Source organism: Molothrus ater, chromosome 3, assembly GCF_012460135.2.
Source record: "Molothrus ater isolate BHLD 08-10-18 breed brown headed cowbird chromosome 3, BPBGC_Mater_1.1, whole genome shotgun sequence".
Taxonomy (NCBI): Eukaryota; Metazoa; Chordata; class Aves; order Passeriformes; family Icteridae; genus Molothrus; species Molothrus ater.
This window is the reverse complement of record NC_050480.2, coordinates 31475485-31607879: the sequence shown is the minus strand read 5'-3', so window position 1 is coordinate 31607879 and position 132395 is coordinate 31475485. Positions and strand designations below refer to the sequence as shown.

The following is a 132395-nucleotide window of genomic DNA, read 5'->3' as shown; positions in this document are numbered from 1 at the left end:
CCAGGGAAATGGCATTGTTGCAATGTCTTTGCTGTGCTTCACTGCAGGAATAGCTGCCTTCTACTGCAGAGGACATGATTCCTATCAGTGTGCAATGCTTGGAGTGGAGTCCCATCACCAGTGAGCTCTGTGAGGAGTAGGTCTTGTACTCCTGTGAGTTCATAGGCAGCCACTGTGCCATCAAAAAGAGCCATCAGCAAGAAGAGCCTGCAAATCCTTCCTCTGGTTAAAGTTCAACTTAGTTCAACTAAAGTTCAACTGCTCCACTATAGCTATTTTTGATCTTGGCTACTCTTTGGATTACTTAGCTTTAACACTGTGTTTCCCAAACAAAATTCAGCTCTCTTGAGGCTTCTTGGAAGATGGTATCCCTGACTGCAGAGGTACTGCAGCTAGACTGAAGAATTATTAGCAACTAGAGGAAAGAATTACAGCACATGTAGGTAGGTAGCTGAAGAACCTGCAAGGTGCCAAGGTACAACAGGCTGTGATGTTTCCAGGAGACCATAGCAAAATTCTAATTCTTACTCAGCGCTAGGAAAAAGCATAAAGGCTGGGGGAAGAAGGTCTGGCCTAAACATCATAGAGTGAGGTTATCTATACAAGGAATGTGTGAAAAGAGACAAAAGATCTAGTTCATTCTGCTGAGAAAAGATACAGGTTGCTTCTCTCTCTCTAAAAGATTTTGAGAATCAGAAGACTTTTTACTTCAGATTTAAGGGATCACACCAAGGTCATTAATGCCCTGGGGCTAAAAGACAACAAACTGCCACTGATAAATCTGAAATAGCTGAGATGTCAGGATGCTGTCTATGTACATGCAAAGAACATGCAGGAATTTTGTGGGAGCTCTGGTGGACAAGATCAAAGGTCCCAGAGAAAATCCTGCTCTGAGATGCTGCAGCAGATTGTCTGGTGGAAAACAATATTTTTTCCCTCTCTCTTACAACCTCTAGTGGCCAAAACGCACAAATCCAGGCAGAAACTATTGCTGGAGTCAGCAAGGCTGCCCTCTGCCGGATTTCATGCATGTGACGTAAGTGGAAAGGGGAATCCCACAGGAAAGGATCTGCACAAATGTCTCGCTCAGAGCATCTCCCTGTACTGGAACAGGACCCCTTAGCAAAATGTCTCTCAGCAAATGTGTTTTTAAAAAGCCTCCTTGGAGCTCTATTGGAAAGTTTTCTGCCTCTGTCTCACTGCTGTGATTTTGCTGGTGTAGCTGCTCTTCAGGCATGGGAAGACCCCAACAACAAAAAGAACAAAATAACCAGGAGAGAGAATAACATTTTATGTACTGTGTCTCATTATTGCATCTCCATCTAAACTTTCAGTTGTTGCCATCCTGTAGTCTCTTTCCAACTGGTGTAATTTTATAAGGGGATTTAATATGTTTCCATTGCACAAATCCCATGCTAACAGAGAGCTTGTTTCCTATGTTTTTGTCTCGCTCTTGTCACTGATCTGCAGAATCACCCCTGCAGCAATGACAAAAAATGCGCACATGGAACTGCATAAAGTATTTTTTCAGCTGGTTTAGCAGCTGGATACAAGCAGGAGGAGCCAAACACAACATAACCTGCCAGCTCTCCCAGGACCATTCACTGCTGCTGGAAAAAGCACTCACAGGCCAAGCAGGAGTTCTGCAAAATGCTGGGTGCTCACTAGTGGGAGAGAGGAGCTTGCACTATGCATAATTCAGCTTTTTTTTTTTTTCTATTCAGGCACATTTTTTTTCTTCTTCTTTCTCATTTCCAGTTGCATATAATCATAATCCATAAAGCTCCATAAATACTATTAATACCAAAACCTGAGACAAAAGAAGGAAAGCTGGTGGTTTCTGGTTATGAAATGAGCTCAAAAACACGGCTAAGAGTGGACCACAAAAGCTTCAAGCACAGCTCTTTTATAACCTGAGATGCTGTTGCAACTCAGAAATTATTATTTTGACCTTTGAAATCATTGCAATGCCCTCACTGGGTGTTATGGCCCTGGCTGTAATGTGCTGCTCTTCATCTTACAGCTCAAATGCTTTGCTGCATAATTTTCTTTTTTTTATGCACAAAATCAAGCTCACTGTCTTAAGAATATAACCAGGGAGCAGATGGTGTTCATTAACAGGGAATCTTTATGAATAGCAGAGATGAGCTCACCTGGTGAGTGGCCACTACCAGTGAGCTGCTGGCCAGTGATGTCTGAAAATTTAAGATCTCTCCTCTGCTCCTCCAGGCTTCTGCAACCCTGCTTGCCTCACAACTTCACTTTGAACTTCACTTTCTTTCTTTGCTTTTAAGGAGGGTCCTTAAGGCTGACAAGGCTTTCCTTTGCTTCGCTGGATATTTGTTCCCACAGCGCAGAGATACTGAATGATGCATTTCTCTGCATAACTTCTGAAGGGGGATAGTCCCCAGTGTCCAATGGGTGCAAGCTGGGACTGTCCATACTCCCACAGAGGCCTTCTCAATTGGCATTGTATGAAAAAAAAGCCCTGCCCAGAAATGGAACTGCATGGGAAAAGTCAGAGAGCTTAGCCACATGTCGCTGTGTCCTGGGGATTAAGGAATAGCCCCAAGCACATCACCACACTGTCAATGGACCAGAAAAGTGCTCCCCCTCCTTGTAAGGTCACAGGACATTCAGCTGGTTCGTGGGAGACTTGTTTTGCACCAAAGTCTACTCCAGTGCTGAATGGCCGGCTCTGTCCTCAGCCTCAGTGATCACATCCTCAGAGGAAACACTGAGCTCCTAAGCACTTCCAAGCTGTTAATTCCTGAATCTTATTAACAAGAGCCAGCTCAAGCATCTGAGAGCAGATCGCAGCAATGCCTCGCTCCTGTCTGCACCGGCATTCAGCCCACGAGGCCTCCGTGTTTCTCCACGGTGCTTTACATAAAACTCAGGCTGCAGGAGCAATGGACAACTCGGAAAATCTCTCTCATTCCCTCCTCCCCCTTCACAAATGGTCTTTTCTTGCCTAGAAAGACTCATAATTTCTACAGGTACCTTTCCTCCAAGTTTCTCTTCAGTCCTCTGTTCTGCACTGCAAGTTGAATAAAAGTTAATGTTTTCCCAGCTGGGAACGGCCCCTTCTCTGCCTCCCTTCTTGTCACGAGACCTCACGAATGTTTCGCTGCTACCTCCAGGACTGGCCCCTTCTGCTGCTAATTAGGGAGCTGAGAGGCTCCCCCAGGCACTTCCCAGTGAAACCGAGCCCATTAAATGAATGGCAGGCAACATCTCTGGGGGTGGGGAGCCGGGTTACACAACAGCTGTTTGGAAACAGGCGGTTTGTTACGTGTGCTGGATTTAGAGACGTGGCATCATAAAAAACAAAGGCAACTTTCAAGACCAAACCAGTGTATTTAGGTCAGTGATACCCCAGGGATAATCCCAGGGATGTTGGTGAGGGGAGGCAGGCAGCAGGCACCGGGAGCTCGGGCTCAGAGCCGCGTGTGCAGAAGGCGATGGTGCCAGGGTGTGCACGCAGCCATGCCCTGAGAGCCGCGTGTGCAGGTCCTGTCCGGGCCCCGGGACACGGGCCCTGCTGTTCTGCACACAAAAAACACCCGGAGCATAAGGGGAGGCAGAGCCCCCTTGGGCCTGGACACATTGCTGGCATTTTGGGAAGCGTGCTGGAGGTTTGAGGGCTTGTGCACTGGCTAACCCAGGTGCACCGCAGCCTGGACACAAGGAATTGCTTAAAGAGAAGGAAATTCCATCCAATCAGTCCTGAAACAAATCAAAACCCTGGTCAGTTTAGCCGTTTTTATTGTCTTACTGTCTTAGCAGGGCACTATGTACCCCCTGCAACAATTGCTCCAAGCCATCTAAAAGTACCATCTTGCAAAGAAAGCAAAAATCATGAAAAACACATAATGCAACTGGGTCAAATGCACTTGAGGGAAGGGCTAATCCTAAGATCTGTGCAACAGTATAGCTATACATTTCTTATGGAAAAGAATATCCTGGGTGATTTTTTCATTATTGAAGTGTAGAAGTATTGGTGGCAGAAACAAAGGCTCTGTCTTCAACAAAGGGTTGCTGATAAATCAGTATGTATAGAGGGTCTATACTCAATAATTTATATAATTTACATAATAAAATCTAAAAAAGCAATTATCATATTTGGCTAAGTCAAAAAGAAGCAACAGAGAATTATTGCCATCCTTCTCAAAGGGAATTACTGCTGCTGAGGATCCTTTAATAGTAACTGTTAACACTGGCCAGATCCCAAGCTCCTTTTCTCCATCCTGATCTTGGCAAAATCCAGGTGTGGCTTTTGGTGAGCATCAGTGGGATTTGTGGGGTGTGAGGAATAGGTGCACTGCAGGAGAGAGGCAGGTTCTCTGTCCTGTTGCTGTGCCATAGCTCCTCATAGGCAGCTCCCCAAAACTGGCCCTTACAAAGACGGGCTTTGGAGGGGAAAGGAGAAGCCCAGACTTAAGCACGGTTTTGCAGAGATATCAGCTGGGCATTAGGCACCCACAGGGCTCCACAATTGGTTTGGGAGGCAGCCAAGGGGCTGCTGGAGCGTGAGCTCCCTTTGCAGGCCTGAGGAAATGCACAAGTGTGTTTTGAGAAGTCGGTCTCATGATCTGTTCATTTCAATGGAAATTTTGGAGACTTTTCTGCTCCGATTCGGTGCATTATTCCCTCCCCTTTTGGGAACTGCACTAGCTGTCTGGAAATGCTTCTGTGGTCTTCTTTCTGAGTAATTATTTATTCTCTCTGTGGTAGTCCTGCTGTCCATTATTAGTTGTTATGCCTACATTGTATAACAATAACAACAACAGTAATCTGAAGAAACACTTCAGGTCCAGAGGCATTAAGAAAATGAAGACTGAATCAGCTGAACTTCTAACATAAGGATATGATTTTCTTTTCTCATTAAAAACAGCTAGTCTGGAAAACCAGGCATGTTTGAGTATAATGCAATAAGAGCACTGCAGACATCTCACCTAAAGAAAATAGCACTATGGACCCTGAGGTCTATATGAGGACCCAAAATACAACTGGGAAAATAGGTAGGGATTGTTTTTTAATGAATCTGTCTGTGTTTTTTAATGTATCTTTTTACTGTACTACTGAATTCTGTAAACAAGACACTACCAACAAGTCTGTAAGCATGGTTTTTTTCCCTTTATCTTTTCAGCATTCTTGCAAAGACTAAGCTGAGTCAAATCCCAGCATAAATAACTGACTGGCCCTTCCAAAAAGGTACAAGGATAAAGCCCTTTGCAAGTGGCTCTTAAGAAAACTTGGCAACAACAGCTTGCAGGATGAATCCTTGCCAAAGATTAATAATCAGTTCCACAAGGAGCGGAACTAATGAAGCCTCATTTTCTACATGTATTTGCAAAATGCAGCTACTATTTGCAAACACAAAGACTTTGTATTTTGCAAGTACAAACACAAAAACTTTATAACAGAGTTGTTCTAAGACTTTGTTCTCTCTAGGTGTGCATGTTAAAATCCCCCTGCACCTCCCAAAACCATCAGTTTTCATGAAACATGTAGAAACATCTTTCAGAACTATTTTTGAAATCTCTGCATGCTGAAGTTGTTGAAATTGGCAAACAGATCAAGACATTGCTAGGAGGACACACCTATAGACACACCAGGTGATTGTACAAGCATGGGTTCTGTGGGAAGCAAGGAACTAAAGTGAGGTTGTGAAAGAATGTACAGAAGAAAGCATCCACTTCTTAGCACTTAGGGATTGATGGGATATGCAAGGCAACTCCCATGATCAAGGCTGAGACACAGTAGCCAAGAGTGATCCAATTCCTTTGGCTTCAATGTCAAAATCTTCAGTGCCATTAGAGAGATTAAAGTTTACTTTTGTGCCATATCCAAAGGATGAAGTGTTCAGTGAGGTGACCAAATCTACGGAAGACGGGAATGATTGGTAAAACCTTCCATAGGCCCTAATAAATGCCACTCCTTTTAAAACAAGTGAGAGTTTTGGCATTTGCATTCAGTGGGAATGAACCAAAAGTTAGAAAAGTGGGACAAAGTGATGGCAGATGGAGCTCTCTGTGTGCCAGTGTAAGTTAAGGGAAGCTGGAAGATTGTATTTCAGTTACCTAATATTTAAATGAAAAAAATTGGGGTTAGAGCTGATGTGCAGGAAAAGCTCTGGGCACCTCTGTGGAGAATAGTGCAGTGTGGAGAGAGGACATTCAGTGCAGAGCAAAATAAAACCAGAATAGATTGCCTTCTATTAAATGGTCAGGAATGTATACACTACCACAAGAATCTCTAAACAAGTCAGCTGTGTGACTCTACATTGAAATCAGTGATAGGCATGATCACTTCCTTAACAAAGGCCCAGAGAGGAATAGAAAAGGATGGAAAAAAAATAGCACCATAATCAATGAGACAGTGGGGGATGTGATGGGAGAAGGGAATGAGTGAGAGTTATGGTTTAGCTTTGTGAAGAACTGAGTCAGGGAAGAGACAACGTGACTAATTCCTAATTAGACCTTTAGCAGAGTCTCTTGTCACCTTCTGGCACCCTCCATGACTTTATGTGAATTATAATCTAGGAATTACACAACACCTGGTATAATAAAGAAAGGAAATCCGATTTTATGATGCATAGAGTTTTGAGACAAAACAAATTACTGAAAAGTGTGACCAAGACAAGTAGCTGTAGTGATAAAATTAGTATTATTAAAGCTGTTGATGGTGAAAGTCTCTCAGTTCTTGTGCTCTCGTCCTAGAATTCCCTCTCAGCTTTGTGTAGTTCACCAAAGCTGAGCTTCTTCCTGATGCTCTTTAAGCACTGCAACACCCACATTAGGAATTACACTTAAAACTCAGAAGACTGGATGAGGAGCAGAAAAAGCCAGTGTAGTCCTGGTTTCTGTTGCAAAGACACCCCTTGAGAGCATAGAGTTACCCTTTCCACAGACCCCGTGCTGTTACAAATCTGCCCTGAAATATCAAAGGCTTTTTTTTAAGCTGCATTTTCTCTCTGGAGTAACCACCTGAGGGCAACATCACATACACAATGGGACATGCAGGACTCCTGGGTCGGGAATATTGCACTCATTGGAATACTGCTCTTGTTTTGAGGAATCCCATGTACCAGAAAAACCATGACAAATGAGAAGCAGATCAAAGAATAGCAACAAAGACGATTAGGAGGCTGGAGATACTATGCAGAAAAACATTCCAAAAGCAAAATCTAGTTTGCCTAGGTCTAGTTTGATTAGGAGCAGAATCCTGGCCTCCAAGTATTTGAAGAGTGATGAGAAATTATTCAGCATAATAAAGGAAGAGAGAACTGAGTAATTGGTGGAAACAAAACAAGGAAAATGTGTGGTTTTTTTCTCTTGTACTTTGCCTTCATGTGAGATACAAGGTGAATGGGAGGTATTCATATTCTGCTTCTCTAATGAAAGATCAAGGCTCTGTCAGAGTAAGCATAGTATGGGCCAGGAATAGAAATTCTTGGTCAAGAAGAGAGCATACTTGATCATAGTGTACTTGACTGTCAGGAGGGGACTGGTGGGAAAAGCCAGCCTGTGACATGTTTCAGGGGGGTGGCTCTAGAGCAACACTGATTTCACAGGAGGGCTACTTTCCCACTTTCCAGTGCTGCTGTTTGAGCCCTTGGTTGGAGCAGCCCATGGGACACATCACCATTTGCTCTGACTCTGGAGAATTATTTTTCTGGTGAGGAGGGGAGCTAAGCTCCCTTCATTGATTTGGGATTCATTATCTTAAAAAGTGTAGAGATATAAAAGCTTCAGGATGATCTGAGGTCACTGGAGAGCCCTGGAAAACCTGTCAAGTGTGCAGAATGGCACATTACACCAGGACTTTGTGGAGGGATCCACAGGATGTTCCTTTTTAAAATGCAATTGGAGAAGAGAATGGTGCACTGGAAGACTCATCTAACTCCAGTCAAGCTGCAGCAGTGGGGTCTAATAAGTTTGCTCAAGCCCCTGACTGAACTTGACAGGCCTCCCTGGATGTCTGTCTTGCTGTTACTTCATCCCTGTTAGAGTTTACATGCAGTTGCTATGCTGCAGTTAAACATTGATGCTGGGGTAGGCATGCCCTGTGTGTGACAGAGCCTGAAAATTTGGGAAGCAAAACAAGCTTAAGTAATTAAATTGCCTCCAAACAGAAAGCAATAAAAGACAGCAATGCCTCCTTCCCTTCTTAAATCCCATATTTAAGAAATTAAATCCTAATTCTTCTAACAGTACCATTATGGGCCTGAACTATATCAATGATCACAGGTCTTTATAAAAGGAAAATAGAGGGAAAATTTATTGTCTTCTCTCAGAGAGATTATTTGCCAACACACCTAACTGGACACCTTTCCTACAGTCTGAAGAAATATTTTTTTCCCTGAAATTAAGGAGTCAACACTCAAATACATCAGCCTGTATCTCATATCCTGGAGGCACTAATGCACCATCTCTAGTACAGCATTATCCCCACAGTCCACTGTTTACAGGTTTCTGTTAAAGATTAATAATCAAAGAACAAACAGCTTTTGTTTTGACTCTAATACTGATTCAAGCCTTCTGTTTAAGCAAAAGCAAATCAAGTGATGGTTCACTTGTTCTGAGAACCACTGATTCCCAGGAAAGAGGACAAATTTCTCTTTATGTCCTTTGGATAGCTGGTGTGGGTAGCTCTGTGCCCAAAAGGCTTTCATGCTTCCATGGCACAGGAGCCAGGACCCAGAGCAAGTAAATCCATATAACATGTCCCTAACCTGCACAGTCAGAAGCAATTGTTAGGAAAAAAAAAGGCAAAGTGATTTTCCAATAGAGACTACTAACCCAAGGCCCTTCTGGTAAGTTAAAGCCCCATCTGTTCCTTATCAGCATCCTCTGCAGGTTCCCAAACTGGCTACCTCTCAGTGGAGAATGGGAAGCGGGAAGGAACAACCAGTACTGAAGTCCTCATTGCTCTGTGTTTGTTTCTCCTACTCTTACATTCTACTCTTGCAAAGCAACATACAAAGGGTGTCTGGCATCCAAGTACCTGATCTGTGCAGTGACATGGAGTAGGGGATACAAGCTGTGCTGTTATGGAAGACATGGCAGAGGTTTCCCTAGCTGGAGAGGAGGTCACTGCTAAGGGACGGTTTTGTTTTTCCTGGCAGTTCCTTCTGGCTTTGTAGGGTCCTTGCCCATAGGCTGTTTTCCTGGGAGGAGCAATCAGAGAGGTTCACTTGATGTCATCACATCCTGTTTTCACTGGCTTCTGGAAAATGAAGCTATCATGAGCATGAAAGAAAAATCCAAAGGCTTGAGCCCTTGAACAGCCACCTGTGGAACAGCAATAGCTTCCATAGCTATATGTGCTCCCCAGCCATCACAACCTCTCTGCTGCACAGACCCCAAGGGAGGAGGTGAGAGGAAGTCCAGCATCCTCCCCCCAGCACAGAGATGGGGACAGGAAAAGGTGCCTAAATATCCACTGGTGCATCATCAATAGGTCACAGCCACCACTGGCTCCTGCCTCTTGGACGTATGAGCAGGTGTCATGGTTCAACTTCACGTGGGTGAGAAACCTTGTGGGTTGAGATAAAGGCAGTTTAGTAGGGAAAGAAAAAGCCACACCCTCAAGCAAAGCAAAACAAGGAATTCATTCACTGCTTCCCATGTGCAGGCAGGTGCTCAGCCGTCCCCAGGAAAGCAGGGCTCCATCGGGCATAATAGTGCCTTGGGAAGGGAAAACACAGCAACTCCAAATGTCCCCACTGCCTCCTTCTTCCCCCAGCTTTATATACTGAGCACGATGCTGTATGGTGTGGAATGTCCCTTTGGTCACTTGGGGTCAGCTGTCCTAGCTGTGTCCCCATCCAGTTTCGTGTGCACCCCCAGCCCCCTTGCTGGTGGCAGGGGGTTGAGGATCAGGAAGGACCTTGATGCTGTGCAAGCCCTCAGCAATAAAGAAAACATCCCAGGGTTATCAACACCATTTCCATCACAAATCCAAAACATAGCCCCATGCTAGTTACTATGAAGAAAATTAACTCTATCCCTGCCAAAACCAGCACAGCAGGGCAAGCAGCTCAGCTTTCCAGGTCTTTTCTTGCTCCCTTTCCCCTTCTGACTTCAAGAGGAGAACACATACACCCAAGCAGACATGCTGGGCTGAGTGATGTTGGTTTGGAAAATTTGGAAGCCAGCAGCTCCCTCTGTGTAGGGCCTCATGTTTATTTATCTTCCCTTGCTCTGAGTTTTGGGACTATAGATCCAGCCAGCTTTGTCTTAGAGCTGGACATGGTGAAGGGTCATTTCACAATCCTTTGGAGCTGCTCTGGGTTCAGTACCCTCCAATATCTGTCCCACTGTGTATTCCTGACATCCCTTTACCATCTGAACTGCTCTTCCATGTGCAGTACTGCCATCACTACTGCTCCTGACTGCAGTGTGCAGTCATGCAGAAGCTGGTACCTTGCTACTTCAGCTAAGTTCAGTGCTGTGTATGTTCCTCTTGCTGGTGACTTCCTGGATGACAAACATTTGTAAGGATCCCTCATATTTCAAAAGGCTCAGAGGTGGAAAGTGATTTATATTATCCTTATGTGCTTCCCAACTGGGGGAGTTGCAGGCAAACCACCAAACACCAAGGCAGAAGGAAAGCATCTGGAATTTCATACATTGCTTGGAGGGAAAAGAGCCTCCCCTCCCAAAGTCTGTCTAAACCCTTTGTTTCACAACGAGCCAACACCCTCCAGGCTGCTGCCCTGGATGCTGCTTTGTGAGTTCCTTCAGGAAGGGGTTAAATGGAGAAATATGCCACAGAGTGTCTGTGACCACTCTTCTCATCAAAAAACCATCTTTAGCTCCCTTACCAGGGTCCAGTAAACTTTCTGAAGCAATGGTGGAAACTGAGAAAGCACAAGGCGTTTGTGGAAGATGAAAATGTACTGTTGGTACATTATTCCCCTTCCCATTCCTCCTAAAGCATCTGAGTGTGTTCAGTGGCATCTGCATGAGGTGAAAAGCACCAGGGGCTCCAGGCTAGTGAACCTTGCAGGTGCTCTGCTTGCAGACACTGTGTAACAGGATGTGCATGAAAGGAAGCCCTGGACACTGTCCTGACTTGCACCCCTTGTAATCAAAACAACTGGAAGCAGGGACATGAAGGGGAACCAACTTTCATGGTTCAGCCTCTTCCCGATGGGGTCTGGTGAGCCCTGGGAATCCTGCCAAGTCCAAGGTGCAGGAGGAGCTGGGCCATCAGAAACACACTGGAGTCTGCAGCCTGCACCACCTCCTAACACATGCCAGCCTCTGAGTTCTGGCAGCACTGCCTGCTGAGGAACCACCATCCAGGACAGTGGCTGGGGATGTGCCAGAGCATGCAACTTGTTATGCACAAAAGAGCTACACCAAAACATAAAGGAACAAGAGATTAAAGGGGAACAGATGTTGGCTGATCTTGTCCACCCTGCTCCTGGGAGGCAGCCCAGTGCAGCTGTTGGCTGCCCCAGGCTCTGCTAGATCAGGGTAGCAGGGCTGGGACTCTTGCACTGCTCCTTGAGTGACAGTACTGAGTGTAGCCCTGCCGGTGCCCTTTTCTGGTGTGGCAGCTTGTTTCATATCCTTTTTGTGAAAATTCATTTAAATATTCCCCCACCATCACTGTGGGATGTTGTGCCCCGCTGAGGTGAAATGTCAAATCCATAATGGCAAAGGAAATCTGAGCCTCTGGGTCACTAATCCCACACCACGTTAAACCAGGCATGATGCAAAGCGTGGCATTAGAAAAGCCAGAACATGCTACTGACATTACTTGGTTGTATACACAGCTCTGTTGCCAAAACTGCTATTTCTCACTTAATGCATGAACTATTACTCCCCATTTTTGTATCATTTTCTCCTGTCTTCCTTTCATTGTTCATAGCTTTTCTTTCAATACTTGATCTATTGCTGCCTCCCTTATTCTGCACTCTGCTGTTTCCATCCAGTGGAGAACTTGGCAGTGCTGGGTTAACAGCTGGCCTCAGTGATCTTGGAGATCTTTTCCACCATAAATGATTCTATGATTCTATATAACGTCTTGACTTCCTGTCCTCATATCCTTCTTGCTGACCCTCACGTTTCCTAAATCCTCAGGGAAATGCTGCCACCAATACTGACATCTCTGAGGGATTTTTGAAGGTGTCTCAGCCAAATCTGGAGAACCTACTGTGCCATCCTGTCACTTAAACTGTACAGAAAGGCCCAGTTTTCAGTCATTTACATTTCTTTCCCTATGGTCTTAATGGAGAAGGATGAAAAAAAGCCAAACCAAGAAGAACCCCAAACTGAACAGTTTATCCTTTTCAGAATATTCTCCCTCAGTGTGTCTAAGCCTTTTCTACTGTTTACTAATCCCTCCCTTCTGCCAGTCCCCACCACTGGGAGCTATTGTCCACCTAATGCCAGTAAGCTCCAGCCAAATTCAAACCATTAGTTGTAATGTGTCTACCACTAAAGTATCTGCAAATAGCTGTGAAATCCCAGAGAATTAAGCTTGAACACTAAACGTCAGAAACTGGCCTCTTGATTTTTTTTTGCCTATAATGGCTCACTCAAACACATCTGATAACTGAGGAACTGCAGCTGTGACTGTGCAGCAGCGCTCAGCACCTTCCAGCCCCTGACAGCATCTTCCCCACAACTGTGTCCTGCATCCTGCCTTCCCTGTTCTCATCAGAAACAGGAGAGGGGGTCGACCTTGCTGGTGCACCTCTTGGACTGTCATTTTCCCCCCAGTATCGCACTCACAGGACTCTGCTGAAAGCCCAGTGACACAGCTACAGCTCTGAGGTGGCACTGTGCCTTCCCCATGAGGGCACCTCAACAGCTCACTGTGCACCCCTGCTCACAGCTGGGCCTTCCCCAGCACCCAGCACCTCCAACAGCACCTTTCCTGTGTCTCTCCTGATACAGCAACAGAAGCTACCTGATCCTTGAAAAAAAGAACATCTTTCTCAGCAGGTGTCCTGAGCCCCCCAGGAAGTGTTTGCTGTTCTCTGTTTGCAGATCTCTTCCCATTTATCAGGCCAGCCTGGTCACTCATCACCTCCTGATGTTAATGCTGGAAGATAGGGCCACTGAGTGCAAGAGTGGCAAAGCTGTCATGCTCCAGCTGGGCAAAAGTGGAGCCTCACTCAGTAAATATTGACATGTCTGCAAGCAAACAGAAAGCAGCTTTCAGCAAGCAGCTCTCAGGCTCCCTGAGCTGATGCTGGAGCAGAGACGCCTGATGCTTTGTGGTTATGAGCTGCTGTTTACAGAGGGTAGGATACAGGAATGGATCTCCAGCAGCTGTGATGACAGTGGCAAATTGATGGACTCACAGGAGCCACCAGCTACATGCCCACTGCCCACCTGCAACACAACAAGTGGCTGCAACCACTTCAGCTTCTGGAAAAACAAGCTGTCTTTTTCATCCCTCAGCAACTTCCACACAGGCTTTCTTCATGAGGATACTCAAGACAGTCTTCATTAAAAAAAAGGCAGCTCAAAACAGATTTTTGTTCCAAGTCTTTAGTTCCCCCACTTTTCTGTCCTAAAACACTGCCATTGGTATTTAGGTGATTGCACATTCTGTAAGCTGTCAGATTTAGGCAAGTCACAGGTGCAAGTGAGTATAATGTGAATCCTTCCATGGACCTATGGAATTGAGTAGCCAGCCATTAGCAGCATTGGTTCTTACCCCTTACAAAAACTACAATTTAACCTACATCCTAAAATAGGAGTTTTATGCTCCCACTCAGACTATTGCCTCGTAGCTATATGACCACATTCCCTGCACAGGTGGAGCAGAGCCCTTATTTAAAGAAGAGATGGGATTGCAAGCAAAGGCTAGTGATGGATTGGGTTCATTTCCTGACCCACCCTCTCTATGACTTTGAGCAAGTTATTTGATCTCTTAATGCTCTAGTTCCCATACATGAAAAGGAAGTGATAATGCTTTCTTCTCTCCAGGTCTTTTTTAAAAATCTTCTTAGACTAAAAGAAATTTTGCTTTTTTTTTTTTTTTTCTGTGCTTCTGTTTTCAGAAAACTCTGTTTGTTTGTATTCCTAGAACAATTAGATTCTGATACACAGCACAAGTTCCCTAGTAGGGCAGTAAATGCAAATAATTGTCTGTTCTCATTTGGAGTCTGTGGGCACCATGAGCAGCCAATAAACAAATGGATGACGCAGGTCCTTAACTGAGGCTGTATGGATCTTAGATAGAGCACTAAGGAGTGGAACAGTAAGTGCACAAGTAAATTCCAGGAGTCCCCATGCGTTTAATTCCTTTCAGCTTTTGTGAATGTGCAAGTTAATTCTTTACACTACTTTTCCACTCCCTGGTGTGTTCCTACTACCTGCTGCTTGCCTGCAGAGTAAAGACAACAGCTAATCCCCAGCTCCTTTCCCCTGCATGAAATAAAACACTCCAGGTAGTGCTCTAGGGAGAGGGCAGATCTCTGCCAAGGAGCACATCTCTTCTCTTCTTCCTCCCATTTTTCACTTCTAAATCAAGCTGACAATTTCTTAGAGGAGGAATGCTGTCTGTGTGAGGCATCAAGCACAGTGTATCTATAGCACTGCCATATGCTTGACAGGCTTGGTGTGGCAGAGTTTCTCATTTATTAATTACCTAGAATAAGTCAGTCAGTCACAGAAAGTTTTCTGCCAGATAGCTCCTTTGCTGAGCCAGGTGCTGAGTGACAACAAGTACCAAAAGCATGGAAGACGTGGGTGGAAACCACAGCCTGGGGACAGTGGAAGGGAGACCAAGGGTTTGGATGGTGCAGGGCTGAATGTTTCACTGCTACAACAGCTGCAGCCCCAGGGAGGGCCAGAGGGCACCTAAGTGCTGCTTCATCAGCACTGCTCTTCTGCTCCAAACCTCAACTTAGACAAAGAAACTGTTTGACAGCAAACAATTTCAGCTGTCCCTCTCCTTTGGTCACCCCTGCTCTGTGGGGCCTCTGCAGAGCCCTGTAAGGAAACCCACAGTTCCAGGCTGGGGTCAGTTCTTTCGTCAAGATCACTGAAGTTCCCATCAAAGCCAGGGCCAAAACTTCTGTGTGCCTCCAGGCCTGGCAAGCCCACCAGTACAAATGAATTGCAGGGAACAAACATTACAAAGCACGTTTCTGGAGAACGATGGGAAGGACAGAGAGGGAAGAGAGAAACACAGCAAAGGATGAACGGAAAAAGAAAGGGACATAGCAGACACAAAATGGACCTATGGGTTAATAGAAGCACAAAGTGGTGACACCTTCTGTCAAATATTTATTGGAGGATGGTTTGCACAATTACAGCCAGAGGCAACATTAACAGCCCACTGAAATACTGCTGGAAAGCTGCATTCTTCTTCTAAAAGCCACCCATCCCTACCACTGCAAAAGTATCAGTAGAGCTGTCAGTATATACAATGCAGAAAACTATTCCAGGCAAGTTTTCCCTACAAACTGCTTCCATTATACACAGGTAGAGAAAGTTCACTGTATGCCACCTATGCATTGAAGACAAAATGCACAATCCTGTTATTTGGTCACTGGTCTCTCCTCTCAACACTGTAAAAAGTGGGCCTGGACTGCACCTTTGCCTTCAGAAGAAGATGAGCAGTAAATAATTTATTTGGAGACTTTTTCTAGCACAGACAGATGTGTATAGACAGAGAAGGGAAACACTGCTCGTTGAAAGGTCAGCAGATACTGATTATGAGCAGGGGAATGTTCTCACAGGAAACACTGAAGGCTGTGCAGAAGTACACATACCTCCAGTGTGGAGTGGCGTGGTGTGGTGATCCAGCTGAGTCCCCCTCTGGGGACTAGCTTCCCAGGGATGATGCACAAGGCCCTTGGGGTATTTACACAGCCTGTTTTCTAAAGACCAGCTGCCACTCAGCACAGTTTATCTTCTTTTCCTGATTATTCAATCTGTGTTTTCTTTGCTCCTTCTGGCTGCCTCTTCCTCCAGTTCCTGGAACTGTGAGCAGCTGAGGCCTCAGCAGCACCTGTGTGCACGCCAGGCACAGCAGCTGCCGCATCCACAGACGCCGAGGGCAATCTGTCCACCACACGCATTTCCACACCACTGGGCAACAGGCTACTTTCAGATTCTTCCCATGCAGATTTGTTTCTTACGCAGAAACTTTGTGTTTTCCTGGAGTGTGAAAACTCTTAGCTGCTGGTACGTCTGCATTTTGTGTTTCTTTCAGTGAGGAGGGCTCTCCGAAAAGACCCATCCTCTTGCTGCTACCAAAATTAGGAGAGGAGAGGCACTTCCAGTTTGTGACAAGCCTGGCTGAACTCTAGCAGAGGCAGAGAATGTAACAAGTGAGGATCTCACTGGATCCTTGCATTTGGGTCCCTCAAATGCTCCAAACTCCAAGAGCCTTTCAACAGAAAGAGCATTTGAAGCAAACACAGTTCTGGTGCTCCTACAGAGGGTCAAAGCCTTTCTTCTGCTGGCAAAGGCTTGTGCGTCCATATCTGACAGATGTCCCTGCAGGGACACAAATGTCTAAGCTCAGATATTTGTTGCAGTCTCTGCTTTGGCCTGGAGGAGCCCTGACTTGCACAGCATTTCCAAACACACAAAGATTAAGGAGGAGGCCAAGTTGAACAGCTGGCATCCCTTCAACATAGTTCTTAGCTAGAGTTTTGCTTATTTCTTGCAGCAAGGTTCAGAGCGATGCACTCTTCTCTGTGGAACAAAGAGGGCACTGTGTACCAAGCTTTTGCTGTACAAAATCAGTTCAGTGAAATTCCCATTTGCTGTTTGCCTCCTCCTAGGCTGCTCAAAAGGCCTGCTGTCTCCACTACCTCCACTATTTTTTTGATCCAACAACTCTAACAATAAAAGACGTCAACGAGTTACCCATAGAACACAATTCACATCTGTTTCTGAACTCAGTACCTGAGAAAGAGATAATTTTGCATCTACTCCAGATCTTTTCTAGCCATAACCTTGCAAAAAAAAATCCTCATAAAATATTATTTTGAAAGGAACTTTAAAAAGCACTTACTAAACAAACAAACAAAAGCTTCCCTTGCTACCTTCAGATTATATTAGCATTAAATTTTCTGCTTAAAAACAGTGGAGGGGAAGAGAAATAGTAATGTTACTTACTATTCATGATTGTTCAGAGTACCCAAGGAGGTGTTGTTTAAACTAAACAAAAAGAGATTTCTTTCATTCTGCCTTCTCCCAAACCACTTCCTATAGGGTAGGAATGACTGCTTGATGTTCCTGCTACTGAGGGAGCAGGAGGCTGCTCTGGTGGGTGCAAAGCTTGTGAATATTTACTAGGTAGGATTTCTGCAACATACAAGGGAGCTCATCATCAGCCAAGGTTACTTCTGGCTTAAGCAATCAGTTCAATGGATTTTACTATTGTTATACAATTGTAACTAGAAGTCCTCTGGGAGTTTGAACCATGCTGTTGTGCTCTCACAAGTAATTTGTGAGGAATCTCTCCCCTTAGGAGTCTGCTTTAGTCAGTAATGTGAGACAGCTCTGAGTTTTGTTTGGGAGAGAGGATCTCCCAGTGGCCAGAGCCCAGGCCGTGCTCTAATCATCTCTCATGATGTTTGTGAGTGTTCACGGGGGTTCTTGGATGAGGCAAGAGACGAGAATGTTGACTCCATGTTCAGAAGGCTTGATTTATTATTTTATGATATATATATTACATTATAACTATACTAAAAAGAAATAGAAGGAAAGGTTTCGTCTCTCAGAAGGCTAGCTAAGAACAGAATAGAAAAGAATGAATAACAAAAGTAGCTGGCTTGGACAGAGCGCGAGAGGCAGCTCTGCCGTGACTGGTCAGTAAATCCAAACATCCACAGGAGACCAATCACGGATCCACCTGTTGCATTCCACAGCAGCAGATAAACATTTTTTACATTTTGTTTCTGAGGCCTCAGCTTCTCAGAAGGGAAAAATCCTAAAGAAAAGGATTTTCACAAAAGATGTCTGTGACAGATGTTATCTTCTTTAGCTTCTCTTCAGAACAAGTAGACACCTCAAAATCACTTTTAACTTTTCTCATCAAGGTCATACTGTAGGTTTGTAATTTTTTGATCCATATGAAACATTGACCACAGCTGCTTTACTGCTCTTTCTGCAACTGCAGTTCCATTGACTCCACATTTGCCCTCTCCAGATGAGATCCTGATCCAGCAAAATCAATGAAAGCTTTGACACTGACTTCTGCTGGACCTAGGCTTCAACCAAGAGCCTCTGGCTGTTGTTAAACCTGTATTGTAATCTATTCCTGATTTCAGGTTTTTTTCACAGCACTATTCTTGCAACCACTCAGCAATGCACACATCTAACAGCATACCTGAGATCCTGTTTCTCTTCACATCAAGTAGATGATGTTTAGAAAATGGCTGCAGCATTCACCTTCCCTCAGCCAACTCCATATAGCTGTGGCCCATAATTTCTAAGACAAATGATCTCAAGATGAAAGCATGTCACTCTGGGTTAACAGGGGCAAAAATAAAGCCGCGGTCAAATGAAAAGGAAACTTCAGGTAGTATTGTATTTTAAAATTGATTAGGCATTTGCACACAAAGACCCACTGAAGTCCTAGAGCTAGGCAGATTGGTCAGAATTGACCCTAACAGCCCTCTCCCGAAACAATTATACCTTAGCTCATCCCTGCTGGTAATGGTAGCTGTAAAACAAAGAATGCTTGAGGACACCTCGTGGTGGTTGTCTGGGAAAGGAAATTTGGTTCAAAAGCACTACCACAGTCCCAGTCTGCAGGTCTTAGGTGCTCAGAAGCTGGCAACAGCCCATCCCATCCCACAGCGATTCTACTGCACCAGGTCAAGCTCTGCAATGTGTTGTTATTAGTCTGAGGTGAACTGTGTGAAATTCTGAGGCAGTGGAGTCCACCCCACCACCCACCCTCCTGCCCTCAATCTGTTTTCTTTCCAATGGAAAGCTGGAAGCAGGGTAGGGAGGAGAGGGAAGAGAGGGCAGACAATTACACACGCAGGCCGCATCCTGACAAACAAGCAGCGTGTGACTGCAGTGCACATCTGGGCCTCCAAGCTGGAAAACAGCCCCAGGCCTCACAGTTCAGATGCACCTCTACGCCTCACAAGCTGTTTTAAGCAGGAAATTGCCCTGTGGCTGGCTATGAAGCCCAATAACTGGCTGTGAGAGAGACCCACACCATCTTTCATGGGCATGCTGCTGTGCTGCTGCATTGACAAACTCACAGGGGGGAATTGGGCATGTGGTTTCTCTTCTTGTCATAAGGAAACTTCCTTGGCTCAGATCTGCAATGACCTCCAGACCTTGCTGGACAAGGTCACCCTGCTGCAGGAAATTCTGAGGTAGAGGCTGGTAGAAGCAAAGGCAAATGTAATAGTTACTGCAGGAAAGCAAGCTGGTACTTATTACTGTGACACCACTTGTAATTCCATATAGACTAAAGGCCAGACTGGGAGGAGGATTCATTCTGCAAGGTACCCAGCAAACCCAGAGTGACCTCCGCGCTTGCAGTTGTAAGCTGCTAAAGGTAAAGGAAAACCTCCAAAGCTGCAGCATTTACTTGTTCACTTTTTTGTTTTTACTATGAATTGTTTAAGATCAAAGAACTGGAAAATAGATGAAACCAAGGCAGGCAGGAGTCTGAAAGGAATGTGGCTCAGGCCTACAAATTATGATTTTATAGAGTAGATCAGATTTTGGGAGTGATGCAGACAATGACAAACAACTCTAGACAAGAATGAGAGAGGTAGGAAATTAATTTTAGGGGATTAGGACTCTGGATCAGGTTATTAAAATGAGTCTTCAGGCATACGCATGACACCAAAGATTGCATTCTCTCTTTAGACCAAATAGAAGCCTCTAGCAGACAAGAAGGAAAAAGTACTCCTACCAGAGCTCTGCAAATAAAGAAATGTCAATAAAGGTTCAGTTGTTAAAACAATTTCCCAATGCAGAGGACAAAATGCTTTTTACAGGGTGGTCTATTACTTCTTTCAGTGACAATCCTATCCTCTCAGTTACAAATTATTACTAAGCTTTTCAATAATAGCTATGTTGGCGGCACATATCCATTAAACATTTGGAATTTTTCACATATAATTTCCTTATGAATGGGAAATGTGTGTTTAAGATTACTAAATGAATAGAGACAAATCCTGCCCTTTGAAAATTTGATGTAAAGTATCTGCCTTAATATAGATTTACGCTTGTAGTTAAATCAGAGTAAATGAGAGCAAACTTCAGCCTCATGATATTCAGCACAGTGGTAGGAATGTAACACAAGAAAGGGTTACTTTCTAACTGCTCGCAGGATTTAAGGCAGATAAATAAATAATAATAAGTCTCTGTTTCTGAAAGGAGATATTCAGTCTACCCAAAGCACCATCCAAGTCATTAAAGGATTCCCAGGTGCCAGCATTGGGAAAGGGTATTATCTATTCAAACAGTTTAGGCAGAGGTCTCTGCTGCTCTCTCTCCTGGATCATCTCAGATTTCCTCAATCTCTGCCCAGAGCTGATTTGAGGCAGGAAAGAAAAGCTGGAAATTTCAGAGGAGTAACATTTTCTCCTGAATTAGACAGAACATATTTTTCAGTCTTGCAGTAAAAATGAGAAAACCCCTCCTTTGTTAGTGCAGCTGCAAGGCTGCCTGAGTGAGGGCCACACACTGCATATGGAGGAACAGCCTCTGCAGCAGATGCTGTGCAAAGAACCCTCGTTTCCACCCCTTTTTTGATATAATTTACCTAGCTCATCTCTATTACTGGGAATAGAAACCACATATAAATGTCAGCACAATGCAGCTGGGTTTTTGAAACAAAGTAATTCAGCAGCAGGTGGAAGAGTGAATCCACACAAAGGCAAAAGGCTTGCTGAGGAGATGGCTAAGCTTTGCTGGCAAGAGTCAGTGCCCCAAAGATGGGCATGCAAACACCTCTCTGCATGTTTGATGCTTGGAGGACACAGACACTTATCTGAAGCTGCACACCCCACCTGAGCTGGTCTCAGGCTCCTGTACATTTTTAAAGGTTAAAAGACATAAGCAGGTGCCTTAGACTGAGTAGAAATTTCATATTTAGAGGTATTTTCTGAGGGAAAGAAACCCTGTTGACAACAGCAATCTATAGAAACTGAGAAAAGGCCAGTGATCTCTGGCTATCTGGCAAAGAGAGACATGCAGATGTCTCCAACAGGAATAAGCTCTGCCTGGATAAAAACCAAGACTACTACAAGGAGAATATTTTCTGGAAACTGTATCTTTAATTAATGAGATCTGCCCCATCAATCGTTCTATCCCAGAGCTCCCCTGCATGCACTTCCTTACTTCTGCTCTGGGCTCTCTGGTGCTAGGCCAGAAACACACATCCCATCATCAGCTTGCCACATGCATCAGGCATCACCCCGGTCTTTGTTGCTTTTTTGCTTAAACACTTTAGAGAGATTCTGCCTGGAGCCACCTGAAAGCTTCAAACTTGTTGAGCTCTCTTCCAAGGACAAGTTGATTAAACCTTGTTACACCAAGACTGTGGTTAATGCTGGCTGCTGATTCATTACACTCTGTGATGTGCAGTCTTGGTCATGGCTCTGAAAAGCCTAAATCAGTCAGGTCCCTGCATTATAAGGCATGCTCTTCTACCATTTTGCTGTAGCAACTTCAGCTTGTAGAGTTGAGTGTCAGTCCTAAAAATTGAACTTATAAAGACCAGGTTGCTTCCAGGGAATTGCCAAAACAATTTAGCAATATTCCATGCACTGCTCATCCTTGTAGGATGTCTGAAAAATCCTGTATTAGTTATTTGTAAACATATTAAATCCTAGTGCCAAGACACCAAAATGATGGGCTGGATAATACCCACACCAAAGTGGATTACACCTATACCAATGCATTAAATCCTCCTGAAGCCTAACCACAGTCAGAACTACACTGACATTGCAATTTCTCCCTGTGCTGTTCTGTCTTTCCCAGGATTCCTCAACAGCACCTTCCTGCTCAGGCTGTCAGCAGTCCAACTGGCAGCATGGTATGTGAAAAGTCACAGTGCTACATCTCACCCCTCTGGGCACCTGAAAAACAACCAAGACAGACACATGTGTGCTCAGCTGTCAGCTAGAAGTATCACAGCAACTCGAGTGATGCCCAGGCACGATGATGTAATCAGCACATTGGTTTTTCTTACCCCAGAAAACTCTACTTGTCCCCTGTGCCAAGAGCAGTCAGTATGATAGATGCTGTTAGGGGAGTGATGAAAAGCATGAAACAAACCTTAAAGACATAGAAAATTTCATGTCACAAAATGACAAAGCTCTTTGGCTCTCGTGCTTGTCTTATCCTGAGTAAGGCAGGATAACCACCTTTTTTGGGCATATTGCCTGCCCAGGATTATGCCAAAGAGAATCTCCAGGGAAGGCTTGTGACAGTCATCCTGCAGATTTTCTCTATATCTCAGCACATCTGCTCCCATCCTGACCTACTAGCCAAATTTCTTGCTGAGTTGTTCCTGAGAGTGATATTGCAGGCATTCCAGAAGTGGAGGAGTCCAGCTCACAGCACACACTGCATTTTCACCCCCTCCTCTCTGTGTCTCCCCATGACTGCACACAGCTAGCTCAGGCCCACTAATGGAGAAAATGGCATTGGTCCTGGACAAGCCAAAAGACCCACAATCTTTTCCTTTGAAGAGTAGGCAGTCAAGGTATTTCCAGCATTTTTCCTTGTTTAGTACAATCTCCAAGAGAGAGGAGAGTGTCTGCACTATATCAGGTAGGAACACTCCTGATCCCTTCTGTTGCTGTTAAACAATCACTTGGCTCTAGTTCCTTACTTTTTATGCTCAGCATAGCTCAAGGCTTCACTTTGCAGTTCTTGAAGTTTGCTCAGCTGTTTGTCATCCACAGTCTCCTCCCCTTCCGACAAGCAGCCATCTATCTTTCCTTCCTTATTGAGAAAAATCCCATACTTTCCTCTCTGGCTTACTATCTTTTACTATCCTTAGCAGCAATGACTTACAAGCAGGAAAATTATTCAAAGCTGAAATGTTTATGAAGTCAGAGACAGTCTGAAATGTTGAGATTTTTTGAAGGAAAATTAGATTTTATATTCAACACACCTGGGAGGAATAATGCTTATCCATTTTTTTTGCTGCATCAGAACCAACTGCAGATTTGTCCCCACGGCACAAAAAAGCAGGTGATGGATAGCACTATACCTTGTGATCAGTGTCAGCCCAGTGGATGCCCAGGACAGTGCAATAGTTGTTCTGCAAAGGGATTTTGAGGACAGCCTTATTAATATCTGTACCAGCAGAAATGAAAGTGACATAGCTATTTTTCTTTCTTTGGGGATGAGGTATACTAAAGGACGTGTAGGAATATGAGTTCACTTCACACATCACTAAAAGTGTTTTCAAATATTTTGTGAAAGGTGTGCAAGCATCCAGGAGCCACTGTGCACACACCAGCAACTCACACATATTTAAAGATGCTCAGTTCTGTAAGCTTTGCTACCTTGCCTGGGATGAGTGGAAGGGAGCCTGAGACTGTTTTCTCCCCCAAAGGATGCCAGCTCTAAAAGGTGGAGCTAGGAGAAGCAGAAGCTGTTTGGTACACAGGTATGTGCATGTTCTGTGCAAAGGCAGGAGAACTCAGTTCTCTGATGGGAGCTGCTGGATGATGGACATCTCCCTTGCTGAAGCAGGTGTCTCAGAAATGCCACCTAGCCAGCTGCCAGGTGAATGATGCCTGGTGCCTTTCTTCCCTCCCATTTGCCCAGTGCTGAGCAGCTCCTTGTTTCAGCCTGGGATGGCAAGGAATGGGAGAAACTGCTTTCGAACTGTTTAATAACAGTGATGGTAACCTTTGACCTTACTGAATAGCAGCGCTTTTGACCTTTCATTTGTTAAATAATGCAACCACTTACTTCCTGATCCTTATCAGTGTTTAGTAATTGGGGTCAAGACAAAGGGGAGCAGAGTTACCCACCAGACTTTACTGAACCAGGAAGAATTTCCTTAAGCTATAGATATTATTTTTGATAATCGTCAGTCAGGGCAGGCAAAGACTAGAGACTAGGTGGCTTGGAAGATCCATAACCTGTTAAAGAGCCTCTCAGCTGTTAGCATCTGGTTTGAATCCAGCTGTGGTTGACAGTGGCAGAAATTCATTATGATCTTGGGTTGCCTCTCTGACTCATGTGAAATGAGTCTGGCTTGCAGTTCTGCTGTTCACTGGACAATCGTAGCCCTAACATAAAATACTAACCCACACTCCTAGAGAAATCAGTGATTAAATGAGTCTACAAAGCCTGAAAATTCCTATTCCATTGAGCAAATCAGGCACAGGTAGTTGGCAGCGTGGACAAAAAGTCTGCGGTCACTCCTGTGTGTTCTGCCTGATTCCCGTCAAAGAGAAGGTGGTTAATCTTCAGGAATCTGAGTTGCCTTTTGTACAGGGTAAGTAAAGCTAATGGGTCAGCTTGTGTGCTGTACAGCCCATTAAACATCTCACTTGACAAAAAATCAGGTGACAACTGTTACGGGCAGCGGTCCCAGGATCAGTGTTCTCCTTAGAAGTGAACAGGAAACGGATGAAAAAGAAGAATTTATGACTTTACAATGGATTTAAATGTAAGTGCATGCACATATTTATTTATATAACACACATATATAAAAGCTTAAATTTCCTGAAGACGTCAAACAGAAATTCTATTTGTCTAAGCAGCTGCACAATCTCATTACTTATTTATTGTATTTTGTGTTAAGCCAGACGGCAAGATTTTTAGGGCAGGAGCTGTTTCCTGGATGTCTGTGATTCAGCAAAATGAGCTGCCAAAGAGCAATCCAAATGCTGTAATTTATAAATAAGCCATTTATTTATAGAGGTACATGAGCTAGATAAGATCACAGAATCATGGAATGCTAAGGGATTGGAATGGACCTTAAAACTCATCTAGTCCCAACACTCTCTGCTATGGGCAGGGGCACTTCCCACTAGACCAGGTTGCTCAAGACCTTACCCAACCGTATTCAACACTGCTAATTGGGGCTTCCACAGCCTCCTTGGGCAACCTGTTCCAGTGTCTCACCATGCTCACAGTAAAGAATTTCTTCCTAATACCTAACCTAAATTTCCTTTCTTTCAGTTTGTACCTGACACTCCTTATCCTATCACTACAGTTCCAGATGAAGAGTCCCTCTCTGACTTCGCTGTTGGTAGTAGAAGGTTGCTGTAAAACCTTCTCCAAGCTGAAGAGTCCAAACTTTCTCAGCCTGTCTTCTTCGGGAAGGTGCTTCAGTCCTCTTATCAATTTTGTGGCGTTCCTCAGGATCTCTAAGAGTGACATTGTAAATAGTGAGCTTCAGAAGGGGTTATTTTTCCCTGTTGTCCATGGAAGAAATTAAGCAAATGGAGCCCTTTGATGTATCCCGGTGAAAGCGCAATACAATTGTATGCCCGCCTGATTTTGGATTTGGATTTGGGCCTCCTGAAACTGAGGAACACAGCGCAGGCAGACACCCACGGCCGAATCCCTATTGGGATGCTGCTCGTCAGCGACTCTGTGTCCCGGGCGGGGCGGGCTGAGCCCGGCACCTCCGGTGCCGCCCGCCTCGTCCGTGGCTGCGGCGGCGGAAGCGCGGGGTGACCCCGGCCGGGCGGGCCGCGGTCTCCCGGCAACGGGGACGCGGAGCCGATGGAGGCGCTGTCGCTGCCCGCGGCGCTGTCGCTGGTGGCGGGCGGCGGCGCGGGGCTCAGCCCGGAGCTGCGGGCGGCGCTGGGCGCCTCGCTGCCGCTGCTGGAGCGCGACTACCGCTTCGAGCGGGTCTGGTTCTGGGGCTGCATCCAGGGCGTGCGCGGCGCCTACTACATCGCCCAGGGGCTGGGCCCCGACCGCGCCGCGCCCCGCAGCCGCCTGTACAGGTGCGGGGCCGCCCCGGGGAGAGGGACCGGCCGGGCCGCTCTGGGGCCCTGCGAGTCGGGGGGTGCTGACCGGATCCGGGGAGGGAGTCCCAGGGAATGCCCTCACGGGCCTGGCGAAGTTGCCTCGAGCCCTGTTCTTTACCGGGCTCGACTCTGAGTCGTGTTTGTCGTTGGCAGCTTGAACTGCTTGGACTGGAGCCTCCTGACGCCAGCCACCGAGGAGATGCTGGCACTGGCTGAGGAGGTGAAGGGCCGCTTTCAGGGGGATCCTTCTTTTGAGTACAGCTTGGCTGAGATAAACCCAAAAGCTGCTGCAAGACTGGTTCAGAGTGGTAAGGAGGTAAATATAGCAAAAAGTTTTCAAACTCTGTTCACTACATTTGTGCCCCTCACACTGCCCAGGTGGTGGCTTCTCCTCTCTTGTAATGAACAGCATGAGCATGTGGTCAGGCAAAGGATACCCAATTTCCTCTTGGTTAGAGCACAGTGCTTATAACCAAGGTTGCTTATAACCAAGGTACTGCTTATAACACCAAGGTTGCAGTTTCAATCACTGTATGGGCTGTTCACCTAAGAGTTGAATTTGATGATTCTTATGGGTCCCTTCCAACTCAGAACATTCTGTAACTCTGTCTGTAATTCCTCGCTGTCATTGTGTAGCAACAGCTTCTTGATTGAACTCTTACTTCGGTTTTTGCTGGAGTTCAACAGGCCTCAGAAATAGTAAATATGCTTTATTATGCACAACTGGTATAGATCGTCACTGCGGTTTCTGAAGTTTTAATAGTAACTCCAGGCAGCATTCTTTATAAATGAATACATAAGTTATAAGTAGGTGAATTGACAGGGAGGAAAGAACAGATGAAGGGATGGATAGTTAGATCTCTGGTGAGTCTAAACTGTCTGCTTCTAACTGTGTTTTCTGTCCTATGTGATGAAATGTCTTTTGAGGTCCTCTTAGTGCCATTGGACTCCAAGATGATAAGCCTATTGTGTCACCTCAAGTTTATTTTCAGAAATGGAAACAAGGAAAGCCCTGCCTTTAAAATTTACCTATTTTTCTTTAAAGCCTGTGATGAAGGAGGAGGCCCGCCTCATAGCTACAATAGAACAGATAGACAGAGCAGTTGGCATCGTCCCCCGGGGGGCATTTGTGAAGACTCCTCTTGGGTCTGTGCATGAAAACAGACACTTTGAAGGTAAATTCTGATTGTCTTTATCAGGATCAACTGTACTTTGATCATAAAGGCTGTAAACTAAGATAACTTTCTCTAACTGATGTTTTGATTTCAGTTGGGTTTTTTTCCCCCTTGGATAAGACGAACAGTGAGGAGAAAATCCAGTGATCCAATGCCACTAATGTTCAGGTGTATGAAGGTGGGAAAAGAGTCAGTAATAGTTCTGAGTCATTAAACTGAGTAATTTGTCTGTATAAGCTGTAGTTCATGGCATAGTGTTTAGCAATTGCAGAAGTAGTGAATTGTCCATTTAGATATAGGATATGACCAAATGGGCACAGAAAGTTGTCCTCAAGTCGGTACTCATTGGTTATCTGGGGCTGCAGTCTGTATGGTCTCCAATGCACAGCATCAGGGAGTGCTGACCCCTGTTTCTGACAAGTCTTCTGTGGAGTCTATTAGAGAAAGATTGTGATTCTGTTCTGGGCTGTGGGCATTAGAGAAACAATGTTATACTTGATAGTATAATGAGTGTTATCCTAGTTCTTTCATGTATGTAGTAATGTTCACCAATGGCTGTTCACAGGTCTGTCTTTGGTGGAGGCAAAAAAGTTAAGTTCCTATTTCCATTTCACTGAGCCGACTAACCTGAAGAATAAAACCCTGCTGGAAAAGGCTGACCTGGACCCATCCACCGACTTTCTAAATTCTCTGGAGCATGATATCCCACAAGGCAAAGGTAGTAAAATCAACAGATGCAATGAGAGGGAGGCAGTAGGGAAGTTTGAGTAGCCTTGGAAACACAAGGGACTGGTGGGGTTACTGTAGAGGTGGTATGAGAAGCTTCTGTGACTCTGTAAAGGAACTTTATCCTTTACTAAATATTGTCGTTACTTCCTGTTTTAAGCAATTCTAAATGCTTAAAATGGAAAGATGTAAGTGTACCAGGGCTGTCACATCCTCTCAACAGGTCTGACCACACTGCCTCAGTGCCATATTCCCTCCTGACTTCTGTAAAGCCTGTGACAACTGGTGACCCTATTGGGAGAGATAACTCCACCAGTGATAGAGAGAATTTATGTGGTTTGAAGTATTTCACACCTCTTGTTCCACCCAGTATTTCTCTTCTTTATCTAAATGGGCTCTCATTAACACCAAGCTGATATCTCGAAGAGGGTGAATTCAAATGTTCCTTGGATAAACTTTGTTGGAATAGTCTGCACTGTGGCAGGATTATACACCATGAAAGCAGAAAAAGATACAGGCATACTGGATTGTATCTTCAGTTTACATCTCTGCTGTTCTGCTGGACGACTGCAAATATATTTAAAGTCTCTTCCAGGGATCCCTCTGGCAAGATGTTTCTCTTAAGAGATGGGAGCAGCTTGTTATTTGTTTCTGTCTGGCTTTGCTGATTTGCTGCAATTTTTTGGATTGGACCAACTGTTTTCATGTCCTCTGTTTAGGGAGATTCTAGGGAAACAATTCAAACTTAGATTTTTTATTTTATTCCTGTCAAGGAGTAGTAGGATAGGATACTAGGTGACTGTGTCAGATGGAATTGAGTGGATGGACAGTGAATTGCCAGTGTTGTAAATAGCTTTTGAGATTCTCTCTCCCTCCCTTCCTCTCTCTTCTTCCCCCCTCCTCCCAATCGTCCCTTTGGCAAAAAAAGAACTGGGAATGTAAGCTCCTGCCTGAATTCTGAACATTTTTGACAGACCATAAACCGCTAAAATCTAAACCGCTCTTCAACTTACTGGGAGTGTCCTTATGCAGCCGTTTTCCAGAGGTGTAGTCTGGACAGACTGCACATTTTTACATACACTGGCTCATTGAGGTGGCCCTTTTGACTCAAAGTAGAATTGCAAGAGGGATTAGATCCTAGACAGCTCCTACAAAAATTTTAGCTGCAGTTTTGTATGGTAGTTCAGGTTTTGCTACTGTTTGCCTTCCACTGCTCCCTCCTCTTTTTCCCTCCCTCCCTCGTGGTAGGGAGACACACCATGTGTTAGACATGAAGATGGTGGCTTTGTTAAAGTCTTCAAATAGAATTAGTCTTGTAGCTGTATTTTACCTAGTGGCAGATAGAAAGTGGGGCTCAACTGTGCCACTGTTGTGATGGTGTTCCTGTGGCAGATTGATGTCTGTGTAAGCATGAACCTTTAGCCCCTTCCTGAGTGAATGTTGCTGTTAGTGTAGATTTCAGTATCCTTGAAAAAGTTGCCTTTGAAAGACTACCTGAGTTAAAGTGCAGCTGAGTGCTTCTTAATGCAAGAGAAGATTCTTCATGGTGCCTGTGCAGCTCTGCCTGCTTTGTCCTGAATTGGGGGATAAGGTGAAGGAGGTGAGAGAGCTAAGACAGGAATTGGTTACAGGATCATCAAGGCATGTAGCCTCTCTAATTGCATTCTGTCACATGCAGATAGGAGCTCTGACATTAAAGAAAGATCAACCTAGCCTCCTTTAACAAGCATTCAGTTTGCCTAAAAGTACTGGTTGCTTGTGAAAATGGAGGGGGGGGGGGGGGGGGGGGTGGAACCAGGACAGACACAGGCTTTCTGCTGATTTTATCAGCATGGCTTTGCCAGATTCACTACTGGTTGTGAGATACTCAAACTCTGGTTCTCAGATTACTTTCCTTGAGCTCTGACAGTGCATGTTGGTCCTGACAGAGAAGAAAACGTTGACAGTGCTTTTTCTATTTACTGACATGTTCATAGCTCTAGCAAATCCCCTCATTTTGATCTGAAGTTTTTCTTGCCTTTCCTGGTTAGATCCTGTCTTGAACAGTTATTGCCAGAGCAGAAGCAGGAATTCTCAAATTTATTGTATCTAGAATTGTGAGTGAAGCTAGAATTGTCTCTTTTCTCAATAAATACATAAGAAGTGATTTGGGAGTGAGCGACATTGGAGTGACGCTCCCAGCCTGCATTGGCTAAATTCCCCTAGCATCTTAAAAGACCTAAAGAACAGAGCTGAGAGATTAAGGGCTGATTTTAACCTGTCTAAAAGTAACAACTCTGTTGGAATAATTTTCTCTATTAATTGGAGACTTAGCATCTGTGATGGCTGTCAAGGGGGTAACTGTCATAAGATATATGGTGTGTCATTATAGGAGAGCAGAGGTGTCTTACAGAATGGAAAGTTGGAGGCAGAGAGAACATTTTATATGACAGCTGAGAGGTGGGAAGAAAGGAAGTTAAAACTGGGTTGAATAAAGGCAACAATGGTAAAAGCAGAGTTTAGTGCAAAATTGGAAAACCTGGAGTTTTGTAACAAAACTGTCTGCCATTCTTATCTTTACCAGTGATATCTGTGGTGTTTGCAGGTTCCAGATTCTGTCTGTGTGTCTATCAGGTTATCTGTGCACTTTAAAAGTTCGGAATATGTTGCTGCTCCTCCTTTAATCATTCTGTCTTTTTTTTTCCTTGGTGTCTTAGCTCCCACAGACAAGCAGACAAGTGACTGACTTAGCTTTTTTTTTTTTTAATGCATATCTAAAAATTTTTCTAGAGCAAAGTGGGAAATGAGAATCTTTTATCAATAGCATGAACATGGAGGGGTTGTGATACAGATCTTCTGTCACCACAGTATCAGATCATGTAATGCTTAATCCTCATCCAAATGGCCAGCTGGCCAGAACGTTGCATGCTGGGATCTGTAGGTTTTGCTGGCCATATGTCTGCATTAAAGATAAGCTTGTTTGCTCTAGTCTAAGCAGACAATCTGCTCAACTTTATGCACAATTAGACGTGGCCTTTCAGCTGCTGGCACATTGCCAGAGTTGTCCTTTCTGCTGCATGGAGCTTGGAACCATGGACACAGTATTTCAGGAACTAGGGCTGTGGCAGTTTTACATCTGCTTGTAAATAATGGAATGGCAAAGCAAATAGCAATAATTCCTAGCATGCCTACAGCATTTTCACTTGATGACTTAATGTAATGATAGACACATTTCAGGCATTGATAATAATGGGGGAAGTGAAAATGGAGGGGGAAGGTTGATCTCAGTGTGACCCTGGTATCAGATCAGACTGTGCCCCATTCTGCAAGGATAAAGAAAGAGGATGAGTGAAAGCCTGAGGTAGGAGTGTAGAATGGAAAGCTTGGAAGGAAGTGAGACAAGGGATGGAGAATTCAGGTCTTTGGCACTTTCAAACTGCAATTCAGAAAAGCTTGACTCTGAGGGTTTGTTACAGATTACTGAATCAGATCACTTTGATATGGAGATAAGGGACACCAACAGAACACTGATAAAAACGGATGTAGGCAGGGAGGTATGTCTAGATAGGAAAAGATATGAGTGGAAATAGGCTTTATATGAGAAGACTTTCTTCAAAAGTCATGACCCCCAGTTAGTGAATAGCTGCTTCTGGCTGAAAACCTATCACAGTTCACTTGTAGATTAAGAGTAGAAATTAGAATAAAAAGACATATAAAAGGAAATGCAGAAGGTTTGGAATGATTAATGATTGATATAAATTGGAATTTATAATGAATAGAGAATGACAAAGGGAGCCAGAATAACTAGAGTAGTCCGTGACAATAGTAAGGCAGATATTTTTTTAAACTATATTGAGAAGAAAAGAAAGCATAGTAAAGGTACTGGAAACTGTCACTAAATGGTGATGGCAAAAAGACTGATAAGCATGTGGAAGGGCAGAAGAGCTCGATTTTTTTTCTCTTTTCTTTTTGGAAAGAATACGGACTTGTATCAAGCAAAGACAATGAAATACTGTTTCAGACAGTTTTCAGACTGTTTGCTAAGGGAGGGTAGAGTTAAACAACATTTACTGTGGATCAAAAACATTAAAATGGCAGAGTCAGATCAGTTACTTCTGAAATCATTATCTCAGGAGACTTGCGGCATAATAACATTTAATAAATCCTGGCATTGCAGAATTATTCCCCTAAATTGAATCTTCCTTAGCAGCTGTGATTCAGAATTCAGTGAATTGGTGTTTCTGGGAGAGGTCAGAAAGGGACCAGTGCCAATATTGATATCCTTCAACTTATTTATAAATGGTCTAAAAGTAAAGGGTTGGTGGAGAGACAAATAATGACAAGGCAGGATGGATACAGACATCTGGAAATCTGGCTACTTAAATACAGTACATTTTGGTGTACATACCTGCAAGGTCACATGAGGCAAGTAAGGACTGAAAGTCAGAATTTGGGAATTGTATTCTAGAAACTGTGGCTCTGAAAGGAAATCCAGGCACAACCCACTGAACATCAGTACGCAGGCTGATCCTGAGACTTAAAAGGGTGACTTGATCTGCAGATACATAAACAAGGGTGTGGCAACTAGGAATGGAGGCGGGGGGGGGGGTGACTTTACTTTTGCATATACTGTTAGTGGAATCATAACTGGATTACTGCACATTGAAAAACTAGAAAGAGTCACAAAATTATTCAAGGGCTGGTGAGAGACATAAACAGTTCAATCTGTTTATCTTGAGGAAAAGCCTGTGAGAATGGCTGTGTTATACTGTGTAAATACTCTGTGGAGTTTAAGTACTGAAGATCTATTTATTATAGCAGAGAACGGCATAACAGGAATCAGCAGCTAAAAATTATATCCAGAACTAAAATGAACAATGAGATACAATTTCTAAGAGTGAAAAGATTACCAGTTAGCAAGGGTAATGGATGAGCCTATGTGTCTTGATATCTTAACATCACACTGGATGTCTTCCTGGGAATTGTGTTTCAGTCAAATGCAAATAGATGTTGATAGTCCCAGATATGCGTAAGTGACTTGAGTTTAATGGGCAGTGGTTTGTAGGAGTCCAGATTCCTGGTATGCCTGGCCATAAACTTGATGGCAGCCATGGAGGGTGATGTTCAGCTTGGACTTCTTCATTGTCAGTAACAGTAACACAAAGGTGACAATGGGTTCCAAGTGCAAGTCAGCTCATTTCGGCTGGCATTGCTTTCTGAACTATATGTGACGGCTCAAAAGAGGGCTGAGGAGATTCCTGACTTACTGCCTGACTTATTGCTCGAGAGATTTTATAGCATCAGTCTAAATGGGTATACAATGGCAGGATGAATCAGTGAGTCTTGTCTACTTGCCATTTCAAGATGAAGGTAGGGTAGAAGAAGTGCCTAGACAGAAGATCATTCCAGCTCCTTTACCATTTGACTGTGGAGAAAGTGACAGCCACTTGGATTGTAGCATTTTCTTCACCCGAAAGTGCAGTGGTTTTGGAGCACTCCTTGTACAGCATTACAGACAAAGAGATTTGTGGCCATTTCTTTGGCTGAAAATTTTGAGCAGGAGCTTTTCTGTAAGCTTGCTGAACAGTGGCCTCAGCTAGAACAGTAACCTCCTGTCATCTGAGATTCATTAGCACAGTCTTTATCGGTTTAGGAAAAGCTGGTGCCTAATGGATCCTTGAAGATGGAGGGGCTGCCTTTCTAAGTGGGAGATAGTTTCTGTGGCGGCTCTCAAGGGCCATTTTGGTAGCCCCATCATGGCTGTCCCAAAAGTCAGGGTGCAGGAAGGAAGAAGGCCAGGAGGCACGACCCTGCTTTATCTCCATACATTAACACAGCTAATTAACTTGCTTTCGATCCCCTTCCCCCCTCCCTCCTCCTTTCTAGGCGATTAATCCCCTATCAGCCTCGGTCTCCAGCCATTTGAAGAGTCTGTGTCTGCAGAGGTATTTACAGCCCCCAGCCAGCCACCAGAGGCAAGGGCCCTTTATCAGGGCTCTAAGACAAATGGCTGCCTATCTCCCTAGTGGCCTTGCAAAATCCAGTGAAGTGCTATGCTGTGCTGGCCACCTACTTTCACCCAGCCTCCCTTCTCCACTAACATTTCACAGATGTGACCTGAGCCCTCCCCTTTCATTGCTTAACAATAAGCAGCACCTCCCCAGCTCTGTGAAAGCCGAGAGCAAGAGCACTTTACTCCTTAGCCTGCCAAGAGCCACACGGGGACAAGGCTTTTCAAGCTGTCTCACTGAAATCCAAACTAAAAGACTCATAATAAATGAGAGGGCAGTACTTGATGTTTGCAAGGACAGAAAGAGGTAGCGAAAATGTAGACTGAAATACCTAGCATGGCTCACAGCTATCCTCATTCCTCGTTAGGAGATGTGATCCTTAGGCTTGGTGAATGTGTGAAACTGAGCTACAGAATCCCATGGCGTTACCTGACATTAATACAAGTAGTTTTGACAAACAAGCTTTAAAATACAGTGTTAGAGAATGAGAAAACCAGATAAGTGTGCATCAGAACAGTAGGATTTCTGATCTGAAAATCGAACCCAGTAGCTGGCTTAGTGGATTGTTAGGAAAAGCATTGGTACCTGAATTTCTCCGTTCAAACTGAAGTCAACCATCCCTTGAAATAATTCCAGGATGACTCTAGCTGCTGCCTTCCAGCAGGGTGCACTATGGTGCCAGCATTGTCAGTGCTGAGCACAGAAAAGGAAACCACGAAAAAGTAAAATGAGAAAGAAAATCACCAAGAGCGTCAAATCAAGGAAGAGGTATGTCCTGAGTTTCCAGACTGTGTGTGGCATACTGGCCTCCTGAACTGTAGGTATAGAGAAGATATTCTCTCCCTTTCAAGCTTAGCCAGTTTCTGAATGGTCACTAAGCTTTTCTATGGCTTTCTCAGCATCCTTAGAGATCACATGCATGTGAATGGACATACACAATATATGTCTCCTACATTCTTCAAAAGTAGGGTCACTCTTAGTTTTTACCAGTGATATGTAGATGCTGTTAAGGCCATTCCTGCAGTGACCCAAGAAAGTTGCCTGGGAGCAAGACAAGATGCTACCCCTCCTACAAGCTGGGTTGCTGCCTGTTCAGGAGTTCAAGATCAGACTGGAACCTCTCATGTGGCAGCATGGTAGGAGGACTGCTGGGCCAGCTAGTATTAGAGCTTCTGACTGGCTGATCATGGTCTGCTTTGATTACTGGAAAGGAGCTGTTTTCCTTGGGCTTTGTGTCTATGGGTAATAAAGCAGCATATTCACTGCTTTGGGGTCCTGGGTCTGTATCACCTCAGGCTCTTGTTTAGTCAGACCTTGGATGAGTTTATACTGGAACAGGGCTGCCCATCAACTGAAAGCTGTGGTGGAGTCCTTCACCCTCCAGACTGCTGTAGGGAAAGAATGAGGACAGAAGCAGAGTTTTCATAGTAACTTTCCAGGGTTGAAAAGGGTTTTATTTAAAGGTTTTTTTTTCTCCTCAGTGAAAGAAATCATGACCCACCCTGTCTCCATTTAAGCTTCTGGTTCCTTGGACATGAAAAGGAGATGAACTTCTTGCTAAAATGATGGGAAATGCTGCTAAAGCCTTATAGAACCAGAAGCTGCAGGTTTATCACCACATCAGTCTGCCTTGGCCTAACCTTTTCTCTAGGGAATTATGAAAAATTACTTGTGGGGGAAATCCTAGGACAGTTTGTGTGTCACTGAAGTCAGAACGAGGTCAGCTTTTGCTAGGAGGGATCTGTTTCTGAAGGGGATCCAAGGAGTGGCAGCTCCTGCCTGTGCAGTCATTGGCATGGGTGCCAGCCCTGTGTACAGCTTTGCTTTGCTGTTTGCTGCCCATTTGGCCACAGGGCTTTTGAAAGGAAGAAGCCACATAGCATCATCTTGTTTTACTGTACACAAATATCATATCGATTGAAAATCTGAATGCTGAAGGGGTGTGTGGCAGTGTGTAAAGGGAAAAGGACAAGTGACAGTTCATCTTTGGGTATATTTGTACAGCAGTTATGCTGAGCAGAAATAGCTAGGCTATCACAGGCATTAAAAAATGCTTAGCCTTTAGTGTTCAAAATTAGCACTGCACTGTGCTATGTGTGACATTATAATAATGTCAGTGTCAGAATAATGCTCAGTGTGACATTATTCTCAGAAACTGGTAAACTCTTGGGGTAATTTGGTCCAGAATTCGTATCTAGTTTAGTACAAAAACATCAACAGTTTATAATCCGTGCCATCTGTTCCTCATCCCAAGCTCTTTTAACTAGCCTTGCTAATTTGATGATGAGGTAAGAATTACAACTGGGGGATGGAGAGGGCTTGTGGACTTGCCCCTCCTGCAGGAAAGCGAACTGGATGTGCTCTAAGCATTTGGTGGGTTTTGAATCCCAGCATCCACTCCTTTGTGTTTTCTCAGAATTCAGAGATCAATGTGAGGTTCTTTGCCCCTAATCCAGCCCCTGTTCATCATTATCACCTCCTCAAAGTGGCCAGTGCTTTGTTACCAGGAGAGGAAAAATCTTACAAGGTGGCCATAATCTCCTCTGAGAGTCAGACAGATATTCTCCCGTGGGTAAGAAAGTGACAGTGACCAAAAGCTCTAGGGGAAGCAGGCTAGAACAAAGCTGCCCATTGCATCCTTTCATCAAACTGTTAATCTTTCTTTCAAAGACATCACATTTGTTTGGTGACAAAAGCCCCAAAGAAGCTGAATTGAGCCTGAAATCCTGTAGCAAGATTTAGAGGAAGCGTTTTTCATTCAGAGCAGGGAGGGGCGAGAGACTCCTTTTTCTTCCCACCAGCCAATGGGCTCAGAGAAACCCACGAAGGTGACGGATTAATGCAGGGGCTCCCCAGGTAGATGCTACGTGACTCCTGGCACGCTCCAAAAACGTTTCCACAGCGACCAGCTGAACAAGAAATATGGAGTGTGATGAGACCCAGCATAAACTTGTGCTTTGGAAGGAGCTGATTTGCCACTCTGAAAGATTTCTAAATTTACTACAGAAAACCCAAGATTCAGTGATTTGTACTGTAATTGTCAGAATACAAATAGCATGGATTTTAATCAGTTTTTCCTACTCCTTATAAGTTTTGATTTCATATGGTCTTGCTGTTTCCTCTAGTGCACAGCCCTATTCCAAGTCTTTATTCTAATGCTTTCTGTGCAGTCTATGTCTTTCTCTTAATTAGAATATTTTTGTTTCATTTTGATTTGTTTTATCAGGTGGATTTAGGACTAAAGGGCAAACTAACAGGGCTATAAGGGAGGCTCTAATTTGATGTGTATTACTTCAGTGCTAGCTTTTTCAGTCCTTCCCATCCTCTGGTGCTCATTTATTTCTGTGTATTGTCCCTTCTTTTGTGTTGGCATTACTGGCTGTGCAGATTCCAGCTGGAAAAATAATGTTATTTCTCTCTAGTATATTTTTCAGCCAGATTATTTTCCCTACCTGACTCACCAAGCAGTAAATAAACACTTTTGTGGTCTCTATGATGGAAGAATGATGAGGGTGGGAATAAGGGCAGAGGTTGCTTCAGCTGGATTAAGCAGCACTGTTGTCAGATGTCTAAATATCATTTAGGCCTGAATTTCATTTTTACTTGGAGGTACCTGAATACCGTGTATCTGGGACAGCACTGCAATCCCTGGGTCTTCCTTGTCAGCAGGAAACAGGTTCTTCATGTGTAAATAAAAGGCCTGGGCCTGTTGAAATAATTTCTACTGCAGAGGAATCCCCAGTGGAAGAGGATAATGGAGAGGAAAAGCCTCTAAAGTATGACCATTTTACTTTGGGTTTTGGGCATGGCGGTGTTTGTGTGTCAAGGACATGGCAGGCATTAGGACCATGCATGAGCCACTTGGCAGCATCTGACTGTAAGCTGTGCTTTCTTGGCTCTGGAGGCTTTTAAAAATAGTACTGAACCTGCAACCAGTCTGTGTTTTTATTTAATTATTATTAAATAGTTATATGGGGAATTGGAAATATTGACAGCAGTGTTAACATATGGGGTGCAGGTGGTGTGTCAAGCAAATGGAAGAGATTTAGTTTGCAGCCAGTAAGTGGCACGAAGGAGTTTGGGCCCCACACAGGACTGTTTGGATGTGTCCTTATGGCTGGTAGGCTGTGCGTGAAATGTCGGTGTGGCACAATTTATTGAGAGCCAAAGCACGGTGACCTTTCCTTACAGCTGCTCTGGTTTGCAATTTGTCTTTGTTCCCTACAGACAACAAATTAGAAGTAGGAAGCACTTCCCCGTGTAGGATTTTCTGTTGGAGTGAAATGGCAGCTAAAGCCCATGGGTGTAGTGAGGCTTTGTCAGCTCTAAGTGCTTGGGGTCATGCAGCCAAGCAGCGGCTGCTTTTGCAGAGGGAAATGGTTATGTTGTCCCTCTCCGGGTGTTAATATTTGTCCTGTGACTCCATACTTCACTCTCACTCAGGACTAACTGCAGCAATAGATGTTCTAACCTGCTCTTGTGGCAGCATGATGTGTTAATGGTAAGTGCAACCACACTGTGGCTGCTTTTCCCTTGAGACATTTCCTCTTTGAAGAAGAATTGATAATGTCACTTTTATGACCCTCTGTGAGCTTTTGCAATGTGGAGCCTCTCTATCAGGCTGTCTAGCTCTTAAAGCTGTTTCTTCTCAAGCTTGCACTGAGATGAGGCACTGCTGAATCACCTCCAAAGCAGCAGTGTTATGAGAGGTCATACTGCAAGTGGACCAGTTACAGCAGGAAAGTTCTGCAAACAGCCCTCTTGGAAGGGTTTTGTTTAAAAGCTCATGTCTCACGCACCCTCTTGCTTCTGTGGATTACAAGATTCAGCCCATAGCTGAGGCAGACATGGGGGATGAGACAGGGATTTCTATTGGCGACTGGAAAGGAAGAAGAAGCTGAGAAGGAGGTTGACTTTTGAAATTCAGCCCTGGTGTTCTGGCAGCTGTTGAAGGGCCATAAAAAAGGCAGTGGTTTAACACAGGGTGAGCATCAGGATCTTCAAAGCACTTTCTTGTTTGGGAAAGATGTAAGGAACTCCTCAGAATTCCTGCCTGTGTTTGGAGGGGTGGAGGCTGCAGCCTGATCCAAAGTGGGATAGGAAGCTCCAGATCTTCATCCAGCGGATACTTTTCCCATGCTCTTTCCTCCCACACAGCAGCTCCCTCCCTTCCCTTCTGGAGCAGCAACAGGCAATACTTTCAGCACAGAAAGCCTTGGCTTTCTTAAGTTTGCTGGGTGCAGCCTAAATATTAACTTGCTCTTTTAAGAAACGTATTTTGAACTTTGGGAACCTCACCAGAGCAGTGTTACTGGTAGGAATCTCTTGTGTGAGAGCAATGAGCAGTTCCCTGCACCTCAGTGAGCTTTACATGATGTGTGCAGTTAACTCTGCTGCCTGATTTAGAGACAGCACACATGGAGATGCAAGTTAAAATCGGTATTTAAGTCTAGGAAATCCAACCTTAGCTTGCTGTCTCCTAGTTTTAGTTGTATTTTCTCCAATGAAAATAATACTATTTTAAAATCTTTTTTTCTTGACAACTTTTATCTAGGAATCTTGGTGTACCTTACAGACTGATGGTTTGAGCTTCCCAGTCTCTCAGTAAGAGACATATTGTCTGACACAGGGACTGCCATGGAATATTCTCAGCCAGTGATGGAAAGGATTTGAACTCAGCAGCCTAATTCTACATTTTTATAGTAATACAGACCTGAAGCTATCTATGTGATGGTTTTACCCCAACAACCATCTGTAATAGCACAGAAGTTTAAAAAACAAAAGAGAGAAAAAGAAAAAAAGAGGATGAAAGTAGCATTTAATTTTCATAGTTCTCATTAATTTTTATATTGCATTATTAAATGCATTTCTAAGACTTTCTCTTAAGGAAAAAAAGGTAGTATATTTATTTTAAGCTATTATTGCATACTGTTCAATACTTACTGTTCAATACTTACTGTTCAATAGTTACTTTTCTATTTTTGCATACTGTTCAATAGTTACTATTTTCTGTCGTAAATAGTAATTTATGACATCAATATTTCAAACTCCGACAAGAAAGGTTGGGCCCTCCCAAAAAAAAAGCATATTGTTTGAGTATTGTAGTATTGTGAGGTTTGAGCTGTGACAGAAGACAACAGAAGTGTCCTGTATCTTTCTGAGAGAACAACTCTTCCTCAAATACAGCTGATGTGGTGAGGTATGGGGGGAAAAAAAAGTAATGAGATAACAGGTTCTAATTTTTCTTCCTTTATGAAAAAGTCTAAAGAACCCAAAGAGGTTACAGAACTTTAGTGTAATCTCTTCTTAGAAGATACACCAGCATTGTGTATCAAATGCCGTTTTTGAATGGGTTTTGTGTATTGCAAAAGTCCAGTCTGGAAAAGTATATTGAAAAAACACCTTTGATGATTAGAATAGAAAAATGTCTCTAGAGATCCAGTTAGTAGAAGGTGGAAGTTGGCACTGCTGCTACCCTTTGGCTCTGCAGAATAAAGAGCAGCTCTAGGATTAATCATCATTGTGGCTGAAAACAGGATGCCAGTGAAAATGACATTACAGTTCCAGACAGCTTCTTGTAAATTTTTCCTGTTCTCAACCTATGTTGTGCTGGTCCAGATGGGATTGCCCTTACGTAACCTGCCTGTTTTTGTTCAGGCCCTCACTTCACAGGAAGGCTTATGCAGCATCAGCAAAACTTTACTGTTCATATTTTGTGTAGAACTACGTGCAGAACGAAGGGCCAGAGAAGAGCTGGAAAGTATAACAATAATAATTAATATTCTCCAATGGTCTCACCTTTATGAAATGACAAATTCAAGCTCTTTGAGAATTGGCAGCTTGGACGGATGATAGGGAAATGTAGAAACTGTACATCACAGCCTTCAGAGATGTAAGTGAAAGTGAATGGAGCCATCTTCAATTGTATCTGTCCATTTCTGCCAGGTGTGAAGGTGCATGGGAAGTTCCTTCGATCAGCAGAGTTAACTGCTGATGAATACTCTGCTGAGATTGATAAGCCTGTGTGTCACTGGGTAAATGTTCTGAGGAGATCATGGATCCATGTACTCTATTGCCCCAGAGCACAGATATGGGCATTTAATTATGTTGAACTTGATTTACTCTACCTCCTCTGTGAATTTATCCAACAAAAAGATGTCTAAATCCAGATACAGTTCCTAAGAGCATTGAAAACCCTGTTCTCCCTCTTACCTTTCCCAGTTGTCATGCTCCAGGCATTTCCTTTTGTTCTGTAAAAATGGTTTGGGGCAGAGGTTCATCTGTATAGGTGAACATATATAAACAAGCTATCACACGTACCCAGGTTATTAGATGCTTCCAGTATGTTGAGAGGCATTAACAAATTAGATAATCCCTAAAGGTTTTCACCACCCAGCAAGGCAAGGCATAGTCCTATTCTTGACAGACTTGCTTCTCAGAGGACTGGTCCTAAATCAAAGACAGTAAGAGTTCCTTATTGAATTATCTTTTTGTCAGAGAAACTTCATGAGAAGTTTACGGCGTGTCATCATCCCCTTCCCCAAAAACCAGTGTGTAAAGCTGCAGCAAGTACCAACAGTATTTGGAAGAAAGACTTGTAGGTCATTTATACAAATTCAAGCTGAGGAACCACATGCTGGGAGCAATCATTCAGAGAAGAAATTGAGAGTTACTTGTCACTATTACATTCAGACCTAGTTGCCTGCTACTTGTTGATCAACAATCCTACACATGGTCATGCTACTGTCACTAGCAAATGCTGGAAATTTTTAGAAACAAAGATGAAGAAACTGAAAGCTCATCCTTTGACAGCAAATGGCTGCAGTGCTTCAGTCACTGGATGATCTGCCTTGTAGCATAAGTGTTCCTCATGTGGGTTTCCATGCTACCCAAGTGATGGAATTTCTTAAGAACACACTGATCCCCTCAGTCAGGATTTGTAATCCCAGTGGCTGAACCATAACAGACATTTTTACTCCAGGTATGAAAAAAATCCAGGCCAGTTTGTGTCCATAAGAGTGGCACTGGAGAGACTGGATCAGAGATTGGGGTTGCCTTGTATGTGAAACCACTGCTTGTGAAGATATTAGCTCATGTTGTATCTAGGACTTGTGTAAAGAATATCACAAGTGGAAGGTGGAGAGATGGCACACACCTGTTTTGACTGTCTGATATTAAGTAGTCCTCTGCTTTACTGCAACCCCAGTTGTTTGTCTTTAGTGGAAATGTGGAAGAGAGTGAGTTAGAAGTAAGCTCTCCAAAGCAGAAATCTCTTGACTGTGAATGTCTGTTTTGTACTTCTGTCCAGTCTGTCAGGAAGGAGGTAGGCATTCTTGCTGTTCACTGAGTTCCACATTTGCACATGACTGAAGAGGGTCCTTTGAAAGGCAGCACATCAGAAATGACACAGGACTTGCATATTATAGTATAACAAACATGTGGAATTTACTGAAGGAGGAGGCAGAGGAAACAGTGGTGTCCAAGAAACTTTTGAGAAGTACAGAGATAGGAAGTGAAGAGTTAGGTAACAGGTGAGCAGCACAATTCAACACCTGGTTTTACAGGGTTTTGAATTGTATTGTTCCTTTCTGATTCTGTAGCCACCACATTAACATTTCCCCTCAACTCCCCTCCTTCCCTCAGCTACTGTAGTTTGCCATGAACTGCACGTGAGACAACATCTACTGCCAGGGAGCACACAAGAGCCCAAGTTGCACGAACGCGGATTGCCCAGCTAGCTGCTGTCTCATGGCTGCAGGCAGGCCTGACAGCCTGTGCTTCCTTGCAGCTGCTGGAAGACCAAAGCTCCAGGAGCTGCAGTCAGCCCTTGGGCCACATCCCAGGGAGACCTGCTGTAGGAACCTGGGGTGTTAAAGCCCTTCAGCCCTTTGTTGGATGTGACTAAAATTGGCCCAGAGTCACGAGTGAGTGGGAGCGGGAGGACACGCAGCTGACAGCAATCACAGAAGCCCTTCCCCAGGCTAACCATGACATGAGTAAGCATGAATCATAGCATAAATTGATGAGCCTAAAATTAATGAGCCTAAAATTATCTACAAAGATGAATACTGCCTAAATAGCCCGACACATTATGTGCTTTCTGCTTATTCTGGAATTGGCAGATTTTGGCTTTGGGTACAGAGAGGCTGATTGCTTGACTCTAGGCCAATGGTAGCCTGACAGTTCCAACTACATTTTTTTAATTTGGGCCTGCTCCTGTTTTTTTTAGATGGAGATTCAGGAGCACCTTTCTTCCCTACATTGTAGCCTCTAGGTATTACTGATTTGGTGCTGAAGTTGGTATTTTCTTCTCCTGGCAGCTCCTTGCCCTCCAGCACTGAATCCAAGCTGATTCTTCAGCCCCCTCCTCTGGCACAATTCCCAAGCTGTCATGTCAGATGCAAAATAAATACTCAGAGGCTCTGAGCTCCTTGTATCCAGAAGAAACTGCATTTTCACACTGGCTCTGAACCTCTTCTGTGGAGCCAAAACAAAATTAATGTGGAAACTAATCTCTTTGCCCCTACCACGCACATCCTCTTCAACGGTGGAGCCAAGAAAGACTGAAGAGAATTAACCTTTTCCATATATTTCTCAGATAGGAAATACCCTACTTTTCATTCTCTCATTTTTTTCCAGTTGCTGCATCAGAGAAACCAGTCTTCCTGAAGAAGGAAAGCACCTTCTTTCTCTTCCCACTACTAATGCTAGAAGTTTATTTTAAGGTCAAATTTAATTCCTATGCAGGCTTGCTATAGCTCATCTTGCCTCTCTACAGCTATTAGCTACATCAAGTAGGTGGCAGAGCTTGTTGGAGTAACTGCTCCCCACTCAGATAGAGCCAAGAATAGCTGCAGCCTCTCCTGAGGATCAGCTATACCAGTCTGGAGCTTGAGGGTCCCTTCCTGTGACGCATACGACATCACCACCATAGCCATGGGAATATGCTACTATGTGAACGCAGACAGACATCTGGAAATGAGGGCAGCCTGCAGTGCTGAACTGACAAAAGGAAAACAGGGCATCGAGGTTTAAGTTGTCCCCAACTTCCCTCCTTTAAGGTGTCACAAACCCCAGTGCAGCCTTGTGCACTGTTAACAGGTCAGGCAGAACCCATGGCAGCCCTTCTCTCAGCTTAGGTTAACTTGCTTGCAGGAGTGCTGCCTCTTTCTCTTTTCTAGGGATTCACTTGCACATCTTCTCACACAGGCTCCTGGAGTATCCAGCTGGAGAAGGGAGGCAGTGTGGTGGTGCTGCGGAGCCTGCTGTGGCTGGGACTCACATTCTACCATGTCCCAATGACCAAGCAATTCGGCTACGTCTACTTTGGCACTGGTGAGAAGAATCTCGATCTGCCCTTCATGCTGTGACTCTTCTGTCTGGGAGAAGGACTCAAGAACTAGAAAATATCTACATTTTATACTTAGGAAATTTTGTTTACTGCTTGTTCTAATAAAAATGTGAAACCTCTGCACTTTGAGCAGGATTCTTCTGTGCCTGGATGCTGGCCCTGGTTCTTTTCCTAGGACTTCACTGTATGCAATCCTCCCTGAACTCCAGATGGAATTCAAAGAATCACAGAATATTCTGAGTTGGGAGGGACGCACAAGGCTTGTCGAGTCCAGCTCTTAAGTGAATGGCCCATATGGAGATTGAACACAACCTTGGTGTTATTAGCCCCAAGCTCTCCCTGTAATGTGTCACTGCAGATCTTATAGATAATGACAAGTGGCATTTTCTTCCCTGACAGGCAAGCTCTGGGTCAGAAATCAAACCCAGGCCATCTGTCTGATTACAAAAGCACCTTGCTTACACAAGAACTAATTTGGAAACATGAATGAATACCTGCTGTCATCTATGAATGACAAAAGCAGGGCAGAAAGCTGATGTATACTGTAAGAGATCTGTATGAAACCCTGAACTCTAGAAAGGCATACTGAAGACAGTATTTCGCTTTTCAGATGTTAAGATTTCACCAAAATTAGAGGGGTCTTTCCAGCTCATGTCACTAAACTGTAGGAAACAACCAGCAGTAGGCATCACCTGGTCTTGAAAAATGTGCTTTTTCAGGTTCATCTCAAGACAATGGTTTAATCCAGTGACTTTTCTTTTAGCAAAGCTCACTGAGTAGAGCTACCTGGGCTAGAAGACAGAGTAACTTCTGTGTGTATAAGAATAAAGAAAAATATTTTCCTTTCTGAAGGGCTGTAGCTTTCAAAGCTTTATAAAACAGATACAGTCAGCCAGAGATTTTATCTCAGTATGGTTAATGAAGTCTTGGCTCTGTCTCCCAAAGCAAAAGGTCTTGGCCAGCTCAAGGGGCTGAATCTAGGGCTTTTATTTCACAAAATAAGGCTAAAAAGAACCATTTAAATCTAATTTGATTTCCTGGATAATACAGGTTTATCCTTACCTTTTGTTCCTGTCCATGCTGATGGTATTAGCAGATGATTCCAATAAAAGCAATACAAGATTAATTGGCATAGTAGTACATAAAAATTTTGTATTGATTTGTAGCCCCCAGATAAATACCAAAGAAATGGAGCCAAAACAATAATGACCATGATAAATTTAATGAGCCTTTCATACCAGGCCCATAATTAGCAATGGTGACTAGGTGGAAGATCTGTATGTGTACTACAAAGGGAGATAAATGGTGCCACCTTTTAGTTACAGGATGGATAATCAGTTCCAAACTATCCCAGGAAGCAACCATATCACTGACAGGGAAGATTTATGAAAAATTTATTTGCCAGGGGGAAAAAAAAAACAGGCGGTCATCAAGGATGTCAACACTGTGTATTTGCCAGATTCAGGAGTGAAAAATAAGCCAGGAATTCTTCAGGGGACACGTAAGATACACACTTGTTTGCCACTGCCACAGGTGTTCTGCTGAAAATTATGGATAGAACAGATGATAATAATAATAAAAAATTAATTTCAGTAGTCAATAACAATTTCTTTTACTGCTGAGAAAATACAGTGCTGCAGAGAAATTTTTCTTCCATCTGTGTCACAGGTACAAAAGCTCAAATGAGGCAAATCTGACTTGAAACACACCTCAATGAGGAAACACCAGTCACTGCTGGGAAGAGAAGGAAACATCCTTTTCCAAACCTATTTGTGGAACATAAAGAAACAAAAGCCTACAGATCCTTTCTGGCTTTGAGGTAGAAGCCTTTGACCCTTGCTTTTATCAAATCATCCTACACACTGAACTTTGCTTTGATGGCTCTTGTATTCTCCCAGAGGAAAAGATTACAGCTGGACACAATATAGAGTACTAAAGACAATTTTGGAATAAGAAAATTGGAGATATTGACAAACTTGAAAAAAACCCCAGCAGAACAGTGGACAACATGTGCTTACTTGACTATGCTAGTTCTGGCCACTAGTGGTTTAAACAGAGAGGCTTTTGTGTATATTTGATATTATCCTTCAGCAAAGGGTGTCCAACTGGGTAGGGCTTTTTGCACCACTTAGGGCCCCTCTTCCAAATGGGCTTTGCAGATCTGATGGGCCAGCGGGTCAGGTACCTGTCAAAACAACACAAACACATTTCAGTTTGAGACTGATCACTGAGAAAATGTTCCAGCTGAAGCAAGGCACTATAGCCTTTGCCTCCCTAACACACATCTTTATAAAAGGAATAACTATGAGCAGAGCTCTCTCAATTCAGAAGGGACCACGGGAAAGGAATTTTTGTTTGTTTTGGAATTTCCAAGCTCATCTCTCTACTGAACCCACTGGCACCTGCTTGCTTCCATTTTCACAAAACAAATCAGGTGTAGTCTCCAGGCTGCTAGCAAGTTGTCCACCTGCAGCGAAACAGGAGTGCCAAATCCCTTCATTGCAACTAAGTCCAAGACTGAATGCATCCAGCCTCTAGGGGAAGTGTTATTTCAACAGCTGGTCTCAATAAGGTAAACTAATTACAAAGGCTAAATTCTGTGAGAAAGCTTCTAAAAACAAATACATTTACTTTGGGGGGATAATTAGCTATTACTTCTGCATGCAATGGGTTTCTGGCCTAGTCTTGTATTTTTATATGTCCATATTTGCTCTAGTGTTCTCTGTACAATGCTGTAAGAGCTTGCTAGTGCAGGAAGTCAGCACCTACAGTGTAAGAGGTATTAAAATGGAATTATCATCACAACTACAAATCTCTGTGAAGAGCAGTATCTGGCAAATATCCTCTGCTTCTTACCATTTGAAGTTTTAGACTTGGCTTTGCAAACAGGCAGGGGATTTCAGATCCAGAATCAGTTACTGGAAATCTTACCCTGTGGCTGGGTGGCCTGGAGTTTTGTTAGGCTTTAAATCTTTTGCTACCAGTAGAGAGGGGAATAGAGGTCCTTAGAGAAAGAGGAGTCTTTTCAGACAATGAAGATCCAAAGTAAAACCTTAGCATAATCTGTACAAACAATGCTCCAACAAATTAGAATTTGGAACAGACTGATAAACTTTGTCCAACAATGTTTGCACGCCTCTGTTGAGTAATCCCATGGTCTTAATGTAACCTCAATCACTCATCCCCTCCACAAAAAGCTTTGTTACCTTTTATTTGCATCGTGCAAATTTGAAATATTAAGAACTTTGGACAGAGACATTTGTTTGAAGGCATTTGGCACATTCCTGAGAGCTACAAAGAAAGCCTGCTATGCCAGGCAGCTACAGACTGCAGAACAGCAGCCCATTTAGCACTTTTCTTCCTCAGTTCTCCCTAATAGCACAAACTGAAAAATTAATCACATGTGGAGCTTTCTGCCTCTGAAATCAAGGCACTTTCAAAATGCTTTGCTTTGAGGAGTTTAGGACAGTTAAAACACCTAGAAGTACCAGCAGGAGGGGTCTGGGTGACAACACATAGCAAGATCCAGCCACTTGTTTTCCTATACGTGCATTAAACTCATCCCTTCTGACCTGTAATGCTATGCTAGTGCATTAGTGGAATCCCTTACATAACAGCATTGGGACAGGAAGTGGTAGAGACTTTCCTGTCTCTAATTTCACATGCAAGGGGAGTTCAGGGAGACCAAACACAGTCCCCAGTTTGGAATGTGGCAAAGGACTATGGCAAGACAGCTTCTTTGGGAGAAGCTGAAGAGCTATTAGATGAGCACATGAGCCAGGTCCTCCTTTTCATATTCCCCTTGCTGCAAGGGGGGTGCTGTAGCACAAATTTTGCTATTGCAAGACTACACTTACAGAAAAGGAGGGAAAAAATCCCAAATTGTTTTAATGCATCAATGTGCCAAGTGCAATTCTGGTCACGTGTCCGCACGATTAAGGGAAAGTGCTCCTGTGATAATAAATGATCTCACTGGGAGAGTAGTGAATGTGTGAATGTGAGATACACATCAATGCTGTATGCAGGTTTAGACAGACAGTGGCTTTTTAAGAAATCCCTCTGTTTCTGTGTGGGGGCTGGAAGTGCACACCCCAATTCTGCATAGGAAGGAGGATTTAGTAATGGCCTGATTTTAAAGCTTTTGTTATTTCTCTTTTGAGCAGGTCTAATCCAGCCCTCTGGTCCAGGCTTTTTGCTTCCTTTGGGGACTGCAGGCTGGGGCTTTTCATTGTTAGCTGAAACAGACATTTGGACGCTTTCCCTTCCTGGAGCACATTTGCTTTTAGGTCTTTTAATACTTGCTTTGTCCCAAACTCAAACTTGTCCTATTTTGTTTGCTGCCTCTTTTTTTTTTTTTTTCTTTTACCTTGATTCAGCAGTGCAAAAGCCTAATGCCTGGGAGCAGTCAGTCTACAAAGTTCCTTCTCCTCTTTGACTAACTCCGTTTCCTACTGATTTCACAGATTTGGGGTTTTTTTTTCTGTGAGTAAAAACAATCCACAAAATTCACAGAGGAGAGCTCCAAAGCTTAGCACACAGGACTTCCCTGCAAACTGTGCCATCCATGTAAGGTAGGGTACACCCTTTTCTCACCAAGTGCCCCTACTTTTCATTGTATCTTAATAAGGTTTGTCTTGGGGAGTTTTTATGATCACCTACAAACACACACTGGCAGAGTGTTTGAATTTTCTCAAGTAGCTGAAGGTTGTCAAGACAGACTCTTCAGGTGGATGCCAAATGAGGCTGGTCCACAGTGTCCTCACCTGTCACTTCAGTGTGCACAGCTCCCACTTTAGGCAAAGGGGGACATAACTGCCAGTCTTGGGAATTGTGACTCACCTCAGGGCTCTGCTTGCCCCCTTGACTAAGGCAGGGTCCTGAGCAAGAACAAGAATTCCTGGACTCCAAGTGCACAAATTTATGCAAAAAAACCATGATAGGAACTCTGGTGGGATTTCCCTGATGGGAAATGGCAAGATATAATCAGGATGGAAACAACTGTGGTTAATTCACCTGCGGTCTTTGTAATAGCCTAAAATCTCTGTAGCATGTGGAAGTCTGTTTTCATGGATTCTATTCAGTGGGCAGGCCTTCCCACTTGGAGGCTGCCACTTCAGACCTAGGAGCAGGCACAAGGCTTTCATGTGCAGGGTAAGGGAAATGGGAAAACCACATACACAGCTCAAGCAAAGGCCATGTTGGTACAATTCAAGGCTGAACTTCTGAACCCTCACTGAATTTTTTCAATATGGCTTTTGTTTGGATTAAGAGCAGAAGGCAGAGGGCTACAGACTGCAGGAAGCACTCGATCAAAGTGCTGGCGAGACTGCCTCCTCCCTGCCACATCCCTTCCCATGACACCTCTTGGCTTTGCTCACCTGCAGCCCCTCTGGCTCTTTGCTTTTGAATACACATGCTATGCACAACACAGTTCCCATGCAGATGAGAGGAACCACACGCTGCTGGAGTGAAATGCTGATAGCAGGGAAACCAGATTCTGCTCCCAGGGATGAGAGGTGTCCACAGAGCCTGAGAACTTTGTAATTCATGAGGAATTTGTAGGGAGCTTGCCTCTTGCTTAACACAGAATCACTCCTCCAGTTCAGGTGATGGAGGCAGGATTGACTTGGATACTATCTGTGCCAAGTTATGCTCTTCCAGTAGGAAGCTGGAAATGGAGTGGCAGCTGAGCAGTCAAAATCAAGTACTCCATAATCTTACAGCACCTCTTGCTGACAGACCCCAGAGTCAGGGAACCTGTGATATCCCCTTGTCCTTTTGGATAGGGAACAACTTCACAACAGTGTTGTGCTTTAACCAATACTCTGGACTTGCCAGAAGAACATGAGTGCTATATTCATATTAAAAGAGCATCTAGATGCTGGCTTGAATTCAGGGACTGTTCTGGATAGACTGTTAGTCCACATTTTCCATGCAAAAACTTCCATGCTGAAAAGAAAACTGCTGAGCTATTCAGGTTTCCATTACTGAAAGGAAGACGTTTGACCTACAGCTGAGCTTGACTGTTTCCCAAATGGCTCTGGTGTGTGGTGGCCTGCACATACATTACTCTGGAGTATGGGAACAGTCTGTCACCCTACACAATGCTGGTGAAATCACTTAGAACTTCCTCAGCCTCACAGGCTAGTGAAAATATTTTGTTGCTGCAGCACTTAACTGGAACATGCCAGGCTGGAGCATGAACAAATGCAGAAATAACAGCAGGAAGTTTTGAAAGGGAGAATACAGGCTGAGGATGAGGGAACAATCCTTGGCTGCATGACAAATTTGCTTGTGAAATGATCCCCTGGAAAGAGTGAAAGCCCCAGACTGGGCCAAACATGAGGAAAATTAACTGTAGGGAGTAATTCTGCATTGACAGGGTAAACTTCATTTGTTTTAAATGTCCAACTTCTGCAGACAAATGATACGTAAGAGAAGGTGAGGACATGAGACTCAAGAGTTCATGGATGATGTGGGTTACTCCCACGGCCAATTCTTCAAAAGCAGCATAGCTAGTAAAGCAGTTAACTGGTAACATTCATGAGCTATCACTATCAAAAATGAATCAGGCAGAAAGCAAAAAGGCAAAGAACTGAAGTCCAAGAAATGAGAAATATCATGGCAAGTCTCACCTGGACAGTGTTCCAACTGCAGAGGATAGAAGAGGGAGATTTGGAATGCTCCCCAGTTGAATTCTGACCACAAGGTGTTCTTATATATATCCTACCACCCTCAGCTTAGCTGACCACAAAGCTTAGCATTTCACTTTCATCCTCTGCCTTCTTCTGCAGTTCCCAATCTCCTCCTCTGTGTTACATTACATCATGGGTGAATGTTCCATACTATGCTAGACAGCTATATAACCAAGTACAAGGCAGGATTGGCAGGACAGATATTCTCAAAGCATTCTGCTCCTCTTGAATTCCAGAAGTGGACACAGGATAAGGAGATGGAGTGGGTAGAGGAAGGCCAGCTGCCAAATGACCCAGTACAAAGCAGGGAAATCCTTATCGCTTTGCAGAGAAATCTGGGGCATGTAGAAGGGAATGTCCAAAGTTCGTACAGTTGAGATAGTACAACCAGTTCAGAAAACAGAGCAGGAATTCTGCTTTTTGGAAAACATCACTGAATAAGCACCAGAAGAGCACCTTCTTGAGAGGCAGAGGGGTTCTGCATGATAAATCCACACTTCACAACACTAAATCGATAGCATGTCAGCACCCCTGACCCTTGTTAAAACAAGGCAGTTTGCTGATAGCTCCATATGGAGGCATGATACCTTTTAATCCCAGCTAGGTGCTAGCCAGTGCATGCCAGACTCTTTGGATTTGAAGTAGGCTCACTTTAATCAGGGTGACAGTGACATGGGCCACACATTCTGGCCAAGACAGCCACAACTGCAGTAAAAATATAACTGAGGAACAGCTTTTTTTTTAGTGCTTTCAAAAGTATACATTAATGCAGCTCCTCAGTCCTTTATATACTTCCTTAGTACATTTGCCCAGGAGCCATAGAGTTCCTCCTGTGTAGCTGGCCTTAGACAATGTACACATCAATGTACACATTGTATACATTGTCTAAGGGACACATCAGTTTTTCATCAGGCTCATTTGTCCCTCTTTTGGCAACAAATGAAGCTGCTCTCAAAAATACTGACACAGCCTTGGAAGAAGCCTGGCCACAGGAAGCACCAACCAGAACGTTGCCAAACAAGAAAAAAAATGCAAGGCTCATCCAAATGAAGTAATCTGCCACACTTCAGCCAGACCAGAGTTGCTGCTCCTAGTCTACATGCAGTAGTTCAATGCTCTGTATCATGGCAGAGGCACTGGGCTCTGAGTCCCAATTGACACTGAAGTGATGAATCTCCTTCAGTCTCAGGTGGTGTGAGCGGAATCAGTCCCTAAGGCTATCTTAGGCTTTAGTCCTGTCATTCTAGCCATTGATGGTGTAGTATGTCAAGAGCTCTACCATGAGCAAAACATTCTTCACCTCAGTGTAAGATGGCAGGCAGCTCCCAGACATTACAAATTCACACAGAAGTGAGTGAGGTAACATCCGGAGTAGACAGTGACTTCTCAGAAGCCCTTCCTTTACAAAAGTGAAAACTTTCTCCATTCAGAGTAAAGAGACAGACAACAGATTGCTTACATTACCTGTGCTTGTCTTGGAAAAGCTTTAACAAGGGGCCCAAACATATTATGAGGCATCTCAGTTTCTCCCTGTTGACATTCCCAGGGCCATAGCAGCAATGCAGAAAGGCACTGCTACCTCTCATCTAAGCAGAGTGGTAAAGATGGCTAGAACAGCCAATACAGTGATCTCAAAAAGAGATGAAGCTCAAAGATTTGGAAAACACATCACTTAACTGTGTAATGCACTGCCTGCTATAATGGGCTCTCTTTAGATCCTGTTGATGTCTTCTTGGCACTTAAAAATCCAGTAGACATAAACACAGTGAAGGAACAAGCTATGTCAGGTGAATAGCCCTGATATTACATGTTTAGAGGATGATGCAGACTGATGGCATTGAACTGTAGCAAACCCCATAGATTTAGGAAAAACACCATGGAGAATATGAACAATAGGAATGCTGAAACAGCAAAGAAAATTCCTGTTTCCCTGTCCTCCGCCCTTAACCTATCTCTGTAACCCTATAAGGCAATGTCATGTTAACCCCTTGCCATTGGTCAAGCTTGGATCCTTTCCAACCCTATAAAAGAAGCATACTGTACCCCATTAGGGGAGAAAGAAGAAGAGCAGAGACCCTTCACGGACCTCCCCAAATAAAGCCATCTTCATGGAACAGCCTGCGCCTTCTCCTTCTCCTCTCTCCCCATCTGCTGCAGCCTCCAGCCCGGGGCACCACTACCTAGCAAGCAGAGCTGAAATCCTGAGAGCTTGCAATCACTATAGAGCTGATAATCACCATGCTTGCTAGATGGTAGCCCCGCGGCGTTGGCATGAGCGAGCTAGCCTCGGGCACCCGGTCCCTACCCAGGGACTGAGCTCCTGAGTCCTACTGCTCTGCTTTATAATAACGCCAAATCAGAGGCTTTATTATTGAACAAGGCAGCTTGTTTGACTCCAAAGTTCAAGCTCACTTCTGCCACCTTTCTCCCCTGTCAGTTCACTTGCATTTAGCAGCACCACAGATTGAGTGCTTCCCAAGTTACTGCAGACTCACAGGAAGCTTCGGAAACAAGTACAGAGGCAAAGACAAGGTAAGCTTGGACAAGTCATTTATGTGGGAAACTTCTGATAAGAGCTCTGGCTTCATTCCCAAAATAAGTACCAGCTAAATGACTTCAGTCATTCAGCATGTGGGTGCACTTCAGGCTAGAGGAAGGAAGCAATTTGTAACTCCTGCCTTATGCCATGCCAGCTACTGCTCCAGAGAGCAACGAGGGAAGTACAGGTGGGGGTTCACATGGTCAAAATTCTTACAGAATGGCCAAGATTTTGCAAGGCTCCAACACACAGAGCTTTCCCCTTCCAACAGGCTGATAAGACAATATCATGAAGGAGAAGGAGAACAGAACTCCTGAAGTACTCCTGCACTTTATCCTAGTTCTTGGGATACATTTTTATAGTGTCAGCCCCACCATCAAAACTTTCAATCCCATTTCTTGATCTTATTCTCTTATCTTCACTCAGACCCCAAGGTCTGCCTTCTTCAATACTACTCCATATTGTCAGCAAACAGCTCTGCTCTCTTTTTCTAAACTGCTTCCACTGGGCCTGCTACATTCCCTCTTTGGGAAGAGAAAAACAAGGGTAGTGTAGGGAGGGGCTAGCAATGCAGTAATCTCTAGTTTAATTAATTTAGAGGTGTAGCACACCTACTTGCATGCAGAATGTATCCGGAGGTATTCAGTCTTTGCTCTTACTAAAGGTCTATAGAACAATTTGTAAGAGTCAGGGCATCAGATCTGGAGTCCTGGTGTGATTTCAGCAAGATGCTGCATTTACCATTTCCAGTCTCAACCTGCTACTCAGGGTTGCAATGTGAATGCTAACAAGATAATATGCTCCACCCCACAGCTGCCAGATAACACAGAGATACGAAATACTCAAGACTTGTAAGACACAAGGAAGAAGTTATTACAGTTGAAGTATCTGATGGCTACAGGGCTGCATCAAATGTAGAGTCCTCTAATTTGACCCTCACTGATACCCATTACGGAGCCTGCCAGCATTTCCAGGAGCCTCTCTCAAATCTCCACTGTAGAATCAGACCTGAAATGCAGGAGTCTCCAGCCTTGCAGTCTAAGCTCTCCCAGCGACAGCCCCATGGCCTCTGGTAACCCCACGGTTTGCTAATGCGAGGTTCGTACATGGCTCTGACATCCCCATGGAAACAAAGTGTGAGGTTATAAACAGGGGATTAGCACCTCCAAGCGCCCAGCACGGAGCAGGAGGCGGCTGCAGGCTTTCCCTTTGCCCACCAAAGGCCAGGGGCCATTCAGGTTGGGGAGGGGGAAGAGCGGGCAGAGGGCGAATCGCTGACTGGAGGAAACCGGAATGGGGCAGAAGGTAACAGACCTGCCATGAGCCCCTGCTGGCTGCTCAGCCAGCCTGCTGCTATCGCTGCCTGGGCACCCTCCTGCTGTTGGGGGCTAAATAGGCTAAGAGAGAAGGGACTGCTCAGCCTGGAGAGAAGAAGGTTCAGTGAGGTCTTACCAATGTTCCTAAGTACCTGAAGGGACAGTGTAAAGAAGAGAGGGGAGGGCTCTCCCCCGTCACTGGTGCTCAGTGACAGGACAAGAGGCAATGGGCACAAATTAAAAAAGAAATTCTGTCTGAATGTAAGAAACGCTACCTTGTATGAGGCTGGTTCTCTGGAACAAGCTGCCCTCAGAAGAATCTGGGGGAAGTCTATCCTTGGATATACTCAAAACCTGGCTGGACATAGTTCTGAGTAAGCTGCTCTAGGCGACTTGGCTTAAGCAGGGAGCTTGGACTAGATAATCTTCAGAGGCCTCCCTCTTCCAACCTCAGCTACTCTGCACTGCTGTGACTCAATCTGTGGCATCCTCCTGTGACTGCCTTACTGATTCTTAGTGATGAGGAGGTGAGCACAGCTGAGGAAGGGCAGGCAGACTCTAACATGTGTGGCAGTTTTAATCTTGTGTGAATAAATGGTTTATATGAGATACAACTTGTCCTTAAAAGACTGCCAAGAGAATATTGTGTCAGATCTTCTCCAAAATCCTGAGTACACTTTATGAACCCTGCTGCCTGAGGCATTTCTCACCCAGCTGTAAGGAACTGCTTTTCCCTTTCCAATTTATTCTTGAATAAGAGAAATGTGGAAAGACAAGACTATTCACCTGTTCAGCTTGGGTTTCTTGGGAACATGCCCTTCAGGAAGTGGAGGCCTATGGTTTGGCAACAAACCTGAAACAGAAAAAGATGTGAGAATATTTTGCAGTGTCTCTTTGCTTCTATTGCATTCAGAAGTCACATTACACCTCATAAGCCAGGCAACAGCACAACAAAAGCTCAAGTACATTAGAAAGGGTATTTTATCTTCAGTCACTTCTGAACCTGCACCCCAGCCAGAGAAGCTGAGAAGTTGTGCTGGGTATAGGGAGGAAATATACACCAAAGACACTGTCACTTGGGCTTATCGCAGAGGCTTTTACAGAGGACATGGGGCACTGGTGTCCCATCAGATTCCATCTTCAGGATGGAAAATCTGACTATTAAAATTCTCAGTCCATTTAACTTGGATACAACTCAGGTACCAGGCACAAAGATCAGCACAACACTCTTGACTGTGTCAACCTGGGAAAAGTAAAAAAGTCATCACATGGCAGATGGCAGAGTTGCACGTTACTAATGGGGTAGGTCAAGCTTAGGTAAATCAAGTAATTTCAGAAGCAGGTGTTTAATCATTAGTTACTGGAGACTGAGCCATTTCCTAGATCTTTCTGCAACACTTGTCTCATCTACAGGGATAAATGTCTGCTGTCAAGGCAAGAGTCAGGACACAGAGAAAGCAGAACAAGTATTCTCTGTTCCATCACCCTGTCCCAGCACTTGGGACCATAACAAGTTTGCTGGGTGACTGGACAATGACATCTCACTGAGCTATACTAACTGGGCAGGAGACCCCTCTCAAAGGGTTCAGTAGGCACCCTACAGTCAGGGGTTATGTACCTGCACGGTGAGCCATCTGCACACACACAGCAACCTTCTTGTGCTCCTCCAAGCAGAGGCCTGTGACCCTTCGTGGCAGCATCCCTCCATCTGAACGGATAAACTGACTCAGCAGCAAGACATCCTGAGGGAGAGAGAAGGGCAAAACCATCAGTTCTCCAGCTACCTTCACTGCTGTGACTGCAGGTGTTGTGCTGAGCCTTGTGTTGTGTACAGAACTCAAAACAATGTAAAACAAACAATGATTCCTCCCTACGCATTTTGTCTGCAGCTTGGCAACAAGTGGCTTTTGCTTGCTATCACTGCCTGCCAGTTTAGCTTAGTAAGGTCACTCAGATGGTTTGAGTCTTTCCCTGACTTCACTAGTGTAAACACATGATGTCAGCTGCAATCCCTGCTCCTTCACTGTTTCACTACTTGCTCCAAGATTCTTGCTAAGATAATGTGTCCTAGGTACTAAGAGTTACACAAGACCTACAGATGGATATTGTTTACACAACTTGAAATGCCATCACAGCTGCTGTCCTAAAGTTCACAGATATGTTAGATCACCTCTGACTCCCTCCTTGTTCCCTCAGAGCAGGACTGTTCTCTGCTATCTACTCCTCAAACTTTATCTAGTTTCCCATGGTAGAGCTTCCCTCAGGTCTCTCCAGAGGGGTGGAGAGCAGGGAAATGGTCTAAGATGTTGCATGAGGAAGCTTTATGTAAGAAAAGAATATGTGCTGATGAGAAAGGACTAATAGGATAAATTGCTGCAGTCAGTCCTTCAACTGTGCGTGCATTAGGTGGGGCTGTGACAGTCATGGTGCACGAAAGGAGCACTCGAAGCATGCTGAGGGCTTGTCTGTGATTCAAGAACAATTTAGACTATGCTGCTGTTGATCTTTAAAATTAAAAATCCTAGAAATGTAAAGCAGCCTTTTTAATAAAAACTATTTAAAGGGATCTCTAGGATCAGATAGTATCACAGGGCTGGAATGACAAATTTTTAAACACAGCAGCAACAGCTGTTGCACAAGTGTCCCATTAACTGTACACAGTACAACAGCCCAGGATTCAGATCCATGCTCTCCATTTCCACGCACAACACCAGCGCTAGATACCCCTCAAGGTGGTATTCAAAGATACCCCTCAGGCCAATACAAGCAGGCATTCTTGACATCCTGACATCAGCATAAGTTGGCCCAAATGGACTCCAGAGACTTCCCACTTGTTATTTCCCCTTCAACAGACTTGTTGCTGGTTGAGAGTTTACCTCTCCACGGCTGTTTTAAGTATGTTCCTAGTGGAGGCAGCAGGACCATGCAGAGGCTGCCTGCAGGCTGAGGGGAGCAGCCAGCGAGCGTCCGGACAGAGCGAGTTCAAACGAGGCATGGCAGAACTTTGCACCCCTCAGCCAGGGCACCTGGCAAGAACAAAGAGTACTTGTTGCTTTCCATGTTGGGTGATCCTGTCTGCCAGCTCACAGATTCACAGACCTGCTGCTAACCCCCCACCCTTGCTGTTCTACAAAGAGCTCCCTGGAGCATTCTTACCTTCATTTACTGGCCTTGCAAAAGCAAATAATCACGAGTGAATATAAAGTGAGTATTCAGAAATCTAGCTAACTAGGAATTATTCACCCAGCCTATTGCACAAAACCAGCTGTCAAGGGGGCTGCTGGAATTTAGGACGCCCTTCTGGTAATGATGGATTCTGACAGATGCTGTCACAGAATCAAAGAATGGTTTGGGTTGCAAGGGACCTTAATGATCATTGAGTTCATCCCCTCCCTTGCCCTGCTGGCCGCTCTTTGATGCGGCTCAGGACAGAATTGTGTTTCTAGCCTGTGAGTGCACATTGCTGGGTCATGTTCAGCCTCTCCTCCACCAGCATCCTCAAGTCCTTCCCAGGGCTGCTCTCCATCTGTTCATTCCCTGCCTGTCTTGATAGTGAGGGCTGCATTGACCCAGGTGCAGCATTTTGCACATGCTCTTGTTAAACCACATGAAATTCCCACAGGCCCACTTGAACTTGTCCAGGTTCCTCTGGATGGCATCCCATCCCTCAGTTGTGACATCTGCAAACCTCACAAAGGTGCACTCAATCCCTTTGTCTATGTCATTAATGAAGGTACTAAATAGAACTGGTTCCAGTAAGACCCCCTGATGTACACCACTGGTCACTGATGTCTATCAGACCTGAGCAGCTGACCACTACTCTCTGGATGTGACTATCCAACCAACGCCTTATGCATCTAACAGTCCAGCCATTGAGTCTATCTCCCCCCAATTTAGAAAGAAAAATGTTGTGGGGACCACATCAAAGGCTTTACAGAAGTCCAGAAAAATGGTATCTAAAGCCTTTCCCTTGCCCACTGATGGAGTCACTCCATTGCTGAAGGCCACTGGGTTGGTCAGGCAGGACCTGCCCTTGGTGAAGCCTTGTTGGCCGTATCAAATCTTCTCCCTGTCATCCATGTGCCTTAGCACAGCTTCTAGGGGGATGTTCCATGACCTTCCTAGGCACAGAGGTGAGGCTGATAGATCAGTAGTTCTCAGGCTCCTCCTTCCTACTGTTCTTAAAAATGCATTCCAGTCACCTGGGATAAAATGCTGGTTACAAGTGTTATAGACAAAATGTTGAGGGTTTTTATTTGTTTGGGGGTTATGTAGTTTGTTTTTGTCCTTCCCACCCCCAATCAATACTGTCCTCACTAATATCATCGTGACACGCAGCTTCCCTCTTCCCATAGTTCTTGCTTTCTGCATCCACTTGTCTACAGTGAACACATTCAGACTGATTCTCAGATCCAGCTCCTTTGAAAACACGGCATGTCATGTAGGGCCACTGACATTTAGGCACTGACTTGAATACCTCACTGATACAAAATTACTGACCAGGCACCCTACAGGACTATGCTGTATCCAAAGGAGAAAAGCCAGCTGAGCAAGTAGCAGTAGGCTCCTGGGAGGCCATCCATGGTTAAACGGAAGCAGAGTATCCCTCAGCCCAGCTAAACATGGCCCTGCCAAGGAGAACAGTAACCAGGGCACCAGATGGTGCCAGCTGCACTAGTAGAAACTGGATGGAGGCCAACCAAAATGTCGAAGAACACTGACTTTTGACCACTCCTGAAATACACTGGATTGGATTCAGGAAATCAGAGTAGGACTCTATCCCCCTTTTTCCTCTTTTTTAGCTGTTTGAATCTTCAAATCACCAACAGCTCAATCTGCCATTTAGCACATAACACTTCCCTAAGTGAAAAAGGACTGTTCAGCTCTAAGTACCTAGAAAGAGAAAAATTTGCAAGACCATGCTACTAGCCTGCTGCATTAATCTGTGGAGAAGAGGAAGAAGAAAGCTGATGGCAAATTCGCGGCAGTTTCAGTCTTTGCAGCCATGAAAGCCTAAGTAGGCCACACACTCTTCTGAAGGGCGTGTGTGTGGTCCAAGTGATTTCTCATATTACCACCACACCTCATGGAGTCACAGGCTTGTTATCAAGTGTTTCCATGCAAAGGGGGTGGTGGGAAGCAAATGGAGATAATATTTTTTTTCTCCCTATGGGGAAAAAAAAAAAAATCAAGAGAACAGTGTCACCAACTGACCAACACCCTGGTGTGGCAGTCATTTCTTGACTGAAATCATCAGTCATGTCCCAGCTGCTACAGCTTCAAATCATAGTCACGCTGCTTGGCTCAAAATGCTGCACTCTTGACCAAAGGTTTGTCCATTTCTGAAGATTCCCCACAGTTAACAGGCCAGGTGCCTCTCCCAGAATATTCACACAGATGTATCTTACCACTGGGACAAAGCAGACAGGTACAGCCAACTTCATGGGGCAGCTGTGGAGGGAAGTGAACAAGTACACGGAGCGGTCAAATTAAAAAATATGTCTGGCAAGTTCTCATGGTGCCGTCATGTTCCATGCAATTCACATTTTGTGCTAGTGGACAGCCAAGCCTGTAACCACTGATTTGCTTTAATCACTGGACAGCTCCCATGAGGCTGGACCCAGATTCCCACCCCTGTAATCTGCAGCATTTGATGAAAACAACTTGGACTGAATTAATCTAGGGCTAATAGGCAAAGCCTGCAGTTTGATTTCCCCTAACTGTTGCCAAAGCAAGATGACATATTTACTGCCTACTCAAACTAATGATGTTTGAAGTGGATAAGGGGGGGAAATGAAAAACAAGTTTAGCCTCCCCTTCTAAAAGGGCTCGACAAACTTGCTAGATGGAGCACTATGTACCCCATATTCTTGTGAATAGATGGTAACCAAAATGCAGAGGCACCTGCATTTCAATGTCTGCAGACACTTGCAAAAGCAGGATCCTTGACTGATGCATGATTCATTAAAACTTTTATTTACCACAAGAACAGTTCTATCTGTGCAGCCAAATTACTACTGGGCTGTATCAGACAAGTCTGTCAGTCATTATTTCCAGTTATACAAGAATCTAGTTTTTCCTCTCTGCCTTACTCCTGGGAGCTGCACACCATTGTCCACACATTTTGTAAAACAATTGCAGGTTTCAATCCAGTTGCATCCATACAATGACCAAAAGAATATTTTTATCTCCGATGGATATGAAAAAAAATCAACTGAGATCTCAGTTTTACTGGACAGACAGACACATGCAGACCACAAACTGTGGGAATTTATATATTAAGCTCTGTTACCCTGAGCCACACCAGAGGATCAGGATTGAACTGGGAAAGACAACTGCAGCCCTCTACACCATAGCTGAGGCAGGCTGGAATCATGACCCGCTAGTGCTCACAATGCCTGTTCAATTGATTAATGGCTCTGGAGACACTGGTCCCCCAGTTCTCTGACAGCCAGAGTAACTCATTATGCCACTACTTTAGACTGTGCTAGCTGCACAGGACAAAAGGAAAGTCCTGTGAGGTCATATTACTCAACTCCCTCAGGGGCTAATTCAACACTTCCCTTTTCATAGTGCCTCATTCAGTCCAATTACAAGCATCCCAAGCAAAAAAGCTCACACTTTCCTTTCTGTGCAACAGACTGATCTCAGCTTATCAATCTCAAAGGAACCGCCAACCAGGCTATATCTTTTGTTAAGATATAGCCTAATTCATACAGCATAACCTATAAGATGAGCTCTCATCAAGCTCATCTTATAGGTTATGCTGTATGAACTAGGCTATATCTTAACAAAAATAGCTGCTCTCAATTTACAGACATTTAGGACAATTAACCAGCATTGAGAAAAATGTCCCACTGTTTAATTGCCCACAGAGTTAAATGCCTGCACTTCACTAAAGCATCTCAAGATTCTGCTGCTCACCACAGCTGCAGCAGAGAATAAAATAGCAGAGAGTACTTTAGTGCAGAAAAGGGAGATTTTTAACATTTGAAAATCCTGAAAATATGCAACTAGTACAAAGCATTCAAAAACATAAGGGACAAGTGAGAAGTGGTCTACCCCAGAACTCAAATTTCTCCTAGTTCTAATCAGCCCCACAGAGGGATGCTTCTAAATATGAGGTAAGAAATGTCTGCAATTTCAAAATACCACTTCACAGTGCTCTCTTTAGCTCTTTGTCCAGAAAGAGCACTGGATATATACACACTAGATGCACATGCATTCAAAATCTATGTGACAGCTGAGATGAATCTACATTCATAGATTGCCTCCCAGCACCACAATTTCTTATCTTAGATAAGAAATTATCTTAGTAATGATTCTCAAGATTGGCTGCAGAATCTTCTCTTCACATTTCATTTTCTCTTGCCTCCTTAATGCACAGTAGAAATCAGGATCTAAGAATCAAAATGAAGTGTGGAAGAAAACTCATAACTTAGTTCACCCTACAAACACATGTAAAACTCATGTTTCACACTGTCTGTTGTGAATTTCTAATTTCTAATCCTGGAACTCAGACTCTACAGAATCACATAGTCTAAAACATCTTTGGTTCTTGATGGCATTATCTCTCCAGATACTCAGTGGAGTCTTCTACCACACATGGCAGCAGGAACTGAATCTATGTAAGTCTACATATATTATATTTCTAAGATGTAATCCACTGCCATAACTTATTTCATCCTGAACATCAGTTTATAGTTTCTCAAGGGTTGTAAATGTGTGACTCATGGAATGCTTTTTGTAAATCTCTAGAATTACTGAGTTTAATGATGCTGTTTATGTCTTGCATTTATAAGTCACATAAAATGATATGAACCTTAAAAAAGTATTTTCCAGAGTAAGTAACAAGTTGGTTTTGATCATTACACCATTCAGTAACCATGATAAAGAATTGCAAGGAATCTCCGCATTCAAACACAGGCCCCACAAAACAGACATGATCCAGTTTTGTAGTAATTTACAAAATGGTATTTGTCATTTCACCTAATTTATTATGATCTGCAAATTCACTGTATATCCAGGTTTCCCATGTTGTTGAGAAACCAAGCCAGGAAACACTAAATACTCCCCTGCCCCCAACTTATTTCACTGTTTAATATTGTACCCAGCCTGAGTAAGAATCACTGACAACATCAGATTCTAAATGCCTCTATTTCTGCAACACAGGCTTTGAAAGACACTTAATGTATATCATTTACACCTCACATCTGTTGTTTCACCTGTCTGGAGTAATTGCAAGTATTTTGTCTTGTACTATTGCTGTATTCATATTCTTCATAATTCATGAATCTTAATTAGTCCTATCCAACAGGTTATTTGCTTTTAGTCCTAGCTGACACCCTTTATTTGGAATGTGCAATGTTTTATTTACCAATCAGTAATCATCAGCATCATTCTCCTTCCTCTCTTATCTACTTAGTATGTCACTTACATTTTTCAAACCATTTGGTGATTCCCTAGGATTATTTTTTATGCTTTAAAAAAATCCTGTGATTGAAGTAACGTATTTGTTAGCTAATTCCTTCAAGACCTTGAGGCAACATGCAATACAGGCCTGCTGGTCTGTACCCTATTCAATGCTTAAGTTATTTCTGTATTTGTTTTTCCCTGCTGTTTTACATTTGCAAATTGCCATCAATATGCAGATAGTAAAACATAATTTTTCCTTTGCATGTGTGCACTAGGACTACACACAAGCAGCACAGTCATTTTGCAACCAAAGTGGATTTCAGTCCCCTTCTCCTCTCAATAATGGACTTTCCCACAAACATTTCTTTTTCTCCAATGTATTTGTATCCCCCTCTCTAATCCTATTGACATCAGCTTATTCTGAGTTTTCTGTTGCCCTATCTTAGTAACAGCATGTTCCTGTCTGTTTTTCTTCTTTTCTAATTCCAGTGCTGGGTTTTGAGCATGCAAGGGGGTAATTTAGTCCTTTTGTAAACTCTGTGTCTGAGTGACCTCCTGTAAAGTTACATTCTGCATCTGCTATATCATGCTTCTTATTCAGAAGCATTCATGACTGTTATGCTTTTGTTTTATAGCACTACAGGATTTCCTTCCCATATTCTAGGTTTAGTGTTAGTTATCCCCTCTTTAGGTGTTAGTTATCCCCTCTTTAGTTAATAACCTTCTCATTAGCACTTCCTGCAAAATGCTTGAATAAAACTTGTTTTTTTTTCTCTTGCAAGGTAAGTAAAAATGTATGCTCCTTCATACTTACAAAGTTTCAAAAGCTGTATGAAACAGTTACTAACTTAGTGAAACATGACAAATAAGAAATCTTAGTGCTTGAAGTCATATAAGTGACCTATTCAAGTCTTCTGGCCTCTCTGGAGCTAGGGCTGTATCCACTGACTAAATGCTACATTCCAGTTTGATTCTCTGGTAAGTGCAATAGTGAAAGGCAGCTGGGCACAGAAGAGCTATATGGCCTTTGCAGATCAGATGGCCGTGTGAGTAATTCCAAATCTCCTATTTGATACAAGCTCATGCTTTTTCCCAGGGAACACCATCAGCCAAGGCATACAATTACTGTGTAGGAGGCTCTTGCTGCACCCAAGAGAAGCAGAGCTGGAGTTAAGTATCTTTACTACACCCAGGAAAACTCAAGAGGGACAGGCTGTGTGGGGTGTAGATCTGAGAGCAATACTTGTCAGCAATGAGGGTTGGGGGAATTCCCTCGTTAAACTTACCACATAATCATACTTATGCTTCAGGTTCCAGCGACAGATGGGACACTGGCCAGAGGGGTTTGGAGGAGGTGGTGCTTCAGCATCCTCTATAATTCTCCCTTCAATCTAGGAAACAATTCAAAGCATGCAATGATCAGGCACAGCTTACAGCTCTACCTGCACCCGTGACTTAAGGAATACTTTTCATCGAGTCCACAATGTGAGGATATAAGGGGAACAGTACCTGCATCATTTAATTCACTTTTATAGAGATACAACAAGTCCTTTGGAATGCTTATGCCGCAGACTATGGGGAGAAGGACAAATTCAAAGGGCAAAGAAAACCCTTTGGCAAATTCTTGTGTATGTTTTTCTAAATGTAAACTAGTCGACAGTCAGTGTGCAGTTCTCATATTCACCTGAATTCCACTTATTGCAGTACTCTTTTGAACCACCATGCCTTGAAAGTGTAGAGGCCCTTTAGCCAAAAGCTTTAAAATAACTTTTCTTCAGGGAATATGAGAATGCCACAGCATAGCAGATGCATATTATAGTTGAAAACATATAGGGGCTTGCTGGATTAGAAATCACCAGCAGGGAAAACTCTGAGCAGAATTTAAATTTAAGAAAGGATAGTTAGGAAATGTCTCTGGGGCTTGTAGATTTATTTTATAATATCGATATTTTATCCCATTTAATTCTCTGAACAATTCTTTTACGAGATTATAAAATTATATTTTGTACATCACTATAAAGTGGTGGCATCTAATACTCAAATTTTCTCACAAGTAACATGCAAAGAGATGTACAAGGTGTGTAAAGGAAGAACTTGACAAATTTGTTTCCTATTCATAGATGTGTTAGAAATGCAAAGTCTATCTGCATGTGCACTTGTCTTTTTTTTCTTTTTTGAGGATTTACAAATGGAAACAAGAGCTATCTCAAATTGCACCCAAATGAAGAGAGAATAAAACTAAGCTATTTTTTCTCCAAGATATTTGAGTTTCCTCTGGTCAAATTAAGATTAAAAGCCAATTCCGAACACTAACTGCCAGCCTCACAGTGTGCAAGCACCAGAGTTTGAAAAGAAAACCTGGGTGGAATGAAAGATTACTTTTAAGAAAACATCAGGTTCTGTGCCTGAAGACCTGAGAAGAGAAAAGCATGACCTTTCCTGTAAGTGTGCACTGGAAACTGGCATCCAGCTGAACTCACAGATCTATTGCATATGCCAGATTTCTGCCTTTCTGATGATAAAACAGAAACAGGTAAGTTACTTGTAGTTTACATCTCAGATCCTCAGACAAAATTGTCAATTTTTAAGTAAGATTCCTCCCCCCACAAGTACAACAACCAATTTTACAAAAACAAATACTTAGCTATGAATATAAGATGTAGGCCAGTATCAAATTTTCTATTAATCAGTGAAGTTATTTTCAGGGAAGCCAGGGTATCTAGTCTTGATTCTTGCCAGTCTGGCTTCAGACTGTACTATGACTGTAATTCCATGTTGGAAATAAATAGAGATTCAGAATGCTACGTCAACATCAATTTTTCTTGAGATAAATTTCATTGTACAAGCTTTGGCAATTACTTCCCAGCTGCTGAGGACTTCTATACTGTTAATCCACTCAGTTGCTAATTTTCTATTAAACATCTAAAAGGGAGTGTAGGGGTTCTACATTCTCAGTATGCTGATTAAATCTGTATTTCTCTGGGATTTATCAACCGGTTCACTATCAAACACTTCCTTCAATACTGATTAAAAACAAGGACACAGAAAGATGATCAGGGAAATATGGATTCAGAGAAGGCTCATGTAGAATTGGCAGGATAAATGGAGTGACCAATGGATACACTGAGAAACATATCAGCCCTCTGGTTTGTCAATTTACACAATTTTTAACAACATCTTCCTCATCTAGGGGCATTGATGGATTCCAGACTGATGCTAGGATACTACACAGCAAATATATCCAGATCTCCAGGAAGAGTTATTTTCAAAAGGGCTCTGCTAATGTAATGCTTACTTTTTCTACTTCAAGCCTCAGTTAATATTTTGGACTTTTGAGAATATAATTTACATCCCCTATGAAACTGATTGAGTGCAAAATACAGCAATCCACTGAGTGTGTTTTGTTGGTGTGCATACTCCCCTGTTGTTTTGGTTAAAACAACCTCAGGTCACACTTGCAAGCTCTTCTCTTCAGGTTTCTGGGCAAAGATTAGTAATTTTGCACTTGAAGGCAAGAAATAGATGCTTTTCATCGTACCTACTACCACACCTTAAACTTATTTTTTGTCGACAGTCTTAGGACATCTTGCTAACTGACATATATTTTAGATATGTAGTATCAAATAGAGTAAGTTATCTGATCCATGCAGGTTTCACACATGACAATGTCTGCTAGCACAAATACAACAAAACTTTCAACAAAATATATTTCTGACAAAAATACTTAACAGTTTCAAAGGGATCAACAAGCAGATTTAGGATAGTTCATCTCTTTCCTATTATTTATATATATACAGATTAACATTTAAGTGCACTCTCTTCTAGCTATTTCCAAATTCCTCCTTCACTCTCATCTTATTTATATATATATAAATATGCATGTATGTAAATAAATATATATTAAAAAAATCTGTGTTATCTCTCTCCAACCAAGACATATAGTGCTACTGCCATATGCAATGTGAGCAGAATAATGCAATCTCCTTTCCCTTTCAGTAATTTCTGTGCTTCTAAAAAATGACAGTTCTCTTGATAAAAGTATAACACATTAGATGGTGCTAACTACGCAAAGTTCTAATTCTACTGCTTTAATCTTTTCCTTCCTGCCTTAAACTGTAGCTAAGAAGATACTCTTCTTTATCAGTTACTTCAGAACTTCTGTTTCATTTTCAGGAGTTTTCCTTTAGTATTTAAGGTCTTCCTTCGAAAACATCTTACACTTTGTTTTTTTTTCTTTACCATGTGTGTTATAATATGGAAGCTCTGTATCACCTGAAGCCAGTATGGCACACACTGCAGTTAACTAACACAACACAGATCAAAGGCATGAGATGTGTGTGGCATGTAGGCGGTACAGACACATCCTGCAATGCCACATCGCACTGCCAGCACAGGATGAAGTGACAAAGCCACTGGCAATCCTCCCTAGTGTCTGTCCACACTCAAGACGATGCCAAATGGCATCAGTTTAGGAAACAGAACCGTCTGAAGAATGGCCTCCAGCGTTTTATATCCTGAATGCCTCTGGTCAGGGATCCCGACTTTACCCGGGCCGCAGTGAGGGGTTTGGTGCTCATGAGGGCTCTGACTGGAGGTACCTGTCACCAGCAACAGGTGACAATCCTGCCCTTTAGCAGCCAAACCCTCCACTGCTAACCCGCACTCGCAGCAAATCCCTGCCTTAGCTCTGCCTTCATACCCTGAGAGGTCTTTCAAGCAAAAAAGCGTCCCCGTTTCTCCTTTATGGGTAGGGCACGGACACATACATGGCTGAAGGAGCGAGAAACCACGGCAGAGGCAGCTACCAAGGAAAAGGGGTGCAGGGACTTACTGTGGTCGTGTTGCCTTCAGTCACCTCCACGACTGCAAAAGAAAAAAGAGACGGGAAGCCACAATGAGACCCATGTAGCCTGAAAGAAGTAGCATTTGGGAGGGGGCGGGAGGAGCGGGCAAATTACAGTGACCGCGACCATCTCTCAAGGACAGCGGCGAGGCAACGGGGCGCGGGGCCGTGCAGAGCCCCCTGCGGACTCACCCTGGCGAAGGGCCCGGGCCGGCGGCGCGGCCCAGCCGCTCCCCAGGAGCCCGGACAAGATCCGCCGCAACCCCCCGTGCAGCAGGCTGGGCGCCGCCATCTTGCCGCGGCCGGCGCTGCCGTCACGCCACTTCCGCCAGCGGGGGGGGCGGCGCTGCCGCTGCCGCCATTTCGGGGCACGTCCCGCCCGCCCCGGGGCCCGAGGGGCAGAGCCGGGGGCGCAGGAGGGGAGGAATCTGTTCTCCTGCCCAGCGTCTTCTTCGCGGGGTGGTTCTTCTCATTGTTTTCTTTTGTTTCTTTTAAGTTTATTGTGGTTGGTGCTGGGCTTGGGTTTTCCTGGTTTTTTTTTCCGTTGGTTGGTTGGTTGGTTGGTTGGTTGGTTGGTTGGTGGGGCTTGGATTTTCTGGCGGTCGTATCAGCTCCGGCTCACAGCATCACAGATTCAGCTAGGTTGGAAAAGACCTCTGAGGTCATCGAGTCCAACCTATGACTGAACACCACCATGGGAACCAGACAATGGTACTGAGTGCCATATCCAGTCTTTCCTTGAGCACCTCCAGGGATGGTGACTCCACCACCTCCCCGGGTAGCACATTCCAATGTCGAATCACCCTTTTTGTAGAGGAATTCCTCCGGCTGTCCAACCTGAACCTCCCCTGCGCAGCCAGGGGTTGTGTCCTCTTGTCCTGGCACTGATGGCTGGGGGGGAAGAGGCTGATCTGCACTTGGCTACGCCCTTCTAGGAGTTGTAGAGAGCGATAAAGTCATCCCTGAGCCTCCTCCAGCCTAAACACCATCAGCTCCCTCAGCCATTCCTTACAGGACTTGTGCTCCTGACCCTTCACCAGCTCCACTGCCCTTCTCTGGACCCCCTCCAGCATCTCAATGTCCTTCTTGCAGTGAGGGGCCCAGAACTGGACACAGCACTCGAGGTGCAGCCTCACCAGTACAGGGGGACAATCCCTGCCCTGGTCCTGCTGGCCAGACCACTGCTGATACCGACCACGATGCCACCAGCCTCCTTGATCCCCTGGGCACATCTGGTTCATGTTTAGGAGGATGGAGATAAATCTAGTGGTAGTGATGCCTTTGTGTTGTGGAAGCCTGAGCTACGCTCCTGCCACAGCTCCTGAATCTCCTAGGTCTCCTGTGAGGGAAGGCTGAGAGTGGTTTTCCTTCAACTATATGGCTCCTCTGTTTGGATGGACTCTGGAATGCCTCCTGCATCAAGGAGGGTTTCAGGCCAGCTGTGGGATTCAGGGAGGGGGTTTGTTTCAAATCACTATTATCACATCTGTATGTTTCAGGGATCCGGAGGTTCCTGCCTGTTCCTGCAGTGTTTTGTGTGTTTCAACAGGTGACAATTTGAAGCAGTGTGTTGCCCGGCTGTAAGTCTTGTAAACAGTCAGTCTAGTTTAAATACTTTCCATTTTTGTTTGAATATCACTTGTCTTTGACAGTTTGAAGGCTGCTGAGAGATCATTTTTCCCATCATCTTTCTTAGCGTACCTCATCGCTTGACTTCTTACATCTGCCTTTGGTGCAAGGTAGCCTAGAGGTGCTGCTCAGACCCACGTAGTCCACTGGGATTTCAGATACCAACAAACAATTTGTCTTAGATGGTAATGCTGCATCTTCGTGAAGAGCATACTTGAGTTGAACTGTACTTGAGAGCAAAGGTCATTCATGGAGTTTCTCCAAGTGCTTGTTTGTTTTCTGTCATTTCAACTCTTTAAAAAAATCCAGAAAGTGAAAACTAACAGAGTAAATTAAAATCACTTGTGACTCATGCACGCTGATGGACATTCATGCCATTCTGTTTCATAAGTGGTCAACAGTATTTATCCAAGATGTATGTTTTTCTTAGTTTGTATCTAAAATGTGGTGCAAAATGTAAACTGCAACATACATGTAAAATTTATTGTAAAATATAATTTAATCTTCCTGTCACAGGAGGTCCTTCCATCTCCTTCCTCTTGTGTGTTGCACTTGTTTCTTGTTATAGTCTACTTTGTAAATCTCTTTCACTTACAGGTCTAAGCTCTCAACTCTGGGACTTTCCAAAGAAGTGGGATGAAGGCAGGGCTTCTGTCCAGATTCTTGTGCTTTATGCCAAGCAGTGAAAGCAGGGCCATCCCATTTATTGAGAGAACAAATTGAGAAAGAATGCTTGCCGGAAGAGAGCTCTTCCTCTCTCACTGCTTTATGCTATATAATGATTTCTAGAATCAGGGTGATTTTCAACTTGTCCAAAAGCTTAAACATAGGAGCCAAACAAAATATTTACTGCCATCCAGTCTGGGAATTATTTCCTTATGAGGAGAAGGAACATCGCTGGGTACAGTGGTGTAGTGAAGTCACAATTTTATGGGTTGGTTGTTGTTTTCTTTTCTTTATAAAGTGAGTTTTATCCTAGGGGAAGAAACAACCTAACAGAAGAGTTTATTCAATGGCTTAAAATAAATGCAGTTTCTTCTGCTGGCTTTGTTGCCTCTTGTGAGTGGGAAAACTTAATTTATGGGATGGAAATCAACAGTTGATAAGCGCGGTGCTGGCTCACCATGGTAAAGTTATGTAGACAGAGGATAAGTGGCTGTTCAAAAATTTCTCCATGTCATGGGACTTTTGAAACAGATACTTAAGCAGTGGTGTGGCTTTTGGTCAGACAGAAGGAGACCAGCGACATGGTGGTAGTTCAAATGCAGTAAGTACTCCACTTGCTTGCCTCACCTTCAAACAAATGCTGTCTCTAAAGGAGTTTAAGCAACAAATAATTTAATGCAAAGAAGGAAGATCATTGCATTCTTAAAAACCTGCATGCTTGGGTTGAGCGATTTGTCTCTTCTCCTGAGAATTTTTTTTTGTGTTGTGCATATTTCTACAACTGTTAGCAGTGCAGACCATCAAGTCCCAAGGAGAAAAACAAAACATGTGCCAATTTGAGTTGAAGCCCATAATCTCTTTCCAAATTTGGAAATTTGACATATTTCTGATTTCTTGCAGATAATTTTTGAATGTGTTTATTTCATCAAGCCCTTGTGTTCAGGGAAGAAGAAATATAGCCCTGAATACGATGTCCCCGTACATGAGAGAAAATAAAGTGATTTTCTTGCTGTAAGCTGGTTCAGCTGTAGTCTGTGATTTGTCAGCACTGTGGTGGGTCATCCAGTTTAGATAGAACTGGATGTTTCCAAGGAGTAGAATGCAATGTCACTGGCAGTTGAAGAATTAGTCATTTTCCTTTTGAATAAAAATTGAACCTGTGCTCCAAAATGTGGATCTGGTCAGGAGTAAGGAAGTACCGTATTTTACTTGAGAAACTTATGCCCAAACTGCTTATAGCCTCCAGAGATTTTATGGGACTGTTCTCAAAGAAATTGTATTCTCTTGTTTGAGCTGCTTTGGGATTACACATTGTCGATGTTCTGTAAGGCTCCATTTTTCTTTTCATACTAATCTGTGTTATGTTCTTGTCTGAAAATGGACTATGTTTTGTTGTTTTTCTTGTTTCTTGTAATGTATTAGTGTATCTGCTTCCATCTACAAAGAAACTTTTCTGGTCCTGTGAGCCTTTTCTGGTCTGCTGGATGTTAATGGATGACATGTATATTTGCTCCAGAGCCTTACCCATGCAAATAGCTTCTGAAGGCTGAGGCTGTTCCAACCAAACATGATTAAAAGTCATAGGAATCAAGATGGAAAAAGCTATTAGGTCAAGTAGTTCCCACACGCACCCCCAGGACCAGTGCAGGTTTCCAATGGTACATTCTTGGTGCTTTCCAGAAGGGGTCAGTGCAGGTCAGCGCTCACTTTGCATCCAACAGCCCTTCCCCCTTCTTGAAAAATTAGGAAACCTGAATCTGGTTACAAGTAGGTTGCAAAACGTCTAGAATTTATGTTAAAGTCTGTAGTTTGATGTTGGGCGATCAAAAGCCAAAGAAATGTGCTCAAATCCAACAACTGATCATCCAAGATTTTAAATGAGGAAAATTAGTAAACTCTTCAAAATCACTTGTTAGATACGTACATATGTTAGATGATACAGATCCTAAGAACTGTTCTGGGAATGCTCAGCTGTAATGAGAGGGACACAGATTCACAGGTTTATCCTGGTGAGTTGTCCATACTTAGAAAGCACATATTACTATAATATTTTATAGTTACACAAACGAAAGCCTGGATAAGTCAAAATTCTGATCATAAAAGACAAATGTGACAAAAACTCTCATGAGTCTAAATAAGGGAAGAGAATAACAATCATCCTGCACCACAATACGGTTGTATTGTTCTACTCAACCACTGAGATACAGTAATGTCCTTGAAGATTGTCCAGGGTCACTAGTCCTTTAGGGCATGGAGGCTCCTGCAGGGCTCATCACGTGTGAATCAGCTCTTTGGTCAAGGGTGGCCAGATCTCATCAGCAGGAAAGGCTGGCCCATTCCACACCACCACAGTGTACCCCAAATGCCTGTGTCCATGAAGAAGTGACAGCTAGCTTCTCAAACTGACTTTAGAGGGTGGAGGAGAATGTCATTGGGAGAAAAATTAATAGTTGGAAGTGTGAAGGTGGTGAAAAGGTGGCTGGAGATGGTAAGAAGGAAATGCTGCAAAGAGAGTAGAGAGAGATGGCACTAGGATAGAAGAACGAGTGACTCACTTGAATATAACTTGTTTATATTTTTAAGGTTTTCTTGTTTTCCCAGTGGATATGGCTATTTTTCAAAGTAAAATAACCAAGGAATAATTTCATTACATTTCCTTCCAAGATTTCAAGCTAAGTGTAAACAAGAAAAATCCAGTGGGAAAATTAATCTAACTTCCTTTTGTGAGAGCATTTCAGTTCTGTTTCTCCCCCCACCACACTCCTTATATTTTTTCGCTGCTACTGTTATACCCAGTATCTGTGGCATTGCTGACACCAGCTAAAATACCTCAGTGGTGGCATTTATTAGAGGGAGAAGACTTTAGAATCACTCAAAATTACTTCTGATATAGAAATGATAAGTTCTGAGCTACTCAGTGCTCAAAAAATATTGATGACTTTTGATGCTTTGGGAATGTTCCATATGGGCAAGTTAAAATGATAGAAAACAACTGAACCACTTGCACTGAATTTGATCTCTGGCAATTAATATTTGGGCTGCATGGAAGAATCATAAGGAACAAAAACTCTGTAACAACACCATGGCAATCAGACCGGCAAACTTCCAAAAGCTTTAATTTTTCCAGATGTTAAGTGCCTTGATTTTCCAACCCAGGTAAAGGAGGGACTTCAGAAAAACAGGCAATAAAAAACGATTAAATTTGTAATGGTTGGCTGGCATAAAGACCACTCCTTTGCTGAGTGTTCAGATACCAATGTTCTGAAACACAAGCAGTCTTAATTTGCATTAAATGAAATCAGAGGCTTTATCTGAGACATAAATCAAGATATGTTTTATAAGTTTTAAAATACATTTGTATGTTTTTCTAATAAAAATATTGCTTCTTCAGATGTTTCCAGGCTGCACTGTAACAAATGCTGCATCTGCCTTCTACAACAAACATGCTTGTAAATGGCCAGGGTGAGCAGGAGGAGACCGGAATCCTCTGGTTCGTTCACATTAGGAGAGCCCTGGGGTGGTCTTTCACTGGGGAGTCATGGAAGCCTGAAGACAGCTGTTGGTGTCAGTGTTCTGTGCTGTTGGCTGCAGCATGTAGAGCCTTGACTCAGTTTCTCTCTTGTTGCCACCAAAGCTTGAGATTTATTGGAGAGGCCTTGGGACAACATACTTTGTGAAAAGAGTAGGGGCTATCATATGAGGATGAACTTTTCAATCCTCTTTTTGCTCATCTTCCCATATTTCACTCCATGAGATTGGAGTGGGGGAAGCCCATGCTGTGCTCTGATGTTGGACCATGATGGGACGTGATGGGGAGATCTCCAGCAGGGTTTTACTCTTATGGCTCCTCCAGCCAGATGGCTTCAATCTACTGACCAATTCTCTGTGCTTTGTGTGAGGTCTGTATGCAATTTAAATGGAGCCTGTTCTCAGCTAGTTTTGCCTTTTGTCCCCCTCCCCCACATGCACATATATTCCCAACTGACCCTTTTCATGCTTCCCTTTTTCTTTAGCCATTCGGGGAAATTATGCTGGCACCATACTACAAATATATCAGCTGGATTCGCCTCAAAATCCTTTACTTTTGGAGATTTTCAGTCATCTAACTCCTCCAAGTATTTCTGAGAAGAGTGCTCACTTAGCCAACTGTGCTGTTGATGTAGTTCTCAGAGTGGTATTTCTTTGTGATGCTGCTGTTTTCCAGCTGGATAGAAATTTTAAAACATGGCAGTTCTTGTACACACCTATATGTGCTACCACTCTTGAGTCTCAGCAGATTTGTCTAATCCACAGAGAACTGTTATCTGAATCTTGATTTAACTTTGCATTCTGTAAATCTGGAGGAATGCATTTGCTTTCTAGGTTTTTGGGTTTCTTTGATTTTTTTTTTTTTTTTTATTTTATTTTTTAAAAATCTTCCAGTATTGTTCAGCATGAAAAGCCTCAAATATCACAACAAATAAAAGCAGGGAATGCTCTTCTCAATGCATTTTTATCACTTTGCATCAGAATTGCACTGAGTAGTAAACAATAGGGGACAGTCTTTTTAGACAATTGTCTAAAGAGACGACAATAGAAGAGTGATAACAGTGCAAGACAGTAGGACATCTCTGTTTTGTTTTGTTTCAGTCATCATCAAACTTGCTTCCTGGACTGGCATGTTGGAAAAAAAGTTAAATGAGCAGAAGTGATTATTAATGGTCCATTGAAATCACTTTTACTTCATTCCTAACTGTATGTACTTTCTGCTTGGCAATCTGGTGCATTGCATTTTTAGTGAATTCTGTACTTTTATTAGTCATCAACTTGAAAGAGACCTGGTGGCTGCTGGAAAACTGTAGTGATGTCCTCCTTGCCATCAGGTGAAAACACAATATGATCTTGCAGTTCCCTTTGTCTTCTAGGGACAGGCTGGATGCCTGACCTGTTTAGAGACAGATAAGGAAAAGAGAGTTTCCAAAAGAGTACTTTCATGACACTTTCCAAATCTCCTGGTACATTGGACTGTAGGATCTACATGGGTCATGTTGTGCAGCTCAAAAAGCTATTCCACTGCTGAGGATTACCAAAGTGTATTGCCGTGTGGTGCTTTTCATTTAATGTCTGTTAGTTTGTTTTTGGGAAAGATATTCTGTGCTTGTTTGTGTGAGTGATAATGACTAACAATTCCCATTTTGACATCCAATACATGGAAAGAAAATCCCTTCCTGGCCTCAAACATACTTGTTTCTGGTACCCTGCAGATCTAGTATATAAACTAGGAATTTTGTTTGTGTGTGGTGTGTGTGTGTGTTTTTCTCCAAACAACAAAACAAAACTATTAACTGTAATCTCACTGAGTGCATCAGAGAAGAATACAAGTTTGGCATACAGCAAGAAAGCTGAGGCAGTGCTCGGCAAAGATGAAAGTGAGACACTGATGGCCATAGTTTAATTGGGTTTTCATAAAACATGCTGTTCTTCACAATTTGGCTAGCACTTGATAGTTTATTTTTATGAGTCTGGCAAGACAATCAAACTTCAAACCATTTGCTTTGCAACTGGAAAAATGAACTAGAGAGATATTCAGAAGAGCACTAGGACTCTTTGTCTCTTGTATTAAGAAGAAGCAATTCAGCAGCGAGGGAATGAGAGCCTCCTGCAAACATACAAGCACAGTTTAGCAGTAAATCAGTTCAGCTGCAGTCCTTACCACATGATGTTCTGTAGTTGCCACTGGGGGGAATTCTGCTCATCTCCAGACAAGATGGTGACTTGAGTTTAATATTTATTTCCCTTTTTACAGATGTGCTGTCCAGTGATTGATGGGGTGTGTTAACCTTCTCCTTTTTCACACCTGGTCCACACCTGTTTGGGATCTCATTCTCTGTTCTACTGGGCAGCAGCTCTTGAACTTTGTTGGATCCTGGATCTCAGGCCAGTGGAGGGTGATGAACAGTTTTGAAACTCTTGGCCAGAAGGCTTTTTGTTTTTAAAGTCAGAGAGGTTGGTAGGTTTTGTTTTGTTCTTGACTGAATATTCATTCTCATGACAAAAACATTTCACAATAAGCTATTTCCATTTGACAGCTTTTTGGCAGTACATGTATGAAATAAGTTATGTTTTTTGTAGTACAGTTCCTAGTGAGAGAGAATCTCCCTTTCTCTAAAAGGCCTTGTCATTGACTGTTTAATCAAAAAAGTTGTGGACTAAATGTTACTCGGAGTCTAAACTCACTAGGGAGTGTAGAAGCCGATTCTCCACCACACTGTGAAGAATCTGTGCGGCTCCTTTTGAGTTAAGAACGGGACTTTGGTCTCCAGGGTTGTAGATTCAATAGCATGAAATTCAATACCAAAATTTTAAACCAAAAAACAAATAGTATTGTTTTGAATCCTTTTATAGCATGTTTTTTTCATTTGCACTGCATGAGCTTTAAATATTACTATGTGAGCACTAGCCAAATTTAGGTTGATCAAAACTAGAGAGGAGTTCAGAGAGACCCAGCTAAACTTACGGAAGAGGAGGCTCCATGGCAAAGAATTCCCCTGTAGAATGCCAGGAGACAGTGCATGGTTTGAGAGAAAACTCCTTTGTTCAGACATCTTGAATTGCTCTAATTTAATTCTATTAGTTTAGGAAAAGACCTGAGTAGTGCTACTCAGAGCACTTAAAGTATTACTGTTTACTTGGTTGGGCAGTGTGTGAATGGCAAGTATGTGGAGAATCACTGTAGTTATTAACAACATAATTGAAAGCCAGAATAAACATGATCATGATTCAGGCTTCTAAGCTAATGTCAGTTCAAATTCAGATGGCAGACAGGCTACTAAGTGGATTTTAAATCCTCCCCTCTCTAGTCTGGTAGCTTTTTCAGGAGGAAAAATACTGAACTCTGGGCACCTTGGGACTGATACAACAGAGGGACTCCCATGTTCCACATCTGCTGATTTCTGTCTGTGTGAGCTAAAGAAGGTGGTGAATTGGGACTGAAGTGCACGGAAGTAGCTGTGCTGTGAATGAGGGACATTTGAGGGAAGAAAGGGAAGAGGGAAGAGGGACATGAGGGAAGAACAGTTGGGATATCATGAGCAAAGGCCCAGGTGTGCAGCAGAGATGGGTTGTGAGATGCCAGAGCTGAGCTGTGATTAATTTTTGAGTAGACCAGCATGTCACTGTCACACTGGCTGTTGATCAAGGCTCAAAGACAGCTACTGGGGAATATATTGTGGTCCCAGGGCTGGAACAGTAGGGAGAGCTGCAGGTTCACAGAGATTTTGTGGTGACATCAGGGAACAACAGAGAGAGGAGGGGAGTTGCCAGTCAAAAATTATAGATGCTAGCAGAGCTCACTGGTTAGTGCTGAGGTGCTTTCTTCTTCTTTGGATGCCATTATGTGTCAGTTTTCCCAGGTTTTTGGAGTTGTTTGCAATTTTCCTTTAATAATTGGAATCTCCTTGAGCAGCAGGTGATCTTAACTATAACGTAGAGGAATAAGCTTGGGAAAGTTTTGTTAAAAGAGAGTGGGTTACAAAAACAACCATCTCTGCATGGCTTGAAGCTGTCAGCGTGAGGCTGCCGACGCTGCAGCTGGAGGGGAATGCGACAGGCTCCACAGCCCTGAAACAGAGCAGCCCACACAGCCTGCAAATGTTATGGGCCCGACGTGGGCCTGGGGGAGGTGTGCCTGCTTTGCCAGGTGGGCCATGCATGGAAGTCAGATGCTTAAGTAGCTGTAAGCCTCTAATTAAAGTAATAATTTTGAATCACAGTTCTGGCAAGAGTTTGAGAGGGGTGAGGAAAGTGCCTGAAAGTCCTGTTGGCCTCATCTCCAAAGTACAGCGTGCTTTTGAGTGTCTGTTTCGGGCCTAATCTTTTGGCCCCTTGCTAGATGAAGGAACTCTTTGTGAGAACTGATAGTTCTCACTGCAAGTGGCTGCAGCATGCAGTTGTGCTAGTGTCCGGACCTGGGGCAATCAAGTAAAGCTAGAAAGAAAGTGGCCAGGAGCTGGGAAGGTTTGTGTCTCTGTGGCATGGGATGCTGCTCTGCCCAGGATGTCTTGGTGTCCGGCTCAGATGCAGTAGCTTTAGAGCAGGGGTTGCTGCAAACATTTTCATCCAGACAAATTGACTCAATTTGTTCCTGTTGGCTTTGTTCCTGTCTCCTCTGTGTTCCAGAAAGGGAGAATTTACCCTCTGCAAATACAAGGCTTACACACAATTTTCCTGGAGCTCAGTCAGTCAGCCAAATCAGCAGGAGCTTTTTGGAAATGACAGGAGCCAACTGAGGTCAGTTTTGATCTGGTGGGAATTTTACTAAACCAGTATTGGTTAGGAGTCACTTTCATTAGACCAAATCAGTAGGAACTGCAGAGAGCTGGCTGAAAAGGTGCAATTCCTGAGGAGCTCTTGGATGAAAATCACCTCCTAGATGGAGTCAGGACCGTGCCCATTTATTGCTGCTAGGAGGGTCTTTGTTCTCGACCAGCTGAGCTAGACTAGTCTCTTCAGGATTTTTTCTTCAACTTTCCTCATTGTATACCAAGACCCTTTCCAAACAGGCAGCAATGACCCTACAACTGTTGTGTAAGGAGCATCAGAAGTTACTGTGCCCTTTGTGGGTGCCCAGAGGCCAGGCTGGAACCTTCTCTGCTCCCAGCTGCTGTCTCAATCCCAGTGTGTGGTCCTCACTCTGGCTGTGTGGAGGCTTCTCTTGATCTTCAGGGATACTGCTAGGAAACTCTTTGCTCTCACTGTCCTCGGAGCTGTCCATTTGGAGAGGAGGTATCATAGCCTGGCATGACACACCAATGTAAGTAGTGTTATCCTGTGGAATATTCAGCAAGCCATGTCTCTAGCCTTGCAGCACCATGTGTAAGCATGCCCTGGAGTCTGTTGGTTGAGGTAGCTGATCCTTTCTCCCAGGATTATTTTGTGTTCTGTTTTCTGGGTTGTTACATTCTGATGATGGCACAAATTTTCTCGGGGTGCTTCTAGGCTGTCCTGCTTCCCATGCCTCATCTGATCCATGTTCTTAGGTGACCGTATGGGGACACAGACCACCTAGCCTCAATTCTCTGCTTTGCTACAGACTTTCTGTATGACCTTGAAAAGTCATGAGGTGATTTTTCCAACATGTTTTTCTTGTGAGCAATTAAGGGACACATTTTTAGAAGCCAAAGTCAAACTACAAGAGAATAGCAAGAATAAATTTTGCATTCTTGAAGAAGAGAGTACCTACAACAGTGTGGTTTTAGTGGAGGAATAATAAGTTAACTAGTCTGTGATCTGCATAACAACATTGGCTGAGCCACCTAGGGAGAATATGGTCTGCATGTCTAGAAGGTGGACTGGGCATTATTTACTGCCTTCTTTTCCCAGCCTTGGGCCATTTCCTTGTTTATCCAGTGACAAAAATGAGGACAGTATAGGGTTGCATCAGTTTGAAGATATCTACATGAGAGGTTTTGCTGGCACATACATCAGCAGCCCTCTTTGGCTGAATGACCTTTGCAGTGTGGGATAAGCCTTAGTCTTTTGAGTTCATCAGGGACTTAACCATAACTGGGACATAAGTGTGCCTCTCTCTCGTGTAGGCCTGTATGAAGATGAACACATTAAAATTAAGAGTTGCACAAACTGTAGCTGAAGGCACCGTTGAAAAACTTGGATTGGTGCGGTATCATTTAACCAAGACTTCATAAAATGTCCAATTCATAAGATGACTTGAAACACGTGCTCTTGATAAGTGGAAGTAAAAACAGGCAGAAGGTGGGAAGGTAGATCAGTTCAAACATTTCCCTCACAATAAATACACCTTGCAATGCTACTAAGTCACTTATGTTTGTATGCAAGGAAAGAAAATGTAAAACAGAGAGGTGATGAAGGTCATCTGTTTACTTCTAGCTACTCACCTGGCTTTAACATTGCTTTGGTTGTTGGTGCTCAGTCTTGTCTCTCAACCAGTAAAATCATTGAATTGGGGATTATCAAGGGGCAAGTGTGATAATGCCCCTTTACTGCAAATTTGAGGCCTTTCAGCTAATCTTTATTAGTCTCTGCTACAGAGCTAGTAGTTCTGAGCCTTAGTAAGGAATTAGGTTTCTTCCAAAATAAAATTGTGAAATGGATCAAGCTTTAGGCTTGAAAGCTACTGCTGGAGGAAGCTCTGTGACCTGATCCATTTCCTCACAGACCAGACTCTGTTATAGGAGCTTTTTCCAGCACAGTCTGTAAAATCTTTCTCATTAGCCTAAAAACTGATGGCCCAATTGACCTACCACTTTTGGCTTCAGGGAAAGGCCCTGATCCCACTGATTCCAAGAAAAACCCGCCATTCCTTATGGCTGCTTCCTAAAGTCAGCATTTCACATCAGTGCATACTTGGCCTTTATATTTTCAAAGCTTTTTTTTTTTTTCTCTCCTTCCACATCCTTGGGAACAGGAGGTTCAGAATGTTTGGTGATGCAAGAGCAGGGTGACGCCAGGGGCTGTATTGCTGGCAGCATAAACACCCTTGATGTATAAGCTGCTGCCAAATGAAGTTCTTAGAAAGGCATGGAAAGACTATCTGTAAAATCAACAAAGGTGTGACATGCAAATTATCCACCTTCTTTTTTGTAGCTCTCAAAACAAATCCTTCTTCTGCAAGGTAGTTTGGGCATTTTAGGGAGTGGTAAGTGAACCACACCTCTTCTTCCAAATTCTTCACACTGACCCACCACTAGGCCTTAATTATGCCAAGCAAAAGTCTTTTAAAGTTCAATGTCAACAGACAAGTGTTGTCTGTTCTCTGTAGGGACAACATGTATCTGAGTGATCTAAAAATATCATTCAGTGTTGAGAACAGGAAAATCTGTGTTCTTTATAGGGACCCAAGTTACACAGAGTAAATGAAATACAAAAATTATTAATTTGGTTCAATAATTAATTGCTGATAGCATTTGAGGACAGTTTTCAGGAAAGACCAGTTTTCATTCTTGGTTTCCCGAACTGATAGAGTGGAACTGTCAGTCCACTTACCCGCCTACCTCTGCTGGACATGCATGAGATTATGGTGAAGAATACAGACCTGAGTTAGATTCTGAGTTAGATTCTTTTTATATCAGCTATGCCATGCACATAAAGCTGGGGGAGATCAGGAGGCCAAATGCAACTTTCTTGTCATATGGGACAATCACAGTGTGAGTGAGTATGCTATGGGCAGTTCTCTCTTATATTACTGATGGTTAAACTCCATGGATTCTTATTCTGATGAATAATCACATAATAAAACAGATCTATGAAGACTTCTGCCTGTTAAAGCATCTCTTCACTGTCCTTTTACACTCAGAGTCTTGACAAAATGCATTGAGTTATGCAGAATGGCAGGGATGGAAAAAAGACTGACAAGTGGTATGTAGTTTCCAGGCCATTTATCCCAACCCAGAAGTCTTTCCATAACACCTCACTCCCTATGTTTTTATAAATGGCAGGGAAGAACTGGACTGTAGCATACAGGTCATGTTACTTTCTGTTGGTTTTTCTATTAGTATACATTGTACACTGAATTGTGACATAAACTGCAAATGTTCTGTAAAGGGCTTTTTTGCCCTTCAATACAAAGAGATTTCAGTCTGTGCCCCAGTTCAGCTCTGCCTCTTTTTTTTAATGGGAGGCCTCAAAACAGGGAAACACATCTTAAGAAAGCAGAACAACAGGGCAGGAATTAGTCGGATGCAGTGGAGAGCGGCTCGATACTAATGGCCAAATAGGCTCTGACAGCCTCACACCAACAAGCCACTCTCTTCTATGGGGAGTTTATGAGGCCTTGGCTTGTGTGGCCACCTCCACTTATGAAATAAAATCAAAACCAGATTGATGCCCCCCTCCCAACAGCAGCTGCCTGTTTTTTTGCATAAATCATGCTCCCCGGCCCCTCTCCAGGGGAGCTCCATAAAATAAATGGATTCATTACATGCGGATTTCCTTTTCCTTCTTCTCTGGAGAAACAAAGAGCCTATTAGACACAATATGGAAATGCACATACGCATGCACACACGTGCAGACAACATGAAAATGTGCACGTGCACATGCACCGTGGAAGCTCCCTCCCACCTCCCTGCACTGGGCAGTGCCATAAAAAACATGGGCAAAGCCCCTTCTCCTTTATGTGCACGGCTCTGCCGAACACACAAGTCTGTATTCATTCATGCAGATCTGCAACTTGAATTCTAAACTAACAAGGACAGGAAAGCCCAGGGCACGTTGCCTCCTCCCAAAAGGTGAAGGACTGCAAGTAAGCTGAGTGGGGTTTGCTTCCTTTTGCCAAAGCCTCCCCCGTGCCCAGGAGCTGTGTTTTTACCAAGAGCGTAAGGGCCCCGTCCTTCACAGAGCAAGGCTTGCAACAGGCTGTGCTCATGGGATATAGTAACCACAGAAGCTGGGAGGCTGCCAGCTCTCCCTCCAGCTGAAATAGAGGAGGATGCTTTGTGGCTGAGAAAAGGGAGAGGGATGAAGGTAAGGAAATGGCTGGGAGCCCTTCATTCCTCTCATCTCCAGGTGGCGGCAATACTGGCACAGAAAAGAGCTGGAAAACACACCTTTCCTGGAAAGCTGTGCCTGTATGCAGCAGCCACAGATGCAAATCTCACACACCTGGTACTGGGGTGAGGGAGGCACTGGAAACCCCTTGCTAAGCAGGTTACACAAATTTAGGAGGTGTGTACATTCACCTTCAAGATGCTGCTGTAAAGATGTTGGCCCCAGGACAAGACTGTAGTATGTGGGCATGTTCACACTGTTTGCTAAACCTGGGTCAGAGCCTGAGCTTGAGCATTAAATTGTTTCCCATGCAAATTATGAATGCCCTAACTCCAGGTCCAACTCCAGTCAGAAAGCCTTTGGGGTTCCAAAAGCCCATCCCCAAAAGCATGCTGTGCTGTAGAAACAAGACCCAAATTACAACAGCAGTGGAAAACTGGTCATAACCTTTACCAGCTCATGGCTACCTCTGCTAATCTGACAGGGGAGCCAGGAATGGAGGGGAGGAGGAAGAGGAGAGCTGCTTTTGCTGCCTGGCCAGGGGATGCTGTGCCCTGAGACAAGGGAGAGAGACACAGAGCCCAGCTGGAAGCAGACACAGCAGTGACATTTGCTGGGACAAAGCTCAGGGCCATACTGAGGACATACTACTAGTGCCTGAGCTCGACTGAGTTTTGGTGTTCAAGGGAACATCAATGTCCTTCTTTTATCCAGAATCCATACTGTTGTGGAGCAGTTTAGCCTTTTAAGGAAGCAGCAGTGAAAATTTAGAATGGCAAATGGCATAGCATCAGGCTGGAGGCGAGAGAGACCCATTCAAAATCGAGGGCTGGGAGAGCAATGTTGCCAGCAGAAGGAGTTCAGACACATGATCCAAGACCTGAATCTCTCAAATCATAAACGTCTCAGTAGTCTAAGAAGATACTGGTGTTTTCTCAGGCCTTCAGTAATGGGCTTTTGGGTTACAGTAGGGCCCTGTTGCTAGTTTTTCCTGGCAGCTATAAGGAGTAGGAACTTTTCTTATATGATGTAAGTTTTCACATAATTGAGTGAGTCTGAGAGCTGGAGCTTTAAGAAAAACAGTGACTTCAGCAAGATGTCTGATGAAATCTAGGAAGTCAGCAGCATGGGGGGAGGCAGACACTGCAGAGGAGGGATTCTAAAGAGCTGCTGAGCTGCCCTGCAACTGAGAGAAGCTAGAAAGACCTGAGATATGAGGGAGTTTACAGCAGGTTGCATTGCCTTAAATTCAGTATTCTGAGCCCCAAGGGCTCAGATGTTTTAAGCTGGATGACAAAAATTTGTGATAAGTGCCAAATCATGAGCTTTGATAAAAGAATAAGTGCAACATGTTGTCTCTTTGCCTTGGTTCCTAAGCCCTAGATTTACCTTTAAATAGCATTTTTTAGTTTTTATGCACAGTGAAGACTACGAGAAACTTTCTTGTGTAGAAAACATGTTGCATTAGTATCACAATTTTCAATTTTCCTCACTCACAAACAGACTAGAAACTTGTTTTATGCAGATAACGTGTTTCTCACCTAATCATCTGTCATCAGGTCCTGGAGCTTTAAGGAAAAACAGGAACAGTATAATGAGATCCACAATCCATCACAAACACTGACAATGATACTTTAAATGGCTTCACTTCCTTGGTGTCTGCAAGGACTTTGTATACACAAATATGGAGATTGCAATCTTGACCCTGGAAACACTGGAACCTTGAAATGGTCAAACTGGGTGAGCCCCAAAATCCATTTATTTCCAGATCCTGTCACTGATTATCTGATGCTTTCTCTGAAGCCTTTGCCAGATGCTTCAGGGGAAAGTGCAAGAAGGTTGCAGCAGGCAGATGTAACATAATCTGTTCAACTCTTAACATCTTAACATGGTTGCTCTCTGTTGAGATGGGGTTGAGACCAGAAGGATAAATTAGCATATTTTACAAAAGTGTTGTTAGCTATCATTAGCGTGCTTTTTAGTTTCTTCTCATTCACATCATTGTCCAATCTTTTTGTAAGGTTTACTAAATTCTTGTCTTCAGCATCTTCTTGTGTTCAGCATGGCTGGTTAGTCCAGATGAGTGAAGGAAATCAGTTACTTTAATGAAGTTTGGACTGGTCACTTCCTGATCTAATCGAGTGTCTGTTTGCCCTTGTGTGTCCAAGGACAGCAGCAACACCCAGTTTCCTTTCTCTTGTGAGTATTTTGTATACTTTCATCAGAAGGCCTTCTGGTTGCAAGAATAAATGGTGCTGGGGATTTGTGCCAGTGAATCTCTTGGCTCAAGTCTGCCATGTACCTCACCTGCTTTCTTTTACAGACTCTGCTTACACTCAGTGTTTTTCTCTCCCTACTTGTGTTACCCTATAGCAGGGCACTCAGGTTGGACTGAGACAGCCTCTGATGTTTCCTGCTGGGACCTTTTGCATCAGCATTTGGTCCTCCTTAGTCTGCAAGCTCTGAGGCAGGGATGAATTTCTGTGTATGTGTCTCTGCCTGCAAACCATTATTTCCACTGGAGCCCCTCTGTTCTGCTGCAGTGCACACAGCAATTAGTAACAACTCACACCTAAATAAACCCTGCTCTGCAGTTCACAGGGTTAAGTTGCAAGCTCCTTCTTTGTGACCTGGGGTCCAGGCTTGGTGGTGGGGCTCACCCCTGGAGTACAAGGAGGCCAGTGTCTTGGAAGGAATGCATGATGCTCTTGATTCTTCTTGGGAAAACAGAGGGCATGCTAGTCTCTCTAGAAACTATCCTTCCTCTGGTCTCCTGTCTTTACCCCTTATCTCCGAGGAGAGTTGTATGCAAATAGGGTCAAAGGCTCAGAGATGTAACACAGACTGAATATTCAAGCGAGCAAGGAGGAAGGGTAGAGGTAGGGGATCAATCTGTGGCCCTTTTCTGACAGTCACCCTTCTTTCTTACACTTGGGAGGCACTTGCTGCCAATTCTGGGACCAATACCTCCCCTGTGAATGGAAAATCCAGCTGGAGATGTGCCTGTGATATCTGACACTTGTAATTCATGGTATGTTGGTCAGTTCAGCAAATTGAATTGGGAGCACAAACATCCCCTCATGATTTGCCAGCCACGTGTGGAATTCAGCAGTCACACCGTGTGTGGGCTCCTTGGAGAGGAGGAGAAACCTTTTCAAGTATCTGTGGTGAGGGCAATGGGTGGGAGGGGTGATCTGAGCAAAAAGGCAGGTGAGGGTTGATAACTTGCAGATTTGCTCAGGTCCAGGAGCTGGTGAGGATTTGGAGGTGAGGAGCTGAGCAGCTAGCAAAGGAGACAATCTGATGGAATGAGGAATGAAGATTTTGTCAGTGCTTGTATAGGATTTTTTGTCTTCCTTCTCACTGCAGTCTGCCTCCAGAATCTGGAACTGCAACTGCCACCACAGTTCAGCCTGGGCCGCTTCTTGGAGAATAACTTGTGGCTTTGATCAACCATAGCCATGTGCCTCCATCCCTGCCTGCTCCCTGAGCATGGAATTCAGCTGTTCAGACAAGTGGCAGCTTGGCTGGAGAGGGACATGGGCCCTGCTGCTGTGACAGCCCTGCCAGAGCCAGCACTTGCTCTCAGGGCAAAGAGAAAGATGCTGGCCCAATTGCCTTTGGTGTACAATGGGTGTTCAGCTTCAGTATATCAACTCTGCTGCCCAGACCACCCCACAAGTCCCCACACATAGGAGGAAAGGGCCAAAGTAGCCTTGGGGACATCAGTGTCCCTGGTTCTTAAGGAAGACTGAGGTGGTTTGTAGGGGTGGGACAGAGACAAAAATGACCAAGGCAGCTGGAGGGGACTGTGCTGTTTTTGCCAGCCTCTGTCTTCTATTCCTGGCCTACTGAAGGCAGCAGAAGGCTCCTCTTGTGTGTATGCCATGTCCTGGCAAATTACCTGTGTGTAGTCATTCCTCCCTCAGCAGCTGGGGCGTGCAGCAATAAAATCTGTCTGCGTTTCAGACAGAGCTGTTTTCACGTTCATCTGTTCCCTGTCCCAGCTGATGATCCCTGGAGAAGAAGGATATAGTAATGATGGGATGTTTACAGTCTATGAAGATCGTCCCTGCCCTTCACACCCATCACATACACTATGCCATGGCACATTGGAAACCACCCTGGGTTGTGTTCTTTGGGCTGCAGTGATACTTGGGTGCTACTCAAATTGTTGAAGGCCTGAAACCTCAAAGTTTAGAGCTCTTACTGGCCTCTGGATGGGCCCACTGGCCCAGCCCACATCCAGACACAAAGCCATGTCTATCCTCTGGTTTGCAGACAGGATGTTTTTTTCTCAGTAGTTTGAAGGTAGACTCAGGTCTGGCAGCCTGCACAGCCTATTAAAAAACAGCCTTATAAAATATGAGCTAGGAAGCAAAACTCAGTGCTGTAAGAGAAAGAGGAGGAAACCACCAATTAGGAACAGCTCCCGAGGGGATGTTTTCTTAGGAGCCAAGAGGCACTCTGCCAACAGGGCTTTTGGAACAGTATGGGGCTGGCTGGGGAGGGCAGAGCCAGGGGGTACCTGCCTTGCACAGAGCTTTACTGCATTTAGGAGGGCTTGTTCCGCAGCCCAGGAGCTACTGTCCCTGAGGCAAAGCAGCAAGGGATGCTGGCTGGCTGGTGGCTGGGCAAGGACTAGCACCCAGGAGTGGGGAGGAAAAGCAGGAGGAACACCAGGAGGGTACGGCCCTCCTTAGCCTATGGCAACCAGCTAGCAATGAGGAATTCCTTCTGCCAGAAAGCAGCTTTGCCAAGGTGCACCTGGGAGCAGCTTTCAAAGCTCTCCTGATAGCCAAGCTTCCCACACAATGGCAGACAAGTGCCTGACCACAGGGCGCCTGCAGGCAGGCAGAGGCTCTGTAGCCCTGCAGTAAGGTCCTCTCATGAAAAATAAACCCACAGCTGATGTCCAGCTCCACAGGAGGCCTCTTACACCACCAGGTATAGGTTGGTAGAGAGAAAGGACATGAGGTCGGAGCTTCATAGTCAGGGCATCCTTCTGGTGGTTTGGTAAATGCCGGGGCATTAGTGTTTGTGTCCTGGCCTGCAGGGCTGTGGTGGCTGTGGGAGGCAGGGCTGTTTTCTGTTGGTGGTGTCAGAGCATGGTTGGCGCTGGGGGCTGCACTTGCTGCACTTGTGTTGAGACACCAAGGGCTGAACAACCAGGATGTGGCTTGTGGACTGTGTGCTTTCTCATGGAGAGGAGTGGGTGTGCAGTGTCCTTTTATTTGCTCCAGTCTATCTTGTTCTTCAGCTTTTGTAGAGATGACAGCTGTTTACCAGCTTAGGAACCTGCTTAGGGAATGGGGTCTGGGGGATGATGAAGTAAAATACTTGCTTGGGGCCACTGGGTGCTACTTATAGGGACTGTCCGTGGCTTGTGAGGAGAAGGGCCTCTGGTGGGAAGCCTGAAGCACCTGAAATCCTGTCTGCTTTTTGGGGTGCCTGTGGAAGCCTTTCAGGAGATTTAGGCCCTCTTGTTTTCTCAGCAATGAAGTGAAACAGTTTTCAATATCTGTGGTCATCATTCACTACCCTGTAGGGGCTCCACACTTTGCTTCAACTCTTTTAACAACTGGTTATGTGCTTTGGGAGCAGCTCAGCTGTCCTTCCTAATCCCCTGAGTGAAAGGATACATGAGCAGGGCTTCAGGTCAGACCTGCCAGGCACGGGTCACTGCTGTGGCTACTCAGAGTACTGTGGGCAATGTGGCACAAAGTATTTTGAAGATGCTGTGTGAGAGCTGCTTAAATATTTGCTTGGATTGAAGCAGAGACTGAGATCTCAGTCTTTAGTGTCCCAGACATTTTTCCCATCCTGCAAGTTTCTGTGTGGAAGCGGTCTCCCTCTTCCCAAGGAGCTGTTTCATTTTATGTAAGGCATTCACTATTCCTTAAGTGAGGGATAGGCCTCATCCTGGCAGAGGAACCACAGCAGTGTAATGAATCAGTCTCTCTGGTCCATTTGATGCAGACTGTGAATCTGGGTGTCCTGCATCCTTCTTGCAGACCCAGCCTTGACCCATGTGATCTGTCAGCCTCATAAATTTCCACAAAGCTGTTAATTTCCAGAAAACTGATTTTTTTTTTTTCAATTAAAAAAACGGCAAGAAAACTTGCTGAGAAGTATCAGGTAAGATGCAGTCCAGACACGTCAGTCTCCCACACAGAAAAAAATCTGTACCAGAAATCATCTTGCACCAGATGAATCTCATAGAGAAAATATGCACTGCAAAGTTACTTAGTAAGCCTTTTGCCTACTAGTACACGCAAGTGAAATAAAAAAAACCAAAAAAATGGATCTTTAGTTTGACACACCAGGTAACAGAAATCAGGCTGTGTAATATTTTCTGCCTGACTACCCTTATCTAATATGAACAGCATGGTGAAAAGGGAAACAAGAAGTGGATAGAATTTAGAAATATGTCTTCTGAGTCACTGTGGAGTGAACAGGAAGTCCTGATGATTCAAGATTTGGCACTTTCCCTTGCTGAACCCAATGGCACATCCTAGTACCAGGAGAAACTAGGGTGTAGGAAGTGCAATCTTTTGGCTGAGATAACAGGCCTGTGATCTTCATCAATAACGAGTCCAATGGTATTTTGCATAAGAAAATAAAGCCCTGTTCATAGTATCCTGACTAAGACTGTGTAAGTCTTCATCATCTCACTTTCCAAAATGTCATGAAATCTCTCCTCATTTCAAGCATATCTTGCTCTGTTATAATGTGCACATAGATCAATTTGTTGATCTGTTGGGGGAGCTAGTTATTTTGCTCATTAGGCCAAATTATGTTTATCCTCTTTATTTTGTTATGTGTAGCTTTCATTTTTCTCTGTTTTTCAAGTGTTGACATGCAGAGCCACTCTCATCAGCTATTTGTGGACGACACCATTGTTTGGTGTGTGCATTTTGCTCCAAATAAAGTGAAATCTGTGCTCATTTTAACTTCCTTTTGGAAAGCAACATTGCTGGGAGAAAGAGTCTTGTGGCCTCTTGTTTCCTTAATGGATTCTGTGGACCAATGTGGGATGTGATAATGTTAATTTATAATGGCAACCCTTATTCTTTCTCTGCTGTTCATTTTTTGAGCAATGCTCTGCTATTGTGCTTATCCAGCTGTCTCTCCTCCTGTCTCTTTCTCCTTCTCCTCCTTTCCCTTTCTTCTCTGCCCATCCCACTTGCCTACTGTCCAGGTATACCTTTGGGGAAGCATGGATGTGTGTACATCCAAAATCCTGCTGTGAGTTGTTGGTAGTATTCCAGCAGTGGTGAAAACCTTGTATTTCGTAGCCAACTCAACAAAAAGAATGGGCTCTGCATGGATGACTCATTTCATTTCATTTCATTTCATTTCATTCATTTCATTTCATTTCATTTCATTTCATTTCCCTTTACCTATAGCAGAATCAGCTGAAGAATTTCCAGTTGGTTGCTCCTTTAGCCAGGGTGGCTTGCTGTAAGTGTACTGAAATTACATACGTAGCAGCAGTCACAGTTATTGCACTGGTGAACTAAAGAGGGCCCTTGAGGTTTTTGAGCAGCAAAGATGGACTTCTGAGGAAGAACTAAAATTTGGAAACCATGCTGACCATCCCCAGGCTGCTGGCTGGTCTGGGCCTCATCCCCATTGCCTGTGCCAAGCCCGCCCATTGCAATGATGTCAGTGAGTCGCTCTGTGGGGTTCTGGAGAGCAGTGAAATGCACCCAGTGAAGTGAATGATGACATTTCCAGTCATTGGGGGGTTAGATGACCATGGGTTGCTCCTGTGCATGTTCTGTTGGATGCGGATCTGGCAGCAGGACCCCTCAGCTCCTTGAATACAATTTGTTATACCTGGGAACAGAGGCAAGGGGGAATGAGGGAGACTTCAACTGGTGTCAATCCCAGCTGTATCTCTGCTTAGCAACACAGGTTTTGTAAAATACATTGTCCATGGCTTTGCAATCTCTGCTTTTTTTTTTTTTTTTTTTTTGCTGCAAGAGGAGGCCCATGTGGTTGCTGAGACCACCCCTAGGACCACTGACCCACTGTGGCCAAGAAAGTTTTGGAAATGCTAAATCTATCAGTCTCTGAGCACTAGCAGCCATCTCCCAGGTGCTGCTCCTCATGACTGAACAGCAGTGATTGCCATGAGTCCTGCAGCAAGAAGGACAACAAGTCTCTGTTCTTCTTCCTAAGCAGCCACTCAGTGTCTGCTGCACTCTGGCTGCATCTGCTGCAATGCATAAATGCCAGATGGAGGAGACTTTAAGATCAGACAAATATTTGAGGAGAAAAAACCTTCATATTAGAGACAATGTTACTTTACTTTCAGTTTGGGTCAAAGACTGTTCCTCTATCCTTCTAGGATGGAGGTGCTCTACCTCAAATCCTGCTGGCATCAAGCTGGGCGTGAGCTGAGGACCCTGTGTCCATGTTTTGAAGGGGTCATGTGTATGGACAAAGTTAGTGCCTTTTTTTGCTTTATCTCTAGGTGTCTCCACAGCCCCTGCAGGGTTCAGTGGGTGGAACAAAAGCTCTTCCAAATACTAAGAGCAGGACTCCAGAGCTTCCCTTCCAGCATTAGGAGATGAATTGACCTAAGAGGTGAAGCAGGCCCCTGGAAGGCGGGACTGCTGAAATCATATCCTAGCAGCAGGAGAGTTGAGGTTGGCCAGGGGAGGGGATGAGGAGCCAGGATTCCTAGGCTGTAGCTTTATCCTCAATGAAGAGTCTTTTCCTGATTGTGGTGGCAGAGAACTTGGGTTGGGACTGATCAGTATTATGGACAAGCCACCCAAAAGCTTTGTTTGCCTTTGATTCTTGTCTGGGTTCATTCAGCTTTTGTCTGATGCCAGATCCGGTCCCACTCCTTTTCCTTTGAAATGGTTTTCCGTTACTGGTGCAAAGGAGAAAAAAATGACTCAATCATCTCACTGAGTAAACAGTTCCCACTCCATCCTCTGAAAACAAAAGCTGAAGATTGATTTTCCTCAGGACCCATGGCAGATGAATCAGAAGGCTAGGCTTTTTGTGTGTGTCTGAGTGGGCTGACAAGAACAAGAGCCAAATGAGTACGGCAGAAATGGCATCAGAAGGTGTCACCTTTGTGCACTGACAAAGCACCGTGTGCTGGATGTGAACACAGCAGGAGGATGGCCACTTCCAGCTCCTGGCCTCCGGAGTGTTCAGCCGTCGAGTCAGAGGCTTTACAAAACAGCGAGGGGGCAAGGGTGAGCAAAAAGCCAAGAGCATGAGTGTGCATGAAAGACGTTTCACCTCTGGCAGCAGGCCAAAGGAGCAGTGGCTGCAGCCCTTGGATGGACGCTTGCACACACACAGGCTGGCTTGCACAAACACACTCTCGCTCACACACACTACCACTAACAGCACAGGGAGGCTGCTCCCAGAGGCCAGCCCCGCTTCACACTGGTCCCTGTTAATGACCAACATCTGGAGAGGTAGCTGGGGTGGAGAGACAGCTGGGGCCCAGCAAGCCCTTTCACTGGTGAGGAGTGAAGGGGAGGGCTGAGGGCTGGGCTTGGGTGGGCTTCTCTTCTCTAAAAGCAGCCTGCAAACACTCACTTCTTCTTCCTCTGTGGAGAGCAGAGGTTGAGCAGCTCTCTATTCATGTTTTGTGTGTTCAAGAGCTGCTGAAAGACAATCATGTTAAACCCCCAAACCAAAGGTCCCTAGCTGTGCCAAGCCATAATGGCCAGGGCAAGTTTTGCCAGGCCAGCCTGACTTTACCTGGTTTTAGCTTTGATGCACAGCACAGGAGCAGATATCTCAATATATCCTTTTAGGAAGGATGAAAAGGTTTTTCAAAATGGATGTGGTCTGTTTACAGATTTAGGTTTCTCTGACCTTACTGTTGGCAAAACTGGGAGGAGGCAGCATCTATCCCCTGGCCCTGCAGCAGCCCTCCCCACAAAAAATCAGTGGTGTTTTGGCAGCCAGGGGGGATCATTCACTGGTGTGAGCTGGTGGGTGATGGTGATACTGCCAGAGGGTGTGTGGGTTTGCCCTGCTGCTGCCTGTCCTGTGCCTTGTGTGCTCCCCAAGGTCTGACCTTAACTGAGGTGGAGTAGACAATGCACTGGAAGGGAAATATGGGAAAACTTTGCATTTTTTATACTACAGCCATTCTTCATCTAGAAGGATTCTCCTGCCAAGCTGAGCGGTTGCCCCCTCCCTATTCCTTAGCAGCTGCACCCCATCTCACCCCTGGAATTTATCTGCAGGGGCCCAGTCTGCTCACACCTTTCCCAGTCTGGAGATTCCAAATCCTCCCCACCAGAGCTCCAGGCAGCAGAAACCCTCCCCCGTGTGTCAGCCTGCCTGAGAATGGACTGCAGCTTCCCCAAGACAGCACTTAGCAAACATACCAAAGGCTTTCTGGGCATCAGAGAGGTGATATTATCCAGCTCTGCTGTTATCATTGCCTCCTCCTTGGGAGTACAGGAGGGCTGTCAGAGGTGGGGAGAGAGAGATGGAGGAGAGACGGAAAGGCAAAAGAGAGAGAAAATGTCTTCTATGAGAAAATCTTGGAGGATTTCATCTCTGCCTATCTAGCATGGGACTCCTGAGGAACAAGGTCTCAAATCCTGTAGCTGAGCATGAACTGGCTACACCTGCTGGAAAATGCCCTGCCTGACATGCCACTGAGCTGAGGATCTGGGGAGAATGATGGGGGTAGCTGGGGCTGGGAATGGTGCACCCTGGGGACACGCACCACAGGGTCTGGTGCTGGGTCTTGGGAGCTGAGCCTCACCAGCTTCCTTACCCCTCTCACCATCCATCATCTCACCAACATTCACGGCGCCTGTAAGGCACTGGTTGGTAAGGGCTAAAATGATCATCTTTTGTCCCAGGAGTGTCCTCAAACTGGAGGTTTCCCCAACCTGGGGTCAGCAAGGCCAGACTATGCCCTCAATCTCTGGCTTCCAGGTTGAGTGTGGGACCACAGAGGAAGGCTGAGGTTAGAATTTGGCCACAGATCTAATTGTTTCCCCAGATGTGTGTACGCATGTCACAACATCACCAGACACAATCTGCACGTCCCCAGTTGCTCACCGGTGAGTCAGGACAGAGTGGAAAAATCCAATCCCACTCTAATGCTGCGACAGATCTGTGAGTGCTCTCTAGTAATACGTGAGTAGTAGATGTGAGCAGCCAGTCAGGACAGTCAGCATCTGACGCTGCTGCCTTGAGGAGTAGGATGTTTACTGTACGGCTATGTTGAGTTCAGCTGGGAATGACTCAGGGCAGATCTCCAAGACGTGCTTGAGGCTTTTTGGGGATGATGGTAATCAAGTTCTGAGGACACCAGCTTGACCTCCCTCCCCTTCCCTTCAAGCCCATCACACAAGCATTGGGCAATCAAAGCCCTAAATCACAGGTATTGAGGAAACAAGGGAAGTCCTGTTTTAACATGAGATATTTCTCCTAAGAGGGAAGGAATTCATCCTGGTGGGTGTTTGGGGAGAAGCGCTTTCTGGAGTTTGACCTGTCTGGGGCACTGTGATGAGCTTGTGAGTGAGGTAGTGATCAGGGAAAAAGCAATGTCTCTCCACCATCCTCCCTCCTAACTGGATACTCCTGTGGAGTGGCATCCAGACATGAAGTCCTGCTGAGTGGGATTCTTCACAGAGGACCAGGCAGCTCCTGTCTCAAAGGCTAAGAGGTCACCAGCTCCTTGCTCAGAGTTAGAGGAACAGCCCATACAGCACACAAAGGCTGGCAATTCCTCTGCCCTCAGGAGGCCCTGGATGCGGCCAGTGCTGCCAGCTATGCACAGCTGGGTTACAGATGTGTAGTTGTGGGGCAACCCACAACATGCCCATGTCTTTGCTGGTGGGATCATGAAAGAGCCCACAATTATATGAAGGGCAGGCAAGAAACTGAATATTCCTGGGCTCTGTGGCCTTTTCTTCAAAGGCCCATCTGTGGAAGGAGCCAATGCTGACCCAGACGTGGGATCAGCAGGAATGTTCTTTAAGCCTTTACATGTCACCCCTTTGCACTTGCATATTTAAGGGCTTAAGAGTTGGACAGCAAGGCGAAGATGGTCTGGTCTCCTGATGCGTTGAACTTGGAGGACTAGAGAGGCAGAGTCTCTACCTGAATCCCAGCCATGATCAGCTGGTGGGAACCCATTCTATAGCCTGTGGTATGTATAGGGAGTAGTTAGGAGGCTGCAGGGTGTTGCTGGGGTATAGTGCTGTGACTGAAGTTGCTGTACCACTGTTCTCTCCCCTTGGCCTTCCTAGGCAGAGGAGACAAGGTAAGACTTCAGTGAAGAGAAAGGGAAGGGATCTAGGTGGACATTCTGACAAATCCTTGGTAGCACTGAGTTGCCATGCAGTTGGAGCAACAAGGATGAGTTTGATGCTGCTCTGTGTCCCATTGAGATGGACCATTCTAACTGTCTGGCTCTGCACCTCTGACCAGCTTCACCACAAGTGCCAACTGTTTGCCTTCAACCAGCATATCCTACCAGCCACTACTTCTTCCTTGCCACCGATTCCCGTTTCTTATTGTTTGGTCCATCCACTGCCAAAAGCAGGTCACGGAATAATGACAAGCCATTGACAGAATGGTTCGGGTTGGAAGGAACCTTAAAGATTATCTAGTTCCAACCCCTTGCCATGGGCAGGGACATCTTGCTCAGAGCTCCATCCAGCCTGGCCCTGGACACTTCCAGGGATGGGAAGTTGATAATCTGTGTGAGCTGCATTAAACTCCAGTGGGAGCGAGCACCTCAGTATCAGGCCTAGGGCAGACCTCCAGCGGGAAAGCACTGCAAGCCAGACCCACACGACCAGTTTGGCATCTAAACTGCTTTTGAAAATAACTCACTTGTCTCTGAGGTGAAGCTCTTTGCTATCTCATCTGCTCAGGTCTGCTGGTGGAGACAAAACTGGGTCCTGTTTCAGAGAAATGATGGAAGACAGAATAATATAGGAAAGACACTGAAGCTGACACAGAAATCAGAAGCTTAGAAGCACCTGTCCAAAGAGTTGGCATCAAACTCAAAAACCCTACATGAAAGCATAGCAAGAGATATGTTCCCGGGTCAGCTCCTGACTCTGCAGTTTTGGATAAGGGCTTTCTATGGCTTGGCATGCTGCTGAGGTGGTGAGCACTGGGCTGATGGCTCAAGGGTGAATTTTACTATAGTCTCAAACAATTTGTCAAGTGACTAGTGTAAAATGTCTCTCTTCCTCAAGATCATGACACCTCATCTTGTGGGGCTGCAGTCACAGATTTGAGGGTTTGGTGGTTGTATAAGCCAAAAGCAAGAATAAGCCCCCTGAGTGAGTCCCAAATAGCTGCTGATAGGTATCCAGGGACTGATCTGAGTGGTGTGCTTTATTCTTTGATATCCAGGTCTGTCCTGAGCATCTGGACTTGGTAAGTGAGAAAAGAGGAACCTGGGAAATGGAGGAGAGGGGGAAAAAGGTCGCAGGAGGCAGGGAGGGCTTAGCTAGCCTGGCATTGGGGTGAACTGATGATAGCATCCCGGGTTATCCCTTAGCGAAAGGGAACAGAAGCTTGCAATGATGAAATGTCTTCCTCCCACCATGGTGCCTCAGGCTTAGAGCCAGAGGATGTGCTAGGACTGTTTCTAGCTTGGTTGTCTGCATCATGGGTGAGTGTCCAGGTGCGTGACTGGGTAGGGGTGGATCCGGTTGCTGCTCCAGAGCAGTTGCCTTAATGCTCTCTCCCCTGGTACGAGGTTGTTGCAGAGTCAAGGTGCCGTGTCAGGCTCTGGGAGCTTTGGTGAGACCACTTGTGGGGGCAGGGTGCTGTGTTTAACCCTGCAAGCGGCCAAGCGTGCTAAGAGGCTGCAGTCTGTGGAGACAGCCCCATTTCCAACTCCGAAACTGACTGCGGTTTTCTGCCAGCACGAATAGGTCTGTGTCTGCACGGGAAGGAAGGAAGGAAGGAGGCGGGAACTGCACGATGCTGTTCCTTACGCCTCCTAAGCGTAAGGAAGGATGAGGCAGGCAGAGGTTTCCCCCGCGTCTGTGACGCTGCCGCCGGGCTGGCGGAGCTGCGCTGGGTCGCGGGCTGTGTGCGCGCCGCTCCCGAGGCACGCAGCCGCGGGCTCGGCCCGCACGCCTCCATCCTGCTCGCACGTCAGCTGTCCCTCCGGCCACCGGCAGACTCTGAATCACAGCGCCCTGGCCGACAGCACGGGGATTTCCCAGCGCCCAGCTCAAGGGCTTGCGTGCGGAGAAGCCTCCTCGCACGCAGCTGGAAATCGTCTCCAAAGACACATTCCTGGACAAGCCGGAGCTGAGAATGTCGCTGAGTGGGTGGAAGTCCCTGAGGACTTTGCTGTGTTTTGTGGGTTCTGTCCCTGCACTGAGCACAGGGACAGAAGGCGCTGGCCTTGCTGCCACCCCCTGGTGTGGTGTCTTTTTCTCCAGTGCACCATTACATTTCCTGCAGCTCGGGGTATCTCCAAAGCCATTCGCCTCCACAGAATGGGCAAGTCCTGATGCAATTACCTGGCTGAGTGGGGGCATGAAAAAACCCTGGGTTACTGGAGCTGTGTGGGGCTGTGGCACCCTGAGAGGGGCCAGTAGAACCCCTCTGATGGGGGTTTGCTTGTCTGGTTGCTCCCAGTGTGGGCTGCAGGATAGCAGAGTAAGTGCAGGACAGGTTTACTTGTTGTTCCTGCCTAAGGATGATCCTTCCCTGGCCTCCTGTCCACTCCAACCAGTGCTGGGCACTCTTTTCCTGGGTTTCCAAGGGGAGAAACTGCTTTCTTATTTCCTGTGCTTCCATAGCATGTAGCTGACACGGGAGATGCCAGGGTTGCAGATAAGACACTGTGGCAGCAGGGACCTGTCTGAATGTGATTTTCTGGGCTTCTGAGTGGAGGGTGCCCACCACATCCCCTGAGGTGCTTCTCATTCACTGCCTGTGGGAAGAAGGAATATTTTAGCATTAATCAAGCATGGATGCCAAACAAGCAGCCAGCAAAAGCACAAATATTTGGCTACCCCAGCACATCTGTTTAGAAGCAACTCAACCCCAATTTAAAACAAAATGGGGAAGAAAATACATTAATTGAAGCCATGTCCTTAGGAACACAATCCTTTGGCAGGGGCCCAGCAATGGCAGCCTCGTTGGGAGATCATGTGTCACACAGCCAAGACAATCACCCTGGCTCTGCTGTGAGCCCCTTGTGCTGCTTTTGGGCACCCTGCAGAAGCTGAGGGAAGCTTACCTGGCTGTGTGAACACATGATGCTCTTGCAGGAGCACATACTCTGGCAGCATCACGCCTCCTCATTGCCCTCCCCACAGCAGCATCCTGTTTCTTGGGAAGGACTCAAAGTCAGGGGTTAGTTGCTCCTGGTCTTCTTCATCTTTTGAGGGAAGGATCCAACCCTGGGAGATCCTAAAAAAAGATCAGCTGTTTTCCCAGCAGCCCCTCACTTCGTGTGTGGGACTTGGATTATTAGATTGGGAACAGCTGATCCAAAGTCTGTTGACAAATCCATGAAGAGTCAGTGAAGCTTAGACACTACTCTCCTGATAGCCTCCTTTGGTTGACCCCAGACCTTGTTAATCTCCCAGAGGCAAGCCTGCAAAAACAGCTTAAGATGGGAAACTGGTGTGTGGAATGAAAAAGGGAGATTCCCAAGCTTTTCATCTGCTTTTCCAGTGAGCTCTGCAGCCCTTCCTGAGCTCAGTGGTGCTGCACGTATGTGGGATATTTAGACTGAATTCACAAGTGAGGAATACCTGCACTGTTGTTGTGGGCATGTGTCCAACACTACTGACAGACCACTGCTAGGATGGTGTCTGCTATGTTACTCAGTGCCTCATGTGTCCCACAACACTGGTGTCCTTCTCCCCATCTCCTTTACAGCAGAGGCAGCACAACCTGCCCAGCTGTCCCAGTTTGGTATATGGAGGTCTGTGGGAACTGCTGGAGGGAGGCCAGGTCCCCAGACTGGGGGGACTGCAGTAGGGAGCTCTCCTGCCTCTCAGAGCAGAACAAAACACATGAGCTCAGGGGCCACTGGGGTCTGGGAAGGATGCTGGAGAAGCCAATGCACAGAAATAGGGATAGGGAAGGAACCAGCTGCCCCACAGCCCATGGGATGTCCATACTGCAGCACTGGATGAAGTCCTGAGGGACAGGCCCTGGCTTCCCAGAAGGGCTGTCCCAAATATCCATTGGATCCCCCTTAGGTGGCGATGTTTGGTGGTATCATTGGGTCTGTCCAATTGCCAGCCAGGGTTTCATTCCCATGGCTCCCTGTCCATGCTGGAATTGGCCATGCTCTGCCATGGAGAAAGGCAATGGTTAACAGCTGTGCCATCATTACTCTTACACAACCTCCTCCTAGTACGCAGCCAGCCTCGGGATGTAATAACTGCTAATGTCGTCCTGGGCGAAGCGATGGGGGCAGGGAGCGCCTCAGAGGAAACCCTTGGCTCGTGTCAATCAGCACAGCTTTTTATTTTACAGATCACGCTGCAGAGCGCTTCCAAGTATGAACAAACCTAAATGAAGACAGCTGGCAGAGGCTCTTGTCATCTAATTCCTTCCAGATGTGTGGTCATATGCTGCAGTTTCTGACTAATGACATCCCAGAGGAAAGCCCTGGGGATGCAGCAGCAATGGGGCGGGTGAGGGGCATGCCAGGAACCTGTTGGTGGGCTGGCAGCACTGACTCCCCAGGAGCTGCTGCCTGGAGACCCTGGGGAGGGGGCCTCTTCTCTTCCCCCCTTCCCCTTAAGATCAGCAGGGCTCAATGGGTAGCACAGGGCTGCCTCTGCCACGCTTGGGCACACAGGCAGCTTTCCACAAGTGGGTAAAGCTACATAATCCAAGAGCTGTATCCAGCAGAGATAGCTACTTTATGGCCTGGAAGTGAAAAAACCCACACTTGGTAGGGTTGAGCTGGAGCAAATTAGTGATGTTTTCTGATAATGAATTGAGGTTGAAGCGTTTATGCTTCTTCCTGCTTGCGAGCCCATTCAGATCTCCCTGCGGGATGCCTCTGTCTGCCACAGAGATGTCTGAGAAATCAGTCTGGGTGGGAAGATTTGTAAATCCTGCCTCTTTCCTCTGAAATAGCTGCCCTGCACGTTCCCATTTTATGTTCATGCACAGCCTGGATTCTATTAGAGCCGTGCACGGTCTCCAGTGGGTTTAGTTTCTTCACCCCCCTGTGGGGAAACAGTTTGATGACCTGGGGCTTAGGAGATGCTCAGTGGCTTGGAGATGGGTCAGGAATTCTGGGGGATGAGCCCTTCTGACCATAGGTGGGAGATCACATCTTCCTAGAATACTGCCTCCTTCACATTGTCTCTCAGAAACTGCAGCCCACCTGGGGCCAGGCTTGCTGCTTAGGGAGAGGAGTCATTTTGGGTGTATCCCTGGTCCCTATGCTCCCCTCTTCCTCTCCACACCTTTGCAATTAACCTCTGAACTCTGGCTAATCCCAGGATTAGCACTTCATGGACTATTGGTTATGTCTTCCACCACCCATTCTGTGTCCCAACATCCCTGACAAACTTGCAGGGGGGTCCGGAAAGCCAGGTTGCCCCTGAGAAGGGAGGAGGTTTGTAATGAATGCGCGATGTCAGGAGCCTGAAGGGTGATGAGAGATAATCCAGGAGTCACCTGCGACTGATAATGATCTCCTGAAGTCTGGGACCAGGGTGGAGGGGCACAAAGAGCCTGAGGGGCTGTGGCAGCCACTTCAGCCCCCCTACCTTGGCCCCTTCTGCCAGGCAGAGTGGGCTGCAGAGGAAAGGAAAATCCTGGTGGGCTTTCAGCGAAGGTGTAAATATCTCCTCTGGCTGCAGGCAAAGGAGTATCTTGTGGCTTGTGGTGCAGAGTCTCCTCCAGGACTTACTTAGACATGTGTTTTCCCTTGTGAATGTGTCCTTGGGGAAAGGGAGAATTTGCTCCTGAGGTTTATTCAATATCAGTGCTTGAGATGCACTCCAGGTCTATGGGTAAGCTTTCTGCTCCCTTCTCAGCTCTCCCCTGCCTTGCTTATGCCTCCTTGGGGGCACTTCACAGCTCCCAGCTGACTGATTTTCAAGGAGAGCCCGAGAGAGATTCGCATTTAACCTAACAGAGGCAGTGAAGTGACCTCTGTCACTTCTCCCTCAAGATGAAAATTCCCAGCCATGATGAAGGATGAAGCAGTACAGTCAATTTAGCCATGAGAGCTGCTTTTTATGTCCAAGACATCCAGCTGTGTAATGGACCACACGGTGAAAATAACAGAAGTAGAAAGGGACTCATGCTCGGGCTGGCCCAAAGGAAAGCAGAGACTGCAGGGGAGAGTCTCATAGATAGTGGTCAGGACATACTGAAGGGACCCTAGTGCCCCTTGCCTTATCTGAGGGGATTGTCTCAGGATTTCAGTGACTGTTAACTCCTTGCCCTAAGTGCCTGTGCTCTCTCTTTCTCCTGTGACTCCGTGAGTTTCTCCAGGACTCTGGGCCAGGGGAGAGGGGTGAGCCCAGTTGCTGGAGCAATTCCTTGCCACACTGGCAAGATGCTGGGGACTGAGCCTGGTGAATGCTGCCTAGAGGGGAGAAAACTCCTGGAAAAGTGGAAAAGTACCTGGACTTGCAGCAGTGTGGGCTGCAGGTTTCCTTTCTCCCTGGAGCAGAGGAGCAGCACTTTCTTCTGCTTCCACTGTGCCCCAAGGACAGAGAGGGGAGAGGAGCTGCTCCCCAGAGGCTGCCTGGGGAAGGAAGAGGTTGGCATGAGCTGGCAGCTGGTTTGCACCTCGTTAAATGCTGGGAGCAGGGCTGAGGGCAGGTGCAGACATGCTCAAGAGGAAATGGGCAATGAGCTCATGTCCCTGCCGTACCATATGCTCTGTCTGTACAGGATGTTTGGTTTCCTATCAACCTCGTCCATAGATAGTTTGGACAGGAGATTCTGAGTCCATGGAACCTTATACCCAGGAGGGGCCTGGCTGCTCCCTGTTTGAATGGGTTTCAGTCATGCTTTGGCTCCCAGCTGGAGAATGGACTAGAGGGAAATTGGTGGTACTTTCCCATCTTCTCACTCTTCCTAGCAGTGGTGGTGAAGGGAGTACCAGGAAAGGAGTGTAGGAATTTAGTTAGAAGGTGCAAGTATCTCTGAGGACAGCCAAACCTGCCCTATCTGATCTCTGTGATATCAAGGGGAGTGTACCCCATGTGTGCACCCTGAGCCTCTGAGCAATACTTTGTTTGTAAACACTTGTTAAAAAAAAACAAAAAACAAAGCATTAAAAAATGAAAGACATGATCTTGGTCTTGCCACATAACCAGGTGCTGGAAGAGCTCTGGCTGCCCACAGAGCAGGACTTGGGTAAGCCTCAGGCATGCCACTGGGGATTCCCTGGCTTCAGAGGGGAAAACTTCTGGGAATAAGCACCACCAGCTTCTGTGAAATGCTTTCATTCATTGCTGTCCAGGCGGGAACTGATCCTGGCAAAAAGTGGCGAGGGGATGTGTTTCATTCCCAGCAGGGGCTGGTTTTGATCAGAAATGATCTGGCGCTGGACCTCAGCATGACTGATAACTGCAACCTGCTGTCCTGAGCGCAGCTTGGCCCCGAGGAGGCTCGCTTGTGTTTGCATTTGGAAAGGCCTCCCATGCTCTCAGCTGCTCACAGTTGAACGGCTTCCAAGGCGGCTTACTTTTTCCTCTTTTTATCGCCATTATTATTTTTTAATAAAGTTCTCTGATTAGCTTCTGAGGCTTCGTGGTAAAGTGGCCTCAGATTTAATTTCCTCTCCTTGGCTACTCACAGTGGTTTCCAAGCCAGCTCAGCACTGCTGTGAAGTGAGACTAAGTGTGGTGGCTCCCAGCAGGCTGAGAGGGAGCCCAGGACACTGACTCTGTCCTGATGCCACAGCACTCTTTGGGAGATAACAGATGGGCCAGGGGATGAGGGAGAGCAGCAGAGTAGGGGTGGAGTGTAGTGTGGGGAGTGCTGGTGTGGGATATCCACCCAGGGTCATCTGCTTGACTTCATTCACCTCTCCATCTGCTGTAGGGCTTTCCTCCACTCCTCAGAAAGCACTGTTTATTAATATCAATTGTGTTATTAGTACCAGTAATTAAAACATCAGCAGTAATACCATTGCACAGTGTCTGTTGCTTTTTGCAGAACTGAGGACAGAAGGAACCAAGTCTGTGTAGTGAGAAGACACTGCAGGTACCATCAGCACTTCTCTTTTTACTACCTTCTCTGTCTTTTGCCCCTCTCCAAAGATAAGAAAAAGCTTTTCCTGCTTTCCTTTAGGTGCTGGGGCTTCAGAAGGCCAGAGGCGTGGGGCCCCACAGCGAAGGGAGGTGGATTGTAGAAGCTCAGGCTGGGTTGCACTTGAATCCTGGCTTGGCAAATACCACAGTGGCAAACAAAGCTGACCTGGGAGAGCACTTCCAGCATTCCTGGGACAATTTGCTCACTGCAGGAGGACAGGACAAGTTCAAGGCTTATTTCCCCAGAGTGCAAACTGAGTGTGGTGGAAGCAGTGCCATGAATGGATCAGAGAAGTAGAGAGGCATGAGGAGAAGTTTTGAGTTCCTTACTGAGAAGCCTGAGGCAACCTCACTCATAGCCACTGGCAGGAAGAGGGGCATCCTGGTTTAGGGTGAGCAACAGACAAGGGACTGAAAGGACAGGCATGCTCCTGGCCTCGTTGCCCTGTTGGGGCCCACAGAGCATGGCTACATCCCTGCTGGCATTTTCCTTTGCAGAGTGGTGAGGCAGAGGCACAGATAGGAAGGAAACATTCCTTTACTGGAAAATATCATGTATTAGGGTTGAGTGCTGTAGTGACTGGGCTTCCCAGAGGGATGGCCACTGGTCCTTGGAGACACCACAGGGCTCTTGTGTTTATGAACTTTAGTGATCAGCAAGATCTTTGCAAGCCTGCACTGCATTCAAGCTGCTCTGGCCACCTGTTCTCTACTGGCTGTTAATTCTCACTAATTCACTTGTCTAGAGCCTGAAGGCTCCTACATACTCCTGATTACTGGGAGTCTGTGTGGAGGATGGAGATGCTTACATCCTCATTCACCTTTTCCCTCTCTTCCTCCTCCTTCCCTACTGGGGTCCTTTGCTCTCTGGCTGTGTTTCTCCCTTACTGCACTACTTCATCTCCCTGCCCAGCTTTGGTCCTTGGCTGGCCTGAGGGAAAGGCCATCCACTGCTAGCATATATTGCTTTGTTTGCCTTCATTTCCTCAGGACCTTCTCTCCCAAGCTGACGTGCTGAAGATAATATATCTCTCCCTCCCTTTGCCTCGCTTGCCTTTCCCATTTACTGCATGTATTTATCATTCTCTCCATCCCTGTGATTGAACCTTGGCAGGAAATTCAGATATGCTCAGTCATTAAAGTGACTAAGGAAAGGCCAGATCACAGCCTGAAGCAGCAGAGGGAATGGAAATAGGCTCTCAGCTGACCCCATAATTTCCACATCAGCTGGGAGTGGGATCCCTCCTCCCTGTGCTAGCAACAGCCCCTGGCTGACCCCAGGAAACTGGCAATGCTTGCCTACCTGAGTGGGAAGTGGAATCTGCTGGGACAACATCCTTGATGCTCCTTGCCCTGACTTTGGGTTGGAAGAGGAACAAGTGCTTTGGGTTGTCCCTGGGAGAGGGGATAACTGGGAAGTTGTCTCTGGGAGTTCAGGGGCAGATCCCTGGAACCAGGGATGGTGTTGGACGGCGGTGCTTGGATCTGTGTGTGCATTGCTGCTGTGTTTGTTCACACAGTGGGATGTGCTGAGGCTAAGCTGTGTGTACTCATTGGGTGTGCTTTCCATGGGCAGAGGTTTTGCCTTTCCTTGCTGCTCCATCATTCTCCATCTCTGCTGCATGGCCAGCTCTGACCCCCAAAATGACAGGACAGGAGGCAAAACAGGGAGGACGTGCATGGCCTCAAACAAGGGAGCACTGTGGCCTACCTATTAGCTTGAAAAGGAAATAAGGGCAGTGCAATAGTGGAATAAATGTTGCAAGGAGATGTAGAGAGGCTCTGGTGTGTCACAGCTTTCAGTTTCAGGTGAATGGGGCATAGGCTGAAATGCAAAGGGGCCAAACTCCAGGCAGATAAAAGGGGTGATTGTGCAACCCTTGAAACCAGCGAATAATTAAGCGCAGAACACATGAAATATTTTTAATGACCAAGAAAAGCATTAGCCAATTGCTTTATAAAGTGCCCCAGGTGGTGCTGTTTAGCCACTGGAGCCAGGATCTGGAAAGGCTTTGGCCAGGGTCAGGTTCTCAGGGCTGAGTGCCCGGCTGTGGCAATGGTAGGTAGCTGGACACATGCAGTCAGGAGAAACCTCAGAGAGAGCAAGGGGTGCTGTGGGGAGCAGAGGTTATGTTTTGCTGAAGCTGATGCTCTGTGACAGAGCTGTGCTCTGCTACTGTTTTCCACTTTGGCCAGGAGGCAGGACTCTGATAGATGAGACCTCCTGTTTCTATTTGGCAACAAGCAGGATAACAATCAGTGATGGCGTCTGGCATGGCAAAAGAGTGGTTTGTGGTAGCTGGCTGGACCGTGCCTTCTTCAGCTTCACTTCACTTGGTGCAGTTCTTATGGCATGAAGTCACTGGATCTGATGTGCAACAGCTCTGGGCAAGGCTGGTGGTGTGGTTTTATTCTTGCAGCTTCCCCAAGAGATGTCTTTCAGGCAACATCCCAGCTTCCCCACGGGACAGGGCAAATGCCAGACATCATTAGGTCTAGAGCAGATGTAAGGAGAAGCCATACCTTTACCCAGCTATCACTGCCCTGTCCTAGGTTTGGTGAGAGTGAGGTGATGTGAGCAACCTGCCCAGAGCAGGTTGGGAGTTCCTAGCTGGATAAGGCAGATCTTGGGAATGACAGGAACTGGCAATGTTCATAAGCTATCCTGCTCCCTTTTTCTCTAAACACATGGATGCTGGCCAGACCATGAGGTTGGCTCGTCAATACTCATGGCCTTGTGGGTTCTGCTAAGAGATCTCTCGTGTCCCCCACGTGGGATCTTGGTCAGCTTCAGCTCCCTCATGGAGTTCAGCCTACCACCAGCACGCTTTAAGGGAAGCCAGACTGAGCGCTAGCTGAGATGGCCCTTGGAAGTCACTGTCTCCCGAGCGGAAAGGAGCTTTATGAGCATTACTGGAAGCTGCTGTGGCTGAGTTACCAGAAATAAACCACTTCAATTTAGGGCCAAGTGCTCTCAGACCACTGAATTTCCCACTCTGGTAGCTGGGCCACCTTCCTAGTGCTTTTGCTTCTCAGCAGGGAGATATTCTGTAAATGCCACCCACTGCTCTGGCTGATTTGGGTGGGTGGCAATGAGGCAGGAAGACAAAGGTGGGTGCCTTGCCGAAGGCTCCTGTTAACATGGATTATTTTCTTTCTTTTTTTTTCCCCTCTTTTCTGGGAAATGGGTTTTAAAAGAAGTAGCAATAATAGCTCAGTTTCATTCACAGGCAATTGCAGGGCTGGGGGGCCGGAGGCAGCTGGAAAGAGATGCTGTGCCCACAGTCCAGGAGCAGAGGATGTGTCCTTGGGGAGGCAGATGCCTCAAATGGAGACTTTACACACATGGGGGTGGAAGATAAGTGGCCCTTAGCCAACGCATCCCTGCTATTCTCCTGCCTGTCTTTGATTTTAAATAAACTGCAAACATGACGCACAAGCTACGTGTTAACCTGCTCCCCATCAGGAAACATGGGGGCTGATGCCTACACAGCCCTCAGCAGATGAGATTTTTTTTCCCATCACCCCAGGAAAAGGGAGCAGGGACCTGTCAGCCTTGGGTCCTGGAGGGGAGACTGAGGCAAAGAGGGGTTTGCCTGCTGCATGCAGGGGAGGGAGACCTGACCCAGTGCTTTAATCCCAAATTCATGTTTTCTCTTCTGTGAGAATACCTGGTGAAGAGGCAAAAGCTGAGAACAGCAGGGATGTGCAAAGATTCTGTGTGGCTCAGGGCAAAAGTTGTGACTGGTACCACCTCTGTGTTAGGATGGAGCATCATCTGACAATTCAGGTCTCCTGATAATTTCCCTTGCTGAGCCTTTGAGCTTTGTGAAGACAAAGAGCCTGCCAGCAGATCCTCTTTGCCAGTGCTGTGGTTTCCATCTCCACCAGGATCTTTCTTCAAGGGTTTTTCGGTGGAAAGAGTTTGGCAAGAGCCTTCTGTGGCTGAGGCTGGTACCCTTTTAGCAGCACGTTCTCCCTGCTGCACTGTGAACAGCCTGCAGCATGGCCAATGTACCAAATCTACCAACTTGGCCAATATCCTAAACCCAGATAACACAGGTGATTGCCAGGCAGTGCCTGGTTTTCTGCCCTGGAGTCAGGGAGAAAGAATGTGGGTGGCTCTGCGTGCTGAGGCTATCTATGCCGTGGTAGTGGTTAGCCCTTCTTGGTGATGATTTCCAGCTTCCCTGGGGGTTGGGAACCAGCAGGAACCCTTCGCCATGGTCCCATGTGGCCCGAGCTTGGATGCACAGGGCAATAATCCTACACTGAGACAGTGCAGTCCAGCTCTGGTGTGGGTGAGGGTGATGTTGGAGGGTATTACTATGCCCTGTTGTGTCTCATGCTTGGTATAGCATCTGGTAGCTTACCGTACACATGGTGCTGCCTTACCCTGTCATGTCACCCTGTGGAGCTGGGCTTGCAGGCCACAGCCCAAAGTCTGCCAGACCACATTCTCTGGCACAGGACCCGCTCCTTCGTATATCCCCTCTATTCTGAAGCCCTCAGAGGCCTGTGAGGAGCAGGTCGCAGACTCTGCAAATCGTTCCTGCTCTTTGCTATCCCCCAGCCTTTTCCTTCTGATATGACTAGCATGTCTTCAGTGCACGATCAAAAGCTTGGTTTTCTCCATTGCCTGGAAAGGGCAATCCTTGCCACGTGGTGGGAATGGCTATGGATGTCAGGATGGAGGTCGACTTCTTCCCACAGAGCAAGGGAGCAGCCCTGCAAGGACAAATTTCCCTACCCTTGATCCAGTAAAAGGTGTCAGTTGTTTTACCTACAACCCAAAATGCCCTGAGAGAGACCCAGTTATCTCTCAGCAGAGGACGTAGCAACTTGTTGAAGGGGCACTATCCACTTAAAAATGCTCCTCTCTCGCACAGTTATTTCCATCTCCTTGCTGAGCTGTGGAGTTCCCAGGAGGGGAGGAGAATGCTCATGCTCAGCTCCTGGCCGGGTCATGCGGTGCGTGTGTCAGCACTTTGGGTGCAATCAGTCTTCTTCTGGTCACTGAGTTTCTTCCGTTGTTTGGGTGGGCCTTGCACAAACTTTGGGGGAGAGCGAAAGCTTTTTTAGAAAGTGGAATATATGACTTTGAAACCACAAGAGTGTCGGAGGGTCTCAGGCGTGGGTAGGAGAGCCTAAATGGCTCCTGGATTTCAGGATGTTAGTCACCATCACTATCACTTTCCTGGCCTACTACTCCTGCTACCCACCTTTTGTCAGCATCCTAATTCTCCATGAATCATGTAGGATTTTGGGAAGACCATTCTTTCCTCACCATCTGTACAATTCATAGTGGCTCATGGCTGCTACTGTGACATAAAAAAATGTTAGTAAAATAATCACAACACACTCATTTTGGAAACATGAGAATTCAAATTGACAGTTTCCCTCTATACTTAGTAGGAAAACCACAGATCCTGGAAAAGCTCCAGCTGGTATGAGGCTTAGCACGCATAAGCATTCAGGAATATTTGAGGTATGATACAGGGAAAAACTTTCCTACTGTCAGGGGTGGTTAATGAAGAGGCAAACAATCTAAGGGTACAATGGGAGATGCTTCCTGTGATATTTTCAGAGGGGCTTACGCTAGTATCTCTCAGATAGTGCTGGTGATACCTGAGCAGGGTCACTTTCATGCCTACACCTCTATAATCTATCCTACTTTCTCTCTTGGAAGACAAAGTCCTGTTCAGTATCTCTGGTTTATACTTGGGAGCTCTGTGATGGCTTGGAAGCTCTCTGATGGGTTAAGCTGAGTCTAAGAAAGGGATTGCATCTATCTGTGGCCATCCTCTGTGAGAGGTATGCCATGCCAGTGACTGAAAGGGCTCCTGAGGGAGGGCTGCTGAACATAAAATAGGAGAGCAAGGTAAAAGGGAGAAAAATGTTGCTGAATTTGTGGTGCCATTGTATGCTGCAGGAGTTCCTAGAAGAGCACCCTGGCAGAGGCAGGAGCTATCCCAAATAGCTAAGGACAATATCAACCCCAGGTGCTGTGTCTCTGGTATGGAAAGGCAACAAGCCCCATTACACCTGGGCATGATGGAAAAGACACTGGACAGAGCTCCTGTACCTGTGCATCCCATCCATTACTTCGGTGGGTGTATCCAACATCTTACCAGGAGTCTGTGGTGAAAGAATCTGGTCTGGCATCCCAGACACCACTACGCTTCCAAAAGAAAAATTTCCTACTTAATGGTTTGGGTTTTGGTTGGTTTTGTTTATTTAAGATGCCAGGGGAAGGCATCTTAAACAAAAATCACGTACAATACAAAAGCAAAGAGGGTTGGTCATTCATAGAACTTCTGGATAAGTATCAGGATGCAGTGAGTGCTACAAATCTGTGCCTCCTGTGAGGATTAATCAGACACAAGGAGTAACAGTCCCTCAAGGATTCTTAGTTATGAAAGCAGTTTCTGTCTCAGGAAGTCCTGAGCTACAATCAGCCTGGAAGAGCATGCAGAGGTAATATCACTGTTGGCCTGCTCTTCTCTTCTTCTCCCTCAGGCATCTATCAGCCAGCATTGGAAATAGAGCACTTGGCTAGATTGATGCTCACTTTGACTCAGCACAGCTGTGCTTATTCCTTATGTGTGGAGCCACAGGGAGGCTGCTGTTGCACATAGAGTTTTGCCCATGACTCTCCCTATCACATCAGATCATAAATATTTTGCAAGGGAAAGCTTTACAGAGCCAAAATGTTATCCTCCTCCCTTTTCCCTGTGAAAAAGTGTATTGCCTCACATTCCCAGGCTGTTGATCAGTGCTGTCTCTGGTCACTGATGCCAGGGTGTGTGCCTTGACTGCTGTCCCTGAGGGCACCCAGACATGGAGTTTCATGGGGCTGGATGAGATCTCATCCTTTTGGGTAACTGTGTTTAGACCCTATCTCCACACTCACAGTGGGAAGTGTGCCAAGAGAGGGGTGACCTCTGGGAGGTCAGAAGTGAGAGGACAGATGGCCTTTTGGTATCTTTAGCTGAGCACTGTATGATCTGTGCATTGCAAATTCCCTTGGGAAGAAACTGCACAGAGCCCTGTGGTGGGGAAAGAAGCAGGACAGTGCAGGCACAGGACTGTGGGAAACCTTCTGGGTGCTGTGAGGGAGCTGGTGTTCACACCTTGTGAGGGATGAGGGAACTGCTGAAGTGAGGTCCACATTGCTTTGAGATTTAGTGAGAGGCACAGCTGATGCCAGCTCCCGGGCACCATCATGCAAAATCCAGGTGGCACAGGAAGATGTCTCCCACCTTGGTGCTGCTCTAGGTACCAAGGCTGAGGAGCTTTCCAGAGAAGTCTGTCTGGGAGATGTGGGGCTTGGTGTTGGAGAAGCTAGCACAATCCCTTGGTCTGGGATGCTGCCTTGGAAAGACCCTCCTGAACAGTGGCTCATGCCCTGCACACAGTGTGCTGGGTCTGCTGGCAGAGGATCCCCATCTGGAGGAACCTCTGCTTGTGGAAAGACCTGCCAGGCTTCTCCTGCTCCTTCCCTCCCTTTTGCCTGGTGCTCTCTATGGGCATCTGTGGCTGACAGAGAGGATTTTTTGTTACGCTGTTTTCCTTTTTCCTCTCCAAAGGGCAGAAAAGGCCAGGATGGAGCCGAGCAGCTCTGCTTTCACACCAGAAAAGACGGCTGGCTAATGGGGAAGGGAGAGCCAGGCGCCGGGGTGGGCACAGCCACGGGCAGGCCCTGAGCAGGAAGCCGGGCACCCCCTGCCATATTTGCACAGGCCTGAGGACTGCCCCCGTGCCCCCTGTTCCCAATCCAGGCCCCTGTGACCTGCTCCCACCAAATGGCTGCCCCCCCGGCCCCGGCAGGGCTCTCCACACAACGGAGGGGCTGTGTGACCTGCCTGCTCCCAACTTGGTTGCTATAGGAAAGGGAAGAGGCTGGAGAGAATGTGTGGGGCCTATTCACACCCCCGGCCCCGATTCACGGTGCCCCTGAGGTAATGTTTGCCCGGCTCGCCGTGATCTTGCCTGATAAAGGGGCCTCCTAAAAGTCAGGGGGGACACACCAGACCAAAGAGTCTGGGAGAAATATTTGCCTTGAATGCCAGCAACATGTGGAAATGGGGAGGTTGAGTGGGGAGGGGGGGGATGATAAGAAAGGACCCTTTGAAAAAGAAGGAGGTGGGGAAAAATGCATGCCTGGCTGGCCCCACAGGCTTGCCGCCTCTGCAGAGTGCAGCCATGCATGGGAATATTGGGGTTCCTCTTCACTGCAGCCAAATGGTGACGTTGCACAGGTACATGTGTATGAACAATTACAGTGATGATGTGACCTGTATCCAGAGTGGTTTTCTCCTGACACCAGGGATCCAAAAGAAGCAGCAGCTCTGCAGCAGCAGCAGGGGCTATGCATCTTTCCAAAACCCATCTTTGTTACTTTCTGTTCAACCATCTCACCTTGAATGCTCTCATGATTCAAATTATTACTGTTAGTATAATATTTCTGCTTTTGTGCAGTCAGAATGTCCTGTGGGCCCATCTTTTTGTAGGTTGTAATTGTTATGTTTCAGAAAAGCCCTTTGGCTGCATATGAAACCTGGGGAAAAAAACCCAAATTTCCCATTGCCTAAAAACAAGCAAAACAAAACACCAGTGATCCTGTAAATGTTTCTCTGTGCAGATTAAGAACAGGAATTTTGTTGCAGGGCAGGCAGTGACCACCTCTTAAGTTTTCATAGCTGATTTTAGCAAATGTCCTGTTTGTATACTTGATATTCTTGAGTGGCCTGATCAAAGCAATGAGATGAGTATGTCGCTGTTGTTGGGGTACTTTGTGATGAAGACTGCATTCCAAATGCATTTTCAACATTGCTGATGAGGCTCAGAGGTTTCCTCTCTGGGGCAGTGTTATCTCTGCTCCGAAGGAGGCGTGAGGAGGGTGGTGGGAACATCTGGACCCTGAGGCACAGAGAAGCAAGCCAATCTGGGGGAAGGTGCATGGCAAGGGACTGGCCAAACCATTCGTTCAGAGGACTTTGTCTTAAATCAGCTGTAGTTGCTTGGCCCGGACGCTCAGTATCAGTGGGCATGGCTGGATGGAAAGCTCTTCCTAGTGTGTCACTGGGGTCAAAAGGAAACAAGAATGGGAGTGGGGTGGAAGAGGGAAAAAAAAAGAAAAACCAGCAAATATTATAGTGGGATTTTCTCATGGGAAGGGAATACAGTCTCCAGCTCTGGTAAAAAAGAAACAGAGGGGGTTGGGGCATTGCTACTGAGAAAGGCTGGGAGCCTGGGAAAAGCACTTCTATGAGAGAAGGAAAAGATGAGGGTGATTTAGGATAAGAAATGTTGTCGTTGGCTTTGACTAGAGGGAGAGCAGGTCTGTTCCTCCTTTTAAGTGGCAGCTATCATTGTAAGAAGAAAACAGACTCCAAACAGACCATGAATATTGTTTATATAAACCTCTGCTTATACTGAGAAAAGGGCACCTAGAAATGGGTTTCTCAGCCTTTTCCTATTTCAAGGAGTAAGCCCTCACTTTGAGAAAAGAGAAAAAAAAAAGCCCTTGTGTGTGAGGGAAAAATAAAAGGAACATCAAAATGCTTGACTGATGACTGGGAAGAGAAATGGTATTCAGAGAGGTGACTTCTGGCCCTCTAAGGATAGTGCCGGGAGAGAGGCAGAAAGAAGCAACATCGCTTTTATTTGTGATTAAATAACAGTTTGGCAGTCTCACCCCCCCAGCAGCCTTTCTGCAGACAGCAGCCTACCAGCTGGGGAATGCTGCCTCTCCAGCACTGGGGATACACAGCACAGCAAACAGGGAATCTGGGACTTACTGCAAGCTTTTTATTTCATTTCAGCAGCTTGACTGGGGTCTTGCCATAGGGTCAGTTGCTGTTAATCCCGTATTTGTATTTAGCAGATATACTTTTTGCTCTTTTTTTTATGGAATTCCCCTGGAGAAAGCTCTCATGGGTGATGGAGGCTGCATCTCACAGAGTTTAATTTTCGTTTAGCTGCAGAAGAAACAAGACTTATAATACTTTTGCCACTGCTTGAGCATAAAGTCCCCCCTGCCCCCTATCTTAGGTTAAATTCATATCCATCAAAGGATGTTTTTACTTTTGAATGAAAGTTTTTCTTTAAAGCCTGTGTTGCAAGTGACCTGGTGAGGCTGAGCACAGTTTCTGAGCCCTCTGAGAGCTCCCATGGCTAGTGAGGATTAAAGGAACTAGGTCAGATTTCTAAACTATAGCATACACGATGCTGCTGTTCCAGCTGGACTATCTATAAAAGCTGGAAAAGAAAATCAGAGTCCTGGAAAGGTTTTCTTGGATGTGCACTTCCCAGAACTCCCCCCAAAAGTCATCCAACTGTGCAGGCAGGAGTGCAAAAGCTTCAAAAGGTTTTTCCTAAATCAGCCCAGCCAGCTGAAATCCACAGGAAAGCTTGTGAGAATTCTGCTCATGAGATGACAGATAATGCAAGCAAAAAATGGAAGGAAAAGCATTTTTCTACATGATGTCACTCCCAGCATTATTTAATGTGAACTAGTCATAAATAATTGTGTTCCTCCTTCAGCCTTAAGCACAGGTAGGAGGACTTCATCATCCATTGCAGAGTACTTCTCTCTGGGGTGGAACAGAAAGCTGTCCATGTGTACTGCAGAATGGCTTGGGATGTGCAAGGAAAAAAAAAGTTTGCAGCCCACTAAAACTCCCTCAGGAGAATAGAGAGGTGGAACACGGCATGCTGTGGTCCATGGTCCACTGACCAGGCAGAGGGACTATGCTGTCCATCTCATGAACTTTTTTGATTTCTGGCTTCTGTGAAAAGTGTGCTGGCTGCTCAAGCCAGGTTGGAGCCAGGCCAAAACAACGTCCTGATTCTGTGGCAAGTGCTCTGGGATCAGACCACACGTGATGAGTACCCCAGATATGCACTGCATTGGGAAGAGACTACTGTTATGACCCCTGCTGCGCCCTGGGAAAGTCACTCGGCCATGGCTCACAGGAAGGAGAAAGCTGGCTTTCCCTGGATCCAGGATTTCCTCCTTCCCCCTTCCCCTCTCTCAGGTGCTGCACCACATCTTACCCCACTCCTGGCATGCCAACATCAAAAAGCAACATGGAAACATTCGGTGAGCTGCCAGTGTTTCTGTGCCAACAAGGGGGCTGGTGCAGGGCTGTGTTGTCCCCAGTGAGAGAGGTGGCCTTGCTTCTGCCCCACAGTGCCACTGCTGCCACGTGGCATCGGCCTGCAAAGCTGCCCACAGGACTGGGCAGCCCTGGCATGGACCAGTGTTTCTCATCTGCACGGCTGAGCAGACTTCCCCAGTGTGGGAAATTTCTAAAGAAGCAGCTTCCTTTAAACCACATTTTCATTTAACTTGTCTAAATATACTTCTGTTTCAAAACACACACTTAAAAATAACTTACAGAAATATTTATATGGACAGCAAAAGGAACTTTCCAGCTTTGGGGATTCAGCCTGCAGCCCACTGCAAGAGCCCACAACTGCCTTCCTGCTCAGTCACTCTTTGCTTGTTACTGAGCCTCTTGTTTTGGGAGTGTTTGAGTCTCTTTTTCCTTAAGTTATCTTGCTTCACTCCACCCTGCCTCAGGGACTAAGAGGGTTTTGCTTCAATGAGGTCAAGGCCGATAATGCAGGATAGTTTTTCTCTCAGTCACAATCATCATAACTCTCTCGATGGTACAAGTTTTGTTTCAGACCTGGAAAATTCAGCCCCTCCTGTGGTGGGGCACAGCACATATTTGGGAACTCCCTCTGTCATCACCTTGCCCCTCTCTGTGCTTTTCATTCTTTTGCCTGTCTCAGTTCATGCATTGCTTGGAGCAGATCTCAGCTTTTGGCAAATGTATGTCAGCCTTGCACACTGGGCTTAAAGATGGGATTTGGAATCTTCTAGGTTGTTTTGCAACCCAAATGCAATAGTAAGGGTAATAACAAAACCTTCTGCCTAGTGGTTTTCACCATCATTTATTCAGTGCTGTCAATATTTTCTTCAGTGACACTGTTAGTTATCTGGAGGTGTACCAATCACTTCCCCTTGTCTGTGTGGACAATCCCCTTTGCTAAAGAAAGGCTAGGCTCTTACTAAAGCATCACAATTAGGTCAAGTCCACAAGTCCATACTATACATCATATGGGAGAGAAGCAGTCTGATGGGTTGGGACAAAGGTTGTCTGATAAGGATGTGTTGTGTCATTTGTCTGCATGTCCCGGCTTTTCAAAAGACATCCCCGTAGCCCAGGAATGTCTTATAGGGGGTTTTAAATGTCTCAGTTTTTCATTTCACCAGGTTTTATTTTTAGATCACGATACAATGTTTGTTCAGTACATATTGCAGCACTGGTAAGAATCTGTCCTGTGTTTATCAGGAACAAACAGCCCAGAGGAAGGTGTGCTCGCTATGATGAAGAGTATTTGGATTACAAGAGAGGTCAGATGGCTGCAAAACTCTGAATCTGTATGACCATTCAGTCTTGTTTGGTGCTCCAGAAGGAATTGATCTTGAAATGTTTAATTACTGAAAATGTTCTGCTACAATAAACATTTGTGTTGTTGTAGATGAGGTAACTTGCATAGGAAAAAGCAAAAACCAAAACTAGTTCTGCAGTATCGTTTATGGAAATAACTTGTGACACTTTAATGTGTCACTACCAATAAGTCTCTCGTTTGTTTTTATTTTCAGAGTGAAGTTCAGCACCCTACTGGTTTGTTAACTATTTTGCCTCTCTCTTTCCCTCCATGTTTCTTTTTATATGTAAAGGTTGGAGAGGGGCTTCTGAGTGAATGTGCTTCAGTGTTTCTCATCAAACTGTAGTCTAAAACTTCATACAGGGCAGTGGAAACAGACTCTAAGTCACCAATTAAATGCAACTAGCTCTGAAATGTCACACAACATCCATTTAAAACAGTCCAAACTCCAGGCTTGGATTAAGATCCAGGCATTCCTAAAAACACAGGATTAAACTGAAAGCTCAGATTTCCTTTAAAACAGAAAGCTTCCTGCTCTCTGCCTGCATAGGCAAGATCAAACCCCTGATCTAAAGAGAAGCAAAGCAACACCTCCTTCTGGGGTCCCAAAACCCCAAGGGTGCAGTTTAGAGCTGCAGTTTTCCTGGCAGCAAAAATGGCTAGAGGTTTCTCTCCCCTGTGCTGAGGTTGGCTGTGCCTTCGTTTGTGCTATTGCTGTCATCTGCAACTGGATCACAGAGAGGGTTACAACGGGGCACAAAACTTGCTTTAATGCTTTAATTTAGAAGTTTTTTGGTGGTTTTTTTTTTTTTTTTTTTTAAGCCCAAACTGTTTAAATGAATGAGCTGTCTCTGTGGTCATGTACATTGATGTAGTGGCACCACATGGGGTGAGGGACAAGAGGAAGGACAGGTTGCTGTGCAGGGTCTGGAACATGAGGCTAGGGCCGGAGCTCCCTGAGCAGCTTTGCTGCTGAGGAGAATTTGTCATCAAGATGCCCCTGAGAAGGCAGAACATTGCAGCATGGATTCAGGAACAAGCAGCCAGGCTTAGGAAAGGCCAGAAACTTTTAAATCAGCTTTGGTTTTAGAGAAAAAGGGATCAAGACTGAGACACCAGCTCTGGAGGGGGTGAGCTGTTCTGCTCATTGGGGTGTCCTTTCCAAGGCTCATCTATAGCAGACTGAAGCAGGCATTTGTCATGGCCTCTCATGGTCACAGTCACTCAGGGCATCATTTGCATCCTCCACAAGAGGGTCCCTTCCGTAGCACAGGCCTTCTGATGGCCACACCAGTAGCAGGATGGGGGAGGCCTGTGGTGGGACCCCACAAAGCACCAGTCCACTTGGAGCAGGACACTGTGGCCTCAGGGAGCCTGCTGTCTCAAAGTGGCACTCCCTGACCCCATATCATTTTCTGGGGAGATCACAACTTAAACTTGGTATGCCCAGGGACAACAGAAGGATGTTGTCATGAGGACTGGGGCCAGTTTTCTTTCCAGAGGTGTTAAAGGTGTTGCATTCTGTTTATATCAGGAGTGAGAGCAAAGACATCTCTGGAGGAGGTGATCCGCAGGGACTGCAGTGTAGAAGCTCTGGAGAGCCTTGCCACAGGTGGACCAGCTCGCACCACACTCTGGCGAGCCAAGGCCAACCAGGACACCAATTTCAGACCAAGCCAGCAGAGGTCACAGTAGGTCCAACAAATTCTCCATGCCCTTGTCCAGCTCAGCGTGCCCTCACAGTTCACCACTGACTGACTGGTATTAAACCCTTGTCCTACTCAACAGGCTGAGCAAACCTGACAAAGCAAGGTTTTAGCTGCAGAGTACCTTCCTGGAGGGAGCAAATAGCTGCTGGAGATGGGCTGTGGCTTGGTTGTAACTCTCTTCCCCAGTGTGTGCTCCTGTTGCAGCTAGTGTACAATATCTTGGTGTTAAAATAACTCATGAGGGTGTGGACGTGCTCTCCTCCTGTCATTGCACAGAGGAAAATCACAAGACGTGCCAGCCTGTCAGGCTCCTTTATCTTCCCAGACCTCTCACCTTCATCCTCCCTGTGCCAAATTCATGCTCAGGCTGGAGGATGTTCCTGCTGCATGAAGCTGATCTGGTCTGCAGGGAAGTTGGGTCCATGTTTTCTTGTGCTGTGTTACCACCTTACCAGCAACTGCTCCGGGAGAGCCTCCTAAGCATCTCCATGCCACAATCTGGGTGGATCCCTGTTGCATTGGGCTTTCCTGTGGTCTTCCACAGGAACTGGGATGATCCCCATGAAGGTACACCTACTGCAGGGGCAGGTAGGGCTGCAGACAACCAGTCCATGTCCCTACTCAATTACAGCTCCACAAGGAAAATGCAGGCATGGCAAATGCAAGACCCAAATGTATAGTTTTGTATACAGAGACACTGGGGATTTCCTTCCTCCATTTCTAGCAACAGCATCTTGGGCAGAGAAGAAGCAGAAGTCAAAAACTGTTTTTTTTCAAGTAAATGTAGGAGCCATAAAGGTCTGTATGTCTTTGCTGATGTCAGGATCTGCATAGGATCAGGGTCTGGTTGCCTGAGGTCTCCCACAGGCTATAGACCACATACGAGGGCACCTTTCTTGCCGAAGACTTCTGTGGTACAATGTCTTGGTTGTGTCTTCAGAACCCACATGGCTATGACATGTGGCATTGCCCGATGGCCAAAATGCCCACGTTCTGCTATGGAAGGCAGGAGATGGCGGTGGCTGGTGAGCTGGGCAAGCAAAGCCTGATTCCTGTTGGCCTCTGCCACTGGAGGGGGACAGAGCACCTCTCTGCAGAGGTAGGTGTCCCTACACCCTTCCCAGAGGAGCTCCTCCTATGCTGCAGGGCTCTCATCCAGCTCATCCTGGTGGATGGGCTGCTGCTTGCAATGCCGCGCCCTGGAGTGGGTCATCGCGGGATTGCGCTTTTAGCAGAGGAGGGGCGCCGTTTGGCAAGAAGGCAGCATTTCACACAATAGCAGCGAATCCACTGAGCATTGCTGAGCCTGCCACCATGGGTGGCCCAGCACATCCAGGGAGGAGCGTTGAGCAGGGGCTCTCCGGAGATAAATGCAAACTTCCTTTGAACTTCAAGTATGCTCCGGTGGTCTGTGATTTCCAACTGCTTTCTGGTCACCTTTGGCCCTTGAAGGGCCACTCACCATCCTTCCCATTAGTCCATGGCTTGAATTGCTAGAGCAGGGCAGTGCTGGTGCTGTGCCCTATCCTTGGCTGATCTGCAGATGCATTCTGCAGATCCTGGCAGCAATGCCTGGAGCAGCAGCTACATCAGCTGGTTTCAGTGCTGGGCTGGGCTGACCAAGACCACCTGCAAGATGTGCCACACTGACACACCACGGTGAGGTGGGTCCTGGGCTCTGAAATGGCACATTTTGCCTGGCAGAGCTTCCCATGGAGCAGCATGTGTAGAGGGTTTCACCAAAAAGACATGGTCTCAGCTTTGGTCAAGAGGAGGCCACCTGGGCAGCTCATGCCTTGCTCACCTACTGGTGCTGCTGCTGTGCCAAATACCACAGAGAACTGGGTGGCAACTCCCCCTGCACAGTTTGGGAGGGTGTGGTGATCTGGGAGAGGCTTTCCCACACTGGGGTACCCTGAGGAGCAGACACCTCTCTCCTGACCAGCTTGCTGTGGCCTATGAGACCTGATCGATGAATGAAGATGGCATGCTGCCATCAGGCTGCATTGTGCAACAGTGCGTGATGCAACTGAACTTTACATAACCTGATGCAACACTTAGAGCTGGAGTTTAAAGCTGCAGGTCCTGGGTCATTACTGGTGGATGTACTTCTCTGGTGTATACATGCATGAGGTCACCCATGGTGTGTGGACAGTAGCACTGCTCCAGGCAGCTCCAGCTTTACTCTTGGGCTTGAAATTGCTTCAACCAACCAACCAACCATGGCTCCACGGGATCCATGAGGATGATTAGACCTAGGGCAGAGGCAAGATCCACATTTATTGCAGACAGCCTGTGGAAATGTCATCCATGCAGCTCAGCTTGTGCCCTCCATTCCTATCTGTGACTCATTCCAGCCCAAAGCATCTTTGCACACTCCTGCCCTTCAGCCTTTGCTGGTCCAGCCCTGGAATCCCAGTTCTGCCTGTGTGCTGCAGCCTCCCAATGCCTGTGACAGCACAGTCCTCCTTTGCAGGCCCTCCCCCCCAGATGCTCCTGAGCAGCTTCCTCTTTTCATGTGAAATCATGGCTTTGAGCTCTGTGCTGTGTTAGACAGGCTGCCTTGGAGTTCGCAGTGCTGATGCTTTTGGAAAGGTGGCAATATTCCTCGCCTGAGGCAGGACACCAATGCTCTACAAGACATGTAAGATAACATAAGATAATTGCCTTAAAGAAAATTGCCTAAACCTGACTTTCACTATTGTCCATACTGAGCTTCAGGCCAAAGTAATTTCTCATATTTCCTTTGACATTTATAATATTTAAGTTAAAAGAAAACAGAGAGGAGTTGCTGGCCTGTTGTTTTCTGTACAGCAATGAGAGTTTGCAGCTGTTCTGAGGTCTGTCGTGTGCATGGTGCGTGAGCAAGGCAGGGGGAGTGGGAACATGTCAGAGAGGAAGGAAAAGCCCCACCAAATAAGCAGTCATGGCATTTACTTTCCTCTCTGAAACAGGGGAATCCTGCAATGCCCCTAATGGCTGTTGCATCAGTGTAGCCTAGGTAGCATAACTGCATTAGCTTCCTTGGGCTTCTGTGTCTCTCCCTCTGCCCTCCCAGCCAGTCCCCACTGAGTGATGTGGTTCCCATCCAGGCAAGAGAAAGAAGCGGAGCCTGGGAAGAGCCCAGTATTCTTTTCTTGTGAGGATCAGGCTAGCACAACTCTAAGTATCACCTGGCTTTCCCTTCCCTCCCTTAAGGGAAGCTGATCCTGGGCATTACCAGCTCTGCCAAGTTTACATGGAAAATACCACTAGCAGGACCAGCAACTCCTTCTGAAACCGGACTGGGAGGGGACAAGCTGGTATCCCCTTTCTGATGTGACTCTGCACCTGTGACTCATTGACATCTCAGTACCTTTCCAACAATGCTGTTGTGCCTGTAGCCAGTGCTTGGGTGCCTGGTGAAACTTCTTTCTTTTCAGCATTTTTTTGCCAGGCCCCAATGATGTAACACCCCAGGTGAATTGCCACAGCCCTGCCAGAATATGCTGTGCTGCCAGAAGGAAGGTGTGAAAAATGCCTTTCCCCTCCCGGGTGCCTGGTGTATTGATGCACTATCCCTCCAGTTCTCTCTTTCCCCTAAGATGCATGGGCCCCCTTTCTCTGCTCCTAATTGTGCCCTCCACTGTTGATGCACATCAGACATTTTCTTGCCTGGTCATGAGCAGAGACAGTGCCTGCAGAGTAAACAAGGATCATGAGGCACCTCTGCCTCTGCCTGGCACCTGCAGTGCCACAAGAGATCCCCCATGGCACAGGGAGGAATTTCAGAGCACTCACTCATAGCCATCCTGGCAGCTAACTGCTGCATTTGCAGTGCCTTTCAGGAAGGCTGAGTCTCCACAACTGCTGCATGGTGCTGGTTTCTTTACTTCAGGTTCCCTATCAGCAAAGTGGGAAACAAAGGCACCACATTGTCCCTTATGGAGAAGAGAGAAGCAAAGAGGTCAAAGGCATGAAGCTGTGAGCAGAGACATGTGCTGGCAATGGTGTGAGCTATTTGTGTGCTGTGGTGAGGCCTCAACACCACTGACCATGTACATACAACAGCCTGGGTGTTTGAACTCCACCCGAGAGGATTCACTGGTATGAGAGCAGCACCTGACATGGAGATCACCAGGTGCCCAAGATCAGTTCACAGATATTCTGGGAGAATATGTAATCAAACCTGTTCTTTACATCCCTAAACTAAACAGCCTCCAGGAAGCAAATAAATGGTTAAGAAGGCAGGCCAAGATGCTAAAGGAGAAAGCAACATTTATTCCATAGTCGTGGCCAAGTTGTAGTGGGAGAGACTGCTGTGTATACTCACTAAGCGCTGATCCGTGACCATGTGGCTCTTTATATTATGTCTAAGAAGGAAAGAAAAACAAGAAATTGTGACCAGAGTGGGATTATAATCCAGGAATACAGTGGCAGCTAAAAAGCTAAAGAGGAAACCACAGAATAGTGGCTTCTGTTAAACCAGCAAGTGAAATGGTTGCCTAGATGATGGAAGTTATCCCAAATCCTCTCTCCATAAAGGCACTTGCGAAGGTATTGTGTTTAGGCTTCTGAAAAATGCAATTAAGAAAAAAAAAAAGGAAAATTGAACAATTTCTAAATGTGTGAGGTGGGGGAAGGGGGATGTTTAAGGAAATTACTAGTGTATTGCCAGTTTGGAGAGAGTTTAAATACTGTGTCAAGGGAGCAGTTAGTGTGTGGTATGTAAAATGAAGCAATACAAAAACGGTTATTAACTGAGGCTGATTTGGCCTTAAAATGTGCTTTAGGAACTGCTGTGTCAAAGGATACAGCTACTCCAGAAGATAGGGAGTTGCAACAGCATCAAACAGCCTGAAACAAAACTTTTTTTGTTCCCCTTTTGGGGGACAGTCTCCCCGTGGAGGTGAAAGTCCTTCAGGGTAGTATCAGTATTGAAAAAATTAATGACAGAAAGCTTTGTTGAAAGAAAAACATGATTTTAATTCCACTGTGCTTCTGAGAACCCATCTGTAGGACAACCTGTGTAGAGGCAAAATGACAACATGGGCAGGACCAGGGATCCTCTCCTCTCCCTCTACTGAGGGAGGATGTCAGTGAGGAGGACAAATGGGGTTTTCCCTCTGTGGTGGTTCCCTAGTTGCTGTGAACAAATATGGATATTCTTGGCCTAGATTCGACTAAGCAAAACTTATCAAGCCTATGGGAATGCTGGCTGATGGCAAAAAAACCTCTATGAATAACACACACAAGGTTTTATTCCAGCATAACAGGCCAACACTAGGATAGTTTCCACACCCATGTTCTGATGGAGGGTCTTGTCCCTGCTGCTGCAGAACATTTTTAACTTTAAGAGCAATGCAGGCAGAGATTATTGGAAATGACAACAAGGGGTGTCTGTAGAGGTACTTGTGAGGCTGTAAAAAATAGCTGTGGAGCAAATAAGGGAAAAGTGATTTTTCCAGAGTCTCAGCCATATGCTGTGGGTCTTGTAGATGATATTCATAAATCACAGTAAGGCATGAGACTATCCTCAAGGCACCTCAACTACAAGATATGTCACAATTATCTTCCTTTCTGGGGATAGGCAGTTATTACCAATGGGTCTTGCCCAACACAACAACACTATTACACTCCCTAAATAGACCAGTGCACAAAGGACAGATAAATGTTGATCCACATGATGTGTCAAGGCTCCAGATGAAGCAAATAACTTTGCATTAACAGAAAATGAAACTGCCTGTAGAATTAGCTTGCCGCACATCGCCATGTGCCTGAAACACTGATGCTGAAAGCCAGACATCAGGGAAAATACTCAAAAGAGCCACACTTGGGGCTTACTGGCATCTGTCTGCAGCGCTGTGCTCACACCCAGAGAAAAGACCCACAGGTCATCTTGGGAGGTCAGCGGTTTAACCACAGCTTATCTCAAGAGGAAACAATTTACTCTGGTTGCGAATGCCGAACACTAGCTTCAGTGTTAGCAGGAACAGCCTAGTTGGGAAGAAGGAAGGTTTTCTGTGCTATTTCCTGCTTGTGTGGCATGGCAGGAATAGCTAGTGACTGGCACCACAAGCACCTGGAGAGCAGCAGGTATCTTAATACAACGTGAAAGAGAGAACAAGCCAGTCCATAGAGACATCTGATGAAAGGATGAGGAGATGGGCTTAGCACACAGCCTCTTTGAGCCTTCTTGGCTGGAAAGAGAGTACTGAAATACACATCCAGGTTGCCTAACGTGTGGCACCAGAGCATTTGCTGTAATAAATCTCAGGTCTACTGTACTCCAAGAATTACATGATGGCCCTCTGGGAATGATAGCTATAAAAGCCCTGGCTGGAAATTTGGTTCAGTGGCCAGACACTGATACACAAATAGGAGGAATGGCAAAACAATGTTAAGGGTATTAATAAAGCTGGTTAGGAAATTTTCCATCAGAATCATTCTCCAATGGAAAATGCTGTTTTCACTAACTCAGCAGTTTCTGTAACAAAATTGCAGATTTCCATAGGGAAAACCAAACTGAAGTATCCTTGGCTCTTTTTTTTTTTTTTTTTTTTTTTTGCAAGAAGAAAATAAAATTGCTCAGACCATTGTAGGCAGACTAACAGAATTTTTTTTTCTGTGCAGCACTCAGACAGTCAGCCTTCCCTTCAGGTCCAGAAATCTGAGATGCAGCTGAGCAGTCAGAGATGCAAGAAGGCTGGGAGATAGGAAGTCACCCCCTTAGGTTTTTGACAGATCACCTGCTCCAGAAAGCAAATATATCCCTACCAGGTGGACAGTCAGGAGGCCAGAAGTTTTCATGGTTCTTGTAAAGCTTAATTTTCTTGGAACTCTAATGAAGACAGGGTTTTTGATTTTTCAGTTTAGTATTTTCCTTAAAAAGAAACTAAGTTATTCTTGTTTTCTTTCTTGCTGGAAAGGATTTCTATTTCCCAGCCAGCTCCGGGTATCAGCAAACACTACACTTGCTTAGATATATTCTCCTTTGTATTCTCAGGAATGGCCAGCTGCTCTAGCAAAGCAAACTTAGAAATGGGCCATTTACGGGACATATGTTTTTGATCGCAGGAAATGCGCCTCATAAATGGCCTGAAGTGCTGCATATGAAAGCTACTAATTTAACACAGACTGGGAAAGTGTTAAGATTAGTATTTTCATGGACAGGAATTCCTACTTGCATTGTAAGTGATGAAGGGTCACTTTTTTGATGTTCAAAAAGTTGTGTGCTTTTATCTTACAAAATAGTATCAGCCCTGTTGAATAAGCTCCTTGCTGTCCTGCCATAAGAAGAGCAGTGGGAAGATTTGTTCAAACATCCAATTCAGTTATCCAAAACAGAAGTCTGGATAAAGTGAACTTACAATAAAAAAAATGTGAATTCTCTTTTGGCCTGGAAAGAACATGTTAATACAGATCTCAACTACAGTCATCCATGGTCTTGGATCACAGATTTTTCTTGCTGGGACTTGCTAGCACCTGATTTCCAGGGGGGGCGTTTGTTTGAAAAGTGATAGGATCAAATGGCCCCATATAGTCATGCATGAGTCTGCTGCCTTCAGATTGAGAAAAAAAAAATCTGTGCAAGAGGTAACTGAAAACTCAGAGAAATTTTAAGCAAACTATTTTATGACCTTCTTGTCTGTTTTATCAGGTGGAAATGGCATTGGGAGCCTTGGAATTAATTAGAAAAAATGAGTAGTTGAATTGGGCCCTCTTATCAAAAATAGTAATTGTCAGCTTTATGGAAATGTTTGTGGTTATGGATGCTGAAGTAGGTCAGCTGGCAATTATTCAGGTAGCAACGGCTGGGATGTGAAAAATCTTGGAAAGACTGGAACCATTTTTAACATGCCTGTAAATGCTTTTAGACATCTGATTTAAGGCTTCTTAAAAGAACATTTAAGAACATCGGCTGGAATCTCCAGGTGCTTCAGTTTCCTGACTGGCAAAGTGGAAATGCCTTTTTTGCAAGGATGTAACATTTAACTGTCATGAAGGACATCAGAGCTCTCTGGAATTCCCAACGGAGGTGTTGTGTGTTGCAGCTAAATATTTGCTTCATTCTTGTTCTACCATATTTGTTATTGGATTTTTTTAAGTTCTGCTTCCCTCTGGAGCACCTTGGCAGTCAGAATTCAAGAAGGAATGATTCTACAGGTCCTTCAAGCGGGACATGTAGAAAAGGCCTAGTGAATTGGTGCTCCTCTGCAGAGCCTGGTAGCAGAGTCAGCTCCTCCAGTGCTGCTCCTATTTCTTTGTGGCAATGTTTGTTCTGCTTTATGTCATTATTTCAGAACTCCTAGTGTTGTAGTTTGGGATCTCTTTCAGCAGCTGGCCATAGCATGATGGTAATGACATTCAAAAAGAATCCCAAAGGAACATGCTAGAGCTTTGCTTTTTCTCGCTGACTTTCAGTTTTCCCTTGTTCTCCTGCAGAGCTTACAGTCTTGCTCCCCTTGGCCTGAGCTGCAGGAAAGCTTTTATCCATCCAAACAATCCTTCATCCACCTCTCACCTCACTAAGCTTTCACCTTTTGCAAGTTCCCCATCAACCCCAGCTGCGGATAGATTAATCACATTTCTATCAGATAAAGACCAATGGAGGCGTCACAGATGAGGCTGGACTTGACTTCCTGGTGCAGGGTCAGCTAGTGTATGATCTCACCTCACACTCCAAAACACACCTCTCTCCGTCAGCTTCCTTGCTTTTGTTAGCAGAAAGTAGTGGGACAGTGCTGGGTTAATGGTTGGACTTGGTGACCTTTAAAGTCCTTTTCAGTCTGAGTGATTCTATGATTCTGTGACTTCTGGTGGTCGGTCACAGGCCTGACTAAGTATAGCGTATAGCTGTTCCCTCATGGGAGAAGGCCCCAGAGTCTCCAAGAAGGGATCATTTACACAAGCTCAGAGGGCCCTGAGGACTTTGGTACAAGTACCTGTTACATCCAGTGCAATGCAGCCATCCTTGGCAGCAAATCCATGGGAATTTACTTGCATGAATGTAGAGTGATACACTTGTATGTGTTTCTGAGTCATGTCCTCTCGGTACTTCCCGCACCAGTTACATCTGTGGGTTAGATAAATAGAAAAAAAAAAAAAGCAGTGAAAAATGGAGTTTCATAGAAATGTCAAGGACCAAGATCTTAAAAAAATACAAGTTCAACAAATGGTCTTAATACAATACACAGATCAAATGCCTCTCACCCTTCCCCATGGCTCTTCTACATCTTAACTAGAAAAGCACAGGCACTTTTGGGAGCTCTGGCCCTTTTCCTGGGATGTGCTATAGGGCATTCTCTGTCTATGGAAAAAGCAAACTGTCTTACTTTTTGTCCTTCTTCCCATTCCTCATGATCTTGATCTTACACGGGGATGGCAGCTGATGCTTAAGACTTAGGACAGCTGCATAATTCATTGGCAGGATTGCTGAATTTATGGAGGGGATCAGATATCAGAATAACGGGGTTCTGGACTGGAGGGATTAAGCTTGCAGTATTGAAATTTGGATGTTCCAGTTGGTGATATTGCCAAAAGGGACAGGAAAAGTGATCTCATTCCAGTTTGGTGCAGCGCGCTAACTAATTCCGGGGAATATACACAATTCTGCTAAATTAATCCCAATCTCAAGTTGCCCATTTAAACCCACTAACAAACCTTTTTTCCCTTTTGATTAACTTAGAAAGAATGATGAAAAGAAATTCAAAAGGTTTTTGTTTGTTTTTTTTTTTCCCCTTTGATGCACAAGTTACTGGTTTCTGCTAGATGTAAGATGTTGTGGGGCATCATGGTGATTTTAGTGGCATACAGAAACACCTCCAAGGCCTGCCTGACATTTCTAATGCATGTGTTCAAGCTTTAAGGAAATGCAAGATTGGGGATCAGGAAAGTATTTCCATCCAGATCAGATTGGCCAGAACAATTTTTTAACCTTCTGTAATGTGTGGCATAGTCTGCTTCCTTTAGCCAGCAGGTGATGTTCCTGTGAACTGCAGAAGAAAAAAATTACACATTTAAATGTGTGAGTGATGGAAAAGATGGAGGTGAATGTCCTTGATCTCTCTGGATCAGCTTGCAGTTGCCCAGACTGGGACTGATGGCCATGGTGGCCCTAACCAATCCAATAGTACTGTAGATGACAAATAACTGCCTGTCTCTTCCCTGCCTGGTGTTTAAAGGATGCCTTGTTCTTTGCTTTCAAGTTACCTGCATTGCATGCAAACATTTTGAGCCTTCCACTATACAGAAATTCAAATATAATAGAAGTTCAGTATACAGCATCATCCCAGTCCCCTCCAGAAGCAACAGCTCTGGGCTTTGCACTTTGTGTCTCATCTGCTATGGGACATGCTCCCACCTCTGGGGCTGTGATAGAGGAAGTGATTAGCTCCCACATTCTGGGAGGGGACTTGGTGTGTGTCAGTCACTGCTAACCCTGCAGCAGCACAGCCAACGTGACATTGCCCTCAGCAAGGTGAAGGGTTTCCCTTCTGGGAAATGTTTTAGAAAGCAGCAGTGTCTCTGTCATGGCAGGCACATAGCTGGCCTCTCGCTAAAACAAGCCATTGTCCATGTGCCTATGAATCACCCCAAACACACTCAGAAACACAAAGGTGTTGTGGCATGTGAATTGAGGGGTGCAAGAGGGAAAACAGGGGAGTTTCAGGGACTGGCTGTGCAAGTGGTCAGGAGCAAGATGGCTACTTATGGAGGCCTTGTCTGCGCAGAGGGCTGTATCAGTGCACGGACCAGCTACATAGGGCATGCAATGAGAATTTCAGCAGTAATCCTCACCAAAGGCCAGCATGCTGCAGCATTCCCCTCTGCTCCTTGTGAAGGAAGTGGGAAGGATGGTTGGCAGGATCCACACAGCTGCCTCATGCCTCCTCCAGTTTGTCTCTGCACTCCCAGTGTAGGTTTGTGCTGCCCCTTGAAGAAGTATCTTTATAGCCAAGTCACCCAGTGACCCCTAAGTTTGTGCATTAGTTGCAGTTTTTTGTGATGTGAGGCTGCTTATGGCAGCCTTCACTTGAAGGACCTCCGTGCTCCTTTGTTTTCTGTGTCAGAGAAACGTTGATTATTTGAGCAATGGCTTGTGGCTGGGATGGTTGCTGGTATGAATTAGAAACCCCTCTTCCTCTGTCTATGAGGTTCTAGATCTTGCCTCTGCTCACAGCACATTTTATGGATGGGGCTTGTTTACATTTTGATGCAACAAAGTTCCCCACCGTCTGCTCCCATGTAGGTTTATACAGCAGTTACTTCAAGACTGAGGCTCTTGGGAACTCTGCCAGGTGAGAACACAGCTCATGTAGGGTTTGCCTGCTTCTTACCTCATGCTAGCAAAATCCAAACTAGGATGAAGGCAGAATTTTTCAGTGGTGGAGGCAACTCTTTGCTGGAGCAAAGAGTCTGTTGTGGACAATAGTGGCTTCTTTATTTCTTCATGTCTTTGGATTGAAACCTTCTGGAAGGTATGCCTGGCTAGATGGAAATACTTGGGGTCAGTAAGGGAAGAACTGAGGCTCAATTTCACAGCTAGCTTTACAGATGAGGTGCCAATCTGTTTTGGCCTGAACACACAAGTCTGTGCTTTTCCCCCATCTAAATACAACAGCATGCAGTGCTTTGGAGAGAGCTACTCCTTGCTCAGGCTGAGAACTGGTGGCCATGCAGCAGCTCCTCAGACAGAAGTGATTTGCTCCTGCCTAGGGTGAACATTCATACTGGCTGCTGTGGGAATACAGCCAGCCTGGGGTACAGCTGAGCTGCAGTTTGTTGAGTGGCTAAGAGCTGAGATTGGCTGCATCTGCCTGTACCAGTAACCCCACTAAACAAGATGCTGCCATATCCTCCCAGGCTCTTCCTTAAGTCTCTTTTGGAGCTCAGGTCTATAAGGAGATGTGGCTCTTTGTGCAGGGATTCCCATACAATACCAGCTCTGACAGCTGGGCAACAGCTGGTTGCAGATGATTGCCAGCATTAATAAAGGAGGCTATGTGATGGATTTCCTTCTGTAGGGGTAACTAAACAAACAGAGCTTGAGGAAACCTGGCCTTCTCCAGGAGCAAATGCGGCACAAAAACTCTTCTTGTTCTGACAGGCCAGCAGCGGGTCCTTCTCCACTGCGATTTGCAGATAATCCCACATACAACAGCTTCAGAAACTGATCTGGTGAGAGCAGCCCCTCTCTGCTTCCCCAACCAGCCTGATAGCTGTAAGGGAAACATACATGTTGAAGAGCAGGATGATTCCTTTGGGGCCTCCTAAATGATTTTGCAGTGCCTTTGGGAGAGCGTGGGCAAACTGTGGCAAAGCTCCCATACATTATATACTTGTAGGCAGAGGTATGCAGATGTAGGGGATGGGAAAGATTGCCCAGGCCTCTCAGGATGGTCTCAGATGTATGGTGATGTCTTAAAAGGATCATTGAAGGGGCAACAGGCCACAGTTTCCACTTTTCTGCATTCGTGGTCAGTGCAATCCTCATACTGATTTCCAATAATCCCTGTGCTCTTGAGGAGATTGTTTCCCATCTCCCTGGGACCAAGGTCTCCCCTGAATAGGCAGTTCCCACTGCTGTGGGGTCTGAAGGACAGCCTCCCAAAATGCACCAGACATCCTCTCTTGAAAGGCAGGCCCCTTCTTGGCAGCTGCTGAGCCACCTCCACATGTGCCACTGTGCTACAGAGTCATGTGGGCAAACTTAAGGCTACTGAGTAGCAAGGGGGGAGGATCCTCTGTGATCTGCCTTTTAAGCCCCCATTTTTCTCCATTCTTCCTGGTTCTACTCTTCTTTGCTCTGGGTTTCCCTGATCCCTCAGAGCCTGCTGTCCCTTCCCTCGCCTGGGCTGTGGAGGCTGGAGGCTGGAGCTGGGCAGGGGGTTAAGAGGCAGATGGGAGTTGGCGGCTTCACTCTGCTGGAGTGAGGGAGGGCAAGTCACTGACCTCCCAGCAGGAGTGACACAGGAAACCTATAATTACATGCTTGTGACAGCAATGCTGGATCTTGTTAATCACGCTGCTGCCATGTCAGAGATGCTGCCTCTTGGGATTAAGGAAAACAAACAAGCTCAAGCGGCACTGGCAGCAATGGTGACTCTGTCCAGCGATTATCCAGCACCTCCCAGTGCAGTCCCCCCACAGCCCCTGGCTAGCCCAGCTGTAGGGAGAGTGTGGTAGGAGCTGAAGCCTCAGCAAACAAGCTTGTCCCAGTAGAGCCTAATGGATCCATCACTTGCACTGGCAGATTGGAGTCCTCTCCCTTTTTCACCAGCTCTCTAAGCCCATGGCACTTCATCTCCCCTTGGAAATCACCCCACCTTTTTCCCTCTGTGTTTTGTAGGAGTAGGCTGGGGCACAAAGGAGGTTTACACAGAGCCCTGCAGGGAATCAGTGGTAAAAGTGGGCTCTGAGTGCAGCAGTGCTGCTTCCACACCCTGTTTCCTCGACCCTTGCTCTGCTGCTCCAACGCTGCCTCTCAGCCCTTCTCCTCCTCTTTGGAGGGAAGCCCTGGTTTTCTGCCCTGCAGTAACCCTGTCCACTATGCTGGCTACTTTTTTTTTGGGTTTTTTTGGTGATTGCTAAATATCTCCACTTTTGCAGCATGAACTTTGCTTGAGCAGTTTCCTGTCCTCATGAAGTGACTCCACCTCAGATCACATCCCCACCTATTGGAAAAAGTCTTGGCAAAAACAGTCAGGGAATACAAGGTCTGGGCTAGATCCCTCTTCCTGGATAAGGGTCTCTGCCTGGGGCAACCCTAATGGCAGTCCCAAGGTGGAGAAGACACTGCTGCCTTACTGAGCTTTACCAGGTTGTGCTGTAGTGGGCAAACCCATCCCATGTCCTTGTGAGGTCCCCTGTGCCCCACTAGCCAGAGTCCAGAAAAGGGCATTGACACAGGACAGGGCTTGCCTCAGGCCAGCATGGGAAATGCAGGGACTTGGGGTAAGCAGGTTCTTGGTGCATCCCCAGAGAATGAGGAGAGCGAGCTTCAGACTGGGGGCTGCAGGCTTCAGCCAGCCCCTAATCCAGTGTGCAGCTGAGAGGATAAAGAGATAGAAAGGTTGCTCACTGTAAAACCTTTTGAAGTTTGTTCCAACCGTTTTGCTGGGAACTTGCTGGCCTGTGTGTCAGAGGGGATGCTAAGCTGGGAAGCCATGAGGAGCAGGGCTGTGGATCCCCTGTGGGGCCTTGGACCCTGAAAAACCACCCACTTGCTCCAGGGCCTACTGCTGCCTGAGTGCCCCAAACTCAGCAACAACTGATGATGCTGGGGGGGTGTAAAAACATCAAGATTGGTGAAGCTCCTCTGCTGGAGCCCTGCAGACCAACTGAGGGAGGGCAGGGGGGCTGCCAAGTGCCAGGACAGCCCAGCTGAGGAGATGGCTGGTGTGGGAGCAGCTGGGTGGGCATGGCTCCAGCTCTGACCCTCTGTGGCTGCGGGTTGCAGGATGGCTTGCCGCTGGCTCTGCCTTTACATAAACACACTTTGCTTCTCTTGACTTTTCTCTTAATGAATTCCTCCTCTACTGGCTGTTGTTTTTGGCCTCCAGCTGACACTGTGGTTTTCCTTCTCCACACGTGATAAAAACACTCCTCACCAACTGCTTCCTCCAGGTGATGGACACCTGTAGCTGGCCTCCTGTCCCCATATGGGTCAGGGTTAGTGGCACCAGGACACTAAGTCATCACCACACATGCACGCTTGTTTTCTGGACTCTGCAGAACACAGCATGACAATGTGTGGTCGTGTGAAAGGGGTTTGAATAAAGGAGCCAGTGCTCCCTGAAGCAGAGGGGGGACTTTGGGGATGCAGGAGAGGGAAGAGAGATGGAGGCACTAGGCTTGCTGTGGGGCTGGACCCTTCCCAAACAGCATGAGCCACACAGCTGGCGCAGTGCTGCAGCCCCACTGCATTTTCCAGCAAGGCAGAGGTGACCAGAGAGCAGCCACCCTGCCTACTGGCTCTTAAAATTGCCAGTTTGAAGTGCACAACAAATTGATTAAGTAAAAATATCGGTAAAAGAAAAGTATTTATATTTAACAGCCCTTCCCCTCCTTCCCCACTTCCAACCACTTACCCTTAAAATTTCTCTTGGGATGCAACTCTAAGCTTTTCTCTGAAACTACCAAGACTAGAAACTGCCTTTCTTTTCTAGGCAAGTCCTGAAAATTTTCTTCCCTCAGTGAAAGCAAGGAAAACCCCCATTAT

General features: G+C 45.5%; 2 protein-coding genes and 1 long non-coding RNA gene across 4 annotated transcripts; 2 read left to right on the top strand and 1 right to left on the bottom strand.

Annotated features, from left to right (window-relative positions):
- Window positions 1–25675: 25675 nt before the first annotated feature.
- Window positions 25676–44292, top strand: RSPH9 (radial spoke head component 9). Its single transcript, XM_036380674.1, has 5 exons — window positions 25676–25903; window positions 26081–26243; window positions 26973–27102; window positions 27668–27820; window positions 44028–44292. The coding sequence occupies exons 1-5, from the start codon at window positions 25677–25679 to the stop codon at window positions 44186–44188; spliced, it is 834 nt and encodes a 277-aa protein (XP_036236567.1). The 5' UTR covers window position 25676; the 3' UTR covers window positions 44189–44292.
- A 1254-nt stretch (window positions 44293–45546) lies between these two features.
- MRPS18A (mitochondrial ribosomal protein S18A) lies at window positions 45547–68280 on the bottom strand. 2 transcript variants are annotated; one of them, XM_036380676.2, is made up of 7 exons: window positions 68170–68280; window positions 67966–67997; window positions 64421–64525; window positions 56338–56461; window positions 55506–55572; window positions 46188–46354; window positions 45547–45707 (listed from the first exon to the last, which is right to left on the bottom strand). In XM_036380676.2, the coding sequence occupies exons 1-6, from the start codon at window positions 68267–68269 to the stop codon at window positions 46210–46212; spliced, it is 573 nt and encodes a 190-aa protein (XP_036236569.1). In that variant the 5' UTR covers window positions 68270–68280; the 3' UTR covers window positions 45547–45707; window positions 46188–46209. The 2 variants fall into 2 exon arrangements, with proteins under 2 accessions (XP_036236569.1, XP_036236568.1); XM_036380675.2 differs by having other exon boundaries at window positions 45547–46354.
- Window positions 68281–68399: 119 nt separating this feature from the next.
- On the top strand, window positions 68400–71737 carry LOC118685128 (uncharacterized). The gene is made up of 2 exons (XR_004979928.2): window positions 68400–69557; window positions 69674–71737. It is a non-coding gene; the product is annotated as an uncharacterized LOC118685128 (long non-coding RNA).
- The last annotated feature ends 60658 nt before the right edge of the window (window positions 71738–132395 follow it).

Bases quoted from the DNA above. Each gene is read 5' to 3' on its own strand.
- RSPH9 (XM_036380674.1), top strand. From the start codon at position 25,677: ATGGAGGCGCTGTCGCTGCCCGCGGCGCTGTCGCTGGTGGCGGGCGGC. The intron at 25,904-26,080 runs GTGCGGGGCCGC...TGTCGTTGGCAG, and splicing joins CCCCGCAGCCGCCTGTACAG to CTTGAACTGCTTGGACTGGA. The intron at 27,103-27,667 runs GTAAATTCTGAT...GGCTGTTCACAG, and splicing joins TGAAAACAGACACTTTGAAG to GTCTGTCTTTGGTGGAGGCA.
- MRPS18A (XM_036380675.2), bottom strand. From the start codon at position 68,269: ATGGCGGCGCCCAGCCTGCTGCACGGGGGGTTGCGGCGGATCTTGTCC. The intron at 67,998-68,169 runs GTGAGTCCGCAG...TTTCTTTTGCAG, and splicing joins GGCCCGGGCCCTTCGCCAGG to TCGTGGAGGTGACTGAAGGC. The intron at 64,526-67,965 runs GTAAGTCCCTGC...ATTGTTTCCTAG, and splicing joins CTGAAGGCAACACGACCACA to ATTGAAGGGAGAATTATAGA.